Here is a 108,323-nt window from a genome sequence, read left to right on the forward strand (position 1 = left end):
AGCACTGCCGGGTGTGACCAAAAAAAAAAAAAGAAAAAAAAAGAAAAGAAAGAAAACCAGTTGGGGTCCATGGGGAGGGAGGGGGATAAAGAAAAAAAAGAAAAGAAAAGAAAACTTTAGAGGCTAGTAGGGCATTTGCCTTGCATGCAACTGACCCGGAACAGACCTGGATTTAATCCCCAGCTTTCCAGATGGTCCCCTGAGCCTGCCAGGAGTAATTTCTGAGCACAGAGTCAAGCTTGAGCACTTGCCACCAGGTGTGGCCCCCAAAGCCAGAAATAAATAAATAAATAAATAAATAAATAAATAGATAGATAAAAGTTACTAGAGAGGCCAGAGAGATAATACCAAGTAGGATTGACCTGGATTCAATTCCTGACATCCCATATGGTCCCGAGCCTCACAAGAAGTGATTCCTGAGCACAAAGACAGAAGTAAACCCTAAACACCACAAGGTAAGGCCCAAAAACTAACCATCAACCAAACAAAAACAAAAGCATCTAGAGGAATGGGATTCCTCTAGAGCAGCTCATGGGGATGACATTATTCTCTGTGGCTCCCAGGGGCCACAGAGAACTGTATATGAAGTCAGGAATTAGCCTAGGTCAGTCTCAGGTAAGTGTTCTATCCTGGCCCCAGGAATAGAATCTCTTTTTCTCTAGTTTTTGGGCCACCCAACAGTGTTCAAAGCTTACTCCTGGCTCTATGCTCAGCGGTCACTCCTGGCAGGATCAGAGGACCAGATGAGATGCCTAGATTGGACCAAAGTTATTTATATACAAGGCAAGTGCTATGCATTGAACCTCTTTGGCCCACAGATAGAATTTTATGGCACTATCAAACACTCTCCCAGTTTGCTTTGCTCAAAAAAAGGACATAGTTTTTGCCAGCTGGACAGGGAGAGGAAATGGAGGAGTAGTGAGTACCCAAGTTTGACATGCATCTGGTCTAGAACCCAACTGCAGGATCCATCTAGGTCCCATGGAGATGGTGAACTGGAACCACACAGGATCTATCTGGAATCTGTGGGACAGTATTTTGCACAGCAGAATGGTTTCGAATGTGTGGAGATAGTGGGCAGGAAACACCACTTTCCCTAGTGCCTCAGATCCTCCCCAACCTGGCACATCTCAGCAGACTCCAACACATGCTGATGGGGAATGAGTGGGTGGTAGGAAGAAGGGTAGAAGAGATTTCTGGATTTAATGAGGTGCCACTTCCTATCCTAGGGTTGGGTACATGGGCATAGTAGCCTGTTAAATTCTGTTAGATTGTTCATGATCTGAATAAATTCTGTTCATGATCTGAATGTACTTATTTCATGCCCATTTTACCCCCAGAGAAGTGAAAATAGAGCACATTTGCATGATCCTTATACAATGATGCTCTTTTTTTTTTATGTACTTTATGATAAAAAAAATTAAAAAATATCCCCCACCCACCTCATCTGGTAAATAACTTTTTTTTTTTTGGTTTTTGGGCCACACCCAGTGACAGGGGTTACTCCTGGCTATGTGCTCAGAAATCGGTCCTGGCTCAGGGGACCATATGGGAATCTGGGAATTGAACCCAGGTCCATCCTGAGTCAGCCACATGCAAGGCAAACACCCTACCACTGTGCTATCGCTCTGGCCCCTGGTAAAAATAACTTTTATTTGGGGGGTCCACACCCGAAAGTTGCTAGGGTTTACTCCTGGCTCTGTGCTCAGAAATTGCTCCTGGCAGACATGGAGGATCATATGGGATGCTGGGATTCGAACCACTGTTGATCCTGGGTCCACTGTTTGCAAGGCAAATGCCCTGCTGCTGTGCTATCTCTCCGGCTCCAGGTAAAATAACTTGGTTGTTTGTTTGTTTGTTTGTTTTGGGGTCATACCTGGCAGTGCTCAGGGGTTACTCCTGGCTCTATGCTCATAAATCGCCCCTGGCAGGCACGGGGGACTATATGAGATGCCAGATTCGAACCAATGACCTTCTGCATGCAAGGTAAACGCTTTACCTCCATGCTATCTCTCCGGCCCTGGTAAAATAACTTTTATTTTTGTTTGTTTTTGTTTTGGGGTCACACCTGGCAGAGCTCAGGGGTTACTCCTGGCTCTACGCTCAGAAATCGCTCCTGGCAGGCTTGGGGGACCATATGGGATGCTGGAATTTGAACCACCGTCCTTCTGCATGCAAAGCAAATGTCTTACCTTCATGCTATCTCTCCGGCCCGGTAAAATAACTTAACCTAACTACCAAAGAGCTTATTCATGATTCCATTGGGAGACACATTAGTAAAGATGTATGTTTATTCACTTGGGGGTGTTAAGTAAACAATATAACATGAAATAAGTTAGAAGAGAAAGTATATTCCAAAAATATTAAAAGTGATCATCTCTGGGCAATATAAAAATATGCAGAATATTGGTTATGAATAAAGTGAACTAATCTGAGGAGCCGCCTCGCTCCCATTCCTGAGCCCCTCTCCCCTTCTCCCACCACCAACCCTTCTGACGGACAGATCCAAGTTATTTCTATGCACAGCCCACTTCCTGCCATCCCAGGAACCAGTGCGAGAATCTGCTACAGACCCACATAAAAACTGGACATACCAAGGCATGGACACAATTGAAAACAGGGCAGGGGTCCATTTCTCCAGTTTAAGGACCACATGGGCAGTTGGACACAGTATCTCTGAGGTTAGCACCTCTCCATGCCCAGATCATAATGATCTTTTTCCTCTGTGTTCCAGGATGGTGGGAGGCACAAGCCCAGAGCATGGGGGCTGAGGCAATGGTCCAGGACTTTGTCTAGTTGGGAGGTACAAGGGCCTCTTCCATTGAGGCTGTGTTCAGAGTCTCTCTGATGAACAAGCAACAGGCAGAGCCTGTCAGGAGCCTGCTCACGGCACAGCCCTGGCTCTTGGCAGAAGTGGAAGCGCCCTGTCAGTCTCAGAGGTGTGATAATGTAAGAGGGGACCCTGGCAGCACCATGGTCTCTGCACCTCAGGAGCATTCGGGCTGAAGGAGAGTAGTGAGATGTCTTCTTGGGTGGGAACTATGGCCTTGCAGAAGCTGCAGAAAGTGGCAGTTGAGACTTGTAAGGTTGGGGCCTAGCCACCAGAGGGCACCCCTGGTCCATCTGAGAAGCTGCACTGGCATGGAGGGGGTGTCCTACACCCCACAAGCTCCTTTCAACCCCACTGGGTCTGTGGGGGGCAGTCACAGCCCCGACTTCACCTCCCCAGGAGACTGAGGGCAAGGCAGGTTCCCTAGACTCCCCGCACAGTGAAAAATACCACGGACTTAAATACCAATACCATGAATTACAAAAGTATTTTTAAAGAAAGGCAAACACCCAGCAGACTGGCCCCCAGTCCAATCCACATAAAAGAGGTGACAGGCCTGGCTTCAGGGTCCCCCTTTCCTGGGCTGAAGTCCAGAACGACACATTCCAGGCAACAGCAGGGCCGGGATAGACTGGCCCTCTGTGGGCCAAGAGTCAGGGTGACACAAGGCATGGGCTTTTGGCGGCTGTGCAGAGGTTATTTCTTATGGAGAAACTTCATTTTGTTTCCTGATGGAGAGAGAAAAAGGAGAGAGTCACAAGAGACAGTGGGGTGAGGGGACCCGGACCTTCCCTTTCCTTCCCAGATGTTGGGGACACACGGGCACACTGCACCCTGGCCATTCTTCATGCTCAACAGGTGGAGTATGCTGCTCAAGAGGCAGTGAGTGGGGGTGAGGGCCTGAGGAGACAGGGGAAGGGAAACTCATGGGGGGTTTAAAGGATTTGAGGATGAGTCCTGTGGTCTCTTCCTCGTGCGAGCTGGCCTCCTTGTTTCTCTCTTTTGCTTCCCTTTATCCTTCTCTTTCCCACCAAGGACCCCTGTACTAAAACTTCAGAAGCCCCAGGATACCCCAAGAACCCCTCAGGGGCCATCTCAGGAGCCACCTCAGGAAGGAAGACCCTTCTTTCTGCGACCCTCTCCTCTACTTCCCTTCTTGCTGCCTTTTTTTTTTTTTCCTGCTTTGTTTTGTTTTTGTTTTGGGGTCATATCCAGTGGTGTTCAAGGCTGACTCCTGGTGGCAGCATGCAGGGCATCCTATGGAGTGCTGATGATGGCACCCAGGTTGGCCCATAGTCCCCGCTACACTATCTCGCCAGCCCCTCCTTTGCTTCTCAGGCTCAGTTCCCTGGAGATCTGATGGTGGGGACATGGTAGCCAGAGTGTGGACATCCATGCCTCGTTGTGGAACCTGGAGAACTAGGGGAGAAGTGGGAGTGCCTGGCACAGATCAGGGCTCACTGGGGTACAGGGGAGACATAACAGGGCTTGATGTGGAGGGGCCTCACCTAGCCCCTTCAGGAACTTGTTGACGCCACTGTGCTCGCCGATGGGGAGTGTTTCCAGGTACTCTTGGGCTCGAACCTCAAACAGACCTGTCACAAGAGATACTTAGCCATGATCCATGAATCTCCCTTCCCTTCTCTTCTTCCTGCCTCCCCCCACCTGCCTCTGTGTTCTTCAGTTTCTGTTCCCTCACCACCACCTGTGCAGGACTGAGTGGCTGTGGGAAGTGGGAAGCCAGTTTATGCATGTCCCATTCTGCGTATGTGCTGTTGAAACAAGCACTTGAGCACCTCATACTATCTGCAAACACCTTCTGGCTCCAGTATTAGGCCCAGCTAGACAAACTTCTGCAGGCTCCTCCCTCCAGTGCTCCAGAAGATCTCAGCTTGCCCAGACTTTTATGCCTGGCACCTGCTTCACTTAGTACACTGGCAAAGGTGGCAAAGGCCACCTCTCCAGGCCTGGCTCGCCTCAGCTTCCTCCTCTCCCTCTAACTACATGGATAGATGTTTGTCCCATGTTCCTGGTATAGAAGCTTTTAAGCAATCTTAGAACAGGGGCTGTGTGTTCCCCTTTCCCCCTGCCCATCAGAAAACCCAGCAGACCCTACCCACACCTGCCATCTTGCCTGCAAAGAAGCAGCCAAGTTCCACAACTAATCTTCAAAAGAACTTGATGGGTCAGAGCCATACCACAGTGGTAGGGCGTTTGCCTTGCACAGGCCAACCCAGGACAGACCCAGTTCAATTCCCTGCATCCCATATGGTCCCCCGAGCCTGCCAGTAGCAATTTCCGAGAGCAGAGTCAGGAGGAACCCCTGAGTGCTGCTGGGTGTGGCTCCCAAAAAAAGAGAACATGATGCTGCTGACTTTTCTCAGGTAGACTGATAACTGGGGTGGAGAGGACTTTCTCAGAATGGACGCAGGCAGATTCCCCTTTATGCCTAAAGGCACAACAACCCAAAGCCACACCCAACACCCTCTGAAGTAGAAACAACCCAACTCCACAACTGAATCTCATCCAACTGTCAAGCTACTAAAAAATTTTTGTTTTGGTTTTTGGGCCACACCCGGCTGTGCTCAGGGGTTATTCCTGGCTGTGTACTCAGAAATTGCTCCTGGCAGGCTTAGGGGACCATCTGGGATGCTGGGGATCAAACCCGGGTTGGGTCCCCCGTGTGCAAGGCAAATGCCCTACCGCTGTGCTATCACTTGGTCCCTCAAGCAACCAAATTGTTCCAGCTCTTTAACTCCTGGACCACATGGTCACCTATGCAGCTGTGCAACACCTCTGAATTTTATAGCTCAGTAGAATCATAGCAAATCTATGGGAAAGTTCCACAGAAGAGCACCAAGCTCAATGAACTTAAACAGCAACACTGAAGGCCCAATAGCCCAGTAAAAGTATCAAAGGTACCAAAGAGCCCAGTAAACCCTCAGACACTGACTTTAGAAAGTCCACTGAGAGCTGTAACATTATTTACAAATTGACCCTTCTGGATCTAAGTTTTTTTTTTTTTGTTTTGTTTTTTTGTTTGTTTTTTTTTTGGGTCACACCCGGCGGTACTCAGGGCTTACTCCTGGCTGTCTGCTCAGAAATAGCTCCTGGCAGGCACAGGGGACCATATGGGATACCGGGATTCGAACCAACCACCTTTGGTCCTGGATCGGCTGCTTGCAAGGCAAACACCGCTGTGCTATCTCTCCTGGCCCTGGATCTAAGTTTTGATCATTCTTTTTTTTTGTTTTGTTTTTGTTTTTGTTTTGGGTCATACACTGCAGCGATCAGGGGCCACTCCTGGCTCCAAGCTCAGAAACTGCTCCTGGCAGGCTCCAGGGACTTATATGGGATGCCGGGATTCGAACCACTCCTTATCTCCATGCTATCTCTCTAGCCCCTTGATCATTCTTTTTGCCTTTGTGTTGTAACAAACAATTTGAAGTGAATTTGTTTGTGCCTGCAAGAGTGCAGGGATGGTGATGGGTGGGAAATTGGGGATAATGGTGGAGGGAGGGTTACACTGGAGGTGGGATTGGTGTTGGAACATTTAATTCTTTTTTTTGTTTGTTTTGTCTTTGGGTCACACCCGGCAGTGCTCAGGGGTTACTCCTGGCTGTCTGCTCAGAAATAGCTCCTGGCAGGCACAGGGAACCATATGGGACACAGGGATTAGAACCAACCACCTTAGGTCCTGGATCGGCTGCTTGCAAGGCAAATGCCGCTGTGCTATCTCTCCGGGCCCGACATTTAATTCTTAAGACAAATATATGATTAACAATGTGGTAAATCATGGTGTTATAAAAATGAGGGTCTAGAGTCTGGAGTGATAGCACACTGGTAGGGCGTTTGCCATGCACATGGCTGACCCGAGTTCAATTCCCAGCATCCTATACAGTCCACCATGCCTGCCAGGAGTGACTTCTGAGTGCAGAGCCAGGAGTAACCCCTGAATGCCACTAGGTGTGGCCCAAAAATAAACAAACAGAAATAAATAAATAAATAAATAAAAATGGGGGGTTCATAATGTAGCCGCTAAATTAGCATCTGTCCTTCAGCTCCCATTCATCAGGATTATAAGGGTGGCAGCCTCGGAAGCTTGTTTGGAGATTCTTGGGAGCTTAGTTACTCATATACCCTCAGCCAACCAAAGAACAGCCCCTCTCTATTCGGGGAAGGCCATCCTCTATGAACCAGGCCCATAGCTTGTATCTTCAGGAGTTCAGGAGGGATACCATTGGAGGGAGCAGTGAGGGAGAAAGGGGTCACTCGCATAGCCAGCCAGATTAGCCAAGTCAACCTTGGCGATCAATGGGGTGCAGATGTCGCAGCCAGATCACTTCACACACAGGGAAGCAGACTTGGGAAAGACTGTGCCAAAGATTCAAGGATATGGATTTGTGGACGTGTGCTGAGGACTCGGGAGTTTGAGCTCTCGGAGTTTGGGCTTCGGGTCTTCCCAGTATCTTAGGACACAGATCATGGGCTCAGCTGCTCCCTGGACTTCTCTCAGTGTCTTCTCACTCCCTTTGGAGCTGGGTCTCTCCTCTCTCTCCCATCTCCAGGTTTAACTTTGCCTGTGACAGCCCTTTCTGACTGTAAGGTGAACCTCTTCCCCCAACTTCCTTTTTCCCTAACCTCTTCTTTTGGTGTATAAAAGCCCACCTGGGTTACTTGACTTTTCCCCACCTGGGATTAAATTTGAATTTGGTTTGAATAAAGAGAGAATGAGGCATGGCATAGGCAGCACATAGCAGAGAAAGGCCGTGAGGCTAAAAGCAGTCTAACTCTACTGAAACTTTAACTCACTGGCTTAGTGTATTATTTCTTCACCACAACCCTGCTTCATCAGACCCCTCTGCCTGAGGGGTTAGAAACAGAGTGCCGGGCCCGAAGAGATAGCACTGCAGCGTTTGCCTTGCAAGCAGCCGATCCAGGACCTAAGGTTGTTGGTTCGAATCCCAGTGTCCCATATGGTCCCCCGTGCCTGCCAGGAGCTATTTCTGAGCAGACAGCCAGGAGTAACCCCTGAGCAATGCCGGGTGTGGCCCAAAAACTAAAAACCAAAAAAAAAAAAAAAGAAACAGAGTGCCTGGGGTGGGCTCACCGAACTTGTGACACCCTCCAAAGAGGGGCACAGTGGCACCCTCCTTTCTCTTCCCCATCTCGTCCAGACCTAGAAGTGTGCAGGAACATAATGGGGCCAGGGAGAAGTAGAGAAAGAAAGAAGTAAGAGGTCCTTTGACCAGAAAAGTCAGGAGGGGCACCCACTAACAGGCCTTGCACAGGATTCTGCAGTTGGGAGAGGAAGGGCAGGAGGCAGACTGAGGAAGGAGAAAGTGTCCTTGGAGGAGACAGAAGGAGATGCAGCCCCCTCCTGCCCTGAGTTTTTACCCACTTTGTCCTAGAGCATCCCACCTTTGGTATCCTGCCGGCGCAACTCCCGCTCCTGGACAAAGCCCCGGAAGCTCTGCGTCTCCATGAAGACCTCCAGGAAACGGCGCAGGCTCTTGGAGGACACAGCCTTGCGGAAGGCATCACGCTGGAGGCTCCTCTCGTCCCTCTCACCCGCGGTAAGGAAGAGCGAGTAGTGGCCGACCATCTCCACGAAGAAGCGCACAAAGGCTTCGGACACCACCTCGTTCAAGGGGCTGCACTCGGGGCCTGAGCACAATGGGATGAACATGTGAGATTCAGGAGAAGTGCTGGCCCCATGGTATCTGGGCAGGCCAGGCAGACCCAGCCTTAGCTTCTCACACACATTGAAGCAGATACTTCCAGACTAGAATGGAGAGAAGATGGGGTCAGTGTGATCAACAGCTGGGAGGGTGCCTGCCTCACACAAGGTAGGCCTGGGTTGATCTCTGCCACCCCATATGGTCTCCAGAGCATCACCATGGTGATTCTTTTTGTTTTTGCTGTTGTTTTGGGTCACACCCAGCATTGCTCAAGGGTTACTCCTGGCTCTCAGAAATCACTCCTGGGATGCCAGGATTCGAACCACCCTCCTTCTGCATGCAAGGCAAACGCCTTACCTCCATGCTATCTCTCTGGCCCCACTATGGGTGATTCTTGAGTGCAGAACCAAGAGTAACCCCTGAGTTGGAGTTAGGTGTGGACTCTCCAAAAATATCCACAAAAAATAGGAGAGGGTGCTGAAGAGATAGCACAGTGGTAGGACATTTGCCTTGCATGTGGCCGACCTGGGACTGACCTGGGTTCAATCCCCAGCATCCCATATAGTCCCCTGAGCCTGCCAAGAACGATTTCTGAGTGTGCAGAACCAGGAGTAACCCCTGAGCTCTGCCAGGTGTGGCCCCAAAACAAGAAAACTAAAAACAAAAACAGAAATAGGATGTAGAATATATCCCGGAATTCACTGCACAATATACCCAGTTTTTTCCTATGCCTCTTTGTGCCCTGTTCCTACTTGTCCAGAATGATGAGGGGACCCATAGCCTTGGCCCCTCTCTCTACTTCCCTCTCAGAGGGGATGAAGCACTCACCGTGCCTGCAGTCTGGGGCTCCTTCTTCCTGGTCACTGGCCAGGTCATTCCTCTGCTCCAGAATATGTTCCAGAGCCACCTGAAGTTTCCGGGGCAGAATAGAATCCTCGTCATCCATCTACAAAGCAAGAGAAGGCAGTTGACAGGCCTGGCCTGGTTTCTGGCTTAGGAAACAAAACATTAAAACTCCCAGTCCCTGAAGGAAAAGAACTTAGAGCCAGAGGGTAGAGTCATTAAGTCTGATTCCACTTGACTTAAATTCACTCCCCCTACTTTTTCTTTTTTGGTTTTTGGGTCATACCCGGCAGCGCTCAGGGGTTATTCCTGGCTCTACGCTCAGAAATCGCTCCTGGCAGGCTCAGGGGACCATATGGGATGCCAGGACTCGAGCCACCATCCTTCTGCATGCAAGGCAAATGCCTTACCTCCATGCTATCTCTCCAGCCCCAACTTCCCCATTTTCTTTACCAATCAATACCCACATTATAGTCGAGATTGTTTTCGTTTTGGGTCACTCTGGCAGTGTTCAGGGTTGATTCCTGGCTCTACTTAGGGATCATTCTTGGGTGGGCTTAGAGGATCATATGGGAAGTAGGGGATCAAACCTGTATTGGCCACGTGCAAGTCAAGCACCCTACCTGCTGTACTATCATTATAGCCCCCTGACTGAATATTCTTGAGAAGCATGAAGAGAAGGATGATCATCCAGCACTATAACCTACACCAAGTTTTTTTTGTGGGGGGTGGGGGCGGGGGTTGGTTTGGGTCAACCCAGCAGCATTCAGAGGTTACTCCTGGCTCTGTACTTAGAAATCACTCCTGGCAGGCTTGGGGAACCATGTGGGATGCCTGGAATTAAACCATCATCCATCCCAAGTTGGCAGCTTGCAAGGCCAAGCATGTGAAAATTGTTTTGTTTTGTTTTGTTTTTGTTTGTTTTGGAGCCACACCTGGCGGCGCTCAGGGGTTACTCCTGGATCTGTGCTCAGAAATAGCTCTTGGCAGGCTCAGGGGACCATATGGGATGCTGGGGATCAAACCCGGGTCCATCCCGTGTTGGCAGCGTGCAAAGCAAACACCCTACCAGCCCTGTATGTGGAAATTAATCCCTGCCAACCCACTCTTGGACTTGCCTCTATCATACTTGCACTTCAGCCCTGATGGAGACACCCTGATCCCAGCACCTACAGACAATAGGAGAGGCAGAGAGTGGCCTGGCGAGGCTGGCTCTGTTGTCTGACTCACCTGTCGGAGGAACCGATCATTGACGAGGTCTACCACGAGGACCTACAGGACAAGGAGAAGGGCTGGTTACAATGGAAGACACGTGGGTGGGTAGTGGCCAGCTCCCTCCCTGGCCAGGAGAGGCATCCAGACTGAGGTGTACCCACAGATGATGCGGGGTGTGTGTGAGTGTGAGTGTGTGTACCCACAGATGATGCAGGGTGTGTGTGTGTGTGTGTGTGTGTGTGTGTGTGTGTGTGTGTGTGTGTGTGTGTGTGTAGCCACTCTCCAGAACGTGGCTGCCAGCACCTTAGCTGTGGATGAGCCCAATCTTGCTCCCAGAGCTGCCAGAAAAGTAAAAACACCCCAGTCCTCCCTGACCCTGTCGGCTGTGTCTTTGTCCCCACCTCACCCCCACCCCCTAGGCTTCTCCACTCAGCTTAGGATGCGGAGATACACCCAGAAAAGGCTGGCAAAGAAATAATGAAAGCAGCAGATGGTTGGATCCAGGGAAGCACCTGCCAACCCCTTCTCTGAGGGAGGCCTTCAGCCCCCAATGCCAACAGGCTAAGATAAAGAGGGGCAGAGGGGTCCATTCTACTGCCAGCTGGAGGCATCTCGGCCCTGATGCCCTGCAGAGGTATTCTTCCTTCTAGAATATTCTGGAGTCACCACGGGGTGGGGGGCAGCCCTACCTGCCCAACCTTGTAGATTGAACCCTTGTACCTGCTGGTTCCAACTTAATGTGGACTAGTTGGTATGATTGTCACCATAGGGGACCTGGGAGGATTTTAGTGGTCTGTCCTGGAGGGGTTGTCCCTTCTCTGACCCCTGTGATGTTGTCACTATGTATGGACAGGGATGGTCTAGTAAGGACTGAGAGTTGAGCACTGCAGTAGTGCTAAGTAGGATGCCCCCTTGGGTGCCAGCCCGAGAGATTGTGGATGCGCAGCTGCTTCAAAGTGATCATGAAAAGGCCCAGGAAGGGGCAGACTGGGTGGACTCTGAGGTTTCTGCTTTCCTTTGGGTTTGTTTTTTGGGCCACATCTGGTTGTGCACAGGACTTTCTCCTCAATCTGTGCTCACAAATCACTCCTGGTTGGTCTCAGGGGACCATATGGGATACTGGGAATGGAAAACCTGGGTTGGCCAAATGCAAGACCAGTGTCCCGGCTCCCTGGCCAACTCTGATATCAGCCCAAATGCTGCACCTCATGTAAATACCTTCTCCCACTTGGGCTCAAGGCACAGTGCTCAGAGTGTTACAGTACTACTGTTTTTTTCTTTTTTTTTAATTTTTGGGCCACACCCGGCATTGCTCAGGGGTTACTCCTGGCTGTCTGCTCAGAAATAGCTCCTGGCAGGCACGGGGGACCATATGGGACACCGGGATTCGAACCAACCACCTTTGGTCCTGGATCGGCTGTTTGCAAGGCAAACGCCGCTGTGCTATCTCTCCGGGCCCCCGCAACTACTGTTTTAATTCTTATCTTCAGGGAATAAGAACTCACTCTGAAGTAGTGAATATTCTTGTCTTTCACTTAAAATCACCTCTTCTCTCTTTTGCTTTTATTTTACTTCTTTTTTAAAATGTAAACACATGGTTACAAGTCTACAGGTTTTTTCACAGATAAAGTTGTTTATGATTATGTTACAGTCATACAATGTACAACAAGCTTCACCCAACATGCATTTCCCACCACCAATGTCAACAATTTCCCTTTTACCCTTTCTGATGCCCTCTTCCTTTCCTGTCTCTCTGTCTCTGTCTCTGTCTTTCTCTCTGTCTCTGTCTTTGTCTCCATTTTTGGACTTTTTGACATTCCACACTCCATGTAATCGCCACTGTTTATGCTCCTTATCAGTGGATGTCCACACCAGCAGGTCTATTTATATTCAGTGGAACCCTCAGAAGACGATTCTCAGGGTCTGCTGAGGCAGACTTGGGGGAACCTCTGTTCTCCTTTCCTTGCTGGTCTGCAGAGCCCAGGCCACTCCTGCCCTCAGCACCCCACATGCACCCCCAGCTCACCTCTTCCAGTGGCAGTTCCCGAAGCAGCAGCAGAGAGCTGGTGAGCAGCCCAATGAGGAAAGGGGTAGGCGAGCAAACGATGTCGATCATGGCAGGGGGCAGCACTGGGATATAGGTGTGATGCCAGGTGAAGGGGTAGATGAGGGCCACCATGGCGTGGCAGCACTTCGATAGGGTGCTAAGGATAGGAGAGAGGGGCAGGCTCAGTGTCTAGTGCGGGCAACCCTGCAGACTCTGTGCCCTGCTGTGTGTGCTGCAGGATGGGGGTCAGAGAGGGAGCATGAGCTGTCTTCACCAGCTCTAGACACAATTTGAGGGACTTGATGCTAAGTCGTAATTGTCCCTGCATGGGGATGCACCAAAACCAGTCACTCTGGAGAGACAGCACAGCAGGGAGAGCATTGGCCTGGCACACAGCTGATCAGGTCTCCATATCTGGCTCTGCCTCTGGTATCCTGAGCACTTCCAGGAGTAACATCTGAGCACAGCCAGATATTGGGCCAGGTGTGGCCTCCCAAACAAACAAACAAACAAACAAACAAAAACAGAAAACCAAAATACTAACTTCTAAATGAGTGCCTAAGAATCTTGCTACTCCTAAATCTTGAAAATATCCATTGTGTCTCATCCACGTTCCAGACCCCTAAACCTAAATGTTGAATTAGGTTCCATAAAAGGTTTTAGTCCAGCCTTTCTGTTCATATGCTACCAGGTGCCTAATTCTTTCTGAATCAGCATATACATCTCAATTGCATCAGGAACTATATCTGGTGCCAAGACAGACTAGGGTTGGCTGTAGGAAAGAAACTGACCTCCTGTACTCACTCTCCTCACTGAAATAAAGCTTTTCTTCACTTAGAACAAGCCCAAATAGCTGAGTTAAGATTTAGAGCAGTGGGGCCGGGTAGGTGGCGCTGGAGGTAAGGTGTCTGCCTTGCAAGCGCTAGCCAAGGAAGGACCGCGGTTCGATCCCCCGGCGTCCCATATGGTCCCCCCAAGCCAGGGGCGATTTCTGAGCACATAGCCAGGAGTAACCCCTGAGCGTCAAACGGGTGTGGCCCAAAAAAAAAAAAAAAAAAAAAAGATTTAGAGCAGTGACACTCCAGAGACTCTAGTGTTAAGCAGAGATTACCCCCCTCAGACATTTTTCTCCAGATATTTATGGAAGACCGTACTTTCAGAAAATTGCTTACAGATCATATTGAAATTTCTTGGTCTAGAGATCACTGAATATTGATTTCAACTTTTTTTTTATTTTCCTTCTACAGGTTTTGGGTCACACCAGTGGTGCTCAGCAGCTTCTTCTGGTCATAATTAAGAGACCCCCTCTGGTGCTAGGGTTCCCTTCATCTACTACTCTTGAACATCTTGTTAAGGCCTTGAACTAGCTTTACTCAATACTTCCTGAATTGGGCAGCATCTAGTCTCTGAAGCAGAAACTTAATATTGTAGATTTTAGAGGCTGGAGAGATAGCACAGTGGTAGGGCATTTGCCTTGCATGCAGCAGACCCAGGTTCAATTCCTGGCATTTCATGTGGTCCCCTAGGCCTGGCAAGAATGATTTCCAAGTACAGAGCCATGAGTAACCTCTGAGTGCTACTGGGAGTGGCCCAAGCCCCCTCACTCATGAAAAAGAAAGAAAAAAGATATAAACTTTGGGATTGGAGTAACTGCATAATAGGTAAGACTGCTTTGCACGTGGCCGGCCCAAGTTCGATCCCTGGCATTCCATATAGTCCCCTGAGTCTGCCAGGGGTGATTTCTGAGCACAGATCTAGGAATAATTTCTGTGTGTCGCTGGGTGTGGCCCAAAAGCCAAAACCAAAATAATAATAATAAAAAAAAAAGCTAATATTGTGGATTTTAGGAAAATTCTGTGCAAACTAGAGGCCAGTCAACAAAGGAAGCCTGCTTTTGCCCCACAACTGAGAGATTGGGGCTTTAGTGAGCTAAGACTATGTGAAAATATAGCTGTGTCTACAATGGATTTTATTCAAATAAGAGCATGTGATCCACTAGGAGTCATGCAATAATTTTAGAATTTTAGTAATTTGTAATTAGCATCCAAAACAGTGAAGGAATAGAACAATGAGATGTACTTTCCAATAGTAATCTCTGGTCCGGTACATGGGCTGTGGGTTGAATCCACATGGGCAAAGTTTCTCTTACTGCAGGAGGCAAGATAAAGGAATGGAATCACCATCGACGATGGGACCTGAAAGCTGGTGTATGGGAGAGAATGAATGTATGGAGCTGGGAAGAGAGCAAGTATGTGGAGCCAGAAATGGGGAAAGAATCATGTACTGGGGCTGGAATCATAGTACAATGGTAGGGCGTTTGCCTTGCATACGATGATCCAGATAGACCTGGGTTCAATCCCTGGCATCATCCCATATGGTTCCTCCAAGCCTGCCAGGAGCGATTTCTGAGCATAGAGCCAGGAGTAACCACTAAACCCACTCTGACATTCTCACTTAAGTCCATTCACTAAAGGAGAATGACAACGTAGGGACTCATGTTAAAATACAGTCTTATGGCTGGAGAGAAAACATGGAGGTAAGGCATTTGCCTTGCATGCAGAAGGTCCGTGGTTCAAATCCCGGCATTCCATATGGTCCCCTGAGCCTACCAGGGCAATTTCTGAGCGTAGAGCCAGGAGTAACCTTGAGTGCTGCCAGGTGTGATCCAAAAAAACCCAAAAAACAAAAACAAAAAAAGCAGTCTTATAGGGGCCGTAGAGACAGCATGGAGGTAGGGCATTTGCCTTGCATGCAGAAGGACAGTGGTTCAAATCCCGGCATCCCATATGGTCCCTGAGCCTGCCAGGAGCGATTTCTGAGCATAGAGCCAGGAGGAACCAAAAACCAAAAACCAAAACAAAACAATAAAGAATCAGTGTACCGAGAGAGCTAGTGGTGTATGGAGTTGGGGAGATGCTAGTACATGGGGCCAGGGAGAGTCAGCATATGGAGAGTTGTATATATGTCAGGTTAAGTTGTATCTGGGAGATAGTACATGTTATTTGTTCCCCTGGAATGTTGATTTTCAGGATGAGGTGAGGGTCTGTCTCTCAAACTATGTAGGAAGAAAGTTTCTGAACAGCCATCTTCTGTGAAGCCCACATGGAGAACATTTGCAATAAGTTCTTAAGTATTACTCAGAGAGTAAGTACATCACTTAATGGTCACTTAATGATGGATACTGCCAGCCATTAAACCACCAGCAGTCTCTGACACTCACTTAAGTCCATTCACTAAAGGAGAATGACAATGTAGGACTCATGTTAAAATGCAGTCTTTTAGGGGCCGGAGAGATAGCATGGAGGTAGGTCGTTTGCTTTGTGTGCAGAAGGACGGTGGTTCGAATCCCGGCATCCCATATGGTCCCGAGCCTGCCAGGAGCAATTTCTGAGCATAGAGCCAGGAGTAACCCCTGAGCACTGCCGGGTGTGACCTCAAAAAACAAGCAAACAAAAAAAAAATGCAGACTTTTAGGTTTCAGAGTTGGGGTGTATGCCTCTGACTCCAGGGAAGTTAAAGAATCATAGCATTTTCAGACCTTAAAGAGGGCTTAGAAATATGATGTGTGGGGCCAGATACTGGATTAAAGTATAGGAGTTGGAGCCAGAGAGATAGCACAGCAGTAAGGCATTTGGCTCGCACACGAATGATTTGGGGCAGGCCCAGGTTCGATTGCTGGCATCCCATATGGTCCTCTGAGTCTGCCAAGAGTGATTTCTGAACACAGACCAGGAGTAACCCCTGAGTGTTGCTGAGTGTGGCCCAAAAACAAAACAAAACATACAAACAAAAAATATATGAGTTAATACAATTGCCTTACATGAGGTTAACCCAGGTTTTGACCTCTGGTACCACATATGGTCTTCGGAGTCCCAGGAGTAATCCCTAAACACAGAGCCAAGAGTAAAAAATGAGCATAGCCAGGTGTGGTAAAAAAAATAAAACTAAAAAAGTAAAAACAAAACCAAAATTAAAGGTCTTTTTCTTTTCTATTTTTTTTTTTTTTGGTTTTTGGGCCACACCCGGTGACGCTCAGGGGTTACTCCTGGCTATGCGCTCAGAAGTCACTCCTGGCTTGGGGGACCATATGGGTCGCCGGGGGATCGAACCGCGGTCCGTCTCCTAGGCTAGCGCAGGTAAGGCAGGCACCTTACCTCCAGCGCCACCGCCCGGCCCCTTCTTTTTTATTTTATAGTTGAGGGGCTGGAGTGATGATAGTATTGTGGGTAGGGTGCTTGCCTTGCATGCTATCCAGAAGTCATTGAGCCCATGCTCCACAAATGATCTTCTGAGCACTGCCAGGAATGATCACTGAGCAGAGTCAGGAGTAAATCCTGAGCACTGCTGGGTGTGGCCTGAAAACAAACAAAAAGGCCCTCAAGGGGTGCAGGGGAGGATGAGGATGACAAGATCTGTCTGTTATACTCAAGACTCAGATGGCAGCGTGTGTGTGTGATTTGCCCCCAGCAACCCTTATTGTCAGCTGGAGTTTCACCTCCAGCTTATGTTCTTTGTGTGTGTGTGTGTGGGGGGGGGGGTCAGGGGTTGGCTGCTGTGTGTGTGTGTGTGTGTGTGTGTGTGTGTGTGTGTGTGTGTGTGTGTTGGACAGGGGGTGGCTGTTCTCAAGTGTTACTCTTGGCTCTGCGCTCAGAAATCACTCCTGGCAGGCTCGGGGGTCCATCTGGGATGCCGGGAATTGAACCCGGGTCCATATTGGGTCCACTGTGCTATCAAATATAAGCCCCTGGGATATATATGGTTTTTGGGTCACACTCGGCAGTGCTCAGGGGTTCCTCCTGTCTCTACGTTCCTCAGAAATCGCTCCCAGCAGGCTCAGGGGACCATATGGGATGCCAGGATTCGAACCACTGATCTTCTACATGCAAGGCAAATGCCTTACCTCCATGCCATCTCTCCGGCCCCAAAGGCTTATGTTTTAAGGTGCTACAAATTTGGAAAAGAAGTTGGTTCTGTGGCTGTTAGAAAACGGATTCCTGGGGCCGGAGAGATAGCATGGAGGTAAGGCGTTTGCCTTTCATGCAGGAGGTCATCGGTTCAAATCCCGGCGCCCCATATGGTCCCCTGTGCCTGCCAGGAGCAATTTCTGAGCCTGGAGCCAGGAATAACCCCTGAGCACTGCCAGGTGTGACCCAAAAACCAAAAAAAAAAAAAAAAAAAGAAAACGGATTCCTCCCGGAACTTAGGTCCCATCTAGAGAGAACTTCGACTATCAGCTGGGCTCATTTTTGGAGACTGAAGCCAAATCCTGGGGACTCAAAATGATTCTAGTGAGAAACAAAAAAAATGTTTATGATGAAAGCTATGAAGAAGGGGGGTCTGGGGAAATATTTGCCGGGACTGCTATGACAACCGAATGAGCCATCACAACAACATTCTTTTCTGCCTGTCTAACTGTGGCTGGAAACAGCCTTGAGAAACACCCCCTGCCACTCCATCCCCACCCCCAGAGATGAAACGAAGCAAGAATGTCAAACTCAAGATGACAGGCTCTTGGTACCCTGTGAAAGCCCTTTATAGCTCGGGTGATATCTGCCCTAACTCCCCGATTTCCTCTCACAATGGCAGACATGTGACAGGGCCATCAATAACGGAAACGAGGGTGGAGGTGACCCTCAACCCAAAGCCAGCTCCTGTCTACCCTGGGAGGTCACAGGAGGTGACTCTAGGAGGGTGACATGTCCTGTTTGCCTGTTCTTGGCTCAGCCAAAGATGGAGGCTAGTCATGGGAACAAGAAGCCTAAGGGGTACTCCCACCTTTACTGGATAGAGCAGGCATCAGGGCGAGCAGTAGAGACTTTAGGTTGGGGGTGAAGATTCTGGCTGAGGCTTTTCTCTTTTAGGGGTGGCCAGCTGTGCATTCAGCCGTCTTAGTAGTCTTGATGCATAGTAGGCAGTGCTCACAGGGACCATCATATTATTGGGGATTAAATCTGGGTTGGCTGCAGGCCAGGCAAGTGCTTTGCCTTCTTTTTTTTGTTTGTTTTTGGTTTTGGGTCACAACCAGTGGTTGTGCTCAGGGGTTACTCCTGGATCTGCATTTAGAAATTGCGCCTGGCAAGCTCAGGGGACCACATGGTCTGTCCCAGGTTGGCAGCATGCAAGGCATATGCCCCACTACTGTGCTATCACTCTGGTCCCACATTGCTTTCTTTTTTTTTTTTTTTTTTTTTTTTTTTTGGTTTTTGGGCCACACCCATTAGATGCTCAGGGGTTACTCCTGGCTATGTGCTCAGAAATTGCCCCTGGCTTGGGGAGACCATATGGGACGCCGGGGGATCGAACCGCGGTCCGTTCCTTGGCTAGCACTTGTAAGGCAGACACCTTACCTCTAGCGCCACCTTCCCGGCCCCAACCACATTGCTTTCTTGTATCATCTCTCAAGTCCCACAGAATGAATTCCTTGTTCTTGTTCTTTCTGCTTTTGAGGCTACCCCTTGAGGTGCTGCAGGGTCTCACATGGGAGTCGCAGAGGCACAGCATAGCTGCCAGCCTTGTAAGCTTCTCTCCCTGTTCAGCAAAGTAAGACAGAGTAAGAAAGTAAGAGCAGTGTAAGCTCTGGGAGCCTGGACAGAGCTTGGTAGCAAGAGCCTTCCCAAGGTCTGTGGTCAAGATGGACTCTCATCAGACCCCTCAGCTGCTGCTGCTTCTTTTCCTCAGGCATGCTTTGGGTTTTCTCTTCCTCAGGCAGTGTGTTGGGTGGAAAGATCATTTAGAACACTCACAAGTCACAATGTGCAAGGAAGAGTCCCAGTGGCTTTTAGGATCAGAGGAAAGCCTGAGTCCCAGTTGTGAGTGCTGGGAGAGCCCAAGGGTCTGCAAGGAGAAAAGCCTGGATCCCAGTGTAAGAACCAAGGACCCTAAGTTCAATCACTTATCCCAGTGAAGTAGTTCTTCCTGAGACAGAGAGAGTTAACTCAGAAATAAAACCAAATTCCAGGAATAGGAAACTAGTGGTTGAGAGAGCTTGGAATGTTCTATCTGAAAAGGCTCCCTTAACAACCAAAGTTTGAATCAGAGTAACCCTTGACAGCCATGGTCTAATTCAGAGTATCCCTAGACAACCAAAGTTGAGCCAGAAAAATCAGTGATGAATTAAGACATCTTTACAATGAAATGATTGTGCTGTTACTGCTTGTGATTTCTATATAAACTGCTTGAAGATTTGACCCGAGGTCCTTGCCAAGAATTCCTTAGTTGGATGATGGGGCCTCAGCTAGCCAAATAAACTGCCTTTTGCACCCTGCATTATTGAAGGTGGTCTTTGACTCTCAGAGCCGACATGGTTGTCAACTAGAACCCAGTCATGAGTGCTACAAGAGGATAGTCCAAGCCAAAGGCGGGAGATGCCTAGGAAAATAGGAAAATCCTCTCCGTATGAGCAGAGATAGCCACAAACTCTCAAGTTTGACAAAAGCCAGATATAAAGAAAATGTACTCACTCCTGCATGCATGCGCACACACACATCCATGCCAAGGCCTGGTCTGGCCCAAGGAAAGCATTAGAAGGATTTGGAAGCACTAGAAGAAGGATCTACTTCCTGATTCCTCCACAGCAGTGGCTGCTGAAAACACTGGCTTGGCATCACAGTCCAAGGAGGAGTTTCTGTGCAAAGAGGCCAGAGGTGGGGAGGATGGCAGGAGTGCTTTTGTCTGACCGCACACATGTGCTCATGACTGTGGGGCAAGGATGGAGAAGTCTGTCCATGGTCTGTCCTTATGGCAGGGTCAGAGATCAGTCCAGGCTAATAACCACTCCTCCAGGATGCTGTTGTGGTGTCTGGAGCTCTGGGGGTCCCCTCTGCTGTCCCTTGACTTGCCTCCCAGATGACGGTGGCCAGGGACACCACTGCTGGGACACAGAAGGCCCAGGTAGGAGCTACTGCTAAGAAGAGAGACCATGGGGCCGGCAAGGTGGCGCTAGAGGTAAGGTGTCTGCCTTGCAAGCGCTAGCCAAGGAAGGACCGCAGTTTGATCCCCCCACGCCAGGGGCAATTTCTGAGCGCTTAGCCAGGAGTAACCCCTGAGCATCAAACAGGTGTGGCCTGAAAAACCAAAAAAAAAAAAAGAAGGGAGACCAGATGGCCAGAAGGGAAGCGTGGCTAGAGGCTGTTTTCTGCCTCCTGATGCCATAAGCAGCTGTTACCTGCCCAGTCCCTTCCATCTTCTTCCTCCTCCCTTTGATCTTCTAGAGAAGACCATTCCATTTCTTCTCCAAATTGTGGTTCTTGTTTTTGTGTGTTTGTTTTGTTTTTTCGGACCACACTTGGCAGTGTCCAGGGGTTCCTTTCCCCTTCCTCCCTCCCTCCCTCCCTCCTTTCCTGCCCTAGCAGCTTCTTCTATTTGCAAACATGAGGTTTATTTGGAAGTGTGTGTGGGGAGGGGGGGTGGGGACTTGTACACAGGGGCTGAGGTGCCTTTTGGTGGGTCTGCTGCAGGTCACCTGCTTGAAAAGCTTCACAGTGTCTCAGCCTCCCAGTCCCCTGGGCTCTGTGTTCCTTTGACCCGGAAGGAGTTGGCTACTCTCTCCCAGAATTCAGTGCCAGTGGGTCTCGCTGCCCAGGTCTCAGAGCCCTGCACCCTGACAGTAGTGTTTCCTGATGGGAAATGTTAGAGATTGCCGGACAGATCTGGGATCTGGCTGTCATAGTAGCCTCGGTGTAACTGGTGGAGGCTAGGAGGATACTTTGTTCAGTTAAAGAAGGTGGATATTGGTTTTTATTTTTGTTTTTTGTTTGTTTGTTTGTTTTTGGGTCACACCTGGCGGCGCTCAGAGTTTACTCCTGGCTCTGCACTCAGAAATCACTGCTGGCAGGTTCGGGGGACCATATGAGATACTGGGGATCGAACCTAGGTCTATCCTGGGACCGTGCAAGGCAAACGCCCCACCATTGTGCTATCACTCCAGCCCCTCATTCCTCATTTTTATCCTCTTACATTCATTTGCAATTAAAATTACTTTTGTTTCAGGTTGTCTATTACAGAACATCATATAGACATGAAATAAGCTTTCTGATTCCAGTCAAATTCTTGGAAGAGATAGTATGAAGAAGCTCTTGAGGTCACCCTAGTGTTTTTTGTCTAATGAGTGGGAGTCACAGAGCAAGGCCCGCCCTGAAGTGAATGAGTCGTGTCTGTGGGCCCAGGGCTATTGTGGTAGATTTGATCTGAGGCAGAAAATTTTTGATTTCTCTGTACTGTATGTCCATTAATAAAATAGTTTGTGGGTCAAGAAACTTTAGTTTCTTTTCTATTCAAAACAAGTTAAAGAACAAAGGAAATTTACTTGAAGTCTTAGATTTGGTACCTTGGTTGAATTCTTCAGATATAACAGTTGGAGCTTATGGTCATTTTTGTTTTATTGTTTTTGCTTTGGGGCCATACCCAGTGGTGCTCGGGTTTACTCCTGGCTCTGTGCTCATAAATCACTCCTGGAAGGCTTGGGGGACCATATGGGATGCCAGGAATCAAACCCTGTTCCATCCTGGATCAGTTGCGTACAAGACAAATACACTACCACTATGCTATCACTCCGGCCCAGGGCTCACTTTTGAATAGCTCCTTCGCAATATGACCCCAAGCCCCCAACAACATAAATAAGAGAAAGATGGTTTCCAAAGGTGCCAGGTGATAATTCCCTGAAATACTCTGTTTGTTTTGTTTTGGGGCCTTACTGGCAGCACTCAGGGGTTACTCCTGGCTCTGCATTCAGAAATTGCTCCTGGCAGACTCAGGGGATCATATTGGATGCCAGGAATTGAACCCAGGTCTGTCCCAGGTAGGCCATGTGCAAAACAAACACTCTACCACTGTGCCATCGCTCTAGACCCTGAAATACTAAGTTTGGACCATCAGCTTTCCAGCCTGGGGTTGAGGCTCTGCTTACTTCCAGGCTGCCCAACTGGACCAAAAGAGCTTGGAGGTGAGCTCGGAGCTTGGTGTCTGTCTCCCCCACACGCAGTGGAACAAGGAGCAGGTGGGGCCCTCAGGGAACAGGCTATCTGTTCTCCGGCAGCTCGCCAGACTCAGGAGGACTTCCTCTGCAGTCCCAGCCCTTGGCCACCCTCCCAATCTGCCTACTCCCAGACTGTCTGTCCTTCAGGCACTCAAGCAGGAGGGACAACCAGTACCTGAGTTTATCAGCGATAAAGATGACCCTCCGCTCCAGGAGCAGGGAGGCAAAGACACAGAGCAGGTGTCGAACACTGAGAGCTGAGAAGAGAGACTCGAAGTCCACGTGCTCCAGCCGGGAGTCGAGGGGCCGGCACAGTTCAATCACCTGCCGAGGAGCAGTGAGTGGTGAGTGGGGGATCCAGCCCCTTGGAAAGGCCCACAGGGGAGAAAGGAGGAAAGAGGGAAGGGAAACAGGAGGGACAGAAAGGTGGGGCAGTACCCAGAGGCAATAGAGATGAGAGCTGGAAGGGCCGGCTCACAATATAAAGCTCACTACAAAGAGTGGTGAGTCTAGTTAGAGAAATAACTACTGACAACTATCATGACAATGATAGTGAGTGAAATAAATAGAATGCCTGTCTCAGAGGCCGGGAAGGTGGCGCTAGAGGTAAGGTGTGTGCCTTGCAAGCGCTAGCCAAGGAAGGACCGCGGTTGGATCCCCCGGCGTCCCATATGGTCCCCCCAAGCCAGGGGCGATTTCTGAACACATAGCCAGGAGTAACCCCTGAGCATCAAACAGGTGTGGCCAAAAACCAAAAAAAAAAAAAGAATGCCTGTCTCAGATACAGGCAGGAGGTGAGGGAGGAAGGAGATGGAGGCATTGGTGTGGGAAGGTTGTACTGATGAAAGGGGGTGTTCTTTTCTATAACTGAAACCCAACTACAAACATGTTTGTAATCATGGTACTTAAATAAATTATTTAAAAAAAAAAAGAAAAGTGGGCTAAGGAGAACATGAAGAAGTGGGAAACATGTGGAAGTGAGGGTTCAGGGTGCCAAGACTGTGAAATGGGGAGAGGGACAGAAGCAGTGGCATTTGCCCAAATGCCCAGCAGTGCCCCTTGGTGCTAGCATATCTGGATGCCAGTCGGATGCCCAGCAGTGCTCTGGGACTGGAGAAAGTGTTCAGGCCTTAGAGTCCCCCAGGACAGTGTCCTGTCCCAAGAAGGAATATAGTCTACTGGGCAGAAGTAACAGGCTCAGACAGACTGTGAGGATCCTGGGGCACCAGAACAGGCTCCTCAGCAGAGAGCTCAGAACCTTCCCAAGGATGTGTGCTATGTGCTCCCATTTCTCTTGCTTCTCTGTATGTGGGAACGTTTCCTGACCCACCTGCATGGCTGCTCCGGGGCATATTTCTGTCTTGATGTATATGTGTATGGGGGACATGTGTATGTATGCGTATGTGTATATGTGCACACTGCCAGGGATGGAACCAGGGAAGGAGACATGCATAGCATGTACTCCTTCCTTGCGTTCCATCCTCAACCCCACGTTCCTCTCTTCAAATCACTGATACTGTCACATGACACGCAGGGATTCGGGCTCAGGACCCCATGCAGTGCATACATACACATACAGTCTGAAGTCCTCTCCCGTCACTTGCCTAGGGTCTGGTCTCCCAACTCAGGTCAGGTGTGGGTTAGGGTTCTCCTGCCACAGGGGACAGTCCTCCCCCCTCCCACCCACAGTGCTAGGAGCTGGAGACATAGGGCAGAATGAAATGTGACATAACCCAGAGCCATATAAAGAAAATGGAAGGGATGAAAAGATATATACTCTCCTTGAGCGGAGTGATAATACAGAGGGGATAGTACAGAAGGAAGAAGAAGAGATGAATAGTACAATAGGGAGAGATAGTGCAGTAGAGAGAGATAGTACAGTGGGGAGACAGTACAGTAGGGAGAGACATTAAGTAGGGAGAAACTATACAGTAAGGAGATATAGTCCAGTAGGGGAGACAGTACAGTGGGGAGAGAGAGAGTACAGTGGCACTTGCCTTGCACATGGTTGACCTGGTTTGGCACCCCATATAACCCCGAGTCCCACTAGGAGTGATCCCTGAGCACAGAGCCAGGAGTCAGCCCTGTACTCCACTGGTTGTGCCCCCCCCCATAAAAGAAATACATGTTTTCCTCTAGTCCCCACCCAGCCAGGGAAAGGGGATGCTGAAAATTCTGATGAACAAGCAGCACCTTATTTTTCCTAACAAGAACCTCTGTCATCTGACAGAGTTAGAGAGGCAACACAGACCGGCCATGAAAGCAGGTTCAGACATAGTGGGAGAAAGAAGGTCCTGGGGTGTCAAAGGACCCAAAAGAGTCCAGTGCAAGGGCTGGAGTGATAGCACAGAGGTAGGGTGTTTGCCTTGCACATTGCCCACTCTGGACTGACCCAGGTTTGATCCCCAGCATTTCATATGGTCCCTTGAGCCTGCCAAGAGAGATTTCTGAATGCAGAGCCAGGAGTAACCTGAGAGTCGCTGTGAGTAGCCCTCTCCACAAAAAAGAGTCCACTGCAAGCCCTGACCTGTCCATAATAGCTCAGGCCAGGTAGCAAAGGGGAACTGGAACCCAGAGCTGGAACTGGATCTTGTGAGGGCTGCACTGGGCTTATGGTGGCTTCTAGGAGGTCTGAGGGGCAAAAGAGCTTGACAGAATGTGGGGGTCAACAGGAAGTCAGACCCCGAGATGCTGGGATGCAGCTCAGGAATCCCACTCTTCCTGGAGAAGTGGGTGGGAGCTCACCTCATTCCCCGAGCCAGGTAGGAAGTTCTTGACCACCACAGTCTTGCCTAGGGCTGGGAAAGGTGCTTCCATGACGCTCCTCATGAGGGGCTGGACCAGGGCAGGAGAGATGCCTCTTCGTTTCTCGACCTCATCCAGAATCTGTGGGAGGAGAAAAATGGCTCTGATGAAGGTGAGCCAGCTCTGCTTGGCTCTGCCCTGTGACCACCACAACCACCAATGGAAGAGTAAGGGGAGGCCCCATCTCATTGACCATTTCTCCAGCTTCAATCAATCATGCATTCCCTCTGCTGTTTGCTTTGCAGCTCCTCCCACTAAAAGGGTGAAGTATAGTTTCTGGTTTCCCCTTGGGGTATGGCAAAGTGATTTACTGGATTGAGATATATATTCTCAGTGGGGACAAAATTGTCCTAGTGGGATAAAAATGGGTTCTAGGATTGGTTGTGAAAAACAAAACAAATGGTGTTTTACTGGTTCGAAGTCCTCTGAGGCCCCAGTAGTCCATGAACAGGTATGGTGGGACATGCACACACTAACTCTTTCTCTGAGGGCTCCCCAGAAACACAGTGCAAACCCAAACCAAAGTGAGACCACTTGCATTGGCCTGAAGGCTAGAATGAAACGATCGTTGGCAAAGAAGTGGAAAAGATTGTAATATCTTAAGTGCCTTTGGAAAAACTGTAAAACTATTTTTTATTTTGTTTGCTTATGTGTTTTGGGCCATACCTGATGGTGCTCAGGGATCACTCAGGGCTCAGAGAACCACATGGAGTACTGGGGTCTAACTCAGACTGGCTGCAAGCAAGAAGAGTGCCTTACCTGCTATACTATCTCCCCAGCCTTTCCTCAAACTATTTTGAGGAATTTGAGGCTGAGTATATGATAGGACAATTCCAGTCCTAGATAGTAAACTCAAGAAAAATGAAAATACGTTCACACAAAATCACGAGCACTCACAGCACAGTGAGGGATAACAGCCCCCAAGATGGAAACAACCTAATTACCCACCAACTGATCAGCTGGTAACGGAATGTGGTCTCTAAAGAACAAAATGTTTTTAGTCATCATAGAAATAAAGTACACATGCTAAACCCTGGATGAACCCTAAGACCATTAAGGGAAGGAAGCCAGTCACAAAAGACCTAAGGTTCTTAGATTTAAATCCAGAATAGGCAAGATCCTGGAGAGGAGGAACAAGGTGGAAGTAAATCTCCAATCTGGAGGTCAATCCTGATGGGTGCAGGGCTTCTTTTTTGGGGGCGGGGGTAGGGATTTGATTTTGGGGCCATACCTGGCAGTGCTTAGGGAATACTCCTGCCTCTGTGTCTCAGGAATTTCTCCTGGCAGTGCTCGGGAACAATATGGGATGCTGGGGATCAAACCCGGGTACCTCTCTGTGCTGTTGCTCCAGTCCTCCCAAGGCTGTGCTCAGAAGGCTTGTGATGCACAATTATGTGGTGTCTTACAAAAAAGCCATGAGTTATATGTCTTACCTGGCTGAAGTGTACGGTCGTGGATTTTATCTAACTAAAAATGCTACCAAATACTGTCTGGGGGGGGGGTTGGGGAGGATGGAAGTCTAGTGCAGCAGGGAGGGCATGTGCTTTGCACTTGGCTGGCCTGGATTTGATCCCCAGCACCATTATGATCCTTGAAGCTTTGCCAGGAGTGATCCCTGAGCACGGAGCCAGGGATAAGAGCTTCCTTCAAAAAGTCTAGGGCTGGGGCACTGGCTCAGGGGCCTGGAGCACATATTTGGCACGTGGGAGGACTGAGTTCCAACCCCTGCATTGCCTGACTCCAAGTGTGGCTGCCGCAAGTCCTGAGTTCAGAGCAGTCCCTGAGCAGTATGCCAGTTCAGAGCAGTATGCCAGCTGTGGCCTAAAACAAAAATCAAACAAAATGGTAAAATAAAAGATCTTCCACGGTTAAACTATAAGACAAAGAGTTAATTTTTTAACTAATTAATTAGGTAGTTTTGGAAGAGAGGGAAGGAGGCTGCCAGTAAATTATGCCTGAACATACTTTGGGGGCTGGAGAGATAGCACAGCAGTTGGGCCTTGCAAGAGACTGACATGGGACAGACACGGGTTCGATTCCTGGCATCACATATGGTCCCCAGAGCCTGCCAGGAGAAATTTCTGAGTGCAGAGCCAGGAGTAACCTCTGAGCACCACTGGTAAAACCAAAACCAAAAACAAAACCAAAAACAAACAAAAATAATTAACATAATCTTCATGCTGAAGACCGAGTTTAATCCCTGGTACTACAAGGTCCCCTGAGCACTACTGGGTGTGACCCTCAAAACAAAAACAGCCAAATATCATGTAATTATTCAAGCCATGAAGTGTGGTTAATCTGAATGGAGATGTGTTCCAAGTGTAAATACAGAACATAAAATTGAAAGACTGTAAAATACCTTTTCATGAACATGGTGCTTCAAAAAACAAAGAATATAAAATACCAATAATTTTTCTAACATGTTGAACTAATGCTACTGATACTACTTGGATAGATGGGATTAAATAAAATTTATTATTAAAATAAAAAGAAATGAAAAAGAGAAAAACAAAGAAAAACAAAAGAAAAATGGGATGAAGAGATGGCACGGAGGTGGGGCATTTGCCTTGCACATGGCTGATCCAGGTTTGATCCCCGACATCCCACATGGTTCCCTGAGCCTGCCAGGAGGATTTCTGATAGCAGAACCCGAAGTAACTACTGAGCGCTGTCGGGTGTGACCCAAAAATAAAACAAAAGAAAACAAAAACAGTATGGAAGTTCCTCAAAAAGTTATATGTGTGGCCAGAGAGATAGTATAGCGGGTAGGATGCTTGCCTTGCTTATGACCGACCTGACTTCAATCTCCAGCATCTCATATTGTTCCAAAAGCACCACTGCCAGGCGTGGCCCAAGTAAAAAAAACAAACAAAAATCCCAAAAAAATAAGTATCAAATGATCATGTGACCCAGCAATTCTAGTTCTGGAAATATATATATATATATATATATATATATATATATATATATATATATATATATATATAGTGCCCCAAAGAAACAGAAAGCAAAACTCAAACAGTTAATTTAGACATTCACATTCACAACAGCATAGTTTGTAACAGTCAAAAGATGGCATGACACATATGGTTAAGAACAATGAGGTATGGAACCGGAGAGATGGCATGGAGGTAGGGCATTTGACTTGCATGCAGAAGGATGGTGGTTCAATCCCGGCATCCCATATGGTCCCCCAAGCCTGCCAGGAGCAGTTTCTGAGCACAGAGCCAGGAGTAACCCCGGAGTGCCACCAGACCCAAAAACAAAACAAACAAACAAAAAAAAAAACAATGATATAGGGGCCAGAGCAATAGCACAGTGGTAGAGTGTTTGCCTTGCATGCAATTGACCCAGGACAAACTTGGGTTCGATCCCCGACATCCCATATGGTCCCCCAAGCCTGCCAGGAGCGATTTCTGAGCTCAGAGCCAGGAGTAACCCCTGAGCACCGTTAGGTGTGGCCCAAAAACAAACAAACAAACAAACAAAATGAGGTATAAATGTATGACAGAATATGAGGGCTTCATGCTAAGTGGAATAAGCCAGACCAAAGGGTAAATGTTGTATAATTCCATTTACATATAATCTGAGAGTAGTCCAGTTCATAGCGAGAGAAAAGAGAACATTGCCAGGAGCTGAAGGAGAAAGAAGTAGGGAGTTAGTGTTGAAGCGTAGGGTTCTCGGAGAGGAAGATGTATGGGGTGATGGTTGCACAACAATATGAATGAATCTGCACACTTCAAAAGTAGTTGGGGGTGGGTCCAGAGAGATAGCATGGAGGTAAAGCATTTGTCTTGCATGCAGAAGGATGGTGGTTCAAATCCGGGCATCAAACCCCGAGCCTGCCAGGAGCGATTTCTGAGCATAAAGAGAGAAATAACCCCTGAGCGCTGCTGGATGTGACCCGAAAACAAAACAAAACAAAGAAACAAACAAAAGTAGTTAGAAGAGAGCCAGAGAGATAGCACATGAGGTAAAGTTCCTTTCTTGTACACTTAGTTGACACTGGTTCAATCTCTGGCTCCACATATAATTTTCCCTGAACACCATCAGGAGTAATCCCTGTGCACAGCGTCAGGGGTGAACATTGAAAAAAGCTGCATGTCGGGCCCGGAGAGATAGCACAGCGGTGTTGGCCTTGCAACAGCCGATCCAGGACCAAAGGTGGTTGGTTCAAATCCCGGTGTCCCATATGGTCCCCTGTGCCTGCCAGGAGCTATTTCTGAGCAGACAGCCATGAATAATCCCTGAGCAACGCCGGGTGTGGCCCAAAAAGCCAAAAAAAAAAAACCAAACAAAAAAAAAAGAAAAAAGCTGCATGTAAACCCCCTTCAAAAAAATTATTTGGGGGCCAGAGAGATAGCATGGAGGTAAGGCATTTGCCTTGCATGCAGAAGGATGGTGGTTCAAAGCCCGGCATCCCAAAGATGGTCCCCCGAGCCTTCTAGGAGTGATTTCTGAGCATAGAGCCAGGAGTAACCCAAGTGCTGCTGAGTGGAACCCCAAAAACCAAAAACCAAAAATAAAAAAATATTTATTTGGTGGGGCTGTAGAAATAACAACACAATAGGCTGTATTCATGCTTTGCATGCAGAAGGCCTGAGTTCAGTTCCATTGTTGGTACTGTATAGTACCATAAACACTGCCATTAATGACTCCTGAGTAGCCAGGAATGGCCCTGACTACTACCAGATGTGCCCCCCCACCCCCCGCCGCAAAAAAACAAACAAACAAAAAACAGAAAAATACCCTTACCCCCCAAAATATAAACATGGATAGTCTGATAGGTCCTTTGCTCCTCAATTCCCATTGCTCTGACTCTCCCTCAGGACCTGACCTTTAGCAAGACTTATTTACTATTTATTTTGCAATACTGGAGATCACACCCAGGGCTCCCTTTCTGTGAGGGCAGTCCTCAACCACTGAGCCACAATCCAGGCCAGCAACTCTAACTTCCCATCCCAAAGACAAAGAATAGAGGGTGATGATAAGAGAAGAAGAGGGAGCAAAGAGTCAGCCATGGTTATCAAAGCACTGGGAAGGGGATTTTTGGGGTGCTCCTGGCCTTCCCCAGCTTGCCTCCTGAGGAACCCACGTCCTCACCTTGGAGAAGAGACTGAAGCAGCCCAAGCGGCTCACGATGCAGTAAACTTCAGGGAGGCGCTTGCCTTTGCCGCCGGGCTGGTGGGAGCAAAACAGAAGGCTGCCGTGAGCATCAGTGTCTCAGAGAAGAAAACTTCTAGAATATCTCTGTATACCTGCCCTGTGCCAGCTGTTCTCCTACACAGTGGACTTTGCAAGTCCACGAAGTGAGGAGTCTAATGCCACACTGACAGGTGGGAGACACTTCTAGTCATGGGCATCAAAGACTAATTTTCCTCATGGGATCAAAGCAAGGGGGTGGGGTGAGTCATGCACAGCAGGTGCTCAATATGACCTCTGAACCAGAATGTAAAAGCAGCTTCACTCTATTACATGAAATCACCCAGGTTGTTTCCCAAGACCTCCTAGACCTATATGTTCCTTATGATGCTGATTCCAAGTGAGAAATCGTTTCTGAAATTCCATTTTAGAAATAACTTCAAATGGTCAACCAAAATGACCCCCCCCTTACTTTTTCAATGACTAAGGAATCAATTTTTTCATATTTACTGCACATCTATTCTGTGCCCCTGTGTGTTATACAGGGCCTTACTTCCTCCCCACAGACTGGTGTGTGCTCCGAGTGTGATATACTTGGTCACTACTAGGGATGTCTCCAAGAAGGGGCTCAGGTAGACAAGAAGTAAAAGTGTCAGGCTGGACTTTACTGTCTTGTAAAGGTGATTATTTGAATGGAGACACCCTGAAGCCATGCATCCTGTAGCCTGAGACCACGTTTTTACACCCTTAACAGCCATTGTGAAGGGCTGCTATGGGGCCTGCTCGGCTCAGTCTAATAGAAGCTCTGGGCTTCAGGAGAGAGGAGATAGCAGAGGTGAGGAGGACAAAGGAGAGCAAATTTTGTCTCTTTTTTTTTTGGTTTTTGGGCCACACCTGGTAACGCTCAGTGGTTACTCCTGGCTATGAGCTCAGAAGTTGCTCCTGGCTTGGGGGACCATATGGGAAGGGGGGGGTGTCAAACCGCGGTAAAGAAGCCCTCAGGGGCCAGAGCTGTGGCGCAGAGCAGTAAGGTATCTGCTTTGCCAGTGCTAGCCTAGGACAAACCGCAGTTCGATCCCCTGGCTTCCCAAATGGTCCCCCAAACCAGGAGCGATTTGAGTGCATAGCTAGGAGTAACACCTAAGTATCACAGGGTGCAGACCTCCAAAAAACAAAAAAAAAAACAAAAAATAAAATAAAATAAAGAAGCCCTCAGACTTCCTTACATTCGGGTCTCAAACTCAATTTACCTGCGGGCCGCAGGAGGCAAAGTTGGGATTATCCTTGAGTGCAAAGTCAGTAGTAAGCCTTGAACATTGGGGGGGTGTGACCCAAAAAACTAAAACAAAACAAAAAGAGATTCCTCTAGGGCAGGGCCACAAAATGTTGTACGGGGCCATTTTTCGGCCCATGGGCCTCGAGTTTGAGACCCCTGCAACCTGTTGCATGTCTACTAGGTCAACCTTATTTGACCTAAAACAAAGATCATCCCTGGTTCTTTTGTATGTTTGTTTACAATGTGGATTTACCCTAAAACAGAGATTGTCTTGCTTGTTAATCTGAGTGGAACTGGCTCAAGATAGCCTGATCTGTCCTTACTATGTCCTTACTCCCCATCCAGGCATGGTCTCTGTACAAAATAAAAACGGCAGTTCTGGCAGACAGGTGGATGATATATGAGGTAGAAGACTGCCAAACTACATGTGTTTCACCCTCAGCCTGGTTTCGATTATTTCATGCACGACCCTGATTCTGATTCGTTCACCTGGGGTTGGAGATACAGCGTGTGGGGTGATTTTACATGTCTTATCTCCTCTGTGAGCATGGCAGAGGCTCTTAGAAAGCCTAGACAGACTGTGCCCAAGGCTTGAAGAACTCAGAATGAATGAACTCACCAGCAGTCTGCGACAGTAACCAAACCTTCGGCTCCCATCTTCGCCGGTTAAGACAAAGGAGAAGGTTTCACTGTAATAGGGAAAGCGAGATATGTCAGGGCACAACAGAAGCATGGATACTCTGAACACCTCACCCATCAACCTCATTCTGATCTGCACTGGGATCCCCGCATCCTGACGCCCTCATCTACACCAAGGAGAGGTGGCTCTGAAGTGGGACTATGTCCTGAGAGGAAGCAAGGGTCTCTTTTCACACACATGCACCAGATCCACTATTTAGGGGGCATCTATTTGGAAACTGCCTTCATGAGTTTGGGGGTACCTGTTCCTGTAGTGGTTCTCCTGGGGTGCTATGCCATCCAGAGCCACCCCCAGGCTTGGGCCATCTCTGACACGTAGATGTGGTGCTGCAATTGTATTAACCACATTCAAATGTGAGCCACTGGTGGTACATGCCAGTGTCCATGTGTCAAAGACAGCTAGGCTGACCTCAGAAAACACAATGGCCCCAGACAGGAGGAGTCCCAGGGCATTGGGCTTACTGATGATGAAGACTAAAGTTTGTGAGCTTATCTCACTTGGAGAAGCAGTTGAATGGCCATGGATGTGTCTCCTAAGCATTGAGTGAGATCTGGGACAAGTTTTTTCCTAACTTTTCTTTGACTCTGAATTTCCTTCCTTGCCTTGAGGAAGGCTCTGGAAACAGGCACATCCCTAGATTGGCAGCAAGTCATTCTCCAGGGAAGTCTGAAAACTACCAGTAGAGTTCAGTGCTCAGGGGTTACTCCTGGCTCTGCATTCAGGGATCATTCTTGGCCGGGCTCAAGATGTGTTTGGGAGTCGCCAACTCTGCTCACATATTGTAATTTTTGCCATGGCATGTAGGGCAGGGGAGAATGCTCAGCACAGACCTGGTAAACTGTTGGACTGGGGTCCAGTCCTTGGCGTCAGGGAAGCAGAACTGGGGAATGACCTTTAGCTGGTCCTCGGTCTCTTTCAGAAACTTGAACGACCTTTCCAACTGCAGAGAGAAGGGTAAGAAAACATTCAAGAGGGGCTGGAGAGATGGCATGGAGGTAGGGCATTTTTCTTGTATGCAGAAGGATGATGGTTCAAATCTTGGCATCCCATATGGTCACCCGAGCCTTCCAGGAGCGATTTTTAAGTGTAGAGCCAGGAGTAACCCCCGAATGCTGCTAGGTATGACCCCAAAACAAACAAAAATCAACAATAAATAAGCCCCTTGATGGGAGAGGGAGACACTTGGCAAGATGCCAGGTCCCCCTGCCCAGTTGTGAAGAAGACCCCTTTAACTTCCTCCCTTTGGAAGCTCCCCCATTCAGTCTGTGGGGCCCTCCTTCCTCCGGGAAGTCTTGGATTTGCTTTGATTTTGTGGTGTGAAAAGGGATTTCACACATGTAGGACAAGCACTCTAGTGTTTAGCCATTCCTCCCAGCCCCCAAGTACATGCTTTCTTTTCATCAGGAGGGGGTCAAGGGCTGAGGGTTGGGTCACACCCAACAATGCTCAAAGCTTACTCCTGTCTCTGTGCTCAAGGACCACTCTGGTGGCACTCAGGCAAACCATACTGGGTGCTGGGATTGAACTAGGGTCAGCTTTGTGTAAGGGAAGTTCCTTTCTTTCTCCTGGCCCAAGAAATTTGTAACTGGCTGTGATCAAGTAATTATAAACACCACTGCTCTCAGACTAACCCCAATCAATCTTTTTTTTGGGGGGGTGGAGAGCACGCCTGGTGGCACTCAAGGGTTACTCCTGGCTCTGTGCTCAGAAATCACTCATAGCATGCTCGGGGTATCATGTGGGATACCAGGGATCGAATCCAGGTCTGTCCTGGGTCATCTGTGTGCAAGGCAAATACCCTACCACTGTGCTATAGTTACGGCCACCCAATCAATCTTATAGGGGAAACTTAGGAGGGGTAATAAAGTGTTTTAGAGATACCCACCATCTGGGCTAGAACTAGTTGACTCAGTCAGGAAAATTCATAGAATCCTTTCCAATGAAGAGATTCCTGAATCTAAAAGACCAAGCCTCAAATCTGGCCTTCTAATCTCGGGCCCAGGTAAAGCTCCCAGACAAAGACATTTTCTTTTCTTTTCTTTTTTTATGGCAGGGGCATGGGGGAGTTCAGGCCATACCCTGCCATGCTCAGTGGTTACTCCTGGCTCTGTGTTCAGGATTCACTCCTGGCTGGCTCAGAGAACCATATAGGATGTTAGCAATCGAATTCAGGTTGGCTGTGTGCAAGACAAGTGCCCTACTCGCTGTACTATTGCTCTGACCTCAAGGAAAGACATTATCTGTTTGGTTTTTTTTGGGGGGGGGGGTTGGGCCACACCTGGCAGCGCTCAGGGGTTACTCCTAGTTCTGCACTCAGAAATTGCTCCTGGCAGGCCAGGGGACCATATGGGATGCCAGGGATTGAACCCGCATCCATCCCGAACCAGCCGCATACCAGGCAAACACCTTATTGCTGTGCTAGTACTCTGGCCCCCCTAAAGACATTTTCTAACACTTCTTAGTGAATATATAGTGTAAAAAAAAATTTTTTTTTTTTTTTGTTTTTTGGGCCACACCCGGCAGTGCTCAGGGGTTATTCCTGGCTATCTGCTCAGAAATAGCTCCTGGCAGACATGGGGGACCATATGGGACACCGGGACTCAAACCAACCACCTTTGGTCCTGGATCGGCTGCTTGCAAGGCAAACACCGCTGCACTATTTCTCCGGGCCCATATAGTGTAAAATTTAATTCAACTACATTCACAGATCTGGCCATCTTCATATATTTTGATTTGCAATCACTCCTAGTTTTTCTCCCAGGGGTACTCTGGGGACCAAGTGGAAGGTGGCAGGCCTTGAATATAGGCATCTCCCAGGCAGAGCATTTGCTCTACTGTCCAGTCACACCTTCTTATTGTAGAGGTTAAGAAAATAAACCCGGGGGCCGGAGAGATAGCATGGAGGTAAGGCGTTTGCCTTTCATGCAGGAGGTCATCGGTTCGAATCCCGGCGTCCCATATGGTCCCCTGTGCCTGCCAGGAACAATTTCTGAGCCTGGAGCCAGGAATAACCCCTGAGCACTACCGGGTGTGACCCAAAAACCAAAAAAAAAAAAAAAAAAAGAAAAGAAACCCGGGCCCGGAGAGATAGCACAGCGGCATTTGCCTTGCAAGCAGCCGATCCAGAACCAAAGGTGGTTGGTTCGAATCCCGGTGTCCCATATGGTCCCCCGTGCCTGCCAGGAGCTATTTCTGGGCAGACAGCCGGGAGTAACCCCTGAGCACCGCCGGGTGTGGCCCAAAAACAAAACAAAAAAAAAAAAAAGAAAAGAAACCCACGATAACATAACAAGTGTGGGGGCCCATTAGGGAACAGAATGATCTAGATTCTCTGATCAACTACTCTTGTCTCTGTGCTCTGGAGTGGCTCCTGGGTATGGGTGATCAGAGAGGTCTGGAACAGCTCACAGCTCTGTCTCTCAGCCCATGGAGATATCTCTCTGGCCCTGAGACAATCCTCCAAACTCTTGGGCAGCCTATCTCTCTGACCCCTCCAAATAAGGTAACCGTGTGCATTCAGACATGTTAATGGCACATGGCAGGCAATCTCTATGATCTCTAATATGAAGACCTTGGTGAAGGCCATTAGTGGAACGAGACAAGAATAGGAATTAGAAAAGAGGAGAAAACAGAAAGTTTCCTCTGAGAGACAGACAGAGAGACAGAGACAGAGTGAGAAAGAGAGAGTGTAAGAGAGCAAGAGAGAGCACAGAGAAAACAGCTCAGTGATGAAAAGTAGTCCTGGCAACCACAGAAGGAAGCTGGTTCAATGGATGAAAGGATACACACAGCACAGAGCGTTATGTGACCACTGACATGCTTCAGAATTCACAGCAAATATTCATAAATGACAAAAGGGCTTCTAAAACATGAGACATGGGAATGAAGCAACAAGACAGCAGGGAGGTTGCTTACCTTGCATTTGGCTGACCTAGATTTGATTCCTGGTACCCCATGGGGTCCCTTGAGCCATATTAGGAGTGACCCCTGAGTGCAGAGCCAGGAGTCATCCTCAGCACTGCTGGGTGTGCGCAAAAGCCAAGAAAAAGTAAAAAAAAAAAAAAAAATTTAATTAAAAAAACTCCCACAAGGTGAAAGTCCAGTTCCGTGAGGAAATCACAATACAAGGAGAGACAGAAGTGAAACCTCTGGGCTGGAATGATAGCACAGAGGTAGTGTGTTTGCCTTGCATAAAGCCAACCCAGGAAGGAACCCGGGTTTGATTCCCAGCATCCCATATGGTCCCCTGCCAGGAGCAGTGCAGAGCTAGGAGTAACCCGAGTGCCGCCGGGTGTGGCCCAAAAACAAAAACAAAAAAGAAGTGAAGCCCATGAAGCTGCTAAGAAGGTCAAGTTCTGTGGAGTGGAATTCAAGGTGACAGTTTCTCTATCCATTTCTGTCTCCATCCCCTTCTCCACAGATAGGGGCCATCACGCTGTTGCCAACACACTTCAGACATGCTATATGCTGAGCCACTATCTCAGGATAGGACAGGGAAAGAGGAAGAGGACACTCCTGTACCTTGATGGGGAACTGCTGGGTGACTTCGGGTACGTAGGCCGCCCCAGTCTGCTTCCTGTGCAGAGACACCACCACGAAGAACTCAAAGAGCCGCCGCTCCTGGAACTCTGCAAGCTCCCGGTCCAAGGTGGGCAGCCTGGGTGCCTGCTTCAGGCGCGATTTCACGTTCACCAGGCGCCGGCTGTGAGCTGTGGAGAGATGGAGTCGACCGGAGGGTGGACCACCAGTCCCACTTATGCACCTGTGGACAGGTGCTCCTCTGCGGGAGTGGCACTCTTGGGGACACTTACCAATGGCATGGAAAGGCACAATACTGGCTGGACTATGAGGCAGAGTGGGGTACCAGGGTCCTGGGGTATCTGTTGATAAGCTGGCCAGTGGTGTCCTTGTCCCTGTCTGTCTATTGGGGAACAGACTCCCTACTCTCCTCTCTTACTCTCAGTGTATGGGATGTACCTAAACCCCTGGAACTGGGTGCTGTGCAAACATCTTGCCCGATGCTGACCCTGACAAGAGTTGGGACCTGGCTTCCCTTCCCTCCTGCTATGGGGACAGGCTATGGAGACAGGTTGGTGGCACAGTGGGCCAGGAGTAGTGGGGGGATCAATGGCGAAGAAGGGGTGTGTGGGGCCGGTTCCCCTCAACTCACACAGCAGCACTGGACTGTGCTTTCACTGCCTGCTGCTGTTTTTTGTTTTTTTTTTTCTTTTTAGGCCAAACCTGGTGGAGCTCAGGGGTTATTCCTGGCCTGGCACTCAGGAATTACTCCTGGCAGAGCACGGGGGACCATAGAGGATACCGGAAATTGAACCTGGATTAGCTGGATGAAAGGCAAGTGCCCTACTTGTTGTACTATACTTCTGACCCCAGAAAGACACAGAAGCTTGGTTTTTGTATTGTTTTAGTTTTTAAGTCACAACCAGTGATGCCCAGAGCTTACTCCTGGCTCTCCTCAGGAATCACTGCAGGCAGTACTCAGGGAACCACATGGGATACTGAAAATTGAACCGAGCTCAGGCACTCTACCTCCTGCTACTGCTCCAGCCCCATTTTCCATGGTTTCTCCCTGAGTTCTGAGGAAGGGCAGAAAGCTCTCTAAGGGGCCCAGAGTGATAGCACAGCAGGACGGCATTTGCCTTGCACACGGATGACCCAGCACTGACTCAGGTTTGATCTCCGGCATCTCACATGGTCCCCTAAGCCTGCCAGGAGTGATTTCTGAGCACCACAGGGTGTGGTCATTCCACCTCCCCGCCCCCCCCCCCCCCCACACACACCCGCTCCAAATAAAGAAATCTCTCTAAGGCTCAGACTCTGCTCCCTGAATTCAGAGTCAGAGGCCAAACAAGTATTTCTTCTTCCTTTTTTTTTTTTTCCCTTTGGTTTTTGGGTCACACCCAGCAGCGCTCAGGGGTTACTCCTGGCTCTATGCTCAGAAATCGCTCCTGACAGGCTTGGGGGACCATATGGGATGCCGGGATTTGAACCACCATCCTTCTGCATGCAAAGCATGTTATCTCTCCAGCCCCAAATGTTTCAAGAGCTCCATTTGCTAACTGAGGTACTGGAGGCACTGAACCTGTGTCTGAGGTTGTCTGGCTGTGTGTGTGTGTGTGTGTGTGTGTGTGTGTGTGTGTGTGTGTGTGTGTGTGTGTGTGTGTGTGTGTGTGTGTGTGTGTGTGTCGCGCACACAGGTTTGGGCCCACACCTAGTAGTGCTCAGGGACAACTTCTGGCTCTGCACACAGGGATCATTCCTGATGGTGCTCGGGGGAACATACGGAAAGTGGGGGATTGATTTAGATTTAGGTTAGCACATGCAGAGCAAACAACCCCATCTATTATCCTATTCCTCTGGCCCCATCATCTGGCATTTTGACAGCAGTGATATAGGACTCTAGGTCTCTAGTGTCCTAGGCACAGTGTGGACATCCCCATGATATCATGGGAAGGCCTGAAAACAGGCCACCCTGGGGACCCAAAGAGGTGCTGCATGCAGAGCTGATGCACAGGCCTCTCCTGGCCATGCTCCAGACTGACAGCCCCCTGAGCATCCACCCTATGGGCACCACTGGGCCCATGGACATTCATGCCCTGTGCCACCAGCTTGGGCCCAAATTTCTGGTCTGGTCCACCCACACTTATGCAGCCCCTCCTGGACATCCGCATCGCTCTTCTCACCTTTCAGCTTCTCCTCCGTGTCGCTGTCAGACTCACTGTTTTCATCTGTCACTAAGGAAACCAAACACAAGAAGATTATACTTGTGAGTTTTTCTTTTTTTTTTTTTTTTGGTTTTTGGGCCACACCCGGTGACGCTCAGGGGTTACTCCTGGCTATGCGCTCAGAAGTCGCTCCTGGCTTGGGGGACCATATGGGACGCCGGGGGATCGAACCGCGGTCCGTCTCCTAGGCTAGCGCAGGTAAGGCAGGCACCTTACCTCGAGCGCCACCGCCCGGCCCCACTTGTGAGTTTTTCAAGGCAACCTGTGCAAAGCCAGATAGGGGCAGAACAGGTGGCTTTCATTTGGCCTGTTTCAAAGGGACATTTGGCCTGTTTCAATGGAATGGACAAATTGCATCCAGCTCGATATTGTCTCCACTTTTGGTTTGTTTGTTTGTTTGTTTGTTTTATTTTGGGGCCACACTTGGGAGGTACTCCACATTCAGGAATCACTGCTGCTGGTACTCTGTTAGGTTACACATTATTTTACCCAAAACAAAGATCATCCCTGGTTTCTTTGTATCTGTTTGTTTACAACTGGTTTTACCCCAAAACAAAGATTGTCTTATATGTCAACCTGGTCAGGACAGGCTCAGAATAACCTGAGCTATCTGCCCTCACTATGTCCTTACTGCTCCATTTGGAGGTGGGCTCTATACTCAATAAAAATAATTCTGGCAAGGCAGCTTGGGGGCAGATACGAGGTAGAAGACTGCCAGACTATATGTGTTTCAACTTCTGCCTGGTCTTAATTATTTCATGCATGACCCTGCTTTAGACTCAATCACCTGGGTTGGAGATACAGCACTTGGGGTTATTTTACAGTTTTGTTTGCTTTATTTTGGGGCCATACCTGCAGTGCTCTGCACTCCTGCTGTGCTCCGTAGACCATATGGGATGCTGGGTATTGAACCCAGGTAAGTCACATGCAAGGTAAACCCCAAACCTTTGTACTATAGCTCTGGCCCCAACATATCTGCACTTTCATTTGGTCCTTGACCTACCCTCATGAAATAACAAAGAAGGCCTTGGTGTCTTCTGCAAGAGCCAGGCAGCAATAGTTCCTGTGAGGCCCTGGAACAGAGAATTTGCTACAGGGCTAAACCCCCAGCTCCTGAGGGTGAAACCATGTGCCCTTTGCCTTGGTGCCTCATCCTTGGGCCCAGGAAGCCATTTGGGAAGAAGTGTGCCCAGGCTGACTGGGGAACACGGTTGGCACCTACCTTTTCCTGAGTTGCCCTCTGTGCACTGGGACAGCCTCTTTACCCGCTTCTTCCCTCTCCGGGCCTCATAGATGGCATTGATGCGGGACACCAGCTGTCACACACAGGGTTTGGGATGAAACAAGAGCAGTGTTAGAGCCCCAGGGAGAGGAGAGCAAGCCCTGCCAACTGGCCCACTTGTGGTCTCGAGATCCTTCATAGTGGCTGACAGCCTAGCTGAGGCCCTGGTAGACATGCTGAATTACCAGCAGGGATACAGGGGGATGCCTCAGAGGTTTGGGAAGGTGTTTTTACTCTGCTCCCCAAACAAAACAAAAAAGATGCAAAAAATAACCTCCACCTTCCAAGACAGAGCCCTGGTGGAGCAAGCAGAGGTGTGAGTAGGGGAGAGCTAGGGTGGGTGGCACTGTGGCTGTGATCCCCCCACATAGGCCTGCCCCCAACAATCGGTCCTTCCTCTCTGAGCTCACTCAGGCTATACTGGCCAGTTATTCCACAGACACCATAACCGGAAGCCTGTGGGGATCTGTGTCTATAATCATTTTCAGTTCTTGTTTGGTTTTATTTGTTTTTTGGAGGGGGGTTTGGGGCTCAAGGGTTACTCCTGGCTCTGTACTCAGAAACTGTACCTGATAGGCTCGGGGACCATGAGATGCTGGGAATCGAACCTAGGTCCATCCTGGGATGGCTGTGTGCAAGGTAAGAACCCTACCACTGTGCTGTCTCTCTAACCCCTTGTTTGTTATTAAGCAATACCCAGTGATGCTCAGGGGTTACTCCTGGCTCTGCACTGAGATTTCACTCCTGATAGGCTCAGGGGATCAGTTGTGATGTCAGGGATAAAATTCAGGCTGATTTGTATCCTGGGTGCTATTTCCTTTGAGGTGCAGAAGCTTCTCAGCTTAATATATTCCCATCTGTTAATCTCTGCTTTCACTTGCTTGGAGAGAGCCACCCACTGAGTGGGAGAAACTATTCACCCAATACCCATCAGATAAGGGGCTAATCTCCAAAATATACAAGGCACTGACAGAAATTTACAAGAAAAAAACATCTAATCCCATCAAAAAATGGGGAGAAGAAATGGACAGACACTTTGAGAAAGAAGAAATACAAATGGCCAAAAGACACATGAAAAAATGCTCCACATCACTAATCATCAGGGAGATGCAAATCAAAACAACTATGAGGTACCACCTCACACCACAGAGAATGGCACACATCACAAAGAATGAGTATAAACAGTGTTGGTGGGGATGTGGAGAGAAAGAAACTCTTATCCACTGCTGGTGGGAATGCCGTCTAGTTCAACTTTTATGGAAAGCGATATGGAGATTCCTCCAAAAACTGGAAATCGAGCTCCATATGATCCAGCTATACCACTCCTAGGAATATACCCTAGGAACACAAAAATACAATACAAAAACCCCTTCCATACACCTATATTCATTGCAGCACTATTTACCATAGCAAGACTCTGGAAACAACCAAGATGCCCTTCATAAGACGAATGGCTAAAGAAACTGTGGTACATATACACAATGGAATATTATGCAGCTGTCACGAGAGATGAAGTCATGAAATTTTCCTATACATGGATGTACACGGAATCTATTATGCTGAGTGAAATAAGTCAGAAAGAGAGGGAAAAATGCAGAATGGTCTCACTCATCTATGGGTTTTAAGAAAAAATGAAAGACATTCTTGCAATAATAATTTTTAGACACAAAAGAGAAAAGAGCTGGAAGATACAGCTCACTCAGGAAGCTCACCACAAAGAGTAATGAGTTTAGTTAGAGAAATAACTACATTTTGAACTGTCCTAATAATGAGAATGTATGAGGGAAATGGAAAGCCTGTCTAGAGTACAGGCGGGGGTCGGGTGAGGAGGAGGGAGATTTGGGACATTGGTGATGGGAACGTTGCACTGGTGATGGGTGGTGTTCTTTACATGACTGAAATCCAAACACAATCATGTATATAATCAAAGTGTTTAAATTAAAAAAAAAATTTCAGGCTGATTGTGTACAAGGCAAGCTCGTTGTCAGTTCTTCTGCATTAGAGGACCAGTGATACAATTCCTGAGGTATGTGATGTGATATAAAGGATTTTTACATTTCAATGACTTTGCATATGTATGATGCTGAGGATAGAACCCAGGGCCTCAGATATGCTGGGCTTGCACTTAGGCCTTGAGCCATCTCCCTGGCAGGATTTTTGGAGGTTTTACTTGGGGAGGAGAGGCCGTACTCTGGGGTTCTTGGGGGATGCTCCCATCTCAGTGTTCAGGCATTACGCTCCTGGTAGCACTTGAGGAACTATGAAGTACTGAGAATTGAAACAAAGTCTCACACAATGGCTGCTCATGAACTACAGATTCCTATGGGCCAGGACTTTATGGAAATTCTTCTTTGGTAACAGTCCAGTGTGTAAGTTCTGGGGAGGTTAGGTTTGGGGGGTTCAGTATTCAAACACTCTTCCTAGCTTTGAACTCAGGAGTGACCCCTGGTGGGACCTGGGGACTCATATAATGTGTACTCCTGACTGTGCTCAGAAATCGCTCCTGGCAGGTTAAGGGGACCATCTGGGATGCCAGGGGAGGGGACTAAACCCCAGGTTCATCCTGGGTTCGGCCACAAGCAAAGCAAAAGCCCTACAGCTGAGCTATCACTCCCCCCCCCCTTTATTTTTTGTTTTTGGGCCACACCCATTGGCGCTCAGGGGTGACTCCTGGCAGGCTCAAGGGACTATATAGAGTGCCAGGGATCGAACTCGGGTCCGTCCAAGGCCAGCTGTTTGCAAGTCAAACACCCTGCCACTATGCTATTGCTCGGGCCCTTCCCTCCTTTATTTTAACCTCCTATTTTATCTCCTCTACTCCTAGTAGCTTTTATCTTTAAGTTGAGAACAGTATGTCAGATCTGGAGAGAGACAACAGTAGTTAAAGTGCTTCCCGTGCATGAAGCCAACCTCGTGATGATGATGATGATGATGCTCTGAACACCACCAAGAGCAGAGACAGGAGTAAGCCCTAAGCACAACTGGGCATAGATCCAAAATAACAACTAAACCCTAAGATGTATATTTTAACCATCAGCTTATACGAGAGATGGTCTGTTTCAGTGGCTAAGGCCATTTTGCTCACAGTCACCACTTATGGTTCCCCAAACCCATCCAGGAGTGATCCCTGAGCACAGAGTCAGAAGTAAGCCCTGAGCACAGTCGGGTGTGGTCCCAATAAATAAGTTATTTTTTTAAATTTGGTTTTTGGGTCACACCCGGCAGCACTCAGGGGTTACTCCTGGCTCTATGCTCAGAAATCACTCCTGGCAGGCTTGGGAGACAATATAGGATGCCAGGATTTGAACCATCGTCCTTCTGCATGCAGGGCAAATGCCCTACCTCTATACTATCTCTCCAACCCCCAATAAATAAGTTTTTTGTTTTGTTTTGTTTTGGGGGATCACATCTGGCAGTGCTCAGGGGTTACTCCTGGTTCTACGCTCAGAAGTCGCTCCTGGCAGGCTCAGGGGACCATATGGGATGCCGGGATTCGAACCACCACCCTTCTGCATGCAAGGCAAATGCACTACCTCCATGCTATCTCTCCAGTGGTCCTCAAACTATGGCCCGCGGGCCACATATTGTATTTGTATCTGTTTTGTTTTTTCATTGCAAAATTAGATATATGCAGTGTGCATAAGAATTCGTTCATAAGTTTTGTTTTTACTATAGTCAGACGCTCCAGTGGTCTGAGGGACAGTGAACTGGCCCTCTGTTTAAAAAGTTTGAGGATCCCTGCGTCTAGCCCAATAAATAAGTTTTTTTTTTTTTAAAGTCTGTTGTTGGGACAGAAGAGATATCATGGAAGTAAGGTGTTTGTCTTGCATACAGAAGGTCGATGGTTCAAATCCTGGCATCCCATATGGTCCCCTGAGCCTGCCAGGAGCGATTTTTGAGTGTAGAGCCAGGAGTAACCCCTGAGCGCTGCCAGGTATGACCCCCCCAAAAAAAAAAAGTCTGTTGCAGAGTCATCATTGATACCTAACTGCCTGCTGTAGTTGCTAAGAAACAAGGATCTCTCACAACCTTGATTACCACGAACATATGAGGAAAGCCAGGAGGTGGTTTCCATGAGAACAGACATCATGGTAGAGTTTAGAGGGAGAAGTCCTAGACTTCAGCCACATGTTATGGCTACAGGAAGGCATAGATTTGCTAGGAAATGGTGCCTGAGCTGTCCCTCCTGCAGTGTAAGAGAGGTCAGCTAGTGACCCTGTGTTTTCTGTTTTTTAATTTTGGGGGTCACACCTGGTGGTGCTCAGAGGTTCCTGCTGGCTCTGTGTTCAGAAATCACTCCTGGCAGGCTCGGGGGACCATATGAGATGCCAGGGATTGGGGCCGGAGAGATAGCACAGCGGCGTTTGCCTTGCAAGCAGCCGATCCAGGACCTAAGGTCGTTGGTTCGAATCCCAGCGTCCCATATGGTCCCCCATGCCTGCCAGGAGCTATTTCTGAACAGGTAGCTAGGAGTAACCCTTGAGCACCGCTGGGTGTAACCCAAAACCAAATGAAAGAGATGCCAGGGATTAAACCCAGGCCTGTCCCGGGTTGGCCATCTGCAAGGCAAATGCCCTACTGCTGTGCTCTCCCTCCAGGCCGACCCTGTGTTTTAATTTTCAGAGAAAGCTGCTGAAGACCACTGCTCCTGCACCTGCCTCCCAACTCATACACACATAGTTCTACACAATTGTCCAGGCCTTGAGACTCCCCTACACTCCATTTCCAGATCTGGAATGAAGAACCCTGAACTATGGTGTCCATTGAAAGTGTTGGTACATGGGGCCGGAGAGATAGCATGGAGGTAAGGCGTTTGCCTTTCATGCAGAAGGTCATCAGTTCGAATCCTGGCGTCCCATATGGTCCCCCGTGCCTGCCAGGAGCAATTTCTGAGCATGGAGCCAGGAGTAATCCCTGAGCACTGCCAGGTGTGACCCAAAAACCACAAAAAAAAAAAAAAAAAGAAAAAAGAAAGTGTTGGTACAGAGTGGGGCCGCCACAGCATGTGGGGCTAGCAACCATGGGAGACTCAGGAGGTGCGCATTCTGGTAGTTTGGGACAGAGAAACACAAACGGAAAAATGCAGTTTCTTGGGGGCCGGAGAGATAGAATGGAGGTAAGGCGTTTGCCTTTCATGCAGAAGGTCGGTGGTTCGAATCCCGGCATCCCATATGGCCCCCTGAGCCTACCAGGAGTGATTTCTGAGCATAGAGCCGGGAGTAACCCCTGAGCGCTGTCAGGTGTGACCTAAACACCAAAAAAAAAAAAAAAATGCAGTTTCTTATAAGTGCTGCCTTAGCACAGGCATATGAGGTGCCGACCCTGCAGCTGGGTGTGGACAGAGTGGGGTGGCATGTGATGGAAGGTGGCCAGGGGAACCTGGGGCTGTAGTCTGCTTGTAATCAGGCTGGAGGTACCCGCATCGAAGTCAGAAGCTGGGGCCATAACTGGAAGTAGCAGGATCACTAGATGGGCCTGTTTTTGGTTTTGGTTTTCGGCCACACCCGGTGATGCTCAGGGGTTACTCCTGGCTATGCACTCAGAAATTGCTCCTGGCTTGGAGCATATGGGACATGGGGGGATGGAACCTTGGTCCGTCCTAGGTCAGCGCATGCAAGGCAAATGCCCAACCACTTGCACCACTGCTTTGGCCCCACTAGATGGGTCTGGACAAAGACCCAGGCCCTAAAATGTCGCCATGTCCACCAGGCCTGGACAAACAAGCAGGAAGGGGTGAGGGAGAGTGACAAGCTAGTGGCCAACATTACCTTAGGGATCTTTCTCTTCTTCCTGCCATTCTGTTGGTCTCCAAGGTTGAAGAAAGTGTCGTCAGGGCTGCTAGGGGTGGAGGGAGGGCTGGTTCTAGAAGGGGACCCGGTTCCGTCCCGACTCAGCTTCCTCGTGTCCAGAAGCCTGAAGTTTCTCCTCTCAGAATTTTGCCGGAAAAAAGCAGGTTTGGCCAATGACTGCTGTGGGATGGGGAGGAGAAAAGGCAGTCAGGGGGCCCAGTTGGGCCTCAGAAGACCAGGGAAGACCAGGGGAGACCTGGGGACTGCACAAGAAGCGGCTGGCTTTGACACAAGCTGATTTTAAATACCACCACCACCAATTGTCTATGGAGAACCCCACCTGCCACAAGACCTACAGAAATACCAGATCTAATTCCTTCACTCCAGAACCAGAGAGATAGCACAGCGGTGGGGCATTTGCCTTGCACACGGCCAACTTGGAACAGACCTGGGTTGGATCCCTGGCATCCCATATGGTTCCCCAAGCCTGCCAGGGCTGATTTCTGAATGCAGAGGTAGGAGTAACCTCTGAGAGCCACTGGGTATGGCCCAAAAACAAACAAACAAAAATCCTTTACTCCACAGGCACCTCACAGAGAGCCCTTGGTAAGTATTGGCCAGGGACGTGGTTCAGGGCAAGAGCCTTGGGCCTTGCATGTGGGAGGCCCTGAGTGTGAGCCCAGAACCACAAAAAGACAGGTGTGTTTCCACTGTTGAAATACTTAGTTTGTATGACTGTGTGAAGATGAGTCTCTGTGTGTCTGTGTTTCTATGTGTGACTGTGTGAGCGAGAGAGATAGAGCGAGAGCAAGAGAAAGAGAGAAAAAGAGAAGAGAGAGAGAACATGAGTCTGTGGAAACTTACCCTCAGTTTTTTCTTTTTGGCTTTAGGGCCACATCCAGCAGCCCTCGAGGGTTACTCCTGGCTCTGTGATCAGAAATCATTCCTGGAAGGCTTAGGGGACCATATGGGATTCTGGGATTCAAACCACCATCCTTCTGCATTCAAGGCAAACGCCTTACTTCCATGCTACACTCCGGCCCTTTTTTTTTTTTTTTTTTTTTTTTTGGTTTTGGGCCACTCCTGGCTTTGTGATCAGAAATTGCTCCTGAGTGCGGAGAGATAACATGGAGGCCATAGGGTGTTTGCCTTGCATGCAGAAGGACGGTGGTTCGAATCCTGACATCCCATAGGGTTCTCCAAGTCTGCCAGGAGCAATTTCTGAGGGTAGAGCCAGGAGTACACCCTGAGTACTGCCGGTGTGACCCAAAAACAAAAATAAAAAAGAAATCGCTCCTGGCAGGCTCTAGGGACCCTATGGGATGCAGGGAATCAAACCTGAGTCCATCCTGGTTCAGTTGCATGCAAGGCAAATGCCACACCGCTGTGCTATCTCTCCAGCCCCATTAATCATCAGTTCTCAGTGACTATCTGCAGCATGCTGAGGGCTTCCTGTGGCTGGTAGAGGAGGTGGCTGGAGGAGTGTTGGTGCCCTGAAAGATGCTAGTGGCAGATTCAGGGCTCCAGATGCAACCCAGATGGGGCAGACACGCCCTGAGTCTAGAACGCACTAGAAGGAAGAAGTGGTGCAGTATGCTGATGGCCCCGGAACCAGAACAGGGGTACAAGCCAGACCCCTACCAGGGAGCAGCCTTGAGAGCACAAGCACAGGGTCCTGCATCTGTCAGCAGACCCTAGTGAGCCTTCCAGCCTGACAGTGCAGTGGCCCCATCTGGGCCCAGCACTGCCTTCTGGGCAGATGCCGCTGTTCTGGGCTGTCTGGGCACAAGGCCTGGACGTCTCCCACGGGGCAGGGAGAGGAAGGCAGGGGGAGGCAGAGGAGTGTGAGCAGATGGTTTTCATTGCTTCCCTCCCTGTGGACAGTGGGGCGGGCCTCCTTCTCGTTATCAAGCCAGGCCTGGGTGGGAATACTCGGGGAAGCCTCTCCTAGGCTGGAGGCATCCATGGTCCAAAGAAAACAGGCAACTGAGGAGGTGAGAGCTGTGTGGGAAGCACCATTCTGATGATGTGCCTTCACCAGCAGAGAAAAAATGGGGCAACCGGTGGTGGGTGACAGCAGCATGTAACCTGGGCTCCGCAAGGCCCCTGTCCCTGCACCCATCCACCCCCACACTCCCATCTGCCCCAGGCTCCTACCTTAGCAGGTGCGTCAGGGATGGAGGAGGTGGGCGAACTCGGAAAGCTCATAACACGTTTCTTCCCCAGGCAGCGCCCATGTAGCTCCACATCCTCATAGGGGTTCTCCTTCATGGGCGGGTCTGTGGCCAGAAGCACCGTGCTTAGATTTGAGGACACCTAGGGCCGTCCTTTCTCACATTCCTCACAGTGGAGCCTGACTTCTCCTGATGGGAATGTGTTATCTTGCTCCCCATTGGGTCCCTTCCTCGTGAGGACAAACTCAGGTTGGTTTGTTTTGTTTATTTGTTTGGCTTTTGGGCCACACTTGGCAGCACTCAGGGGCCCCTCCTGACTCTGCTCAGAAATTGCTCCTGGCCAGCTCAGGGGATCATATGGGATGCCAGGGATCCAACCCAGGTCAGCTGCATTCAAGGCAAACACCCCACCCGCTGTGCTATGGCTCCGGACCCTTTATGAGAGATTTTTAACTCATCCAATCTATTTAATTTACTGGTGGTGGGGGCTCCAAAAAACGGTGCTTGGGAGGTCAGGTTCCCCTGCTTGTGATCTCAATCAACAAAGTCAGCAGCTCAATGCCAGGGGCCAAGGCTAAAGGGCTGTGAGGGCCTGTGGTGATGGAGTCACCTGGGTCACCCTAATGGTGCTCAGGGGACTCCAAGACTTGGTGCCACAGAACCACACTGCCTGCTTGGCCTTTTACTGCCAGTCCCTCCACTTCTGTTGCCCCCTACCCTGTGCCCTTCAGTCTCCTCATACCACCCAGAGTCAAGCTTTCTTCCACCCACCCTCCTGCCTGCTGGGTTCTAAATTGTGTCTCCTCCTCTTGCTCATGGCCCCCAGGGCAGCCTCTCGCTCTTTCTTACCTAAGATGTCCTCATAGATATTCTCTTCCGATAAAGTGCGTGCTAGCCCCAGCTTGGTCTGCGCGTACCAGTCCACCCGACCACTCTCCGAGGACTGCAGCAGGTCCTCAAACTCGTAAGACTTTCTGCTCAGTAAGAAGCAAAGGGAAAGGAGAAGCAGAACTCAATCGACCAGGTTGTTTCTGAGCACATGTCCCCCTCTTCTGCCCCATCAATTTTTGTTTTCCTGGCACAAATTCCCTTTACTGAATCAACTCTGCTTTGTAAAAAGGGGTGAACATACTTATATATGAGGCAGGTCTCTGGTTTATTTTCTTTCTTTTGTTTTGTTTTTTTGGGCCACACCCAGTGGTGTTCAGGGGTTACTCCTGGCTCTACACTCAGAAATCGCTCCTGGCAGGCTAAGGGGACCATATGGGATGCCAGGAATGTTTATGCTCTTAGAGTGAGAAAAGTTGGTCCAAGTATCCATGTGAAAAGGAGGCAACTTTGTAGGGCAAACAGGGCTGGAGAATCCGAGACACTCGGCTATGCAGCTGTTCTCACACCCTACAACGGCTGGTCATCCTGTGCTAGGGCTTCTCCAACTTTCCCCATTTCCTGGTGACCCCAGAGCACACATAGGTCATTAGAGAGAAGGAGAAGTGGTGGTGAGAAGTGTTAGGGCCACTAGGAACCCACCCCACTCTCAGACCTAGCTATCCATGCCCAGAATAAAACCTAGAGCACAGCTCCCCAGAGGGATGTGCCAGCTGGCTGGCATAGCTAGAGGTACCCATGACACCCTGCGTGCACAAGAATGTCCATTAGACACCTCCTATCTCTTCTCCAACTATCTCTCTCACTCTTATGCTCTCTCTGTCTCTCTGTTTCTCACTCACACACACACACACACACACACACACACACACACAGGATGTGGTTACAGAAACTTTTCAAGCAACTTAGACACCCCTGAGACTTGCATACTGGTGTCTTATTTCATTTCACTTCTCTACTTGTTCTTTTCATTGTCTTTCTCAGAGCTATTTATCACAGGGTTGGAAGCACACAGGGTTGGTGGTGGCTTGAGTCCAACGCAAAGAAAGTTCTAACTTACCAACCAATTCATCAATTCACGGGGTACAAAACTGCTATCAAGGAAGACTGAAAGATGAGGAAATTGTGTTTGTTTTTGTTTTGGGGTGACACCCGCTGTGCTTGGGGGCTGACGAGTTTGGGGGCTAATCCTGGTTTAGTGTAAAGGACCGTTTATGGTGCTGGGAATGGAGCCAGGAACAACTACATGCAAAGTGAATGCCTTACCCTCTGTACTATTTCTCCAACCCCCAAATGAGAATATATTTAGTCACCAGAAAGCTATGATACAAGATCCAGGAGAAATCAGAAATCCTTAATCCGTCTGTGGGGAAATGGTTTTCCATATGCACGTCTGAGTTATGCTTATGGCCCTATGAGCAATGCTTATAAGCAACAGCTGAAGGCTACTTCCCCTCCCCACCCCACATCCCAAAGAGGTTTCCAGTCTACACCTGCCACCACACCATTCAGCCAGCTGACCTCATTCCCGAACAGGAGAAACACAATTAAACTTATCGAATCCTTCACTAGATCAATCTTTCCTATAAAAATATTTTTTAACTTGAAAAAAATGTCTTGATACTTTTATTCACATCTTTTACTTGGAGAGAAAGGTAAGTTCAAAAGGCTAATGATCCGTACACCCACATTGACTTCCTTCTGCTTTGAACTCCAGTCATTCCACATCCAGTCCCCAAGTTTAATAAGCATGTTTGCAGCCGAGCTGAGCTCACCCGAGACATAAAGAGAGAGGCACCCTACATACAACTGGCCTGGGTTCGATCTCTGACACTTCTAATAGTCTCTATGGTCCTCCAGGAGTAAGTCCTAAGCACAGCCAGGTGTCTCACACACACACACACACACACACACACACACACACACACACACACACACACACACACACACGTCCTAAGCACAGCCAGGTGTCTCACACACACACACACACCAATAAATAAAACAACAAAAATAAAAATAATAATAATAATAAAAAATAGGGGCCGGAGAGATAGCATGGCGGTAGGGCGTTTGCCTTGCAAGCAGCTGACCCAGGACCAATGGTGGTTCGAATCCTGGCATTCCATATGTTTCCCCATGCCTGCCAGGAGTGATTTCTGAACACAGAGCCAGGAGTAACACCTGAGCGATGCTGGATGTGACCCAAAAACAAACAAACAAACAAACAAACAACAACAAAATAAAAGGGGGGCAGATCGAAAATCCTTTAGATGCTTCCTAATCCTTAGACTGGATTTCATTCTTCAAAGAATTTGAGATTGGGGCTTGGTATCTTTTTGTTTTGTTTTGTTTTTCTGTTTTGGTTTTGGGGTTACACCTGGCAACGCTCGGGGTTACTCCTGACTTTGCGCTCAGAAATCGCTCCTGGCAGGCATGGGGGATCATATGGGATGTCCGAATTCGAACCACCATCTGTCTTAGATAGGCTACCTGCAAGGCAAATTCCCAACCACTGTGCTATCTCTCCAGTCCCTGGGGCTTGATATCTAAAATGATTCAGTTTCCCACTCTGAAGAAGTCAATGGTCAGCTTGGGACACTTACCCTAGCCCTAACTCTAACCCTTGCCCTGACTCAAAACCTTAACCTTTATCTTTAACCTTAACCCTACCCTAACCCTAAACCTAACCCAACCCTAACCCAACCTCTAACCCTTACCCAAACCTGAACCCTAGGGTGAGAGATAGACCTCCAGTACAGCTGAGTTCACTTTAACCTCCAAACTGGGGCAAGCTGAGGGTTGCCACCATCTACAGAGCTATGGAGATGTCCAGCAGATTTCTGTGGAAATTGGGAACAACAGCCAGTTCAGAGCGACTCAGAGATGTAATCATGAGGCTTCCTGCTGTGGGAAAGTTCTCAAACACACTTACAATCCCCATGGAAGGGCTGAATCGGTGTGATATTGAGCCATTCCTTTCAAAAGTTAAAATTTTGGTCAACGCAGTTAATTGGCTTCAAAGGATCAGGAAACTATTCTTGTGATCATATTAGATGGGAACCAAAAATCTGGATTTGAGTTACTGTATTTTGTGTATCTACATACACAGGAATTCAAGCTGCTTATCCTTGAAAAAGAAGGACTCTTCATGCTGGCCTGAAGGTGACCCTGCCATAGTTAGTACATGTCTGCTGGAAGACACTTCGCCTCCCTGGTGCTTCGGGAACCTTATCTTTGGAATTTCCTGACACTGGAGGGCTTCTCATTTTGGGAATGGAAGGCATGAGTCTCTGCGTTTAATTTCCTGAGGTGTTAGAGAAAAGAAGAAATGAGAGAAGAAAGAGAAGCAGAGAGGAAGGGGAGAGAAAATCCTCAAAAGAGAATGGAAGGAAAAAAAAGAAAAAAATTACATTTTCTCCAACAGAGTTCCTGGATGTGATTCTAAAAGCACACAGCCCTGCTGTGTAATTCCAAACCTACAGACCCTCCAAATCCTTAGTCATTTCTTTCTTCAATCTTGGTTTGGCATTTTTCCTCACAGAGGGCAGCATGACTGGGCTTGGCCTGGCCTTTTCTTCAAGAGATAGGACCAGAGAAAAGAGCAATCTTTAGGTTTGAGTAGAAAGTAAACATTCTGCCTTAATCACCACCCCCCATTGAAATATTTCAGAAAAAGGGAAGAAAAAAAATACCACTCCAAGTCAAAATTCTTAAAACTCAGCTGATGTAACCCTACTCACACGGTCCAAGAAAAATTTCATCTTTGGACTCAAACTCCCTCCTCACTGGCTGCTTTTAAAGAAAATGCTGGAAAATTGCAAAGCACAGATGGCAGCAAAAGAGAATGAGAAAAACTTCACCGGATTGGTCTATCTGTCTGTGATGACACAGCAGAAAGACTCTAATTTCCCAGAACCATACTGTTCTGGGAGCGGGCCTCTCTAGAGAAACAGCCTCGAAAGGGCCTCCATGCCTTGGAAGGGTGTGGAAGCACCAAGAACAGGGGTTGAAAGGCCACATGAGCATTTAGAAATTGGTTTGGAAAAGGATTTAGGATTACACAGATTAAAACTTTCTCACCATAAATATAAGGAGGCCTCTCAAATCTTCCAAAGATCTTACAATACCATTCATACCTAAATCTCATAGAGACAATATAATGGAACCAAGTACAGAGCTGTTTCATTTATGAAAAACTGGCCCAAAATCTTTGATAAAAGTATTACCAAAGAGAGGCCAGAGAGATAGTATGGAGGTAAAGTGTTTGCCTCTCATGCAGAAGGTCGGTGGTTCAAATCCCGGCATCCTATATGGTCCCCTGAGCCTGCCAGGAGCGATTTCTGAGCATAGAGCTAGGAGTAAACCCTGAGCACTGCCGGGTGTGACCCAAAAACCAAAAAAAAAAAAAAAAAAATGTATTACCAAAGAGAACCCAGCAGCACTTTAAAAGAAAGGGCTAGGGGCCCTTTGCACTTCTAAGTTCATCACAGAACTATTTAAAATAGCCAGACTCTGGAAGCAACCCAGATGTCTGACAACAGATGAGTGGCTAAAGAAACTGTGGCATGTCTACACAATGGAATACTACACAGCTGGCAGAAAAAAAATGAAGTTTGGGCCAGAACGGTAGTACTGTGGTAGGGTGTTTGCCTTGCAAGCGGCCTATCCAGGTTCAATCCCTGGCCTCCTCTATGGTCCCTAGGAACAATTTCTGAATGCAGAGCCAGGAGTAACTCCTCAATGCCACCAGGTGTGGCCCAAAAAACAAAAACAAACAAAAAAAAACAAAAGTCATAAATTTTGCTTATACACGGATGGACATAGAGAGTATTATGAAAGTATTATGCTGAGTCAGAGGGAGTTGGATAAACATAGAATAATCTCACTCATCTGTGGGATATAAGAAAACTAAAAGACAGTGTTGGGCTGATATACAGAGACAACAGAGATGAGGATTAGAGGACCAGAGTGATAGTATAGCAGTAAGGTGTTTGCCTTGCACATGACCAACCCGAAACAGACCCGGGTTTGACTCCTGGCATCCCATATGGTCCCCCAAGTCTGCCAGGAGCTATTTCTGGGCATGGAGCCAGGAGTACCCCTTGAGCACTGCCGGGTGTGGACCAGAGGTGGGGGGGGGAGAGAGAGAAGTACAATACTCGCCCCAGAGGCACACTTGGGGAGAGTGGGTAGAAGGGAAGAGGACATCAGGTAAGGTGAGAGGGGAAACTGTTGACTTTGGTGGTGGGAAATGGGCACTGGTGAAGGTTGTTGCACACTGTATGACTGTAACTCAATCATGAACAACTTCATCTGTGGAAAAAAAAGACTGCAGCATGAACAAACTTGTAACCATGTGTTGTGGTTTTTTTTTTAAATAATATCCTTATTGGGGCTGGAGTGATAGCAGAGCAGTAGGGCATTTGCCTTTCAAGCAGCCAATACAGGACAGACGGTGGTTCGAATCCCGGCATCACATATGGTCCCCCAAGCCAGGAGCAATTTTTCTGAGCACATAACCAGGAGTAACCCCTGAGTGTGAGCATCACCAGGTGTGGCCCTATCCCCCCCCACCCCCCAAAAATATATCCTTATTTAAGCACCATGAATACAAACAGACCTGGTTCAACCCTCAGCACCATATACTGAGCTCCAACAAGAGTGATCCCTGAGGACAGAGTCAGAAGTAGACCCTAAACACTACTGGGTGAGGCTCAAAAAAAAAAACAAATAAACAAACAAACAAAAAACTAAAACAAAAAAATTTAAATGCAGCCCGGAGAGATAGCACAACGGCGTTTGCCTTGCAAGCAGCCGATCCAGGACCAAAGGTGGTTGGTTCGAATCCCGGTGTCCCATATGGTCCCCCGTGCCTGCCAGGAGCTATTTCTGAGCAGACAGTCAGGAGTAACCCCTGAGCAATGCCGGATGAGACCCAAACCCCCCCCCCAAAATTAAATGCACTACTGAGAGATCAAAGGATAATCTTAGGATCATTTGCTATAAAATAACTTGACAAAATTTGACACCTAATCATAATTTTTAAGACTGAAAGAAACAGAAATATAACTGCATTCCAAAAACAGCTCTCAGTGTGTGAGTGGGGCAGATACAAGATCAGGAAAGTCAGGTGAGGTTAGGTGCCCTCTTCTCTAAATAGGATTGACTAGTGCAACCAAGTAAGAGAAAGAAGTCGGAGGATACACACTTAAAAGGTAAAATGATCATTGTCTGCAGGGTTTGGAGCCATACCTAGTAAAGGGAGTGGGCAGAGTACTTACCTTGCATGTGGCCGGCCCAGATTTAATCTCCAGGAGTGCAAAGAATGGACTCCAATCCTTGGAGTTGGCTTCTCTGATCCCATTTTTTTTTTTTTTACATTTCCCTTTTTTTCTTTTTTTTAATTTACTTTTTGTTTTTGGGCCACACCTGCTGGCTCTCAGGGATTACTCCTGGTTCTGCATTCAGAATCACTCCAGGGGGCCGGGCGGTGGCGCTGGAGGTAAGGTGCCTGCCTTGCCTGCGCTAGCCTAGGATGGACCGCGGTTCGATCCCCCGGCATCCCATATGGTCCCCCAAGAAGCCAGGAGCAACTTCTGAGCGCATAGCCAGCAGTAACCCCTGAGCGTCACAGGGTGTGGCCCAAAAACCAAAAAAAAAAAAGAACAAAAAAAAAAAACAAAAAAAAAACAAAACAGAATCACTCCAGGCAGGTGGGGACCCTATGGGATGCCGGGAATTGAACCTGGGTCTGTCCTGGGTTGGCTGCATGCAAGGCAAACGCCCAACTGTGTGCTATCACTCTGCCCCCCCCCCATTAATTTTTTACTCTCTGTGAAAATTGACCCATGGTCTGCCAAGCCCCACCATGAGTGATCCCTGAGCACAAATCCAGGATAAATATGATGCCCCCCCCCCACAAAAAAGTGAGGACTCTGATTTGGGAGTTGGGGATAAGGCTGAGCCATACCCAGCTGTGTTCAGGAATCTCTCTTGGTGGTACTCAGGGGACAAGTTTGTGGTACAGGGAATTGAACTGGGGGTTGGCCACATGCTGTACTATCTCTCTCTCTCTGGCCCAAGACTTTTCTAGAGTTTTGGTCCACACATCCAGGTGTGCTGGAGAAGGAGAATATATGTTAGGTTCCTTTTTATGTTTGTGTACAACTTGGATTTACCCCAAAACAGAGATTATCTTCCTTGTAAACCTGGGTGGGACTGGCTCAGGATAGCCTAAGCTATCTGTCCTGAATGCCCCACTCAGGGGTGGTCTCGGTACCCAATAAAAACAGCAGATCTGGCAGGCAGCTGGGTCTCCATATGAGGTAGAAAACTGCCAGACTACCCAAGTTTCACCTTCAGCCTGGTTTGGATTATTTCATGCACAACCCTGATTTAGACTCATTCACCTGGGCTTGGAGATACGGCGCATGGGGTGATTCTACAGGTATATATGTGTATGTGTGTTAAGGGGCTACTTCTGGCTCTGTGCTGGGAGTTGAAGGTAGTGCTGGCAATTCAACCCTCTGGGGTTTAAACCAGGGTTGGCAGCCTGCAAGGCAAGCACCTTAATCCCTATGTTGTCTCTTCTTCAGAGAAGATAAGTGGAGGGAGAGGGAGAAGCACAAACTTCTGAGGGTAGACATAGCATAAATCACGGCATCAGTTACTGAACATCCAGGCCACAAAGGACTGTCAGCTATGAGAAGCCCTAGCTAAGGACAAGGGTCATTGGATGGATACAGCGGTGATGCCAGCTGGAGCATGCTGTGGATCCAGGCAGACGGGCACCTACCTGTGGTCAGCACTGGGCTTGGGCCTTGCGTTCCAGAGTCTCCTGTTGACCGACGTGGGTGGCGGCGAGGAGGGCAGGGGCGGAGGTGGGAGGGAAGGCAGAGGTGGCGGGTTCCGTTTCTCCTTCCTGCTCCTCAAACTTGGGCCCCTGGCCATGTCCCCTTCACCATCATCGTGTTTGAACGTTCTCCGGGGCTTGGGCGGGGGGCTGGTGATGGGCCTGGGGGGTGCACCCTCAAAGCCCCGGTGCACCCCATCCAGGCTCTGCTCCCAGGGCCTCCAGCACGAACCTCTGCGGTCCTCCGTGGGCCTGAGTTCCGTGCCGCTCCCACGCCGGCCAGGCCCATCCTGGTCGGGTGGGCAGTGTGGGGAGTAGCAGGTGCCTGGCAGCTGGGGGTCCAAGCCCGCAGAGCCATCCTTGAGCGCCTGCTCCAGCCTCCGGACCTGCATGAGCACTGAAGGGCTGTCATCCTGCCCGAGGCCTCTGCCCCGTTCCCGGGCTGGCTGCAGGCCCCCAACTTTCATGCCACCTCTGCACTTCTCGTTCTCTTGGCTCTCGGCCTCATCAGGTCTGGTTCCATTTTGAGTCCTCAGTCCCTCGCTGCTTCTCTTTTCCTCCCCAGAAGCAGCAGAGTAATTCTCCTCTGGTCCTTCCACTCTTCTACCGGGTGCAGAAGCAGGTGATTCCTGCTTCCCTTCCCATTCTGAGATCTTGTCCTTGATACTGTGCTGCAGGATGGCTGGACAGGGGTTCGGAATCCCCCCCGGCTGCCTCCTCTTCACAGCCCTCAGCTCTGAGGCTGGGTGGTTGATGACCATCTCTGAGCGGATCATCTTCCACTGCAAATAGTTCCTGTCTGTTCCAGCACAAGGCTTCCCTCTCAGTGGGCGTCCTCACTCCAGGACACAAAGGGAGGCCCTCGCCAGCTTCCTTCTAGGCCTTGCAGGGTCTCCCGGGGCCTCTGCACCGTCTGCCTTCACCCACCTGCACAGGAAACACAAACTTATGGTGAGGGGATCTTGGTCACTGCGGTAGGCAAGGAGTCATAGGGGTCTATTAGAACTCTGCTACAACCTTCATGAGCTGCTAGCCCAGAACCTTGGAAAGCTGAAACTACCACCTGAAATAAATGGCCAGAAAGATGGTTCAGTTGAAGTAGTTTGAAATGTAGGTACAATCCCTGCACCACCACCACCCCAGGCCCAAGAACCACAGGAGCAAATCCACCTACCCTGCCGCCTAGCCATACTGCAGGATGGAACAAAAATAAATAAATAAATAAATAAAAATAAATAAGGGGCCGAAGAGATAGCATGGAGGTAAGGCGTTTGCCCTTCTTGCAGGAGGTCATCGGTTCGAATCCCGGAGCCCCATATGGTCCCCCGAGCCTGCCAGGAGCTATTTCTGAGAATGGAGCCAGGATTAACCCCTGAGCACTGCTGGGTGTGACCCAAAACTAAATAAATAAATAAATAAGAACAAGAATAGTGACTTTATCTTCTCCTCAGAGAAATATCATGGGGGCAGAAAAGAGGCATATATATATATATTTAAAGCCAGTCAAATTGAGCAGTGGGGGGTTATATACCAACTTTTGTGATACTAATGTTATGATAAACCACTACCATTGGGCCAGCCTTGCCACCTGTATTTTGTTTTAGTGTTTGGGTCATACTCAGCGATGCTCAGGGATCATTTCTGGCTCTGTGCTCAGAAATCTTTCCTGGCAGGCTCGGGGGACCATATGGGATGCCGGGGATCAAACCCAGGTCTGTCCAGTGTTGGCGATATGCAACTGTGTAATGCCCTGCTGTTGTGCTATCACTCCGGCCCCAGAGAACTGTATTTTGAGGTCAATGGATTTAGGGGAACATGGACAAACTGCTTAACTTCTCTAAATGTCCTTCTGTGAAACGAGAACAACAAAACGCATCTGATGAGGACAGTAGTAGATATTTAAAGATCCAGTTCACGAAAAGCCTCCAGGTTATCAGGAGTGTTCAGCAAACAGTAATGGACTATTATTCACCTTCTTTTCTGGTGAATATAGGAAGTATCAGAGGGGGGAAAATCCATCTAGGGCTGGAGCTATATTGCCTTACACATGGCTGACTTGGATTCGATACTCTAGACATCCCGAATATGGTCCCCTGAGCCCTAAAACAAACAAACAAACAAAAGATCCAGTCTGTTCCTCAGTTTCATCAACGGGTCAGTCTTCACAGTGAGTATTTTAAAAAAAATTAATGGTCCCAGAGAGCTACCTTCAAGGGTTGGAGTGCTTGCTTTGCATGAAGAAGCACTGGCTGTACTGAGCACAGCCTGGAGTGATTCTCAAGCAGTGAGCAAGAAGCCAGAGCACTGCTAGGCTTGGCCCACAAAAATGTTAAAACACCATCCCATGGGACCAAGAAGATAGTACAGTAAGTAAGGTGCCTGCCTTGCATAAGGCTAATTGTGGGTCACATTAATTGGTTGCATCCAAACTGTACCTTCTCTCGAATGAGAGCCCTGCTAAGTTAGCGTCTCTGTGAAGGGGAGGGAGAGGGTTGTTTTGTATTAAATTCTATTTGATGCTTATGGGGGGGGGGGTTGGGAGGTCATACCCACCTGTGCTTTTAGGGCTAACTCCTGGCTCTGTACTCTGGAATTACTACTGACTGTGCTGGTTGGGGATGTTGGGAATCAAACCCAGGTTGGCCACGTGCACAGCAAACCCTCTACCCAAGCACTATTACTCTGGCCCATTTTGTGTTAATTTTTGTTTAATTGTTTGCATAACAATTACTCCTGGCTCTGCACTCAGAAAGAATTTATCCTGGCAGAATTGGGGATCATATGGAATACCAGGGATCAAATCCTGTTCAGCTGGGGGCTGGAGAGATTGCACAACAGTAAGGCATTTGTCTTGCACAAAGCTGATCCAGGATAATGGTTCGAATCCCAGCATCCCATATGGTCCCCTGTGCCTGCCAGGAGTGATTTCTGAGCACCTGCCGGGTATGACCCAAAAATCAAAAAACAAAACGAAACAAAAAAATAAATAAATAAACAACCTTGTTTGGCTGCATGCAAGGCAAATGGCCTGCCTGCTGTGCTATCACTCCAGCCCTGTGTTGAATTTTATTTTATTTATTTATTTTTGGTTTTTAAGCCACACCCAGCAGCGCTCAGGGGTTACTCCTGGCTCTGCACTCAGAAACAGCTCCAGGCAGGCTTGGGGTACCATATGGGCTGCCTGGGACCAAACCCTCTTTGGCTGCATGCAAGGCAAATGCCCTACCCATTGTGCTATCGGTCCAACCTTGTGTTAAATTTGAATTTGTTTTGGCTACTGTTATATAGCAGGACAATGCCTGGTTGTTAAATTTTAATTTTAATTTTTACTTTTTTAAATTTAATTTTAATTTTAATTCAAATTGTTAAATTTGAATTTGGTTTGGCTACTGTTATATATCAGGACAATGCCTGGTATTGTATAAGTATTCTTGGGGCATGAATCAAAGAATGAACAGAAGCAGACTGAAATTTATGTATGGCCTAGAACAGCTCTGTCCCACGGAGGGTCCCACACACAATTATTTCAGCTAAATTAAAGCCTCCATCTCCTGGGACATCAGCCACAAGTCAAGTACCCACATATGGCTAATATGTGGCCACAGTGACTATCTCACCAGACAGATCAGAAAAATGTCCTTCTATTTCTCAAGGAACTTCAAACCTGGAAAATATATGAGGGGAAACAGGCTTCCTAATGTGATTTTAGGAGGCTTTTAAAATTTTTTGAGGGGCCAGAGCAATAGCACAACAGGTAAGACATTTGCCTTGAATGCAGCTGACCCTGGCTTGATCCCTGGCATCCCATATGGTCCACCAAGCCTGACAGGAGTGATTTCTGAGCTCGGAGCCAGGTGTAACACCTGAGCACCACCAGACATGACTCTAAAAGCAATATATATATGTATGTATGTATATGTATATTTTTTTTGAAAGAAAAGCTTCTGATGTTTGATTTGGTACCATACCCACTGGTGCTCAGGGAGGACGCCTGGTGTTTTGCAGGAAACCAACCACATAGTGCAGCAAATAAACCTGGGGCTCAGGGCCCGAAGAGGTGGCACTAGAGGTAAGGCATCTGCCTTGCAAGAGCTAGCCTAGAATGGATCCTATGTAGTCTCAAGTGGTCAGCTAAGCCAGGAGCAATTTCTGAGCATAGCCAGGAGTAACCCCTGAGCATCAAAGGGGTGTGCCCTCCCCAAACAAACCAAAAATCTGGGGCTCCTATACTCAAAGCATGGACTAGTTTTTTAAACCCTCTCTCCAGAAGAAAAAAAAAAAAGTCATTGTTTGTGTTGGGGGTGCATTATCTAGTGGTTTCAACATTAACCTCTATCTCCATGCTCAGGGGTTATTCCTGGTAGTGCTCCGGGGACAATATGTCGTGCTGGTGATTGAACTGGTGTCAACCAGATGCAAGGCCAGCACCTTTGCCCCTCTACTATATTCTTTGGTCTTCCACATGTTGAGCTAGTCTGCTGAGAAGGGGAACATCTCTGTGTGGTGAAATGGAAGACAAAGGTCATGGCTGAGCTCAATGACCTTAGATATTCCAAGATGAGTAAATACTATACATGGTGTTTGGACAGAGCATGATCGATGGCACCGGAATAGCTCTGGAGAAATTCTCCCACTCCAGTAAGGAGTCCAGAGAGGGATGGATAATTAGCAAGGTCATGCTAAGTCTGTTAAGATTCTGCTTTGGATTCCACAGACTAACCATTGTTTATGTAAAGCCGGCTCCTTAGATTGGGAAATTAGCACATAAATCGTGTTGCTGCTTTTGGTTACAGAACATAAATTAGGAACTTGGGGGAAATGCAAACACATTTCCATGTTAAAAATAGCTCCCAAAGCAAAACTCCCTACTTAAATATACAATTAGCATTCATAACAGAGCATGCAAAAGAGAAACACAGCTTTTAATCGTCACCACGGAGGTCATTAGCATGAATTCAGATTCTGGTCAGATCCCTGAACTGAGTCAGTTGGAGCAAAGTTTTGCTGAGAGCTCAATAGTTTGGGGAAGTTTGGGAACAGGACAGTGTACAGGACAGTGGGCAGAGCACTTGACTTGCGTGAGGCTGATCCTGAGTTTGATCTCCGACATCCCATATGGTCCCCTAAGCCCCTACAGGAATGATCCCTGAGCACAGAGCTAGGAGTAAGCACTGAACGTCACCAGGTATGGCCCCAAAAACAAATAAAACAAAGCAAACAAGAAGCAGAAGTTTAAGGCCCTAGTTTCATGAAGTTAGAGGCAAGACAGAATGACAGATACATAAAAACACAACTCAGGTGACAAGTGATAATTACGTTATTTCTAGAATCATCTATAGGGACTGAACCTGTCAACTGGGGAACATGTGCTAGCTATGAGGAGGTCCGGGTTGGTTTTTTTTGTTGTTGTTGTTGTTGTTGGGCCTCACCTAGAGACGCTCAGGGGTTACTCCGGGCTATGCGCTCAGAAATCGCTCCTGGCTTGGGGGACCAGATGGGACTGCAGGGTCGGGGAGGGGGATCAAACTGTGGTTTGATCTGTGGTTCCAACTTAACATGACCACAACCAGTTCCCTCCATGTAGTGGCAAAAGGCAAGGTTTCCTGACAGCTGAGCTGTGTGGGACCACGACTTTTCCATTTCTTTCCATCATCACAGAAGTCACATCACTTCTTTTTTTTTTTTTTTTTTTTTTTTTTGGTTTTTGGGCCACACCCGTTTGACGCTCAGGGGTTACTCCTGGCTAAGTGCTCAGAAATTGCCCCTGGCTTGGGGGGACCATATGGGACGCCGGGGGATCGAACCTCGGTCCGTTCCTTGGCTAGCGCTTACAAGGCAGACACCTTATCTCTAGCACCACCTTCCCGGCCCCATCACTTCTTAATATTTATGACTTATGCCCAGTTCAGGAGAAGCAGGGCCCGCGACCCACCCTGCCCATCAGGGAGGAGAGCCCTTTGCAGGGACAGGAAGGAACTCTACCCCTGTCTATGCTCAGCACAGCTGAGGGCGTCTGGAGTCCTGCCACTTGGCTGCGCCGACAGACACTGCTTTTCTGTCCAGCTTCTGGCCCAGGGCCACCTTGGATGTGAAGGACAGCAGTCCTCCCCCGGGACTGCCTTTAACATCCTCAACAAACCCTCAGGGGTGCCTTCTATGAGCACTGACTCCACACGCCCCTTCATTCACATGGGTTCTGATTGCTGGATGGGTGCCAGGCTCATGTGGGGGTCTTTGGCGACAGAGATAAGAAAGTTGGGGTCTCTTCTCCACCCACAGCAAGCACTGAATATGGGGTAGGGTCGTGATGAGCTCTAGGACCCCTGTTGTCTGCCAAGGGGCGGGTTTCTTTTACTGCTCCCAAAGGGACCAGCCCTCTGTGTACAATGCCCAAGGATGAGCTCATAGGAAATACGCACCCCACGCACAGCCAAACCTTCCAGGAGCAAAGCTTGAGTTCCAGAGAAACAGCTGTTGTCATCTCCCAAAACGACAGAAGTGAGAGGCCTCAGAATGTTCACCAGCATTTCTGGACTTACAGAGGGACATGGAAATGCAGTTCCCATAAAAATTTAACGCCCCCCCCCCTTCTGCCTCTGATGTTCTTTTTCTTTATTTATTTGGTGGTGGTGTGGGAAGCGGGGAGGCCTACATCCAGCTGGGCTCAGGGTTTATTCCTAGTTTTGTGCTCAGCGATCAATACTGAATATTCAGGGGACCAGAAAGCCCATGCAATGCAAGTACCTTATCTCCAAACTAATTCTCCAGCTCTTATTTTTGTTTTTTTTTTTGCTTTTCAGGTCACACCCTGCTGTGTTCAGGGCTTGCTCATGGCTCTGTGCTCAGGGATCACTCTTGGCAGAGCTCAGAAAACCATTATGGGATTCTGGGGATCAAACCTGGACTGGCCACCATGTGCAAGACAAGCACCATACCCACTGTACTATCTATCCAAACCTATTATTATTATTATTATTTTTTTTTTTTTTTTTTGGTTTTTGGGTCACACCCGGCAGCACTCAGGGGTTACTCCTGGCTCTATGCTCAGAAAATGACCCTGGCAGGCACAGGGTACCTTATGGGATGCCAGGATTCGAATCACCGTCCTTCTGTATGAAAGGCAAACACCTTACCTCCATGCTACCTCTCCAGCCCCAACCCTATTATTATTATTTTGTTTGTTTGGGGGCCACACTCAGTGGCACTCAGAGGTTACTCCTGGCTCTGCATTCAGAAATCAGCACTCCTGGCAGGATTGGGGGACCATATGGGATGCCGAGGATCGAACCAGGTCCATTCCAAGTTGGCTGCGTGAAAGGCAAACACCCTACCATTGTGCTATTGCTCCGGCCCCTGTTTTTTTTTTTTTGTTTTTTGTTTTTTTTTATAGGGACCATGCCTGTCAGTGCTCAGGGGGGCATGTGGTATTGGGGTGCAAATTCAACCTCACACCAGACAGATCTATGGTCTGCCACCTGAACTCCCTAAAGACCCCATAGCACTGATAGTAAAGTCACTCCTTAGTGAGCCAGCTCAAGGCGCTGGAACACACACTCTAAATGCAAGAGATCTGAGTTTGACTGCTGGCACCATGTGGTTCCCTAATCGCCATTAGGAGTGACCCCCAAGCAGAGTAACCCTAGAGTACCATCTAACATGACTCCAAATCCCCAAATGAGTAAATAAATAAAAGGGCCTGTTGATAAGTAGGTGACAAGTTCAGGTCAACTGCTGGCCAAGACTAAAAACTCTCTAATAGACATTTTTGGGGGGGGGGGCACATCCAGCAGTGCACAGGTGTTATTCCTGGCTCTGGACTCATAAGTCGCTCCTGGCAGGCTCAGGGACCATATGGGATGCCAGAATCGAACCCGGGTCCACCGCGTGCAAGGCAAATACCCTACCTATGTGCTATCTCTCCGGCACCTTTCTAATAGGCTTGGCCATCACTGGGAACAGCAAAACGGCACTGTTTCCATAGGGAGTGAAGGAGGGGCCTGGTCCGTGCAGACATCTGAGCCCCACTCAGCTGTGCCAGAACCGACTAAAGTCCATGTGGAATCATCATTTGACCACGTAAATTGGGTCAGGTGGGGGATGTGGCTCTGTAGCAAATCTGCCTTGTGGGCTTGAAGCCCAGAATCTAATCCTGGAAGCAAATCACATGCCAAGTGTGATCTCAGGGGCACTGTGCTTTGGGAATCCCCGGCATCTCAACCTAGAATGTTTGATCTTGGGGTACTACAACCAGGCATCAGAGCACAGCAGTTCGAATGCACAGTTGTAAATGTAGGACACTTAGTGCAACCAAAGTAAACTAAAAAAAAAGGGGGAGGAGGGACTGGACCAATTACACAGCTGGTAGGGCATTTGCCTCGCACAATTTATGTGGTCAAACCTGGGTTTGATCCCCAACAGCCTATATGGTTTCCTGAGCCTGCTAGGAGTGATTTCTGAGTGCAGTCAGGAGTAAGCCCCGAGCACTGCTGGGTGTGGTCTAAAAAACAAACAAACAAATAAATGTTAAATAAGTAAATCAAAATATTTCAAATGGGGCTGGAGCAATAGCACAGCAGTAGAGTGTTTGCCTAGCCAGCTGCTAACCCAGGACAGACTGGGACAGACCCAGGTTCGATCCCCGGCATCCCATATGGTCTCCTGAGCCTGCCAGGAGCGATTTCTGAGTGCAGAACCAGGAGTAACCCCTACACATCACCAGGTATGGCCCAAAAATAAAAACAAAAAATTCAAATGGGTATCAAAAGGTTTTGATACAACTCAAGGCTCTTTATTTTCTCCACTGCATCTTGGTTTTATAATCCAGACTTTCCAGGAGGAATATCAAATACAAAACCAGTAATAGCACATTTTTCCCATAAAAATAAAACTTTCCACTAACCAGATGGACTTAATGGGCACTAATTATTGTAATTAGCATTTTTTTTTAAATCAGAAAAAAATGTTACAGCTAGACCAACAGGTAAATAGAAATTCACATATCCCTTTTTGTTGTTGTTGTTGTTGTTGTTGTTGTTGTTGAAATATTTCCTCGAAAGAGTGTCTGTTTTCAATCTGCTGGGAATCACAATCTCCTATCCTGGAGGACCAGCACCGGAAACCGCTCTTGCCTCATTACCTTTCTGAATTGTCTGGGTTTGTTTGGGAGCCCTCCCAGCAGAGCTTGGGAGACCAGAGGCCACTCTTAGCAGTACTCAGCTAGGCTGTGTAGCCAGATGATTAGAATTTGGTTTTGGGGATTTGCAGCATGGGGCCAAGTGAGGTGGGGTGGGACTTCCTCTCTCTGTCTTGCACTAACTAACCAAGCCCACAGTCGGGAGCGCTCAGCCCAAGGAGAGCCTAATTGGGTCGACAAGGCCTGAGGCCTCCAAGAGTGTGCCCCAACTAACAGAGCGCTGTTCATGTTTTATTATAAGAATTATGCAGTAGGGGGGGCCGGAAAAAAAAAGAATTATGCAGTAGATTAAAATGATATAGATATGCTCAAACAATATCCCCTAATATCCGCCATATATTTTATTTATTAATTGGTTTTTGGGTCACACTTGGCAGCGCTCAGGGGTTACTCCTGGCTCAGAAATCACTTCTGGCAGACTCGGGGACCATATGGGATGCCGGGACTCGAACCACCAACTTTGTGCATGCAAGGCAAACACCCTACCTCCATGCTATTTCTCTGCCCGCCCCCCCCCCCAGATATTTAAAAAAAAAACAACACCAAACTGTGGGATGGGGGTCAGAGTGATAGCACAGTGGTATGGTGTTTCTTGCACATAGCCAACGCAGAACGGACCTAGGTTCGATCCCTAGCATCCCATATGGTCCCCCAAGCCTGCCAAGAGTGATTTCTAAGCTCAGAACCAGGAGGAACCCCTGAGCACTGTTGGGTGTGGTCCCCCAAAACAGACAAAACTGTGATATAAATGAGGTGAAATCTATAAACACTAACTGATAAGTGGTGAGCAAAGAGTGAAATTTTCTGGGGGAGGAGTGATGCTACATCAAGTGGAGGGCTTGCTGATAGTGGACCCACGCTCCATTTCTGGCACCACATATGATTCCCGAGCATCTCTGAGTATGCCCCCAAACCAAAATAAAGTAAAAAGTGGGTATTTGTACATAGGTATATCATTCAAAAAGGAATCATGGGGGCCTGGGTGATAGCACAAAGGGTAGGGCATTTGCCTTGCTCGCGATAGATCTGGGTTCTATCCCCAGCATCCTACAGGGTCCCCTGAGCCTGCCAGGAATAATTTCTGAGCTCAATCAGGAGTAACCCCTGAGCGCCGCTGGGTGTGGCCCAAAAACAAAAAACAAAACAAAAAAAAAGGGAATTATGCACTATTTCATTCTACCCCATGGATGAACTCAGAAAACACTCTTAATGAAAAACAGCATGACACACAAGGCTACGCATTGTACAGCTTCACTAAAGAAAGGCCCAGAATAGAATGTTCTATATAGAGCTAGTGGGAAGTTAGAACTGATTGCTAATAGGCAATGGTTTCTTCTAAAGATGGTAGAAATAAACCAGGGGTAATAGTACAATGGGTAGGACACTTGCTTTCTACACAGCCAGTTCATGTTCAATCTGTGGCATCCCATATGGTCCAGTGAGCACCACCAGGAGAGATCCCTGAGTACAGACCCAAGAAGAAGCCCTGATCACTGCCGGATGTGGCCCCAAAAGGAAAGAAAAAATCTACTGCAGAAGGGGACGACTCTACCTGTAAGCATGTGGTCATGACTTTGATCTCATCACTACCCCCACAAGCTGACTGTGATCCCAAAGTCCCTGCCATTGGATCCCTAGTACCACAACAAAGTGTGTGTGTGTGTGTGTGTGTGTGTGTGTGTGTGTGTGTGTGTGTGTGCGCGAACACTACCACTAAAGAATATGACCATAAAGCACTCCATAGCTGAAAAGTGTGCAAGCCCTGGTCATCACAACAAAGGGAACGAGGGAATGGAAAGGAAGGATGGAGAAACAGGCTGTTACTATTACTACTGGAGGTCCAGATTTAATCCCTGGTACCTCATGGTTCACTGAGCACCTCTAGAAGCAGGCACTGAACCAGTACTAGCTTCTGAGTATCCCAAGGTGCCCCTATAAAAAGGGGAAGAATTGGGGCCAGAGAGATAGCATGGATAAGGTGTTTGCCTTGCATGCAGAAGATCGGTAGTTCAAATCCCGGCATCCCATATGATCCCCTGAGCCTGCCAGGAGCTATTTCTGAGCATAGAGCCAGGAGTAACCCCTGAGCGCTGCCAGGTGTGACCCAAAAACCAAAAAAATAAAAAATAAAAAAGGGGGAGAAGAACTACAAATGTATTAGAATTAGATAATGGAAATAAGGGCACAACAAACTAAACATTGTAATTCCCTAAATTATACATTTGTAACCCTACCCCCAACTTCCTGTTTCCCTAATCTCTTCTTCAGACCCTCCTCACCTGAGATGGACCGTTTTTTCTTTTGTTTGTTGTTGTTTGTTGGGTTTGGGGCCACACCCAGTGGTGCTCAGGGGTTACTCCTTGTTCTGTGCTCAGAAATCACTCCTGGCAGACTCAGGGGACCATATGGAATGCAGGGATTCAAGATTCAAACCACTGGCTGCATGCAAGGCAAGTGCCCTACAGTTATGCTATCGCTCCAGCCCCTGGGGTGGGTTTTTAAATAAAGAATTGTTTTTCTTTTTTGGGCCACACCCAGTGACGCTCAGGGATTACTCCTGGCTATGCACTCAGAAATCACTTCTGGCTTGGGGGACCATATGGGACGCCAGGGATTGAACCACAGCCTGTCCTAGGCAAGTGTGGGCAAGGCAGATGCCTTACCCCTTGTGCCACTGCTCTGGCCTAAAATAAAAAATTTTAAATAAAGGGAGTCTGCCTAAGGGGATGCGAGAGAGGAGCAGAAAAAGGCAAAGAGCCAGAAGAGAAACAAGGATTAGCTTCTTGGCAAAGGAAGCTTAGCAGAAAAGCAGCAGAGTTCATCAGGATAAGAGATGAAGGCAGAAATGGCCCAGAGGCTGCAGATGGCAGAGAAAAAGCCATAGAATAAAGTGAGCTGACTCCAATGAATAACAGGCTGCTTGTGAATTATTTCTCTGCAACCACTACCCTTCTTCATCAGACCCATCCACCTGACGGGTTAGAAACAGAGCCTGGGGCAGCCTCACCCAACACATGGACTTTATACTTTATATTCTGTATTTCTAATTCTACACACATTCACATGATGAGTATTATATGAATTATATCTAAGTTAAAACTATATTATGGGGGACAGATCCTACCATTGAGTTGTCCTAGTGTTAACCATGGTCTCCAGGCTCCGATCTCTAGTTTCAGGATGGGGCAAGCTATGTCTCTTTCTCTGCCAAAAGGCCCAGAATTCCACCCACGCTAGACCTCTTCAAGTCTCCTCAAATGGTCCAGCTTCCCAAATGATCTCAAAGAAATGCCAACCTGCTGAATCAGCCGTGTTCCACAGCTCCAGGAGCCTACAAGACACACATAAGTGTCCATGTTACCTCACTAAAATTCACAGTACTGACAGCTCAGTTGGAGCACAGAAAATTAGATGGGAAAGTTGCATGGAAGCCCAAGTAAAAACAATAACGCAGAAGGCTCAACTTGTACCTATCAGCTCAGAAAATCCTTAGACAATGACTTTAGTAACAGCACTGTGAGATGTATGTTGTAGTAAGTAATGTAAATTATTTTGTGCCTGCTAAGGAGATAGGCTTGGAGGATTGGTGGGAAACTGGGGACATTGGTCATTGGTGTAGGGAAGGTAACAATGATGTTGAATTTTAGAACATTAAATATCCAAAACAACTGTATTATTATGATCAAATTTGCAGGTCACACTGTTAGAAGTTTCAAAAATTTTATATACACACACACACACACACACACACACACATATATATATATATATATATACACACACATATATTTTATAAGGCTAGAGATCAGCTCAGTGATAGACTACATACTCTGAATGATGATAATTACTCCAGGCAGGCTTGGGGAAGGGGCATATGGGATGCTGGAGATCAAACCCTAGTTGGCTGTGTACAAGGCAAACACCCTCCCTGCTGTGTTATCTCTCCAGCCCTTAGAAGAATATTGTTTTTGATTTTGGACTCTTCTCTTTTTTGGTTTTGGGTTTTAAGTTTTAGACTAACTCCTAGCAATGCTCAGGGGTTACTCCTCTCTGCACTTAGGAATTACTCCTGGCAGTGTTTGGGGGACCATTTATGATGCCAGGGATTGAACCGGGTTGGCCTAGTACAAGGCAAGTGCCAGAACCATTGTACTATATCTTTGGCTCCAAGTTTGGAGTCCTCAAAAAACAAGCTGGTGGGCCGGGAGAGATAGCACAGCGGCGTTTGCCTTGCACGCAGCCAATCCAGGACCAGAGGTGGTTGGTTCAAATCCCAGTGTCCCATATGGTCCCCCCCCCCGCCCCCCCCCCACCCCCCGTGCCTGCCAGGAGCTATTTCTGAGCAGACAGCCAGGAATAACCCCTGAGCACCACCAGGTATGACCCAAAAACCCAAAAAAAAAATAAATAAATAAATAAAATAAATTTTTTAAAAAAAAGCTGGTTTTTCTAAATTTGGAATGAAATGGACGGTGGGGAGCAGAGAGGATAGCAGGAAACAAAGCAAAGGTTCAAATGAACAGGCCACAGAAAACCCACATCCACAGCTTTTACCAGCACAGTTTCACAGATGCATGAGCAATCTTTTTTTTTTTTTTTTTTTTTTTTTTGGTTTTTGGGTCACACCTGGCAGCGCTCATTGGTTACTCCTGGCTCCATGCTCAGAAATCGCCCCTGGCAGGCTCAGAGAACCATATGGGATGCCGGGATTTGAACCAATGATCTTCTGCATGAAAGGCGAACGCCTTACCTCCATGCTGTCTCTCCAGCCCCTCCACGAGCAATCTTAAAAAAGACGCCAAACCCATGAAACTTCCAGGTATAGTGGTCTTTGAGCTGAAGACTTTGGGGCCTTGTTGGAGTGGGGGGCACATGAGGCTACTTCCCCGTACTGTAAAGCAGCCCCTGCAGCCCCAGCTACATTCAACAGTCACTGCCAGGTATATGGCCCATCTTCTTAGCTTCACAACTAATCTCAGACAAGATGCCAAGTCATCTAAGTAATCCAAGTGCACTCACAGGTACACTGGACTTAAGAATAAAGACTCTGGGGTTTCCTGGGAAAGAAGGACAGACCAAGAATTGTCCCAGTGCACAAATCCTGGAATTCCTGGAGCATCCATGGCCATGAGATACCTCCAAATTCCTCACTACTGACAATCTGGTAAGATACACAACAAATTAGATGGAAAGCAGCACAAAAACCCCACTAAGCTCAGTAAGTGGAAACAATAACACAGAAAACAGTTCAATAAATCCTTAGACAATGAATATAATAACACCATTGTAAGATAGAACAACTTGCACAAATCTCTTACTGAATTGTTTTTGATAATCCCCCCTTATCATTTTGTTGTCAAAATCAAATAAAAACTGTTTTGTGCCTGCCAAAGGGGAAGGCTTGGGTGGAGAAGGAGGGTAGGAAACTGGGAACACCAGTAGTAGGATTGGTGCTGGAACAATGAATGCCTGAAACAACTGTATTATGAATGACTTTGTATACCACAGTATTTAAAAAAAACACAACCAAAGCCATCAGGCAAAGCTGCAGCCAGAACTGGGCCAGAGAGAGAGGACAGCTGGTAAGAAGCATGCCCTGGGGCTGGAGAGATAGCATGGAAGTAAGGCAGAAAAAAAAAAAAAAAAAGAAGCATGTCCTACATGCTGCCACTCCCATTTCATACCCAATACCACATGGCACCCTGAGCACTATGGGGGTATAAGAGCAAAGCACAGAGCTGGGAGTACCCCCCAGAATACCTAAGTGGCCCTCAGTCAATCTCCCAGTATCAAGAGGAGTGATTTGGATTTTTTGTGGGGTTTTTTGTTTGTTTGTTTGTTTTGGGTGGGGGGGTTTGGGTCACACCTGGCAGCACTCAGGGGTTCCTCCTGGCTCTACGCCTAGAAATCGCTCCTGGCAGGCTGAGGGGACCATATGGGATGCCAGGATTCGAACCACTGTCCTTCTCCATGAAAGGCAAACGCCTTACCTCCATGCTATCTCTCCGGTCCCTTGTTTGTTCTTTTTGGGCTACATCTGGCAGTACTCAGGGCTCACTCCTGGCTCTACACTCAGTGGTCACTCCTGGCAGAGCTCTGGGGACCATATGGAATGCCTGGGATTGAACCCAGGTCAGGCGTATGCAAGGTAAATGCCCTACTCACTGTGCTATCACTCTGCCCACAAAAGAATTAATTTTGATGGGCCAGGCGGTGGCGCTAGAGGTAAGGTGCCTGCCTTGCCTGTGCTAGCCTTGGATGGACCGCGTTCGATCCCCCGGCGTCCCATATGGTCCCCCAAGCCAGGAGTAACTTCTGAGCGCATAGCCAAGAGTAACCCCTGAGCATTACCGGGTGTGGCCCAAAAACCAAAAAAAAAAAAAAAATTAATTAATTTTGGGCTGGAGAAGATAGTATAGTGGTAGGGTGTGGGCCTTGCATGCAGCCAAGCCAGGACAGACAGTGGTTTGAATCCTGGTATCCCATATGGTCCCCTGAACCAGCCAGGAGCAATTTCTGAGCACGGTCAGGAGTAACTTCTGAGTCCTGATGGGTGTGACCCAAAAACAAAAACAAAAAAAAGAATTAATTTTGAAGTCTGTGAATTATAACTGGTCTTCTTTTCTTTTTTGGGGGGGGAGGGGGCACACCTGGCTGTGCTCAGGGGTTACTCCTGGCTATGCGCCCAGAAATAATTCCTAGCAGGCTCAGGGAACCATATGGGATGTTGGAGATCGAACCTGGGTTTGTCCCAGGTTGGCCACATGCAAGGCAAATGCCCTACCACTATGCTATGGCTCCAGCCCCCAGTAACTCAACCTTATTTTCAAAGAATCAGCAGGAACAGACCCTAACTGGGATGAGAAACTGTATGTCTACAATTCCTAGAAATGTGAGAGTTCTCTGTAGTCCCTAGCATTGTTTGTCACCAGCAATTTCTCAGTCTTTTGCCCTATCCTTCAGTGCAGTGGCCAGAGGGTTGCTTCCGCGGTCGGTCTGCTCCTGTTCCTGGCCTCTGAAAGCTTTGGGGCTGTTATTGGTGCCAAATGCGCCTTCCCTGAAAATAGTATAAGTGCTCCAGATGATATTTCCCAGTCCTCAGACCAAGAGTATCATCAAGAGATGTTAGTCCTTCTGTGGGGAAGAATGCCCAGTTTCTGGTGAAAATCTTTGAACAAGATGAGCTGTATTTTCCTGACCCACATCTGTCAGTCTGTCTGACAAATGAAGCCACTGAAATCTGTCTCAATTACCCCCAGATTGTAGGATATACCTCACTTAGCAGGACTCCTGCTAAGTGTCCAGAAGCTAGAGCTTTTTAAGGAGAGAGTTTGGGCCACATTGGGCCCAGGAGAGCACTGGGCCTGGACGTGTGCTCGGGGTCACTATTGGTGGTGCTCAGGGAACCAATCCGGGTCCAGGCAGAGGTTAACCCTGCCTGGCATACAAGGCAAGCACCTTAAGCCCTGCACTGCTTCTCCAACCCAAAGGCTTAAGCTTTTTTTTGGGGGGGGGGGGGTTTGGGGGGCCATACCCGTTTGACGCTCAGGGGTTACTCCTGGCTCAGAAATCGCTCAGAAATTGCCCCTGGCTTGATATGGGACGCCGGGGGATGGAACCGAGGTCCGTCCTACGCTAGCGCTTGCAAGGCAGACACCTTACCTCTAGCGCCATCTCTCCGGCCCCAAGGCTTAAGCTTTTTAATATCCTGACTTTCATAAACGTAGGAAGGATTCTTTCACATCTGCAGAACACTCTTATATACATGCATTTGGCCACCTGAATGAGATGGAAACACATTTTTTTTCCATCCAATATTTGCAAAGCCTCTCTCATTCCCATGCAGTGTGGAAAAACTTTCAATCATTACTTGTGGAGTCGCCACTTTACAGAGGGTAAAAAAAGAAAAAACATGATGCAGCAGCTGTCTTGCATTAAGGATGCTGAAACCCGGGTGAGAATGATAATGTGCAGGGATAGGGAGCAGAGCCTTGCATGAGACAGACCCTGAATTGACTCTCATTACCACATGGTCCCCTAAGCATCAGCAGAGGCAACACTGGAGGCTGCCAAAACCTCCCAAGCACCATTGGATGGCCAGGATGCAGAGCCAGAGAAGCATCACACTCTCAAGCCTTTGCATTGAACTCACAGCCCATATGCCTACCAAGATGTTTTCTTTTTTTTTTTTTTTTTGGTTTTTGGGCCACACCCGGTAACGCTCAGGGGTTACTCTTGGCTATGTGCTCAGAAGTTGCTCCTGGCTTGGGGGACCATATGGGACACCGGGGGATCGAACCGCGGTCCGTCCAAGGCTAACGCAGGAAAGGCAGGCACCTTACCTTTAGCGCCACCGCCCGGCCCCACCAAGATGTTTTCATTCATCACCTAAGATGTTTTCATTTTGACGATTTTTTTGTTTTGTTTTGTTTTTGGGTCACATCTGGCAGTGCTCAGGAGTTACTCCTGGCTCTACGCTCAGAAATCTCTCCTGGCAGGCACGGGGGACCATATGGGATGCTGGGATTCGAACCACCATCCTTCTGCATTCAAGGCAAACATCTTACCTCCATGCTATCTCTCTGGCCCCTTGGCGTTTTGTTTTTATTTTTATCTTTTTACTTTGTTTTTGGGCCACACTCAGCGGCAGTCAGGGTTACTTCTGGCTCTGGACTCAGAAATCACTCCAGGCAGGCTCGGGGACCATATAGGTTGCTGGGAATCAAACCCAGGTCCGTCCTGGTCAGCAGTGTTCAAGGCAAACACCTTATGTTGTTCTATATCTCTAGCCCCTGAAGTTTTGTTTTTGGGTCATAACTAGCTGTGCTCAGGGCTTGTTCCTAGCCCTACACTCAGGGCTCACTTCTGGTGAAGCTTGGGGGAAATGTATGTGGCATCAGAGATAGTAGCAACGCCAAGTTAGTACCTTACCCACTATCCTCTCTCTCACCCCAATGTGTTTATTTTGTTATGACTTCAAGGTTGAAGAAGAGCCACAAAGAACTCCAGAAAACTCTCCAAAAAACTCTTTATCCAAGTTTACCAACTTATAATATTGTCTCAAGTCAAGACTTTTAGAATGCTCTTTTGGAGGTCTGAACCCAATGAGTGTCATCAGGCCACCTCTGGACTGCTGACCTGAAAGAAACTAGAAACCTTTCCTGTGCATTTCTTCAACTCCTTTAAAAGAGCATATCCAAGTTCAAATAACAGCAGGACCCCCAACATACCCCCTGACCCTCCACCAAGACCTCCCAGGAGTTCACTGGATGCTTTTAAACCAGAAAACCAGGCACGGAACTAGGAAAATACTGAACAATAGAGGGGAAGGTGTGGTTTGCGGGGGTGATGGGCCCTCCCAAATATTAAAACACACTATAAACCCAAATTAAAACAGCATGATTGATACTGCCCCAAGAACAGACAAACAGACCAGTGGGACAGAGAAGAAAGTCTAGACGCAAAGGCCAATACACATATACTTTCTACTGCAGACATCTTGATTTTGAGGGCAAAGATGTTTTTTTTCTGATTGTTTTGTTGTTATTGTTAGTAAGTGGTCCTGCCATTACAGGAGCACAAAGATGTTCAAATTAGATAACAGATCTGCATCCTAGGGACCTGGGGGTGACCTTGGTGTTTTCTCAGAGCCAGAGAAGCAGCTACAAACAGGCAAGAGTTCACTTCATGAAGGAGTAGCAGTCTTGCCTGATGGGTGTAAGAAGGACTACAAAACTCTACACTTGGCTGACCTGGGAGTTTCAAGTCGGATTATTTGCCTCTGCAGCCCTAAATCTGATAATCCCTAAGAAAAGCTCCTGATAACGGATTACATCACCACCCTCACGTGTCCCGAATTCTCCCAGCCTCTCACTACGGTTCAGAGTTGGTAGAGAAGATCCTCGTGTGAAAGCAGCAGTAGAAGGAGTTTGGTTCCTGGGTTTCCATTCCAAACTCTAGAATTTGCTCCTACAACCTCATAATCTGCTCTCAGGCCCTTCAGTTACTGTTTCTCACAAGCCTGCAGCAAGCGCTGCTCAACTGGGGATGCCAGGACCCGGGGGGAGATAGTAACCAGAGTGTAACCCAGGCCTGCATACAAACTCTTGGAGGGGGCCTGACTTTCTTCGAAGGGCAGCAAACAGGACATAGTTTTCATTCATGACCTTCAGGGAGGTCAGGGTAGCTTCCTATGATGGATCAAGCACTGCACGAGGGCTTACAGGATCTCAGCCCCAACTGGCTGTGTCTCCCACGAGAAATGACAGCAGACAGCCACAAAGGAAATCTGTGCTATCAGTTGTAGTCAGAGCGGAAATGACACACAAGCCTTCATCTGACCAGCAAAATGTGGCATTTTGGGGCCGGAGTGATAGCACAGTAGTATGGCATTTGCAGTGCATGCGGCCGACCCAGGACAAATCTAGGTTCGATTCCCAGCATCCAATATGGTTCCCTGAGCCTACCAGAAGGTTCCCTGAGCCTACCAGAAGCGATTTCTTTTTTTTTGGTTTTTGGGCCACACCCAGCGATGCTCAGGGGTTATTCCTGGCTGTCTGCTCAGAAATAGCTCCTGGCAGGCACAAAAGACCATATGGGACACCAGGATTCGAACCAACCACCTTAGGTCCTGGATCGGCTGCTTGCAAGGCAAACGCCTCTGTGCTATTTCTCCGGGCTCCAGAGCGATTTCTAAGCGCAGTCAGGAGTAACCCATGAGTGCAGTCAGGAGTAACCCATGAGTGCAGTCAGGAGTAACCCATGAGTACAGCCAGGTGTAGCCCCCCCCCCAAAACAACAACAACAAAAAAGCAGCATATTTATACAACGAAATATTATTCAGCCACAGAGGCAAAGATGGACTGCTAGACACAACACAGATAAACTTCAAAAACATTATAAATAATACTTTTAAAAATAATAAATCCACAGGAACTGGAGAAATAGTACAGGAGTTAAGAGCTTCACCCTTGGGGCCAGAGCAATAGCACAGCAGTAGGGCTTTTGCCTTGTATGCAGATGACCCTGGATGAACTTGGACTTGATCCCAGGCATCCATATGGTCCCCTCAGAGCCTGTCAGAAGCAACTTCTGAGTGCAGAGCTAGGAGTAATCCCTTAGTATCGCTGGGTGTGGCCCCCAGCTCCTTCCCCCCCCAAAAAAAAAAGGCTTGACCCTGCTTTATGTATAATACATACCCTGGCATTACATATAATCCCTCAGCATTGCTGGGTGTGGCACAACTGGAAATGGCCCCCCAAATTAAAGCAAAACATGATAAATGTAGAAAAGCTAATCACAGAAAATCTATAAAATGTCCACTACTAGTAGTAGATATTCACAGAGTAGATTAGTGGGTGTCTGGGACTGAGAAGGAGGAAGAGAATAGGGAGTAACAGCTGAAGGTTAAAGGTACAAGTTCAGGCTTGGAGAGATAGCACAGTGGTGCTTGCCTTGCAAGCAGCCGATCCAGAACCTAAGGTGGTTGGTTCAAATCCCGGTGTCCCATATGGTCCCCCGTGCCTGCCAGGAGCTATTTCTGAGCAGACAGCCAGGAGTAACCCCTGAGCACCGCCAGATGTGACCCAAAAACCAAAAAAAAAAAAAAAAAAAAAAGGTACAAGTTCTTTGTGTGTGTGTGTGTGTGTGTGTGTGTGTGTGTGTGTGTGTGTGTTTGAGCCACTCCTTGATCAGCTGCTTGCAAGGCAAACTGTGCTATCTCTCCCGGCCCATAAAGGTACAAGTTCTTTTGGGAGGTGGTAAATGTCCTAAAATTAACTCTTGCGCAACTCTCTCAATATACTTTTCTTTTTTTCTTTATTTTCTTTTCTTTTTGGTTTTGGGCCACACCCTTCAATGCTCAGGGCTTGCTCCCAGCTCTACACTCAAATTACTACTAATAGTAATTAGTATTACTCCTAATAATAATGCTCAGGGGAACTTTGGAGATGGATGCTCAAGATCAAACCTGGGTTAAACAGTGCCCTACCCACTGTACTATGACTCTGGCCCTCAACATACTTTCAACATGAATTGTCAAGATTAAAAAAAGGTGAGGGGCCGGAGAGATAGCATGAAGGTAGAGGGTTTGCCTTGCATGCAGAAGAACGGTGGTTCAAATCCTGGCATCCCATATGGTCCCCCGAGCCTGCGGGGCGATTTCTGAGCATAGTGCCAGGAGTAACCCCCTGATCGCTGCCCGGTGTGACCCAAAAACAAATAAAAAAGGTGGTCATAAAAATGTGTTCACATGGGGCCTGAGAGATAGCACAGCAGTGTTTGCCTTGCAAACAGCCGACTCAGAACCTAAGGTGGTTGATTCGAATCCCGGGGTCCCATTTGGTCCCCCGTGTCTGCCAGGAGCTATTTCTGAGCAGATAGCCAGGAGTAACCTGAGTGTCACTGGGTGTGGTCCAAAAAATAAACAAACAAAGCAACAAAAAAACAAACAAAAATCAACTCTTTTGAGAATGTTACACTGGTGATGGGGGGGTGTCATCTTATATGACTGAAACCCAACCACAATCATATTTGTAACCAAGTTGTTTAAATAAAAAATTATGGGGGCCGGGTGGTGGCGCTAGAGGTAAGGTGCCTGCCTTGCCTGCGCTAGCCTAGGACGGACCGAGGTTAGATCCCCGGCATCCCATATGATCCCCCAAGCCAGGAGCGACTTCTGAGCGCATAGCCAGGAGTAACCCCTGAGCATCACCGGGTATGGCCCAAAAACCAAAATAAATAAATAAATAAATAAATAAATAAATAAATAAATAAATAAATAAATAAATAAATAAATAAATAAAATAAAAATTTTAAAAATTTTAAAAATTAAAAAAAAATGTGTCCACACAAAATGGTGACTGTCCACTTCATTATGAAGGCCTTTTCTTGTCCTGAGCCCCTTCCCTCATTTACTCAGAGCATGAGCAGCTATGTGTAAAAAACGGCCTCATCCCTTGCCACAGCTGATTGGCTCTAGAAGATGGCTCTTTAAAGTTGAATCAGGGGGCCGGAGAGATAGTATAGAAGTAGGGCTTTTGCTTTGCATGCAGAAGGATGGTTTGAATCCCAGCATCCCATATGGTCCCCCGAGCCTGCCAGGAGCAATTTCTGAGTGTAGATCCAGGAGGAACCCCTGAAGGGTGTGACCCACAAACAAACAAACAAACAAAAAAAGTCGAACCAATCAGATTTGCTCTTCATGGCCAGAAACTAAAGAAACATGGTAACAGGGCAGCCCAAGGTCTAGGGAGGCCTAGGTTTTGAGGGAGAAGACTGATGGCCCCAAGAAGGCTTTGTACTCTCTGACCCATCACACTCTGGTGGCCAGGCTGTATTCTTACATGTGGCTCCACAAGATTGAAAGGGGAAAAAGGAGTAGGTAGGACAAAATCAGGGGAAAGCCCTACGTAAAGGAGTTACTAGAATGTGCTACGAGGAGATCTAGATATTGCCTAATAAAATGGGTGACCAAGACTTTGCCGATCCCAACCATCCTAGATGACCAAATCACCCAGACACCAGAAGAGAATCATCTCAGCATCTCACACCTGTTTTAAATGGACCACATTAGTGGAACACTATCAAGAGCTGCTGACCCATTCACCTTTTTTTTTTTATTAATAATATCTTTATGGGCCCGAAGAGATAGCACAACGGTGTTTGCCTTGCAAGCAGCCGATCCAGAACTAAAGGTGGTTGGTTTGAATCCCGGTGTTCCATATGGTCCCCTGTGCCTGCCAGGAGCTATTTCTGAGCAGACAGCCAGGAGTAACCCCTGAGCACCGCTGGGTGTGGCCCAAAAACAAAACAAAACAAAACAAAAAAATAATAATATCTTTATTTAAGCACCATGATTACAAACATGTTTGGAATTGGGTTTCAGTCATAAAAAGTACACCCCCTTCACCAGTGCAACCTTCCCACCACCAATGACCCCACCCCTCATCTCCCTTTGCACCTACCCCCTGCCTGTCTTTGACACAGGTACTCTACTCCTTTCACTCACTACCACTGTCATTATAGTTGTCAATGTAATTATTTCTCTAACTTCATTCACCACTCTTTGTGGTAGTTTCATATCCTGAGCCGGTCCTTCCAACCCTCATCTCTACTGTCTCTGGGTGTTATTACCATACTGTCTTTTATTTTTCTTAAATCCCACAGATGAGTAAGACTATTCTGTGTCTATCCCATCTACCTTTTGTGGAAAAAAGTATAAAAGGAGAAGTTTCTACTTTTCTCTGGAGTCTTTCAGGACATTCCCTCTCAGAATCTGGGTACTTCCCAGCCTCCCTTTCCCTTCCTTCCTTTCTCTTTCCTTAAATAAAATCTTTTCTGAATTTGGCTGTCCAATCTCCAAACCCCTGTTCCCACCTTGTCTGCTGGAGGCCAACAACCTGAGTACTTGTGCCAGCTGTAACAAGATGCCTTCACGGGACTGTCAGAATAAACACTCACTGACCACAGTGGTCAGGATCAGCCTCTGCACTTTCAAAGTCAAAGAGGAAAGTTGGAGAGTGAATACTTATGGGAGCCCACAGCCCACAAGGCTGAAGCTGAACAGACTTCAATTGGTGTGAGCTGATAGATGGTTCACAGAGCTGCTCTGAGGTTCCTTGTCCTGTCAGGAGAGGCCTCACAATACTGGAGGTGCTTAGAGTATCTGTAGTTTTAACAAGGCCAACGTCATTGGTGAGACCTCACTTTTTTTTTTTTTTTTTTTTTGGTTTTTGGGCCACACCCAGCGGTGCTCAGGGTTTACTCCTGGCTGTCTGCTCAGAAATAGCTCCTGGCAGGCATGGGGGACCATATGGGACACCGGGATTCGAACCAACCACCTTTGGTCCTGGATCGGCTCTGCTGTGCTATCTCTCCAGCCCGAGACCTCACTTTTAACACACCAAAGGACCTATTATGGGCAAGAGAGATAGCACAGTGGTAGGGCATTTGCCTAGCATGCAGCCAACTGATCCAGGAAAGACAGCGGTTCAAATCCTGGAGTCTCCTATGCCTACCAGAAGTGACCCCTGAGTGCCACTGGTGTGTCCCCAAAAAACAACCAATCAATCAATCAATAAATATATATTTTTTAAAAAAAGGGCCTATATGGAGCTAGAGCGGTGGCGCAAGCAGTAAGAAGTCTGTCTTGCCTGCGCTAGCCTAGGACAAACCGCAGTTTGATCCCCCAAGCCAGGAGTGATTTCTTTTTTTTTTCCAGGAGCGATTTCTGAGCTCATAGCCAGGAATAGTACCTGAGCGTCACCAGGTGTGACCCAAAAAACAAAAAACAAACAAATGAAAAAAAGGGCCCATTATGAGTGTTCTTGCTATAAAACCCTTGAAGTGCCTTCCTTCCTTCCTTCCCAACAAGACTTACTGAAGACATTCAACTGTGGCCTCCTACTCTGGGGGCGTCATGGAGAGTTGGAGAAGAACTGGGGAAAGGGGCAAATGCATGGCATGTTATCTCCTTGCATTGTGCCAGAGAAAGCAGACCTCACCTCTCTACTCACTGGCAGAAACACCTCAGAATGTAAATCACTTACACACGGCTGCAGAATCTGAACACCAGAAGGAACTGCTGAAGGACAGAAGAGCCTCTTCCCCATCCCTCTGTCTCTTTATAGGAATCACTTCCTGTCAGGAAACTCTGTGCCCCTTCTCCCAGGACCCCTCTGGAAATGACGTCTGCAGGGCTGACCCTGCCTTCCACATCCTCCTGTTCAGCAGCATTTTTCTATCAACCCCCCTCTATCCAGCTTGTGAGTGATGGGTGTCTTAGACCCATGCACCCACCCATGCTCTGATCTATGAGGGAATTTTTTTTTTTTTTTTTTGGTTTTTGGTTTTTGGTTCTCACCTGGCGGCGCTCAGGAGTTACTCCTCGCTCTGAGCTCAGAAGTCACTCCTGACAGGCTTGGGGGACCATATGGAATGCCTGGATTCGAACTACCATACGTCCTGGATCAGCAGCGTGCAAAGAAAACACCCTACCTCTATGCTACCACTCTGCCCCCTCTAGAGAAAAAATTAAAAGGAGAAAAAGGAAACAAAATCAAACTAAAAAAGCTCCAAGCATGGAGTATCCCAAATATGCACAATGGATGATAGAGTGGAAGCAGGGCCAGAAAAGCCAACTCGTGGCCCCAACAGCTTGTCACTCACTGCACCTGTTCTATGCCTGGGCAGTGACAGAGACAAGAAGGTCTCCAGGTTCCTGCCATCTCCTCTAGGGTCCCTTCACCTTCTTCGCACATTTTCTTTTTTGTTGTTTTTGGGGAGTTTTTTGTTTCTTTGTTTTTTGGGCCATACCTGGCAGCACTCAGGGGTTACTCCTGGCTCTACGCTCAGAAATTGCTCCTGGTAGGCATGGGGGACCATATGGGATGCCGGGATTCGAACCAATGACCTTCTGCATGAAAGGCAAATGCCCTACCTCCATGCTATCTCTCCGGCCCCAACGTGTTTTTCTTGTTGCTATGCTACTTGATCACATCTGGCACACAGGGTGGTACCAGGGATTGAACTCGGAGGGAACTCTACTACTGAACCATCTCCAGCTACTCTCTCTTGAGGAAGGCAGCTTCTTTCTCCTTTTTTTGGTCAGCTGAGGACACCATTTCACTTTACAAACACAAGTTTTTTGTTGTTGTTATTGTTTTGGGTTTTTGTTTTGTTTTTGTTGGTTTGTTTTGGGTGGCCACACTTGACTGTGCTCAGAGTTTACTCCTGGATCTGCACTCAGAAATTGCTCCCGGCAGGCTCGGGGAACACATGGGATGCGGGGGATCAAACCCAGGTCTGCCCCAGTTCAGCATTATGTAAGGCACCTTACCGATATTCTATCACTCTGGCTCCACAAACTCAGCTTGATTTTGGGGGTTTGGATCATACCTAGCAGAGCTCAGGGCTTACTCCTGACTCTGTGCTCAGGGAAACATATGTAGTGCTAGGGAGTCTACTGCATGCAAGCAAGAGGCCTACCTGCTGTATATCACTGACTCCTGGTTAGTTTTAAATTTTTTTCTTTGTTTTTGGGCCATACCCAGTTTAGGGATTATTCCTGGCAGTGTTTAGGGGGACCTTATGGGGTTCCAGGAATTGAACCCGGGTTGGCTGCATGCAAGGCAGCATCTTAACTACTGTTCTGTCTCTCCAGGCCCCTAGTTTAATGTTTTAAAAGAAGTAATTAGATAGCACAGCGGTGTTTGCCTTGCAAGCAGCCGATCCAGGACCAAAGGTGGTTGGTTCGAATCCCGGTGTCCCATATGGTCCCCCGTGCCTGCCAGGAGCTATTTCTGAGCAGACAGCCAGGAGTAACCCCTGAGCACCACCGGGTGTGACCCCTCCTCCCCCCCAAAAAAAAATAAAAATAAAAGAATTGGAGGGCCAGAGAGATAGCCTGGAGGTAAGGTATTTGCCTTGCATTCAGAAAGATGGTGGTTCTAATCCTGGCATCCCATATGGTCCCCCATGCCTGCCAGGGGCAATTTCTGAGCACTGAGCCAGGAGTAACCCATGAGCACTGCCAGGTGTGACCCAAACCCCCCCCCAAAAAAAAAGAAGTAATTGGTGAGGCTGGAGCAGTGGCACAAGTGGTAAGGCGTCTGCCTTGCACGCGCTAGCCTAGGATGAACGGTGGTTCAATCCCCAGCATCCCATATGGTCCCTCAAGCCAGGAGCGATTTCTGGGTGCATAGCCAGGAGTAACCCCTGAGAGTCACTGGGTATGGCCCAAAAACGAAAACAAAAAAAAAAGAAGTAATTGGTGTTACTAGGATGCTGATTTTTTGAAATACAAAACAAAATAAAAAGCCAAATGTTTGCTTCCAAGCTACGTGCTTTCTAGCAAAGCAACCTGGACAACCTGGACTAGCTCCTCTGGCATGCTTTCTAGAAAGGAAAAAGGTTCGTGCTTTTGGGCTGGGAGAGATAGCACAGCGGGGCGTTTGCCTTGCAAGCAGCCAATCCAGGACCAAAGGTGGCTGGTTCGAATCCCGGTGTCCCATATGGTCCCCCGTGCCTGCCAGGAGCTATTTCTGAGCAGACAGCCAGGAGTAACCCCTGAGCACCGCCGGGTGTGGCCCAAAAACCAAAAAAAAAAAAAAAAAAAAAAAAAAGGTTCGTGCTTTTGTGGCCTGTACCAGGAAGAGATGGCTGTTAGCAGGTGAAACGGAACAAAAAGGGCAGGGGGAGGGGGACAGAGAGAGAGGCAGACACAGAAGCAGAACAAGACACAGAGATGGAAAACTAGAGAACCAGGGAGAGAAGGGGATGAAAACAACCCCAAGAGGGAGAAGCCCCAGTCCCCAGACCTCTTCAGAGTGCATCCAAGTGTTCCTCCACAGGCCATAGAGGCCTGGCAAAGAGAAGTGAAATCCTTTGTCCAAGGACTCTATTGGGGGCAGGGAATGAGCTGTACCACCCAAATGGCAAATCCTCTGCTCCAGTGAGCTTGAATTCCCACTCCGCAGCCACACTTCAGCTCTGTTTGCACTCACTCTTCTTCTTTGCTCAGTCATCTCCTTTTCTCTCAGCATCATGCTACCTTCCCGACCCACACAACCTTCCATCCAACCTTTTCCATTTCATCTACCCAGGCTACCTCACATGGAAGTTCTTGCTACTTCCTCCAAATTCCTTTCGCAGTTATAAATGATTTGAACTCCATTCTACCCTCTTAACAGCTGGAAGAATCCAGCTTCTGTCCCAGTTTGAGCTGTTTGCATAAACCATTTCAATGGTGACCGGCACATTCTCATGTTTCCATGGGGTTTGTGGCACAACCCAAGTTAAACCATACTGGGGCCAATGAAGCGGATGCTATTTTCTAAGCAACATACTCTTCTGGGCTGGGTTCCTGGAACCCTCACCCAGCCCTTCCTGAGCTTCCCCAGACCCACAGCTGTGGAAGCCTGGAGGGATGAATCTCTCCAGGTCATGAACTGACCAGGAGAGTGGAGGTCAGAGGTCTGCAGAGTTCAGGGGCCAGTCCACCCTTGCTGAGATCAGAGTCACCACCCCATGACTGCTGCTCACGTTTGCTTTGAGGTGAGGGTCTGGTCACCTGCTCCTCCCTCCACTCCTGCTCTGCCCTCTTGCTGCCACAGGGACACCTGGCTTGGTCTCTTCTGAAAGCATTTGCCATCTGCATTGTGTGACTTGTTCCTCCCTGCAAAGGTTGTCGGGAAGATTACTCTAACTTGATCTCACTGAGCAGTTATTCTCAGGAAGACAAGAAAAGAACCCTCAGGCTCCCTCCCCACTCTGGGATCCCTCCTGCTCTGGCCCTGGAGACCCCCAGCCCACCCACCCATCCCCATCCCATCGGCTAAGTCTCTGACTGCAGTTCATCGGCTTTTCCTAGCCCTGCCCTCTCCCTCCCCTCCCTGCTCTCCTCTTCCTTCCCTCCCCCACAGACCCTTTCCCACCCTCTTTCACTGGCTTCTGTTCTCTTTCTTTCCATGAGCAGAGACTTTCCAGCCTGGCTCATGGCCAGCACATTTGGACAAAAGGCAGCAATCTTCCAGAGAGACGCCATCTCCCTCTCCCTCTCTTTGCTCCATGATCAGGCCCTTCAACTCCAGTTCTGGGGGGGAAAGCTGGTAGTAAAGTGGGATAGGGTGCAAAGCAAAAGGGCTGGAAGCAAACAACCAGATTTGAGTGATTCTTGGAAGTTGTGTGTGGGACTTTTCCTAAAATGTCCTCCCCTCCCCTGGATGAGCATTGTCACCCTGACATACAGACTAAGGAGAAAGTGACAGGCCGCCACCCAAAAAAGGACTGGACACAGAGCACGTTCATCCATAAGAAAGCATCCAGGCCATCTGCTGCTGTCTGAGAGCGACTGTAACTGCCAAATACCGTGAACTTGAAGACTAATGCAGGACTTTGAGTGACCAATGACAGGCTGAATTAAAGACAGTTAATACTGGACCCTCAGAGAGAGCTCAAGGGGCTAGAACCTAACAACTGCATGATGGAGGCCCCCTGGAAGTGATCCCCAGAGCATCATCCAGCTTTGTGTTCCAAGAAGCCCCCCAGCACCACTGGGTGTGGCCCCTAAGTCAGACTAAATGGAAAATCATACACATAGGGGTGATATTATCTCCTTAATTCATCTGCCAGACTGCTCCACCAGCCTCAGTGTTTGTGAGCGTGGCTGTGAGCTCGGAGGAGGCGAGGGAGCACCCAGGCACAGAGGCTTAGTCAGCTGCTTGCTTCCTCACTGCTCTCCCTCCCTCCCTCCTGTTTCCTGCTCCTTCTGAGCTTGTTTCTGTTTGTTTACTATCTGGTTCTGGTGTTTTGTACTCAGAAGTTGTGCAATGCCTGGGAACATTGAATTGAGGTTCATGATATGGAAACCCATCTTTCCCCTATGATTGTATCCTGCTAATCGAAGGCTGACTGGCTGGATTTGAAATAGGTGAAGATCAACCTACTAGCTAAGCACAGAATGAGCTGGAAGCTACTGGAAAACACCAGTCTATTGTCCTTCTCCCTGAGCACAAAGCTGGAAGTAGCCCACACACACCTCTGGGTATGGCAACAAAATCAAAAATAAATAAAGATGGAAAATAAAGTGGAGTTCTAAATTGCTTTGAGAAGGAGGGAGAATTGGGTGGCCTAGACTGGTTCCCGGCCGGAGAGATAGCACAGCCAGGAGCTATTTCTGAGCAGACAGCCAGGAGTAACCCCTGAGCACCGCCGGGTGTGACCCAAAAAAACAAAACAAAACAAAACAAACAAACAAAAAAGACTAGACTAGTTCTAACCTTGGAAAAAGAAGATGTCGAGGCATCTGGAGGCGGTGAAGAGCCACAGGTCACCCAGGACATGACTCAGTGAAAGGACTCATGCCTGGCCTATGTCAAGTCCTATATCCCCTCCCTGGCACCAAGAAGCAATCAAGAACGGACAGAAAGGACGACTGCCAAGGTGTGGAGAAGGTGGAGGCTGGCAGGCTAGATTGGGGTGCTTGGAGGTAAGAAAAGGGGGTGTCAAGGAAACATGGGGCCACCAAGGAAGATTTGCTCTCTTTGGGGCATGATCAAGATGGCACAAAGAGAGGGGAAGTCTAGCAGAGCAGGAGGCAAGGAGAAGAACTCAGGGTCTAAGCCGCAGGATGGTGCAGAGCTGAAATGCTCGCCTTGCATGGTGCCAATCCTAGTTCTCTCCCCCAGCACTATATAAGAGGCTCTGAGAACTTTCTAGGAGTGATCCCTGAGCACACAACCAGAAGGTGAGCCCTGAGCATTGCAGGGTGCAATCCAACCACAATCACTATGCCCACCTCCCAAAAAAGAAAAAGGAAAGACAGGTGGAACCAAGCCAACATAGCATCCTTCCTAGAGGCAACGTTAAAACACCTAACCCAAGGCATGGTGAGACGCCAATCCACAGGAATGGCCTCGCAATGTACCCTTGAATAGTTTCATGGTAGTTTTGCGAAGTTCTGGGGGACCCACATTCCTGGGTCCCTAGGAGTACTCTGGGCAGCACTGTATTCCATGACACACGGAAACACTTTTGCATCCAACTCGGCAGAGATGCGTGAGCCCTGGCAGGCAGGTTCTCGGGCCCCCTGGCCCCAGGTAGGGCAAGTTGCTCAGGGAGTGCCAGGGGGCTCCTCCTTGAAGCCGTCTCTGCCTTCTGTCCTGGAACCCACAGTTGGAGCCAATCTAGACCTTTTCCTCTGTGACCTTGTAAGAACAGAAGCCCCCTTGGACCGAAGCTCCCCACTGTAAAATGTTCTTCCCCTCTACAACTTATCCCTAGGCAGAGGGTGTTAGCCCAAAAATAAAACCGCAAAATGTACTCACCCTGTAAAAAGGCAGAACCCTCCTTGTTTAGCTGAAATAGAGGAACTAGGCCCGGAGAGATAGCACAGTGGCGTGTGCCTTGCAAGCAGCCGATCCAGGACCAAAGGTGGCTGGTTCGAATCCCGGTGTCCCATATGGTCCCCCATGCTTGCCAGGAGCTATTTCTGAGCAGACAGCCAGGAGTAACCCCTGAGCACCGCTGGGTGTGGCCCAAAAACCAAAAAAAAAAAGAAATAGAGGAACTAGGTGGGTCCGAATGTTCCACTACATAGGGACCCGACCTCAAAGTCATGATGTGATTTCTGTTCAAGTGGATGAAATGCCTGTATTGTTGTATTAACCAATGAAATGTTTGAGTTGTTGAAACATGCAAAGCTCTATATAAATTGCTTGAAAATTTGACTCGGGGCCCTTTCCCCCTTCACTGGTTGGATGATACTGGGACCTCAGCTAGCCAAATAAACTCCCTTTTGCACCTTGCTTTATCGGAAGTGGTCTCTGACTCTCAGCGCTGACTCAGGAGGTCAACTTGGACCCTACAACCTTTTCCCCAGCTCTCACCTCAGGGCCGGTGCTAACCCTGGCTGGGTCCTGGTCAGGCTGGAATCTTTGATCCCACGGTTTGGGGAAGCATCAGCACTCTCCTCACTGCCGCTGACATTTTCCCACCCCTTAGATGCATCTGTTAGCTGCAGGGTAAACAGAGAACCCAGGCCCTCTGAAGTTCTGGACCTCCATCCATTTGGCCATAAACAAATAGGCGAAACAGCAGATAAAAAGGGTGACAGAGACACTGAGAGGCCAGTGAGTCCATTCTCCTGGGGCTGGGGTTCCAACCTCTCCCCACATTTCAGACCAAATGGGAACCAGTGTCACCTGCACTTACAAGAGCAAGTAGAGACCTCCTTTGAGCCCCCAAAAGGCAGGAACAATCCCATGCAGATGAGCATAGCACTGGCCAGGGGCTCCAGGACTTCCTGTGTCCCCAGGAGCCACCCTAACCTGGGGAGCAGGGCAACGGTCTCTGACTGCCCCCTCGCTCCTGACCACTGACCCATGCCGAGCTCTTTGATTTCTCCCAAAAGCACTCAGGGTGCTGCTTGCTGGAGCAGCTGAGCCTCTGTCACTCAGGGAAAGGAGAAGATGAGTAAAATGACAGATGCTTTCTGTCCTCACAGCACCCATCTGCTGGAGAAAGGCCTGTGTGAGGATGAGCCTTAGGTCTATCTCCCATGATGCCTGCAATGGGAACGAGAAATCCACTTTGTAGATCTGGGTTATCTACTTTCCTTCCTTGGACTCTATAATGGAACTTGGGAGTTTGGGGAGAACAAGACTTTGTCTAGGAGGCTGGAGAGGTAGTCCAATGAGTAGAATGCTAGACTTGTGTGTAGCTGAACCTGGTTTGATCCCAAACACCAGGTATGGTCCTCTGAGCTCTATCAGGTGAGCCCAATCAATCCATCCATCCATCAAATCCTCTCTAGAGGGACTGTCATTCAGCATCCACTGCTTCTTTCTCTTTTTTTCTCTCTTTCTTTTTAATTTTGTTTTGTTTTAGGGCTTACTCCTAACTCTGCACCCAGAAATTACTCCTGGTAGGCTGAGGGGACCTATGGGATGCAACCCGTGACAGCCATGTGCAAGACAAGGGCCCTAGCCACTGGGCTTTCACTCAGGCCTCATCACTGCTTCTCTGGTCACCTGACAAGCATATCAATTTGTATAAGTGGCTGTGCTACCTGTGCCCATTGCCACTGTGCAAAGTGCTTCGTGCTCAGACTCAACCCTCTATGCTTCTTCCATCCAAGAAGCAAGGAAGTGTATGGGAGAAGGATAAGGAGGACGGCACTTGGAAGAAAATAAAATGTTAAAAAAGAGAAACTGAAAAAAAAAAAGAAAAGAAAAGAAACTGACGGGCTGGAGAGATAGCATGGAGGTAAGGCATTTGCCTTTCATGCAGAAGGTCATTGGTTCGAATCCCGGCATCCCATATGGTCCCCTGAGCCTGCCAGGAGCGATTTCTGAGCATAGAGCCAGGAGTAACCCCTGAGCACTGCCAGGTGTGACCCAAAAACCAGAAAAAATAAATAAAAGAAAGAAACTGGCACTTGGGAGTAGTGCCTGGAGATGACATTTGTGTGATCCCAGCCCAAGTCTCAGCCTGTACAGTGTGTGTGGAATTGTGGTCTTCTAGGTTCTTGCTGGGGAGTAAAGGAACAGGAAAACCATTACAAGAGATGAAATTGGGAAAATGTGTTAAGAGGACAATATGCAAAACAAAAATTAAAAACGAGAAACGAGGGGCCAGAGAGATAGCACAGCATTAGGGCATTTGCCTTGCATGTGGCCGAACGAGACAGACCCAAGTTCAAACCCTTGTACCCATATGGTCCCTCGAGCCTGCCAGGAGCGATTTCTGAGTGCAGAGCCAGGAGTAACTCCTGAGCACCGCTGAGTATGGCCCAAAAACCAAAATAAATAAACAAAATAAAAACTATAAACAAGGCCTGGAGCAGTGGTGCAAGCGGTAAGGTGTCTGCCTTGCCCGCATTAGCCTAGGATGGACCACAGTTTGATCCCTGGTATCCCATATGGTCCCCCCAAGCCAGGAGCGATAACTGAGCACATAGCGAGGAGCCTTATTTTGATGTGTGCAGGGAGGGATAAGGATGTGGTACAAGGGTTCATGTGGGACATGTTTTATAGAGCCTCAAACATCAAGACACATGCTCTGCCTCATGAGCTACACCCACTCATTCCTTAAACAAATTCACAATCCTAGATGCTTCCCATGAACTGAATTTTTGTGTTCATTTCAATTTAAAGAGGACTCCAAGTCAGTTCAGGAATGGGGACCTCTCCTCGTGGAATAAGGTGAAATATTTAATCTTTTTTTTTTAAACTTAGTATTGAAATCTCATTTTTGTTTGTGAGCCACACCCAGTGGTATTCAAGAGTTTTCCTAGCCAGGACTCAGGGGCTTCAACTTGTGGTGGTGGTGGTGGTGGTGGTGGGGTCAATCCTAGAAATGTGGGGAACCCACGCGGACTGAATTTGGGCTTTCTGCAAAAAATATATGTGCTCCAGCTATAGCCCACTGATCTCTGGCCCCTAAAAATCTAGTTTTGAAGCAATCCAACACAGACACAATATAAACAATATGTATTTGACTCTGAAACTGATTTTAACCTCTTCCAGGAAATTTTTTTTGGGGGGGGGATTGGCCACACTCGGCAGTGTTCGAGGTTACTCCTGGCTCTGGCTCTGTGCTCAGAAATCACTCCTGGAGGGGCCGGAGAGATAGCACAGCGGTAAGGCGTTTGCCTTGCACGCGGAAGGGCGGTGGTTCGAATCCCGGCAGCCCATATGGTCCCCCAAGCCTGCCAGGAGCGATTTCTGAGCATAGAGCTAGGAGTAGCCCCTGTGCACTGCCGGGTGTGACCCAAAAACAAACAAACAAAAAAAAAGTCACTCCTGGAAGGAACATATGGGAACATATGGGATGCCAGGAATTGAACCCTGGTCTGTCCCGGGTCAGCCATGTGCAAGGCAAACACCCTACCACTGTGCTATCTCTCCAGCCCCATCCTCTCTTAAGTATGGCCAGCATCCTGTGTGCCTCGGCCACATGCAAGGCAAACGCCCTACTGCTGTGCTATCTATCTCTCCAGCCTCTCCGGCCCCTTCCAGGAATTTTTTTACAGCAACATTGGGACAAAAGCTGGAGTATCTGTAGCAGCAAACATCGGAAACAACGAGAACTGAATCCTTACATGCACTTGCCTTACAGGATTTGATCCCTGTCATCTCATATGGTCCCCTGAGCACAAACAGGACTAATTCCTAAGCACAGAGGCAAAAGTAAGCCCTGAGCACTGTGAGGTGTGGCTCCCAAACCAAACTAACAAGCCCCAAAAGACCAATTCCTCTAAATAATCGGTTAAACATATGTAGTCAATCCAGACAAAGGAACGGGAGGACTATGCAAGCCGCCCACAAGAATCTGCCCAACCTGAAATCAAGCTTCCATTTGGGTCAAAACAACTGAAAGGAAATTGTGAACTTCATATGCAGTAGTCTAGGAGGGGGTCTGGAGAGATGGTGCAGAGGGGAGGGCACTTGCCTTGCACACAGTCAACAAGTTTCAGTTCCTGGCACCCTAAATGTGGGCCCCAACATTTAAGACTTTGTTCATTGATGGGGCCGGGAAGGTGGCTCGATCTGCCTTGCAAGCACTAGTGTAGAACGGACCGCAATTTGATCCCCCAGCATCCCATAGGGTCCCCCCAAGCCAGGGGCGATTTCTGAGCGCATAGCCAGGAGTAACCCCTGAGCGTCAAACGTGTGTGGCCCAAAAACCAAAAAACAAAAAAGACTTTGCTCATTGGCACAAGGGGCCAGAGTGATAGCACAACGATAGGGCATTTGCCTTGCATGTGGTCAACCTGGAAAAGAGCCAGGTTTGATCCCCAGCATCCCATATGGAATCCCGAGCTTGCCAGGAGCGACTTCTGAGCACAGAGCCAGGAGTAACCCCTGAATGCTGCCTTGTGTGAACCAAAACCAAAATAAATAAATAAATAAAAAGACTTTGTTCATTGGCACAAAGAGGTTAACTGAAGACAGAGTAATAGTACAGTGCAGTTAATTGTCTTGCATGCGGCTGACCCAGGTTTGATTCCCCAAAACCCCATATGACCACCCCCCCAAGCCCATCAGGAGTAATTCCTGATTGCAGAGCCAGAAATACCTATTGAGCACCACAGGTGTGGCCCAAAGCAGAAAAAAAAAAGTTAGGGGGCTAACTTTAGAGGACACAGGAGTGTCATCCATAGAGGTGAGTAGCCACAGACCTTGGTCAACTGGGTTTCCTCTGCAGCTATCAGAGGGTCAAGCTGGCCATGGCACCTCCCAGCAGCCCCTGCTCAAGTCCACCCACATTCATGGTGCTTGAGCCAGAGCAAGATTCCCACCCTCCAGTCTTCCAGCCAGGGGACCTCTGGTTTGAGTCCCCCACCCTAGAATCAAAGAGCACTCTGGGAAGTAACCCTAATGGAACCCTCAGGTGCTGGGGTAACCAGCAATTCTGGGGGTGACTTGCCTCCAGCTCTACTTCCATTCACTCCTTCTGGTACCTTCACCCCCAAATGCAGCTTATTTCTAAGTTCTGACAGGAAGACACCAATAGCTGGGGTCTGCCCTGCTTTTGCAGATTTCACAAGGCAGTGAATTTTTTTTCTCTCAATGTCACTCCTTGGTCTGTCTACATTAAGCTTCACATGATCCATTCCCAGTGGAGTTCAGTTCCAGGAAAAATGCTGCTGAAAATTCATTTGTATGCTCTCTGCTGTCCCAAATCCAAAACTACGCAATCCAGTGTATTTTTTGTTTGTCTCTAAGCTGCTCCCGCAAAAGCGGGGTGGATGGGTGGGGGGACGACCAATTTCACTAGCAAGTGTTGTAATATACCTTCATATTGTTCAAAATACTCATTCTTGTCCCTCTGGAGTGTGTGTGTGTGCAGGGTGGGGTTTTCTCCCAAACCTTCTTTGTACTTTATTTTGTTAAAAGTTGTTTTTGGAGGCTGGAGCGATAGTACAGTGGCTAGGGCACTTGCCTTACATGCAGCCAACACAGGTTCCACCCTCAGCATCTCATAGGGTCTCCTGTGCCCACCAGAAGTGATTCCTGAATGCAGAACTAGGGGTAACCCTGGCATTAGCAGGTGTGACCTCTCCCCCCGAATTTCTTTCTGTCCTGTATCAGGGCTTGTCACCAAAGAGATCCTCCTCATCTCTTTACTCCCCTGTTCTTTCTCTCTCTCTCTCTCTCTCTCTCTCTCTCTCTCTCTCTCTCTCTCTCTCTCTCTCCCTCCCTCCCTCTCATGACCTCTCTCCCCGCAGGTGTGACCTCTCCCCCCGAATTTCTTTCTGTCCTGTATCAGGGCTTGTCACCAAAGAGATCCTCCTCATCTCTTTACTCCCTCTGTCTCTCTCTCTCTCTCTCTCTCTCTCTCTCTCTCTCTCTCTCTCTCTCTCTCTCTCTCTCTCTCTACTCTCTCTCTCCTCTCTCTCTCTCTCTCTCTCTCTCTCTCTCCTCTCACTCTCTCCTCTCTCTCTCCTCTCTCCTCCCTCCCTCCCTCCCTCCCTCCCTCCCTCCCTCCCTCCCTCCCTCCCTCCCTCCCTCCCTCCCCTCCCTCCCTCCCTCTCATGACCTCTCTCCCCGAATTTCTTTCTGTCCTGTGTCAGGGCCAGCCGTGTGCAAGGCAAACACCCTACTGATGTGCTATCTCTCTGGCCCCATCCTCTCTCAAACATGGTCAACATCCTGTGTGCCATGGCCAGCACCGGCCAAACCACACCCCCAGCATTTCCACCCTCCACCCCACTCCACAAGAACTTCCATCCCTCTGGAGCACCCTGCAACATGGAATTCTTCCCATACACCCGAAAACTCATTGACTCAAGCAAGCTGACTTTGCACGTGCTGACCCCTCAGATGGAAAGTCTCTTCCTGTTTTGTTGCTCTTTTGGGGGCAGCCACACTGGCTGTGTTCTGGGGCTACTCCTCCTCCTGGTGTCTGAGGGACCCACGGGATTGGCTGCCAGCAAGGGAAGCACTTTAGCCTCTGTGTAGCTATGCTTATTGAGGGGGGTCCAGAGGGAGGGCTTGGCCAGGCATCACCTCCACTGTGGGGCCCCTGCACTGAAAGATTCGGGTCTGGGCTCCACGGTGGTCTGTGGGTGCCCTCACATGCAGCCTTCATAGTAAGCTGGACCATTTTTGATTTTCTTGGCCCTAGCAAGCTGGGGAGTTGCTGAGAGGGATCAATGACCTAGTCCTGAGCAGGGCACAAAGGACAGGCCATGAAGACCCTGCCATAGTAGGAAGGGCTCAGAGCTTCAGACCAAGGACTGGAGACCTCTGAGTTCTGCTTGGACTCTGTCCAAGGAATGCCCAGGCTCAGTGCTCTGTCCTCAGTGCTCCATACCCAGTGTTCCACACCCTCACCCCCACCCTGACTTTCTTCTCTTGTCATCTGCAGGACATGGGAGGAGGCAAACAGAATTTTCTGCAGCAACCTAAGAGTATAAAAACTTGGGGTTGGGGCTTGAGCGATAGTACAGTGGCTAGGGTGTTTGCCTTGCATAAGGCCGACCCGGGTTCGATTCCCAGCATCCCATATTGTCCCCGAGCCTGCCAGGAGTGATTCCTGAGTGCAGAGCCAGGAGTAAACCCTGAACACCACCAGGTGTGGCCCCGAAACACATATGCTCAGAAATAATAACAAAATAAAAAGAATTTGGGGCTGGAGTGTTACTATAACCCGCTGTGTGGGTCCTGAGAATACTCCAAGTGCCAGATCACTGTGTATGTGGATTAGATTCCCAGGATCTAGTGGTCCAGGGGCAGCCCTGCAGCCCCCCAACATTACTGTGAGCACAAAGCAGACTCCTCCATGCAGGGCCTGTGTGCACTGACTCTGGAGCACTGGGGGATTCCTGGTCTCAGCACACCTCCAGGGCCACAAACTGATGCCTGCTCTCCACCGCTGGGCCCAGGGCCGCCCCTGGGGCTCTCTCTCAGCCAGCCCTCCACACCCCCGACGCCTAGGCTCTGCTCCACGGCGTCCCTCGCTAGCTAAGAGGACTTCTGAGGCTTCCCCTGGGCTCCAGAGACCCCCAAAGCCGAAAGACGAGCAGTTGTGCCGCTCGGCTGCTTCTCGAGGCGGGTCCTGGAAGCCCTCCATTCTCTCTCTCTGTCTTTCTCTCTCCCCCTTCCACACACACAGGGGTGGGAGTGGGGCAGTGAGGGGCGCGCGGGCTGGGCCACAACCGGGCCGAGTCCAGGCGGGCCTGGTTCGGGTTCGGGTTCGAGTCCGGATCCCTACCTCCCGGCGCGCGCTGGCTCCGGCTCCGGCTCCGGCTGTGGCTCCGCGGGCGCGGGGACCCGGACGGGGAGCGGGGCGGGGGCGGGGACGGGCGCGGGCCGGGGGCGCCATGGCCCCCGCGCGGCGCCCTGCAGCGGCCGGCCTGTTCCCCCGCTCCGGGTCGGTCCAGCGGGCGAGGCGAGGCGAGGCGAGGGAGTGTCCGGCTGGGCGGGCTGGGCCGACCCCCGGCCCCCGCCCCGGCCCCGCCGCCGCCCGGAGCTCAACGAGGCCGCCGCGCCCTGCAACGCGCGCGCGTCCGGCCGTCGGTCGGTCGGTCGGTCGGTCCGTCCGTCTGCCCGCCCGCCCGTCCGCTGAACCCTCAAGCGGGGGGCTGCTTAACCCCTTCCCCGCTGGGCGGCCCGGCGCGCACATGCGCACACAGTCACGGGACACATGCCCAGGCAGGCATGCTCGCACATTGGCGGGCGTGCTCACGCACAGCACAGCACAGCGCAGCACACGCGCGCGCGGGCAGCAACACAGGCGACGCAGACGCAGACATGCTTACAGACATGCTGACACACGCACACCTCATCTAGACACGGACACGCCGACGCATGCGTGACACACGCACATGCTCCTCTAGACACGGCTGCACACGGTCACACAGACATGCTCACGTATGCATGCTTACGCAGGCATAACACATGCACACGCTCATCTGGACATGGCTACGCACAGACACACAGGCGCACTTACAGGCATGCCGACACACGCACACCTCATCTAGACACGGTCATGCAAGACACGCCCACAGACACGCCGACACATACATGGCACGCACACATGCTCCTCTACACACGGTGACACACAGTCGCACAGACATGCTTACACATACATAACACATGCACACGCTCATCTGGACATGGCTACGCACAGACACATTTACAGGCATGCTGACATATGCTCACATATAAGTACTCACACACAGACACATATAGGCATGCTCACGCACATAGGCACAGACACGTCCACACGTACATATACCACCAAACAGCATATGCACTGGCACACATTACTCACACATACCAGATTTTTCACTCTATAAAATGCTCCTTTATTTATTTATTTATTTATTTATTTATTTATTTATTTATTTATTTATTGGTTTTTGGGCCACACCTGGCGGTGCTCAGGGATTACTCCTGGCTGTCTGCTCAGAAGTAGCTCCTGGCAGGCACTGGGGACCATGTGGGACACCAGGATTCGAACCAACCACCTTTGGTCCTGGATCGGCTGCTTGCAAGGCAAACGCCACTGTGCTATCTCTCCGGGCCCTATAAAATGCTCCTGACCATAAGACCCGCATCAATTTTAGATGCTCTCCTCCCCTGCACTCAAGGCTTCAGCTCCAAATGGCATTCACTCCATAAGACTCATCTTTTCGGGGGAAATGTGTGTCTTATGGTACAAAAACTACGGTACATACTCACACATATCATACTCGCATCCACATATCTGCTCACATTTACTCCATGAATACACACACTCCATACATACACTCTTTTGTTTTGTTTTGTTTTGTTTTGGGTAGCACTCAGGAGTTACTCCTGGCTCCCTACTCAGAAATTACTCCTGGCAAGCTCGGGGGACCATATGGGATGCCAGGGATGGAACCCAGGTCAGCCACGTGCAAGGCAAATGTCCTCCCGCTATGCTATCTTTCTAGCTCCCATCCATACATATACTCTTATATACTATTATGTGAGTTTATATCATACACACATACATGCTTACATAGTCATGCAGATACATTAACACATATGTAGACACACACCACACACCTATTCATCTTTTTTTTTTTTTTTTTTTGGTTTTTGGGTCACACCCGGCAGTGCTCAGAAGTTACTCCTGGCTATCTGCTCAGAAATAGCTCCTGGCAGACCCGGGGGACCATATGGGAGACCAGGATTTGAACCAACCACCTTAGATCCTGGGTTGGCTGCTTGCAAGGCAACGACGGTGTGCTATCTCTCCGGCCCCACACCTACTCATCTTACACTCACAGACACACATACACACCAGGCATACATGTCCCTTTTCTCTTCCAAGTGCTAAGGTGCTGGGAAGAGGCTCCAAGTTTTTGTGCTGGGCCCAAGTGGAGCTGGGGAAAGTAAAGAAACCCTCCCTGGAGCCATCTTAGAAAGCCCCACCCCCTTTCCTGTGGGTCCAACTGCTTTGGACCATGACCACCAAGAACAGTGAGTTGGCCAACAAAGCCAGTGCTCTGATCACTGTACTCTTCACTCTTCCCCAGCTTTGATTAGGCAGCTGAGGTTGAACAGATAGGGTCAGGAAGTGGGTGAGGGGCTGGGCGGTGGCGCTAGAGGTAAGGTGCCTGCCTTGCCTGCGCTAGCCTTGGACGGACTGCGGTTCGATCCCCCGGCGTCCCATATGGTCCCCCAAGCCAGGAGCAACTTCTAAGCACATAGCCTGGAGTAACCTCTAAGCATTACTGGGTGTGGCCCAAAAACCAAAAAAAAAAAAAAAAAAAAAAAGTGGGTGAAAGGGGCCGGAGTGATAGCACCAGTGGTAGGACGTTTGCCTCACACAAGGCCTACCTGGGACAGACCTGAGTTTGATCCCCGGCATCCCATATGGTCCCCTGAGCCTGCCAGTAGCAATTTCTGAGCACGGAGACGAGCCAGTAGTAACTCCTGAGCGCCACCAGAGTGACCCAAAAACAAAAACATAAAAAGTGAGTGAGGGGGCCGAGAGATAGGACAGCGGTAGGGCGTTTACCTCACACACAGTCAATTCAGGACAGATGGTGGTTTAAATCCCGGCATCCCAGGGTCTGGCAAGATAGCATGGAGGTTTGCCTTGCATGCAGAAGGTCAGTGGTTCAAATCCCGGCATCTCATATGGTCCCCTGAGTCTACTAGGAGCGATTTCTGAGCGTAGAGCCAGAAGTAACCCCTGCATCCCATATGCCCCCCCCCCCAATCTGCCAGGATTTCTGAGCACAGAGCCAGGAGTAACCCCTGAGTACTGCCGGATGTGACCCAAAAAATGAAAACAAACAAAACAAAACAAACAAACAAACAAACAAAAAAAGAACGGGGTGAACATCACAGGCTTGTGGTAAGGCCACATTTTGGGCAGACTTGGAGAGCTCGGGAATTAAGGCTGCCGAAAGGGAGAGGTGCCCATGTGGGAGCAGGGAGGGAGAAAAAGCTTCCAAGCTCATTTCTAGCTCAAGAAAACCTTTTTGGTCCAGAGCTCAGGGTCCCCTACACTGAGAGTCCTAAATCAGCCAGAGAAAGGGAGGCTGAACCTGAGAGAGGGTGGCCAGAACACAAGGGAGAAAGCGAACTCCGGAACTGCAGGCCCAGGACGCTGCCCTGCCTAGGGAGGGCCTCTGAAATCTGGAGGACTTACTAAGAATCTCCAAGTCTCTGTCCAGGAAAAGCTCCACCCTGATGAGCTGAGTTTCACTCATTCCAACCCATCTCCCCGACTTCTCTAGGTGGGTTAAAGTGTCTACTTCCACTAAACACCTGAAACTCAGAATGCACATTTGCAGAGTGTGAGCTTTTAAAAATGTTCCCTTTCAGCTTGGGCATTTAAATGGTTGTCTTGTTTGCAGAAGCTTTACACAGTGAGTGTTCACTGTCTAAATTCAGATCAGACACTTGACTTTTGTGAGAGGATGACACTCAGAATAATGGAGAGAGAAAGAGGCAAAGTGCAGAGGGGTGAAAAATGAGTTGAATGGCCAGCTGGTGCCTGCTAACTCAGTGTCCGAAGGCTCCCCATGCCTCTGTCATTGTGGCTTTCTAGTGCCAGCAGATACAAGTAGACAGATAATACAAGCTCAGTATTGGTCCAAAGAGATATATAGTACAGTGGGTAAGGCTCTTTCCTTGCATATAGTCAGTGCATATTCCATCCCAGCATCCCACATGGTTCCCTAAATACAACCAGGAAGGACTCATGAGTGCAGAGCCAGGAGTAAGCCCTGAGCACTGCAGAGTGCGGCTTAAAGACAAATAAATACAAGCTTAGTATTATACTGATAAAATACACAGGTTGAATCCCAGCTCTACCTGGAATGTACCCTCAAGATGGGCACTTTGGAGAGGAGGCAGCAGAGCCCTCAGATTCTTCTGTGAGTTTTTTTTTTTCTTCTGTGAGTTATTGGCACTAACCTGACTTGGACAATAATACGTGTCCATCCTGGTCATGCTCTGCAGAGCAGCAAATGCTGAGCCCCTCCTCCCCTCCACACTGCAAGGCTGATGATCCTATGACAGAGTCCCTTTCCCTCCCTGTGTGCCCCTGTCTGCTCTCTTGATGGAGCCATGGATCCCGCAGGCTCCCACCTGCAAGCCTTGGTAGCTTCCCAATGTGGAGGCGAAGGGCCAGAAGCTAGGCAGCACTCCAAGGAAGGCCCCTCTTTCCTCAACCTCTGATTCTGACTGTTCCTATAATAAACCCCACTCCTGTTCTATTCTCCTTGTCTGTCCTCAGTCAGTTTTGCTAACTGAACCCTGTTGCATGCAAAGCATGTTCTCAACCCATGATGGAGCCAGGGAGCCAGGAAGCTGGTGTGTGTGTGTGTGTGTGTGTGTGTGTGTGTGTGTGTGTGTGTGTGTGTGTGTGTAGGGACGGCATTCAGTGATGCTTTAGGATTTACTTTTAGCTCTGTTCTCAGGGGTCACTCTTTTTGTTTTGTTCTGGGGCTACACCCAGTGGTACTCAGGGATTACTCCTGGCTCTGCGCTCAGAAATAGGTCCTGGAAGGCTCAGGGAACCATGTGGGATGCTGGAAATCGAACCGCCGTCAGCCACGTGCAAAGCAAACACCCTACCCACTGTGCTATCTCTGGCCTCACAAGGATCATTTTTGGTGGAGCTTAGGGGGCCATATGGGATGCTTGGGGTATAATCTGAGTCAGCCACATGCCAGGCAAATGTCCTACCTTCTTTTTTTTTGGTTTTTTTTTTTTTTTTTTTTTTTGGTTTTTGGGCCATACCCGGCGGTGCTCAGGGATTACTCCTGGCTGTCTGCTCAGAAATAGCTCCTGGCAGGCACAGGGGACCATATGGGACACCGGGATTCGAGCCAACCACCTTTGGTCCTGGATCGGCTGCTTGCAAGGCAAATGCCGCTGTGCTATCTCTCCGGGCCCATGTCCTACCTTCTGTACTAGATCTATAGCCCTTCCACCCCCATAGGTTTTGTACTTGAACATGGACCCTGTGTGGGCTTATGCCCCTCCTAGCAGATCTAGAGCCAGCAGGGTCTGAGCTGCTTCCTCCTCATCCTGCAGCATTTCCCGAGGGCAGGGTGATGGGGTGTGGTTCTGGGCAGGGTGATGCTTTCCTGTCGGTGCAAAGATCAGCTGGCATAGCCACTTTCACTGTGGCAGGAGTGGAAAGGGAACCTGAACAGAGAAAGTTGCAAAGACACCTGTTCGGCTTTGGGGAACTCTCCTTGTGCCCCCTCTTTTTTATTCCTAATCATCCTTTTCTCTCTCCCAGAAGGGGGCCTAGGAAAGAGAGCAGCTGGAATGTGAGCCTGCAGTGGGGCACTTACCTAACTTACCTTGGATGTGTGAGACCCTGAGTTTGAACATCTGACACGTCCTCCAATATGTATATAGTGGGGGTCAGGCAGTTTTTCTTTTCCTGGCAGGGCTGATCTTTCCCCCATCCCCTTTTTGCCCCATGGATATGGGTGTGAAGGAACAAGTTAGGGAGAGAGAGAAGGGCTGAATAGTCCAGTGGGCAGGGTGCTTGCCTTGTCTATGACAAAATGGGGTTCCATCTCCCATTTTCATCCACACCACATATGATTCCCTGGAGTGATCCCTGGACACAGAGCCCGGAGTAAACCCTTAAACACTGGGCTTATATGGTTTTGATATTGCCCTAACACCCTTCAACACCCCACCTCCAAATGGGAAGAGAGGCTGAGAAGAAGACTTGGACAGGGTGGCCGGAGAGATAGCATGAAGGTAAGGTGTTTGCCTTGCATGCAGAAGGACAGTGGTTCGAATCCTGGCATCCCATATGGTCCCCTGAGCCTGCCAGGAGCAATTTCTTTTCTTCCTTCCTTCCTTCCTTCCTTCCTTCCTTCCTTCCTTCCTTCCTTCCTTCCTTCCTTCCTTCCTTCCTTCCTTCCTTCCTTCCTCCCTCCCTCCCTCCCTCCCTCCCTTCCTTCCTTCCTTCCTTCCTTCCTTCCTTCCTTCCTTCCTTCCTTCCTTCCCCTTCCTTCCTTCCTTCCTTCCCCTTCCTTCCTTCCTTCCCCTTCCTTCCTTCCTTCCCCTTCCTTCCTTCCTTCCCCGTCCTTCCTTCCTTCCTTCCTACCTATCTTTTTTTTTTTTTGAGTTTTTTTTTGTTTGTTTGTTTTTGGGTCACATCCAGCGGTGCTCAGGGGTTACTCCCGGCTGTCTGCTCAGAAATAGCTCCTGGCAGGCACGGGGGGACCATATGGGACACCGGGATTCGAACCAACCACCTTTGGTCCTGGATCGGCTTCTTGCAAGGCAAACACCGCTGTGCTATCTCTCTGGGCCCAGATCACGCAATTTTTCTGACATGTCTTCCACTCCTCCCTTGAATGGTGTGGGATGAGCCCCCCCTGCTTGGGTCACTGGGATCACTTAAATCCCACCCCATGACTAACAGGATCCACATCATCTATCATTGCCACCTGCCCTCTGTTGCAGAACTGAAAGATGCCAACACATTTATTAAATGATAAATCACAGGGTCCATACCTTTGATTGTTTTGCTACTGTAGAACTGGGGGGTGGGGACATAATGAGGTTCTACAAGGGAAAAAGAAGCTTTAGGGGAAGGAGAGGGGCCCTCACTTGAATGACTGGAGGATGGGGGGGCACCCTCTGGGGGACAGACGCTGTGGGGAGGGCATTTGTTTGTCTCCAGACAGAACCCAGCATTGGCCTGCATCTCTGTTTGTGGGCATCTCTTAGAAGTGCAGCATTGGCAAATAGCTCCAGAACATCATGTATGGTCTAAGAATTCTCTATTTTATGCAGATGACCCCTAACTTACGTGGATGAGTTATTTATTTTTCCTTAAGCGTAAAGGCATTCACCCCTTTACAAGAACAGGAAAGGGACTTCCTGCCTCCTGCACTTCAGTCAAGTTGCATGCATTGAGCCTTTAGTTCCTGTGTGCTCATTTCTCTTCTCTCCTCTTCCTTCTGGGGGATCTGGTTTATTGGGATCTGGGTTATTTTGGAAAGCATTCAGATGCTTTTAATCTTTCTTGGGCAGGGAGAGTGTCACATCTGGCAGTGCTCAGGGGCTACTCTCAGTGGTGGGCACCACTCCTGGTTTGCTCCTGTGAACTTTGCAGTGCTGGGGATCAAATCCAAGGCTCCTGCAATGTAAACCCTGAGTTCAGCCCTGTGAGCTATCTCTGCTGTGCTCCAGCCTCTGAGCTCTCTCTCCAGCCCCAGGTTGTCTTATGGGCTTTATGATTTTAGCAGTTCGGCTCCTCTTGTTCCTTGACCCAACACCCCAGCAGACATGCTCCATCTTGCTTCTGAAGGGCCATGCCCCCAGTCCTGAGAGAGCAGGTGCAAATCCTCATACCATACTCCTCACATCACAAGTAGTCAGTGTGGACAGATGCCGCTCACTTCCTCACCACCCTGCTGACACGCTAGCTGCAGGGCCTGGCTTCTTTTTTTTTTTTTTTTAAGTTTTGGTTTTTGGGCCACACCCAGAGGCACTCACTCCTGGCAGGCTTGGGGGACCATATGGGATCCCGGGATTCCGGGATTAAAACCACTGTTTCTCCTGAATCAGTTGCGTGCAAGGCTGAACTACCATTCTGGCCCCAGGCCCTGGTCTTCTACCTGCAGCCTGGAGGACATATATGAGCGAGAGGGGTGTTGTGTGTATGTGTGTCTCTGTGCTCATGTCCATTTTTTCCCTAGAATTTTCTGATCTGCACCCTGTATCTCTCAGGTCAAGTCAAATAGAATTTCAAAATCTTGACCAAAGGCCAATGTGGTACCATCTGGCTGCCCCAGAGATCATTGAGGCTCTGAGTCTCAGGTTCTGGGGGGCCAGAACAAACACCTGCTCCTCATTGTTTATCCCACTGGGCCCTGGTGCCACCAGGTGGTGTGTAAGTCCCCTGGGAGAAATGTTCTAGCTTTTGCCTCTTCTGCCAATGAGGAAACAACCTTACAGGGTGTATGTGGGGTGACCTCTGCATTAAGAGCCCCCCAACACCTTCATGGTTGTGTGTCAGACCTCAGGCCAGCAGTCAGTGACAGCTTGTGGCCTGATTAGAACAGAGCCTGAGGGGCCCAGAGAGGCAGAAGAAGGTGGGTCAGCGGTGGCCACCTGGTGTTAGCCTGGGAGGACGGAACCTTCTAGAAAGCCAAAGGGGGCAACAGGGAGACAGAGTCAGGACAGAGGGCTGCAGCACTGTGAGCCAGGTAGTTCCTTCTGTGGCCTTCTCCTGCCCTTTCTTCCCTGGAATTCCTTCTCCTTCCTCTCCTCCCTCCCGACTCCCCTTTCCCTTCTCCCTCCCCTTTCTCTGTTCCTTCCCTTCTTCCCCTCCTCCCTCCTTCACTGCCAGATTGTTAGGGCTGGGTCTAACTACAGACCAGGTGTTCCTCAACAGCACCTGAGGTGGGGAGAAGATGAGTGTTTCTGGACTCATAGATTCCAGCCTTCACCTTTGGGAAGCTAATTCAGCCCCTCACAGGAGTGCAGAAACTGCAGCCCCTCTGGGAGTTCGGCTGGAGTAGCTCCAAGGGAGCTGGCTCAAAGAAGGGGAGCCCTGGTAGGCTGGTGCGCATAAAGTGCAGTGTTGGGGTGTGGATTATGAAGCACCTCAGCAAGTGCTGGCCTCTGCTATCGGCTAAGGCCAGGATGTTTCTGGTCTTCCACCACCCCCCAATGTTGCTCAGGGTCTCTTCCTGGCTCTGAAATCTGGGGATCACTCCTGGCAGTGCTCAGGGGAGCCATAAGTGATGCCAGGGATCAAGGGTCAGTGGCATGCAAGGCAAGTACCTTACTTACGTCCTGCATTACCTCTCCCAGTCCAAAAAAAAAAAAAAAAAAATATATATATATATATATATATATATATATATATATATATATATAGCCAGGGGTTACTCCTGGCTATGTTGGCTATGCGCTCAGATATCGCTTCTGGCTTGGGGAACCATATAGGACACAGGGGGGATAGAACCGTGGTCCATCCTAGGCTAGCATGGGCAAGGCAGATGCCTTACTGTTTGCTCCACTGCTCTGGCTCCACCAAAACACATTTTCAAAGACTTCAACAGGAGCGCAGGAAGTTGAATGCTCTGGCATTCACAGTGGGAAGAGACTAAAAAGCAGTTAAATACCACAGCAGGCCCTGATCCCAACAAAGAATTCTTCCCATCCTCTAAAGCAAACTCTGGGACAGTGGGGAGGGTGCTTGCCTTGCTCTCAGATTATCTGGTTCTAATCCCAGCATCTTCCATGAGCCCCAGAGCTCCACCAGGAGTGATCCTTGAGTACAGAGCCAGGAGTAACCCTGAGCACAACCAGGTTGGTCCCAGCACAAACAAGCAAACAAAAACAAATAACCCCAAAGTCACTCTGCCTCTCACATATATCCCCCAACTTCTCTGGAGCTTTGAACCAACCCTTGTCTGCAGTACATCTGCTTTGTGACAGTGTTCACAGGCCATCTTCGTATCATCCATGGGCTGGGGATGTGGCTCAGTGGCAGAGCTCTTGACTTACACATGCAAGGCCCTGGGTTTGATCCCTGACATCCAATATGATCCTCCATAATCCACCAAGAACAGGCCCTGAACACACAACTACAAGTGAGCACTGAGCACAGCCAGATTTAGCAAAAGTAAATAAATACATGATAAAAAATATTAAAAGTTTTCAGTCGTGGGTTGCATGAAAAGATAAACAGACAGATGAACTTGCATCATGTACTTTGGGGCAATGGCGCCACCTAGCCGTAACAGATCAGCACCGGCAGGAACATTTTCAAAGCTGGGAGACTGCTGGTTGACTGCTGCTGAGGATCTTTTGTCTTTTCTTTCTTTCTTTTTTTTTTTTTTTTTTAGTTTTTTAAAATAAAGAAATTTAATATTATTCAAAACATACCTAAATTTCAACAAAAAATGGACTACAGGGCCGGAGAGATAGCATGGAGGTAGGGTGTTTGCCTTGCATGCAGAAGGATGGTGGTTTGAATCCCGGCGTCCCATATGGTCCCCGGAGCCTGGCAGGAGCGATTTCTGAGTGTAGAGTCAGGAGTAACTGAGCACTGCCGGATGTGACCCAAAAAACAAAAAAAAAATTGACTACAACTATCCAATACATATGACATTTGTGAAAGTCAATCATTAGTTTAGATGAGCTCTCACTGAACAGATTTCAGCCTATCCACAGTTAATTTGCCAGTATACTTGCAACAGAAGACATAAAAACATGGCATGACAGGGCCGGAGAGATAGTGTAGCAGTAGGGGTTTGTCTTGCAAGCAGTCGACCCAGGACCAACAGTGGTTCAAATCCCGGCATCCCATATGATTCCCCATGCCTGCCAGGAGCAATTTCTTTCTGTTTTTTTTTTTTTTGGTTTTGGGGCCACACCTGGTAATCCTCAGGGGTTACTCCTGGCTATGCACTCAGAAGTCGCTCCTGGCTTGGGGGACTATATGGAATGCCGGGGGATCGAACTGTGGTCCGTCCTAGCAGGAGCGATTTCTGAGCAGAGAGCCAGGAGTAACCCCTGAGCACTGCCGGGTGTGGCCCCAAAACAAAAACCAAACAAACAAAAAACCAAACATGGCATGACAAAAAAAAAAATGGGACTGGAGCGATGGCATAGAGTGTTAAGGAGTCTGCCTTGCTGGTGCTAGCCTAGGACAGACTGCGGTTTAACCTCCTGGTGTCCCATATGGTCCCTCAAGCCAGGAGTGATTTCTTTTTTTGTTTTCTTTTCTTGTTGTTTTTTTTTTTGTTTTTTGGGCCACATCCGGCGGTGCTCAGGGGTCACTCCTGGCTGATTGCTCAGAAATAGCTCCTGGCAGGCACAGGGGACCATATGGGACACCGGGATTCGAACCAACCACCTTTGGTCCTGATCGGCTGCTTGCAAGGCAAACACCGCTGTGCTATCTCTCTGTGCCCCAGGAGTGATTTTTGAGCTCATAGCCAGGAGTAACCTCTGAGTGTGACCCAACCCCCCACAATCCAAACAAAAACAAACAACAAAAAAAAACATGACATGAGTAGAGCGTCTTTTCTATGGCATCACGAAGCACTATTTATTTTTTTATTTTGAAATTTTTTTGGCCACACCTGGTGGTGCTCAGGGGTTGCTCCTGGCTCTGCTGTGCTCAGTAATCACTCCTGGCAGGCTCAGGGTACCATATGGGATGCTGGAGCTTGAACCTGGGTTGGCCACATGCAAGGTAAGTGCCCTACCCACTGTGCTATCGCGCCAGTTCCCGTCTGCTGCTGAGGGTCTTGAGGAGAAACATGAAGACTACCTAGGAGAGAAGAGAGAGGCCTTTCTACAGAGGCTCTGGAATGCAAGGTTATCGGTGCAGTTCCTCATGCTTGGCAGAGATGGGGACAAATGAAAGTTCCTAGGGGGGAAAAAAAAGCTGCAGTCGTCCTTGAAGACTGCTTCTTTTTTTTTTCTTTTTCTTTTTTTTTTTTTTTTTGGATTTTGGGCCACCCCCGGCGATGCTCAGGGGTTACTCCTGGCTGTCTGCTCAGAAATAGCTCCTGGCAGGCACGGGGACCATATGGGACACCGGGATTCGAACCAACCACCTTTGGTTCTGGATAGGCTGCTTGCAAGGCAAACTCCGCTGTGCTATCTTTCTCTCCGGGTCCAACCTCTGGGGTTCTTAAGGGCGCAGTTCTGAGCTTTCAGGATGCAGCTCGCCCAGCCCGTGTCTGCAGCCACTGTAGGAACACCCTCTGATGTGATCCTGAAAGTTACCCGCAGAGAAACTGCTGGATTGTGGGGCCAGAAAGAGAGCATAGCGGTAGGGCGTTTGCCTTGCATGTGGCTGACCAAGGACAGACCTGGGTTAGAATTCTGGCATCCTATATGGTCCCCCAAGCCAGCCAGGAGTGATTTTTTTTTGTTTGTTTGTTTGG

The 108,323-nt window shown here is 48.7% G+C and overlaps 1 protein-coding gene across 1 annotated transcript; it reads right to left on the minus strand.

Annotated features, from left to right (window-relative positions):
* Positions 1–3,465: 3,465 nt before the first annotated feature.
* DENND2A (DENN domain containing 2A) lies at positions 3,466–58,069 on the minus strand. Its single transcript, XM_049774306.1, has 18 exons — positions 57,184–58,069; positions 49,350–49,474; positions 48,484–48,605; positions 46,306–46,506; positions 40,478–40,571; positions 39,214–39,264; positions 37,034–37,221; positions 33,343–33,452; positions 32,432–32,501; positions 30,498–30,575; positions 25,335–25,475; positions 22,765–22,913; positions 12,596–12,773; positions 10,585–10,626; positions 9,340–9,457; positions 8,252–8,497; positions 4,339–4,425; positions 3,466–3,558 (listed from the first exon to the last, which is right to left on the minus strand). The coding sequence occupies exons 1-18, from the start codon at positions 58,014–58,016 to the stop codon at positions 3,527–3,529; spliced, it is 2,865 nt and encodes a 954-aa protein (XP_049630263.1). The 5' UTR covers positions 58,017–58,069; the 3' UTR covers positions 3,466–3,526.
* Between the last annotated feature and the right edge of the window lie 50,254 nt (positions 58,070–108,323).

The sequence above is a fragment of the Suncus etruscus genome, chromosome 1 (assembly GCF_024139225.1).
Source record: "Suncus etruscus isolate mSunEtr1 chromosome 1, mSunEtr1.pri.cur, whole genome shotgun sequence".
NCBI lineage: Eukaryota > Metazoa > Chordata > Mammalia > Eulipotyphla > Soricidae > Suncus > Suncus etruscus.

Bases quoted from the DNA above. Each gene is read 5' to 3' on its own strand.
- DENND2A (XM_049774306.1), bottom strand. From the start codon at position 58,016: ATGATCCGCTCAGAGATGGTCATCAACCACCCAGCCTCAGAGCTGAGG. The intron at 39,265-40,477 runs GTAGGTGCCAAC...TGGTTTCCTTAG, and splicing joins AGAGGGCAACTCAGGAAAAG to TGACAGATGAAAACAGTGAG. The intron at 10,627-12,595 runs GTGAGCTGGGGG...CTTGTCCTGTAG, and splicing joins GGGAACTGCCACTGGAAGAG to GTCCTCGTGGTAGACCTCGT.